Raw genomic sequence first — 106612 nt, forward strand, 5'->3', positions numbered from 1 at the left:
CTTGGCCAGGAAAAATGAATTTCTGCACACACTTGATACTCTGTTTGACATTTTGACCTGCAAGTGCTCCATACAATTATGTTCTGAATCCAACTGTTCTCACTCAGGTAAGAGAGAAAATAATTCCCACATTGATTGTGGTTGTCCTCGTGAAAAGAAGATCCCTGTTTTAGAGCTTGAATTTATAAAGGCACAGAGGACAAAGGCAGAAGGCCAAGGAAGTATGCAAATGGGTTCAATAGATTATTCAGAAACAAAGAAGCAGATTGCTAATGCCAAGAAGAGAGAACAAATCCGAGAGAGGGAACAAAAGAAGAAAATGAAGAGTGAAGAAGCCATCCAAAGAGAGGAAGAGCTGTGTCAAGATGTTTATCACTTCTTTGATAGTTCTTCTGATGAACAGGAAGCAACATCAGATGATAGTTCCAAAGAGCCATCTGAACCTTTACCAAAGAAAATGAAATACAACACAAGAAATATTTCAAACATTGCTTTAGCTAGTATTCGCCACCATGCTGGACTTCGTGAGGCTGCAGAAATTGCAACTGCCGCTTGGATAGATGCAGGCCTCATCAGCCGAGAGGATGTATCTTTGGTGATAGATCATAATAAAATTAGAAGAGCACAAGAAAAAATAATGAAGGAAATATCTGATCAGCATGAAAAAGATTTAAGCGAGGGAGGGCTCTCCTGTCTTTTGTTTGATGGAAGAATAGATGACACAAAAGTTTTGCTAGAAGTAGAGGGAGTGAACAGAAAGTTTCCAGGTCTCATCAAAGAAGAACACTACTCTGTCTGTTCTGAGCCTGGTGGTCGGTTTTTGTTTCACTTTGCTCCCGAAACTGAAGTAGAAGGGAAGAAACATGCAGAGGTCATTGCTGATCATATTTTATGTTGGGTTCAGGAGAGAGGACTTGGCAGTTCACTGCAGGCTGTTGGTGGAGATTCAACTGCAGTGAACACCGGATGGCAGGGGGGTGTAATGACGCATTTAGAGAAAAAACTAGGAAGAAGACTTGTTTGGATTGTATGTGATTTACATACAGGCGAGCTACCTCTTCGTCATCTCATCCAGGAACTTGATGGTCCTACAAAGAGCAACAACAAGTGGTCAGGTCCCCTTGGCATCATGCTGGATGAAGCAACACAACTAGAAATAAATACAACCTTTCCAAAGGTCGAAGTTGGCCCTCCCCTTCCGGCGTTGTCTGAAGGAGTCATCAAAGATCTCAGCACAGATCAATCCTATGCTTATCGTATTGCCCAAGCAATAAGATCAGGAGAAGTGCCTCAGTCATTGGCTCTCTTGGAGATTGGACCTGTCAGTCACAGCCGTTGGTTAACTACAGCTCTTCGTTTCTGCAGGATTTGGATTTCCAAACACGAATTGAAGGGCAAAGTGCTGAAGAATTTGAGGTTAATTGTTGAATTTATTATTGGAGTTTATCTTCCCCAGTGGTTTAGTGTGAAACTTAATCCTATGTGGGTGGATGGGCCCAATCACCTTTTGTTTCAATTGCAGCTAGTAAGAACACAGAGGAAGGTAGTGAGGGACATCGTGTTACCTGTGGCAAGAAGGTCCGCTTGGTATGCTCGATCAGAAGCAGTTTTGCAAGCAATGCTTTGCAGTCAATGTACCAATCTCCGAACCGAGGCTGTAGAAGTCATTCTAAAGATTAGAGGAACGCTAATAGATGACGACCAGTTGGGAGACTGTTCGTTTCATTCAAGAAAAGTTCCCCCAATAAACGTCAATGCCACCAAATTGTCAGAATTGGTTGACTTGAGTTTGGAAGTCTTAGAGCCACCATTGACAACAAGTCTAACTAGCCAAGAATTGAGAAACCTTAAAGAGACTCCAATGCAGGTGCCGAAGTGGCCTTCCCACACTCAAAGTGTGGAGAGATGTGTGAAAATGGTCACAGAAGCAGCGGGCCATGTTTACAGCCACGAGAGGCGAGAAGGTTACATCAAAGCACAAATAGCAAGCAGACTACTGATGACAAGAAACCAAAGCAAAGAGAGTATGAAGGCATTGGTTACTTTCAAATAGACTACGGATAATAAAATATAATAATTTGAAACTTGAAACAGTAACATGTGTGCAAACGCTGGTTATGTTATAAATTCACAAATATGTACATTTAAAAATCCATTTGATGTAGGTAGGACTTATTATAAAAAAAAATTTATGCCAGAATATTGTTTTGCATGCTTAAAGACTACAATAAATTGCTACCAAATTACTCGATTTTCAATTTAGCCAGTTCACCCCCTAAATTGACACACCTACCCTATAGGCTTGCATCTTGGATTTTTGTCCAAGGGGATGAGGTGACTGGCCGTTAGAGCCTGTAGGTGGTTACAGCAATGTACTATCATAATAGCACATGTTAATTATCTTTAGATAAGACGAATCATATTACGCCCAGTAGCCCATAAAACATGTATGAATCGTTTCCTGAGTCACCGACTGAAATGTACGCTTTCCCTCGTATATCCTAAGATACCCATTTTCTCTAGAAATATAATGCTAATTACGATTGAACGTATATGTTAGCTGAAACATTCAAGATCCGTTGAGTGTTATTTTAAAAGACATATTTCCCCGTCTAATTTGTTTCCTTACCGCTATCGTGAAAAAAATAATCCTTTTTTATAACTGATATGTAGCAATATGCACCGTGCTTGTTTGGGTCAGTGCACATCAGTCTTGTGTTGACGTTAGTGAGGTTTCAAGAGCAATTTTCCTAACAGTGTCACGTGTAGCAGGAAGTGGGAGAGCTGACTATATATGAGGACAACCTGTGTATGGTGTAGAAAGCGACCATTTTTTGGTGCACTTTTCTGGTTTCACTTGAAGATTTGACACTCCAAATTATTTCACCTGATGATTAAACACCCTAACCTAACCTAACCTAACCTAACCTAACCTAACCTAACCTAACCTAACCCCCAGGTAGTGTTTGGGTGTTTAATTATGAGGTAAAATAAGTTGGGGACCTAATCTTCAGTTGATCTCTTTGCAGGAACATTTTGTTTCTGAGTATCTGGTCTAAATAACCCTTTATGATAAACCCTAGCCGAGAGAGAGAAAGAGAGAGAGAGAGAGAGAGTGAGTAGGTGTGTGGTGAGGGTGTAAAAGGAGGCGGGTGTGGTGGTGAGGGTGTAAGAGGAGACGGGTGAGGGTGTAAGATGAGGCGGGTGTGTGGTGAGGGTGTATGAGGTGGGTATGTGGTGAGGGTGTATGAGGTGAGTGTGTGGTGAGGGTGTAAGAGGAGGCGGGTGTGTGGTGAGGGTGTAAGAGCAGTAGGCTGGTGTGTGGTGAGGGAGTAAGATGAGGCGGGTGTATGAGGGGGTGGTGAAGGTGTATGGTGGGTGTGTGGTGAGGGTGTAAGAGCAGTAGGCAGGTGTGTGGTGAGGGAGTAAGAGGAGGCGGGTGTGTGGTGAGGGTGTAAGAAGAGGTGGGTGTGTGGTGAGGGTGTAAGAGGAGGTGGGTGTGTGGTGAAGGTGTAAGAAGAGGTGGGTGTGTGGTGAGGGTGTAAGAGGAGGTGGGTGTGTGGTGAGGGTGTAAGAGGAGGTGGGTGTGTGGTGAAGGTGGTGAGGAGTGTGATCACATTACCTTGGTTGTGTGGCTTCTGAGCGACAGTCCAAGTTCCTGCTACCTCCCTCCCCTGCCCTCTCCTAGACCACCTGTACAAAGTTGAGACACAACAGCGCTTCCTGCCACCCTGGCGGACAGTTCCCTTCGATATCACAATACCGACGTATCCGCCTAAAAAAATAATTATACAAAGCATTTATCTCCAACACACTGCCAAATTGAGAGCTCTTGAACACATACACACTCTACAGACTGATGATAATATCACACAGACCATCTACACTGATGGATCTCTAAACACCGCCTGTGGGAGGGCTGGAAGTGCTATTGTTGTGACTCAACCTGACGGTAATATAATTGAGAAAGGAGTTAGAATTAACAACTGGGCATCCACTCTACAAACTGAATTAGTTGCCATACTCACAGCCATTAAATTCATTGAAACCACTGTTACTGACAGTCTCATCATCACTGACTCTCTATCCTCACTACTTGCCCTTGGTACCCTCGACTCAGGTTGTCACGCTCTTGTCTCTGAAGCCAGACACAAATATGCGTGCCTTGTTGACCGGGGTGTCAGGGTCAAACTGTTGTGGATCCCCTCTCACATAGGCCTCATAAAACATGACAGAGTTGATGCCCTCGCCAAACTCGCGTCTAACAAAGACACCGTTGAATACAATTTGGGTCTGTCAAAAAGAACCCTTAAAACTGTAATTAGGAAAGAACTTATTGATGAGTTTGACGCAAGTAGACAAGTGCAAACAGGCACTAGTCGATCCATAGGTTACCATGATGAGATGTATCAAGTGAAACATGTATATGGAGCAAGTAACAAGATCACTAGATTACAAGATGTTGTAACCGCTAGATTAAGGTTAGGATATAAGTACCTTTGGCAGTATGTTCCTCAAGCAGATGTAAACAAAACTAAATGTAAAGTGTGTGGCCATACATATGGCCACACACTTGAACACTACGTCCTCGACTGTGTGAAGATAGAACCTTTTAGGGACAGGTCCAAGCACACTGTGTGTGAAATGGCACAACACTTCATCTCTAATGGCAAGATAGCCGACATATTAAGATTGTATCCACTTTTTTGCACTTAGTAACTATATCAGTTCTCATGTACAGAACCAAATACGCCATGTGCTTGAATACCTCCCACGTAAATGTGAATAACAAAGTGTGAGGCCAGACATACTGCCTCACACGCCTGTACTCACGCATTTGTGAATAAGTTACCCTTTATGTATAGAACTAAACAAATAATATAAATGAAATACTGTGTAACATTCAGTGCCATAATATCCTGACAACGGGGGTTAATTATTATGACCCGTTGTAAACCCTACTCTGTAATCCTTTTGCGCTACCGCTCACAGGATGAGTGTGGGGTGCACAATAAAGGAGCCGCTGTAAGCGGCAAAATCAAAATCAATTCTCCCCTGCCCTAACCTGCCCTGCCCTCCCATGCTGTGTTATGGTGAATTGAATTGAAATGAAACAGTTTATTTAGCCAGAAGAACACAGATACAGAGTGGATAGTAATAACAATATTAACATGGCTGAGCCAGTTGAGAACCTGAGCTCTCCTGTAGGCACCTGATATATACTATACATTAATCTTAAGGAAATATTATGTTACATGTAGTAACATCTGGAATAGTACAATAGCATGGTGGTAATAAGAACATCTCATAATGTTACCACGGTTATCACTTCATTATTTATTAATTTTATTTATTTATTATTTTTAGTTTATTTTTTTAATTATATTATAAGTATATACATAAATTACAGTGGAATTAAAACAAAAAACATAAGTATAATGGGGGAGCAGTACAACCTGGGTTGTACAGTAATAAGGTTGAACAAGAGGACAGAGCTGTCAGGATTATGTCTAGTTGGCAATTATATTTATTGCAATGGTAATTACTTATCTATTTACATGATAATTTCCGATAAAACGGTTTTGTTGGTCCATTAAAACAGGTACTGTAAATATAGTAGGTATTGCAAGAAATATTAATACTTAGACAATAGATATTTTTTAAGAGATGATTTAAAGGAAGGGAGCGCAGTCTTTGCTCAGATGGGTGGGGGTAAGTTGTTCCACACCTTCACACCGTGATATTTTATGGAGGTCTGGGACTGAGAGGAGCGCATGGGGGGTGGTCTTAGTAGCTCTGGGTGCCTTAAGTTGTATCTATGATTATTCCGGAACTGGAAATAATTATTGTCAAGCAAGTGATTGATAGATTTGTAAACAAAGAGGGCACAGCAGTAGGTGTTAATATCTTCGAATTTTAAAATTTTCAATTTAGCAAATTTTTCGTTTGTGTGATCTGTTTTTTTCAAGTTGGTCATTGTCCGTACAACTCTCTTTTGTGCAGTAACTAGCGATTGTGTTTTTGAAGAGCCAGAGGTCTCCATAGTGTGTGACAGTGTATCAGGTGTTGGTAAACACGATCATGATAGATTTCTTTCATTGCTGTGAGAGTGAGTGACTGCCAAGTGTGATACATGATACCACACTGTTTATCGTCTTTACTGTGAATGGCTTGTATGTGGTTTCTCCAGTTAAGTTTCTCATCAACAATAACTCCGAGGAATTTAGTATTTTGAAGTTAGTATGAGCTCATTAATTTGTGACTGCATTACTTAAACCGTGTTGTTATTTTCGTGAAGTTTCCAAAAATGATAATTCGAAAACAGGTTATAATTTACAGTTATCATTTATATATAAAGTATGAAGTAAATTACTGTAGTCTATAATTTGTTACTTAACCAAAGTTAGTTATATACACTGAATTATACCAGGGCAATTATATACACTAGCTTAGATGATCATAATTCTCTCGTAATCTGTTTTAAATGTTTGTGGATACGTTTAATCTGTTTTATAGATTATTGTATATAGAAGGAATCATGACATTTCTATCGATGATTTTATTACATATGTTTTAATATATGCCTGTAGAATTATACATGTATACTTAAGAAAATACATTTTGTCTGTACTTTATATGGATTATATTTCCATCTTCCACTGTGAACTTAACGAAGGCTGCGGTTGTGCTGGAGAGCGTGAAGTAAGTGTTGATGGTAGTGGGAGGGTGAGTGGTCACCACTTATAACTGACGGTGTTTATACGCCTGAGTCACACCGGCTCAAACTGGCTATGGCTCACTGTCTCGGTTTTGAACTGTCCTGGTTGTGAACATGGTGTTGAAACGAGGTAATGTGTGTATGTGTATGTTTGTGCTTATTTTCTGGTGACGTGACAATATTGGAGTCAATATCCTCTCAGATAATACTGTACAGGAGGGCCCGCGCCAGCTGGTGGACCCCACACAGCTCTTCCTATAACATTGTTTACCGTCCCGTCCTACACCTGTACTTTTTTTTTGCGGGATAAGTATAAGTGTGTCTACTGCAGGAGGGTCCGTGAGTAGCAGTGAGTAGTGGGAGAGAGGAGAGGAGTTTTATACGTGTCCATCTGATTCCATCGTCGTCATCACCCAACATCCGTACTGACAGTTAACACAACTCGTCTGGCCCAGTGTACAAAAATACATTCAGGAGTCCTGTAAACAGTTTATGCCAGATAAATGTGCTTTGATTAGACATTTATAGAGATGATCGAACTGCATTAGGTGCGTAAAGATGTCTCGAGCAAACATTTGTCTATTCTGAACTCAAAGGTTTCGTGTGGGAGAGTTACTACCAGGGAACTGTACTACTACGTGTGTCTTTACCTGTTATACTCAGGCTGGTCAAGAGGAGAGGTATTTATGGCGTGAGATAACGTGATGGTGTCTTTATCCTGACCACGGTGAAGGTGCCAACCTCTCGTCCTGTCAATATTCATCTCTATTTTCAACGTCGTTAAACAAACACACACACACACACACGCACGCACGCATGCACGCTCGCTCACTCACACTCTCACTCATTCTGTATGTATGTATGTGTGTATATACAAATTACTGAGTAAGAAGAGGAAGTCACAAACATTCACTCTTTAATCACCCTGTCCTCACTCTTGTATAGGACAAGATCATTTGCGGTGGCGACCTGTTGTACAGTATATCTGACCATGATGGGTAACAGCGGGTACAGTAGCCCTTAGAGCACCACATGATAATGATGTACCTGGGAGTATTGACTGTGAGGGTAACAATAGTATAAGGCAAGGGAGGAAACTATTAGATGGACGAGAAGTTAAGAGGCAGGACTAGGGTTAACGCTTCTACTCTGTTTGGGGTCAAATATGAACCCGAAACATTTTATTTTAATCAAGTGATGGCGTAATGCAGGGCAGAAACTTGTTATTTTATGACCAATGCTAATATCTTTAAGAATATTTTATGACACAAATCTGACCCGTATACATTTTATAGCTGCTCTATGCCTGCTTGCGGTGTAATTATGCCTGAATGACTATTTCTACTTTTGTCTCCACTCAGGGTATACTGCGAGGACATACTGTAGACCCTGAATATACAGAGGGAGCATAATAGTTCATTTGTATGGCTTAACACAGTCAGCAAGTTTGGATCAGAACTGACACGAACAGACTGCATAGTTGTATATTTTAAATGACAACATGGGTTATTACTGCTTACCATTGTTCGTGTACCTGCCATGTCGAAGTACCGTATATTATATATTTGCATATCTGCACTATCTATGCATAGTGTATACCTACATACTAAACTTTACACTTGCATTGTATATATACATACTAAATCAATGCAAACTTCTATGACGATTTTACTGAATATTTATTTATCAATGTGTCGTGAGGAAGGAGGTGACCGAGGGAGGAGTGAGGTGGTGGTTGTTGTTGTTGTTGTATAGATTGTCGGACCGTAGTCCGACACGGGCCTTTGCCTATAGGCGGCCCGTTTGGTGGTTCCGGCTGGAGCTCCAGGAGCAGCCAGACCGGATTGGGATTGGAGGTGGTCCCACCTGCAGATTGGAGGGATACTGCAGGTTGCAAGTGTGAGCGGACCCCCGATCAGTGGACGCTTACCACCGGCCCCCACTCTTGGACGTGGTCAGCCTCGGAGTGGCGCGCCCCCCGAACTGGGGTCCGCACTTGCTGGGAGAGGATGCTTTCTAAGCTATCTGGGTGGTGGGTATCGTGTGATGACCCGGAGTAGGTGGTGAATGTGGTCTGTGTGGGCCTTTCGGGTTAGAGTGGCCGCTGGTGTTGTGTGTGTTTCTTGGGAGATTTGAGTTCTGTTTCGGAGGCTTTGTGTGACCTCGCAATCGAGGAGATAGTGTTCAAGTGGGTTGGCTGCTGGCTCCTGACAGTAGGTGCATTCCATGACGTCATTTCCGATCATCTGCCAGGAGCACTTGTACCCTAGTCGTAGTCGGTGAAGGCTGACTTGGGTTTGTCTTGGAGTTTTCTTGTCTGCGAAAGGTGGTTCCCCTTTTGTGGCCGCCAGGTACCATTTGGCTGATTGGGAACCAGCGTTGAGTGCATGAAGGAAGCTCTTTTTGATGTGGAGCTTGGTAGTCTTTCTGAGGTGATTCTTGATCTGTTGCACACTTGCTGGAACTTGGATGTGTACGCTACTAGAACGTGTAGCTGCCTTGGCTGCTTCGTCTGCCACGTCGTTTCCTCCGATCCCTACATGACTGGGAATCCAGTGTAAGACGACTGGTCGGTTTTGGCTTTGGAATTCCTGTAGCTGTGCGAGGATCGAGGTGATGATGTGGACGTTGTCTCTTGGTTGACTGTGTTGCAGCGCCTGCATGGCCGATTTCGAGTCCGTGTGAATTATGACGGACTTGTTGTGTTGTGTTGCAGCGTGTTGTAGGGCCTTTGAGATTGCTACCAGTTCTGTTTGTAGGGTGGAGCAGTCGTTGGAAAGTCTCCATTTGAGGGTCTGACCTTGGGTGTAGAAGGCCGCTCCGGATCTATGATGTTTTGGGTCCACCGAGCCGTCTGTGAAGTATGATGCTGCATCAGCCGGTGTCTCGGTGGCTATGGCTTGGAGAGATATTTTTTGGAGGTCCTCCTTCTGGAGGTTGGCTTTACTATCGCCGAGGTCGGTGAATTTGAGTGTGGCTGGTGGAGGGCTCCATGGTGGGGAACAGCGTAACCATTGTCTCGTGTGTCTTGGTTGTCTTGACGAGTGTTTCTGCTTGCAGGTGTCGGATGACCTCGCTTGCCTCGTGCGACCAGGTGGCCCCTCGCACTCTGTGGTCGAGGTGGAGGGAGGCGCTGATTCGAATCTTGGCAACTGTGGGCTTGTCTGCTCTACAGATTTTGGCGAGGAGACCGGCTGTCACCTGCTTGACTCGTACTGCCAGGGGTGGTAGTTCGGTTTCCATTTGCAGATTGCAGATTCTGGTCCACATGGGTGCTCCGAGCATGGTCCTGAGAGCATTGTTTTGAATGACTTCTAGCTTAGCTATTTGGTCTTCTCTCAGTCCAATGAGTGCTGGAGCACTGTAATCTACCAGCGATCTGATGGCGGCTGTGTAGTAGGCTTTGAGCACATGAAGGTTTGCTCCTGCGGATTTGCTGGTGAGCGACCTCATTATATTGTGTCTGCTCTTCGTCCTGTGCCTGAGATACTCGAGTTGCGGCTTGAAGGTGAGTTTCTGGTCAAACCAGATTCCAAGACACTGGTGGGCGTTGGTCCAGACTACCGGCGTGTTTTGTATGGAGAGCATCTTGTCTGGTGTGTCTGTGCAGATGGCCATCGCTTTCGACTTGGCTGGATTTATCTTGAGTCCAAGTCTGTTGCACTCCTCTTCTATAAGTTGGAGTGCGTGTTGCGTGTTGGCTAGTCTGTTCGATCCTCTTACTATAAGCTGTAAGTCGTCTGCATAGCATAGGAGCTTGGCTGTTTGTCTGAAGGGAAGTTTGACTAGATTTTCCATCAGGACATTGAACAGCATTGGACTGAGGATGCCTCCTTGTGGGGTTCCGTTTTCGTGGACCCTGTAGCTTGAGGTTGCTCCCTGAAAGCGTACTCGTGCTTCTCTCTGTGTGAGGTAGTTCTGGATCCACCCCAGCAACCTTCCTTTGACGCCTTTTTTAGCGAGCGTAGTTGTAATGGCCAAAGGATTTGCTAGTTCGAAGGCTTTCTCCAGGTCGAGGAAGACCACCAGAGCTGGTTTGTTGTCCACTGTGCTGAGTATCTCGGCGATGTTGTTGCCTGTGCCGGTGTTCTCGGTGTAAGCAAAGATGTGAGGGTGTGGGCTGCCTACTTTCCACTTGAGTCGGTTGAGAGCCATTCTTTCTCCGGTCTTCGCTATGCAGCTGAGAAGGGAGATGGGCCTCGGTTTGTCTGGTTCTCTGGGCTTTGGAATGGGCTGTATATCTGCCTTCTTCCATTCCGGTGGGAGTCTTTGTGCTGTCCACGAAGCATTGATGGCTTGCAGCAGAGCCTCGTGTCCGGCTGTACCGGCATGAGAAAGCATGGAGTAGGTTATCCTGTCGGCCCCTGGAGCTGTATCCTTGCTTCGTTTTAGCGACTTCTGGAGTTCTTGCTGGTTGAATGGTCTGTCAGTGTCATCTTCACTGTTGCAGGCCTCTTCGATCATCTGGAGTCTGACCTGTCGCAGACGCCGTTGTGTCTCCTCCGCCTGTCTCGGGAGGTTCTTCGTTGCTGCTCGGTCAGAGAACAGTTTTGCAAGTCTCTCGGCTTCCTCTTCTGGGTTGGGATGAGTTGGTGGTGGTGGTGTTGCCTTCCCAGATGCCCTTCGGATCTGGGCCCACATCTTGCCAAGGGAGGTGTGCTCGTTCAGTTCGGAGCACCACTTGAGCCAGCTTACGTTTTTAATTTCTTCCTTCTCTTCCCTGGTATCCTTAACTATGACTTGCAGGAGATGTCTGTTTGTTGCCGTGGGATGTCTCCTGTAGTTTCTTCGGGCCATGTTCACTCTGTGGTTGAGTTCTTTCACCCTGGGACAGTAGTACCAGTAATCATTGTACTGTCTTGATGTGGGTTTTGTTTTTGGGATAGCCTCTTCTGCCGCTAGGTGAAACGCCTCGACCAATTGGTGGTGGAGGGTTGTCTCATCCGCGGGTGCTGCGCCGGCCGGCTGTGATTTTTCGCGCCACTTAGCCAGGTGTTTCTTGAAGAGTCCCCAGTCTGCCTTTTGAGTGTTGTATCTCCATCTCGGGGGGGTGGAGTGGGGAGTTTGTTCACCTTCAGCGTTGTTAGGGTGGCGAAGTGGTCACTGGTCAGCGTGGGGTGTATCTGCCAGGAGGCCGAAGGCTGTAGTGCACTGGAGACGAAGGTTAGATCTAGCCTTCCTCCCCTAGTGTGGGTGGGCTCTCCGGTGTTCAGGAGGCAGATCTCGGGTGTATCTTGAAAGGTGGTGTATAGGTGTAGGCCGTCTTCATTTGTGGGGCTTGCCGAGCTTAGGAAGGGATGATGTGCGTTGAAATCCCCTCCTATGAGTGTGGCGTGGTCAGCGGCCGAAGCAAATAATTGAGTAACCTCCAGTGAGCCCCTTGGGTTCTTGTAGATGTTGTGAACAGTTAATTCCCGTTCTTGGAGGGTTACTTTGACGGCCTGTGTCTCGATGTTTTCCCCACATGGAAATTGCTGCGTGACATCGGCGGAGGGTATGCTTGACTTGACCAAGATCATACATCCTCTTGTTGACGCCTGCGTGAAATGCCTCCTGTATGTCTTGTAACCGCTGAATTTGAAACAGTGGTGTTCTTGTAGAAGTGTTTCTTGTAGGAGTATGATGTCAAGCTTGTCCTTGGCTGCTGCTTCTTGTAGGAGGTGTTTCTTGTTTTTGATGCCCTGAGCATTCCATGTAAGGATGTTCAGGGTGCTGACGTTTTCCACCACTGTTTCATCGGGGACTTCTGGTGGTTCTCGATGGAGATGTCCAAGCTCGATTCCAACTGGATCAGGTCCATGTCTTCGTGTTCTGTGGTTTTTGCCTTCTGGGCCGTGGTTCGGTTCAGGGGAGTTGAAACGTCCAGTTTCTTTCTGGGAGCTGTCGGTATCTTGGGAGCTGTTGGTATCTTGGGTTCTCTGGTGGCCTTCTTCGGTGTAGAGTGTACCTCGGCTGTTACTCGTGTGCGGACCGGCGTGGCTTCCTCCACTGAGGTGGCTGGAGCTGTGGCGACTTGCCCGAGGACGCTCCCCATGAGTATTTGGAGCTGTGTGGGTTGGATCTTGTGGCCCAGTAGTCCGGCTAGGCCCTCCGCGAAGGTTGTCAGTACCTTGGCTAGGTCTGATAAGTGTATCATTCCTTCTGGTGCCTTGGTGTGTGCTTCTTTTGTCTTGCTCGTGGTTGTCGTTGTCTGCTGCTTGGGTGGCTGAGGTGTGGCTGTAGTGAGGCCAGGAAACTGGGCTGCACTTTGGGTGTTGACTGGCTGAGGAGGTTGTCTCTGTTGTTTGGGCCTTTGGGTTCCCCACACGAAGGTACTTGGTGGGGCTGGTGTGTAGGCGGTGGGGGCCGGTCTTGCTGCTGGTCGGTTTGCCTGGACCCTCTTTGTTCTCTCGGAGCATCCAGGATTCCAGGCGTGGTGTTTGCCCCCGCAGTTGGCACACTTGGGGGCAATTTTTTCCCCATTTTTCAGCTTGGTGAGGCAGGAGTGTGTGGCGTGCTTCTGTGCGCAGACTGCGCAGATTTCCTTGTACGTGCACCTTGTCTGATGGTGCCCGTATTTCTGGCATCTGAAGCACCGCAGGGGCTCTGGGACGAAGGGCCTCACTTCGTAGATCCCCCAGGTTTTGAGGTCTATGGTGCTGGGGGGTGAGCCGTAGTGCGTTATGAGCACTTGTTTCGTGGTGGCCGTCTTGTCGGACAGGGGAGAGCATCTCTCGGCTTTTAGGATCTTCGGGTGGTTCTCCAGGGGTTCGAGAGGTAGCTCCTTTGGGTACCGGAGGACTACCGACTTCATCAGTTTCTGGGCGGGGTCTAGCTTGGTTGAAGTAATGGTGGTGGTGCTTTGTAGGTAAGTGTCGAGGGTGGTGGCGGAGTTCTTGTCTTTGGGGTGAACGATCATCTCCCCCTTTAGGTTGGGCCGCACTGAGAACTTGGCCAGAGGATTTAGCTTTTCCATCTCTGTGACGGCGGCATATGTTGTTTTTGCGTCCGTTTTCGTGATCCGGAATTTTGGCAGTGTCGTTGGAGGTGAGCTGGTGGTGGTGATGGGTGCCTTTGGGGCTGCTTGACGGCATTCGTTTCCCGAAAAAGCACGTCGGCGTTTCTTGTTTTCTACCTTCGTCCAGTTGTCCTCAGTAGCGGTAGCAGTGGTGGTGGTGGTGGAGGTGGTGGTGGTGGTGGAGTTGTTGGAGGTGGTGGCAGTGTTCCTAGTTTTCAGGGCTTCATTGAAGGCGCGTAACTGGTCTGCTTTCTCTGTGCGAAGCCTGTCGTGGTTCGGGTCGTCAGGTTGGCGGTTCAGGCGGGGATCGCGGTTAGGAGGGCGTACGCGCTCCATAACCGGGTTTATTTATTTTTTTTTTTTTTAGATCCTACCTATTCCGGTTGAGTAAATAGCAGAGGAATTACAGCACTCCCCACTAGCTGGTGGTCGTAGAGTGGTTCCTGAGCTTCTCTCCCGGAGCCCCGATTGGGGAAGCCTACTTCCTAGTGTATGTGACTGCTCACTTATAGACGTGAGCTAAGTGTGCCTATTTGGGAAGGATAAGGATTGCTACCCTCTTTCCAGGTGGACCCGCACGATCACGGTTTTCCTGGAAAGACTCGGCTGGGGAGGGTTTTGCTCCGACCCCCTTTCGTGTTCACAATCTCCTGGGAGGGAGGTGAACAGTTACAGGGGGGACCGCAGGACGAATACACTTTTGAGGGTGCAGGTCCCTAGGCCAGAGCGAAAAAGGAAAAATAGTAGTAGAAGGAAAAGGGCTCAAACCACGCCGGGAATATCGCGCTATAACTGCTCTCCAGCTGGAGTGTGGGTCACTCACACCACCAGTGGGGAGGGCAAGCTAATGCTCGATAAACCAAGAACGCTCGTGAGTTGTTGTGGGCGATGACAGTCGTGGGTGGTCCGGTCCGGGAAGATGGCCAACAATGGCACAAGGGAGAGGGCGGTCTTCAAAGTTCCGGGTCCAGCAGGAGGTCTTGTTGAGAGGTCTTCTTGGTTCAGGAGCGATGTGATAAGTGGAGGTGGTGGTCATTACTGGTGAAACTTATAACTCTTCAACGAGAACTGTAACCGCCAATCAGACGGTTAGAGGGTTTAGTGAAACTTGTGACATTGGACTCAAACATTATAATTTGGTCAAACCTGTTGGATACAATTCCTTTTAGTATTTCACATAAATCATACATAGGCAATTACATAAATGTCTAATCCAATATATATATTTACATAACAATCATAGCTATGTAATCAGTCTAATATTAACACTTATAATGGGTACTTTAGTTTCCATATTTTTATGTCGTCACAATGATAAACGAAGCAATGGACCCAGTCTACCTGTGTACACAATAAAGACAAGTTAAACTTACGTGTTGAAAGTCTTCAGGAGAAACAGGTTAGGTGTTGGTGGTGTGATGGGGATAGCTAAAGTGAGGCTGGCGGTGCCCGGCTGGGCACCATATGATCAAGTTGGCCACTTCAAACTCGCTGTGTCAGGCGTATTATACGCAAACAAGCTCACCTCACACCACCCAACACCTCAACCTACTCTTGGTCTCTCATCTGCCTCCATCTCAACACTATATACTGTATACGGGCAGGCACGTCCAATAAACATAACATTTGTTTATATGTCATCATAATTATGTACCGCTTGCGGTAACAAGAACATTATAGAGATTTACAAGTTATACTGCCAACTGGTTGATACTTAACTGTTTTTAGTTAAATTAGGTGATATCTCTCTCTCTCTCTCTCTCTCTCTCAGAAGATATATCAGCAGTGTATTATAATTCGCCCACTGATTGTCATCCTCCACCACTTGTTTGCACAATCATCTGTCATGAGTCCGTCCTATCAAACTTCAAGGTTTTAGCCCTGAAGTACCGTCAAAACTGTCATCATGTGAAGCATCATTTAAGAACTGAGTCTCCTTGTCCCAGAGTCAAGTTAGCCATTAGGGAGCCGGTAGTATCAAAAGGCATAGGGTGAACCTCTGTCTAGCCTCACAGGGAGATAGGGAGAAGGGAAGCGGGAGGGGGGGGTGAGAGGATGTGAAAGGGGGAGGAGGAGATAAGAGGGCAGGGGGAATGCCTAATCTTTAGGTGATCTGTTAACCATATAAATCACACAAATAAAGTTATATACACACACACAAACACGAATGCCACATATTCTTCAGCGTGTTTGGTCCGGGTGTCAGGTCGGCGTGAATCCTCTCCATCAACGGTCATATTTAACCTCAATCCTCCTGTAAGTGTTTATGACTGAACCAAACTCACGGGAGACTCCACGTACACACGAGCCTCGGGAGACTTTAATATACTACACATGACTTGTTTTGTACACAGCTGGGTCCTTGGTTGTATCGTGACCCACTTGTGTTGTTACCTGTGTTCTGGTTGAGTGTCAGGGAAATGTGTTGGGTTGTAATGTGAACTGAATTCTATCCAGTCCTCAGGTCCTCAAAAATAATTTGTTATTTTCGGATTACTCTTGAAGATTTGCCCTCCCGATAGTTTATTTCACCTGATGATTAAACACCCTAACGTTACCTGGAAGGGGTTAGGTTAGGTTAGGTTGGGTTAGGTTAGGTTAGGTTGGGTTAGGTTAGGTTAGAAATCATTAAGAAGCGTAGTTCAGACAAAGGCGGATAGACAGAAAGGTAATGCTGATAAGTCCTTGTTTGCGATAGTTTATGCCCATTTATTATTACACACACACACACACACACGCACACATATTCTCTCTCTCTCTCTCTCTCTCTCTCTCTCTCTCTCTCTGCTGGTCACACTCAGACAGAAAGACAGGACCTTCACCGAGCTACCGACACCTCTTACCCTATTCTGTCGTGAGTCAACAGTATAGAGGTGCTGACTACTCGGTGGTGACGTCATGCTTACGTCACAGCAACGTCATCGTCCGTCTGCGTGTGGAAGGAATATGACCATAGTCTTGCTAGCTGCTACAGTGGGTAGGGAAACGTAGAACGAGACAGGAGGAGGAAGGGGGCAGGGGGGAGTTAGGGGGATGCAGGGGGAGATAGTGTGACAGGGAAGATACAGAGGCGGTAGGGGGAGGCATGTGGAGGCAGGGAGAAGCAGGGGAGGCAGTATATGAACGTTTAATCACTAGTTGGCTGTGGCTTCCCAGCACCTGCTCTCACCTACACATCTATATATAAAACAAACACTGGTGTGAGTGTATGCCCGCGGGCAGGTGTGGGCTCCTCTAGGGGCTCTACACCTGAATCTCACGTGTAGACTGCTCAACCGAGGGCCCCATACCTGAGACTTACGAGTAATCTCCTACTGGGGCTCCACACCTGAGTGTCGCATGTCGGCTGCTCCCAGGGACTCCCACACCTGAACCTATATCTGAGCTTGGCTGCCACTTCCGTACACACCTGTCCCCACTACTCACTAGAGCCAAGATTCTAAATAAAAAAAAAAAAAATCCGATGTTAATTGTCTTTTCCTCAACTAGAATTGCTAGAACACACCTGACTGACTCATTTAAACCACCACCACACAAAGTTGGTTTCTCACAAGTTCATTAAGGGTTGGAATTTCATCTTAGTAAGAGTTTCAAGAAAGGTGTCTGACTGGCTTTCTAATGATACTGTCTAAAGAGATGACAGTCAAACTTCTCGGTGAAATATCCCTGAGACTCAACTAGGAGTACTGTATATACGTTTCCTCATCTTTATTTTGAGGGAAAACTACAGACGTCTGGGGGAAAGTTTCAATAGCCACACTAATGCTGTTTGTTTACATTCTGTCTATGGTCGAGGCTGCTTACTTAATCTCATGTTGTCACCCTGTCGATATACCACTGTGAGGTTGACTGAGTGTAGGACTAAAGCCTCCTAGGAAAAAAAGTTCCTTAGGATAAAAGCCCAAGCGGACAAAAGCCCCCTAGGACAAAAGCTCCTTTGGACAAAAGCCCCCCGGACAAAGCCCCCTAGGACAAAAGCCCCCAAGGACAAAAGCCTCCTAGGACAGATAGTAATTTTTTTTAAAGCATTATTTTTATTCTTTATTATTTATGATTTATGAACACTTCTCTGACACGTAAAATATTAGATTTATTAGATCATAAGAAGTCAAAACCTAATCTAACCTAACCTAACCTATTTTGTACTTTAACTGAAGAACTTTGATCCAAATTTACACTTTAACACTTTAACTCTGTCTCTTTGTCTGTGTGTACCTGAAAGATTTAATTTTCTATCAAGTGTGGCAGTGTATTAAGGGCAAGTTCTTGGTAGGGTTAACTGGGTGTGTGGCTGTGTGAGTGTCATGGTCATTATTGGTTTAAGGGAAAGGATGGTTTTATTACAGCGGTTCTCTAATGAGTTCGTTTGTGTGATAGATTGATCTTATTCTCCCCCCCCCCTTCCTCCTTTCATTTCCCTTGAAACCGTTCCCTTCCCTTCTCGCACTGTTCCTCACCTTCCGGAATTCAGACCAGAGTCATCTTAACCATCCTCTTCTTCCTTTCCTCCACTTATCCCTCCCTCCTTCCTTCCCTCCTTTCCTTCCTCTCATTCTCTGTTCATTCGCACGGTTTTTCATTTTTTTTTATTATTATTTCAGGACTACTCGAATGCACTTAACTTAAACGAGTTAAATATATGAATCTATCGCCAGCTATCATAAAAAAAAACCCTCGGTATCCCAATCTTTATCATCAATATTTTCAGCCCATTAGGGAAGGTAGTCGTCAAAATTAAAAGCAGCGGGACACTGTTTAGTTAAGACATCAGCTGGCGCGCGTTTATTTCCTCATCAATGGTTCAGTTTTTTATTGTCACACTAAGCCTTCTTTAACGCTGAAGATGAGAAATTTATTGTCATTGTTGTATATTCCTTCTAATTCTTACGTTAAGGTTGAATGACTGAAATATACGAAGCTAGAAGGTAAATGTGAAAATGGCGAATCGTAAACTCGGGATGCGCACGGTAGTAACGTCACTGCTGAGGACTCGGCTTAACAAACAGCAACCACAATGGGCACGTGCGTCAGAGATACGTCAAAGGAACGTCATAGGAACGTCACAGGTACGTCACAGGAGGCTCGGCTTATGAGAGGGTCGTGATCTTACCTGTGTTACGTGACGTGTTTGAAGGTATAAAATGGCGTTCAAAGTATCGGCACGACTCAGTGATAGTTGATCGGATATTGTGAAGCTCTCCCCAGTATACGTAACACGCCGTGGCAGTCCATTAGGCGCCGTAACTCTTAACACACACACACACACACACCGCCCTAGTTGTCTCGTTCACTAACCTACTTAATTAAACAAAAAATACAAAGATAATATAATTCATTAACTTTTATTTGTTTACACATACTGTTGAAACACGGAGGAGCAGTGGCCAGGGTTTCCTATCACGTGAGTTCTTGAATATGAGACTCAAAGACACGCTGAAGTTGTGTGTTGGTTACGAGGGTAAGTTATTTTACGGCACAAGATGACCTTAAGCAATACTTCATCCACCATGATCTTATTAAATAACAGACTGAAAATAACCTAACCTAACCTGACATAACCTAACCTGACCTGACCTGACCTAACCTAAGCTAACCTAACCTAACCTAACCAAAGTTGACCTATTCCTAACGAAACCTAACAAAATCCTAACCAAAGTTGACCTTTCAAAACAAACTTAACCTATTCCTAACCAAACCTAACTAAATCCTAACCTAAGTTCACCTATTCCTAACCAAACCTAACCTAAACCTAACCAAATTGTGACCAAACTTAACCTATTCCTCACCAAATTTAAATAAATCCTAACCAAACTAAACCTAATCTTAATCGAACTTGGCCAAATCCTAACCAAACTAAACCAGCTAACACATTATCTAGCAGCTAACAATTATCTCACAGCTAACACTTTATCTCACAGCTAACACATTACCTCACAGCTAACACATTACCTCACAGCTAACACATTATTTCACAGCTAACACATTACCTCACAGCTAACACATTATCTCACAGCTAACACATTACCTCACAGCTAACACATTACCTCACAGCTAACACATTATCTCACAGCTAACACATTACCTCACAGCTAACACATTACCTCACAGCTAACACATTACCTCACAGCTAACACATTACCTCACAGCTAACACATACCTCACAGCTAACACATTATTCACAGCTAACATTAACACACCCTCACAGCTAACACATTATCTCACAGCTAACACACCATCTCACAGCTAACACATCATCTCACAGATAACACACCATCTCACAGCTAACACATTATCTCACAGCTAACACATCATCTCACAGCTAACACACCATCTCACAGCAAACACATTACCTCACAGCTAACACATTACCTCACAGCTAACACATTACCTCACAGCTAACACACTATCTCACAGCTAACACATCATCTCACAGCTAACAAATCATCTCACAGCTAACACACTACCTCACAGCTAACACACCACCTCACAGCTAAGAGACAGTTAACCCCCCCCCCCACATACCTTCCTCCTCCTCCATTACATCATGACCACATATTTTTTTCAGTCAAATAACATGAGGTACTTACTGTCAGGCGGATTAATGATTGACCTATATTGTGACCTTAATCTGGCCTTGATGGTATTTAATGTCAGAGATGGATATATTTGATGTCAATTAGATGGATCCCTTCCATCACACTATAGCTCCACCCCTTCCACCACACCATACCACCATCCCCTTCACTACCACACCACAACACCACCCTGTCCACCACACCATAACACTACTCCTCCACCACCACACCCTATCATCATCCCCATTACCACTAGTACCACCACTACTATTAACACAACTTTTACCAGGCCACCTTCTGACCCAGCGCGTGGGTGGGTGGGCGGATAAGAGAGTTGGTGGGTGGGAGGGGGCGGTGACCGACAGTATAAATAAGGGTGGTGAGTGGCGGGAGCAACTCAGTGATCGACGAGAGTTTGCGCTGTCGTGAGCGTGTTAGTTCCATCATCCGTGTTGCATGTAGTACCCTGCCTACCTGCTGATCCCTTGATGACCTCTATTGTGCGTCCCGTAACTCGAATTAACAGACTCGTGACGCTCTGTGGTAATCGGTGTGTTGTGTAAAGCTGCGCCCTGCCAGCACCAACACACGTATCAACAGAAAGGAAGGAATTGTGAGAGGCAGGTGGAGGTGAGAGAGCAGCCAGGGAGTGGGAGGTGATCACAGCTGCCCAACACTACACGTGTTCCTCTCTGTCTTGGGGGGAAAGTAGTGAACCCAAAATAGATTTAGATTCGCTGTTGCGTCAGAGTTTAAGCAACACAGTCTAAACACACTCGCACACACACTTCTCTTTCTTGGAAAATCACCAAAGCGACAACAGAAAACGGTTATTAGATAAAAATAGTAACGAATGTTCATTGAATTTTACGTAACAAGAGCTTTAACATTTTCAAGAGCAACCCAGTTCTTTTCCAGTTGTAAAGATTAAGCAGATTATAACTGTGTTTACCGGAGATGCTCTTGAGTGTTACATAAACCTTTATTTACAGTGGTAATCATCCGTTCTGGGAAGACAAGAAAATATACGCCAAGAAATAAAGTGATGCGAGTACAAACAACTTGGTATTAGTGTGTCAGAACTATTATTTACACCAGCGCAAGTATCGCCATATCAGTCACCATGCCTGGGCCCATATGTAAGCCCTCCAGCCCCTCAGACAACACATCTTGCGACCTCTCGGTGTTTGAGTCATGTGAGGATATGCCACAGGGTTGGGAAGGACTCAACGGCAACCTGTCCAACGAGAGCATCTATCACGACTGTGACAAACACTATCAGAATGATTATCACAAGAAATATGTGAACGGAAGCGAGTTGGAATATTCCGAAATTTACCGAACAATGTCGACCACAGAAATCATTAAAACAGAGGCAGCCTCATCAGAGTATGATGATATGGACAGTGAGTTAGAGGGGCAGGATAAAGAGAAGGGTTTATCGAGCGTGAAGGAATGTTCTGAAGATATGGAGGTGGAGGATGAGGAGTCGGAGGAGGCTGTCGAAACCATCAACGTGCCGGTCGTGGAGGCATGTCTTAGTGTGGACATCAGCACCTCCCTCACTAGGCAGAAGATAGCCTCCGTGCAGAGAGGTCGCACGTTGTCGTATGCCGATAAAGATGATGCCGAAGAATCGCCCACGCGACGGACTCGAGCACTAGCGTACGCCAATGAAAGCATAGATAGGGGAATGCCTCTTCACCACCGCCCCTCTGTTCAAAATGAAGGTCGTGAGAACCACAAGTTGACTCCCAGCACCTCTCGTTCTAATCGTGTGTCCCGTAATCCATCCTACCAGCTCGCCGTAAGGGATGCAACTGCCCTATCCCCAAAACGTGTTAATAAGCCCGAGAAATTAGATAAAGACTGTAGCAGTGCTGAAGAAAACACGACTAGCGACAAAAATTCTGTTGAAAATACCACAAAAGATAAAAAGGGAACGGAATACAACAAACGGCATTTATCAGCTGGGGACGAGATTACCATGCCCCTGGCAGCCAACATGCCCCGTAGCGTCTCTTTCAGTGGGCCAGAAAAGGTGTCCCCGTCTCTGCCTGCCAGCGGCAGTCTCTCAGAAGGCAACAGCCGAAGCGGCAGTGTGTCGCAGCTGTCAGCTCTAACATCCAAGCGTTCCTCGCCTCTCTCGCCTGAAAAAGCGTCACCAACAATTGTCCGAGGCTCCGCCATCACCCGCAGCTTCCGTCGATTGTTCAGTACACCGGCTCGCACTATTCCTACCAGTCCACCTGAGGAGTTTTGGCCAGACGTACCTGACGTACAGGGTTCTTCTACTTCAGAACCAAGAACACCTTCGCGCCTTCGCAAGCTCAGTAGTTCACTTTCCCGGCGGCTGTCCACCCGCTCTAAGATGAGCGATAAAAGCAACTCCCCGGGCACTAACGGCCACCAGCTGTTGACTCTGAACGGTACAGCCGTGTTCGAGGACTCAGATAACTTGGTGGAGTACGAGGACCTCCTGAAACTGTTCTGCTGCTCGGGCTGCCAGGAATTCATGGCCCCACCCCTACACCAGTGCAGGAAGGGGCACCTCGTGTGTGGTTCCTGCCGTTTCTCCCTCAAGCAGGTGTGCCCTGTATGTAAACAACGCTTCGCCGATAACACCAACCAGATGATGGAACAGGTGAGTTGTTTTGTTGTTGTTCTTAGATTCTTCCACCATTATGTCAATATCTGGAGCCTCGTGTTCTGTGCCTACATCGTGTGATCAGGTAAAGGTAAAAGATACTAGTCCCTCAGTTTTGTGACTGCTTCATAAAGTTAGGATCAGCTTATTCTTATCACCTTGTCATCGTCATTAACGAACCATTAGTTGTAGTAGATGATAAAGGACACATGACGTAATTTCCTGTCTTTTGTCTCATACTTTTCTTTAGTATTGACCTTAGGCAACATTTGTACAACACAGATATGAATTTGTGATTCCATTAGTCGGTTGTTCATGGCACCCTGTCCAGACACACGTATCTGTATTAACTCTGGTGACAGTGTTACTCAATCCTCACCTTACACTTGTCACTCAGTCTTGCCCACCACATATCAAAGTATTGTAATTTTCTCTGTCATTTATTAGAGTGACATTGAGCCGTCACACTAACATAATAAAAGGCGTGATAAATATGTTGCTTGTCTGTGTCTCTCTGATGGCGGCAACATAGTACCACTATTTGACAAACGCTATTGTGTACGCAGATGACATCCTCATGCCGTTGGCTTATTGCGTCGTAAGAATATTTGACCCACCTGTATACTACCGCTTAACATTACACCTTCGTCACATGCCAACTATCATGCTGGTAGCCAAGACCTGGATGCTCATAGAATCATACTTTAGGGATGTTGGGCAGCACCTGCCTGGCGTGCTATAAACGGAAGGTGAAATGTTGTGGAAGTAGCATTGAGACTATACCGTAACCAGAAGTAAAAAAAAAATGCATCGGCGAAAGGCTATGGTAAACTTCCCATAGAATAAAACCCAGGAAGTAAAAGATATACCAGAGAGGAACATTTGTGTCTCAACTCACGTGGTCTCCGGTCTTGCTTTTAGATTTTCCTAATCCACTAGTCACTAGTGTGATGAGGTGATGCGCCTGGTTAGCTACTGCGCACTCTGGTGACCGCTTCTTTGTCTGCGCCTGATTCACAGATGATCTGTAAACTATAACCTAACTCTTAAAATATTTTTTACACTTAACTAATGACCAGCCTTGATTTAAATTCAAATTCAGTACTTAACCTAAACTCAACCTATCTAATTCCATCCAAACTAATCGTAATCTAATGGAGGGACAGATGTCTTACACTTTCGTAGGCAACAACAGGTAAGTGCATACCTAAACCGAGTATGCGTGGGTTTTGCCTCTTAAGTGCCCTGGTCCAGTGTTGACTACCGCAAGCAGTGTGTTTACAAACTTCCCACCTTGTTTACTGTACGAGACTCGTGCGGGTCACTGAAGAGGGGTGCGTGAGGGTTGCAAGTTTGACCCCAAACCTTACCACCGAGTGATCACTTATGCCTTGTTTTTTTAACTAAGGAATCAATTCCTTCTAAAGAGACGTAGAAGTTTGGATTCTAACCACAACCAGCGATGATTAGTAAAGGTTTGGCCTCTAAGCATCGGTAACATTTAACGTCATAGGTCTTGTCAGTAAATATACAGTAGTCAAATAAAGTCATTGTTCTCATCTGTAGACTTGACCAACACTACGTCGTTTATGTGTAGTGCAGTTACAGCAGCGCCTTCTGTGTTCCTCACTGTCCCCTGTCATAAGTGAGACGCACAACAAATACCGATACACCAGATTTTGTATCGCTGCACTGTTCTTTTTATTGGTTCATGACCCATTAAAATGTTCGCAATTTTCATACAGGTCTTTTATATAATGAAATAAACTATAATGAAGTTTATGATATATTTTTTTAAATATATAAAATGACTGGGAGACAATTTATAGCTCATTTGACAAGGTAACACAATTTTGTCCATTACCGGAACTGTACCTAGCTGTAACTAAACCTATATCTGTAAAATATTCCTAAGTCACACACACACACGTCACGGCGGGCCCTAGTAAACTACACAAGACAGGAGTGTACTGTATTGTGTGCCGCCGCAAGTAGCCACAACATCGCCCTCATTCACACCACATGAACACTTGTTTACGTTGCTGTGGGGAGCTAAATTCCCACCTCCTCCTCTTCCTTAATATAATTAGCTATATAAAAAAAAGAAAGTCTCTCTATATATATGATATCTAGTTGGCACTGTGTCATCTACCACGAAGAAGTGCCAGTCCAGGAATAATTTTGGTCGACCTTAGTAAATAGCCAAACTAGAGAAACTTTGCTTATCATTATCATAATAATAATAATAATAATAATAATAATAATAATAATAATAATAATAATTAACGGTTTATTGAAAGAGCATAGCAGCCAGAAGGATGAAAATATACAGTTACATATTTGGGGAATGGGTTTCGATTTACAAATAATATACAAGTAACATCAGTGATACAAATAAGATGTGTTATTACGAGATGCGGAAAAGCTCAAACTACAGTGCATTTCAACATAGTGACAGTGCAAGAAGTAGGATTTATTGGGAGTGAATACACTGGTTTATAATAAGTTATTGATAATTTTTACAATGGTTGGGACTGGGCTGTTCTTATAGCGATCAGTTCGTGCACGTATGGGCTGGATGCGGTTGTGATGTCGAACAACAATTCTCGGGCTAGGGATCTCAGGTGGTAGTAGGAGCCGGTGTCGAGGGTGGTGCAGAAGCTTCTTAACAAACTTGCAGATGAGGTCGTGGTGATGGTCAGTGAGAGTCGAAAGGGTCAGTGTGTTGAGCGCTTCTTGATATGTGGAGTAGGAAGGGGAGAGAATAATCTTGCATGCCCTCTTTTGCACGTTTTCTAGGTGTTTACGTTGTGTGGCATTTAGGGAGGAAGACCAGGTGGGGGAGGCATAGGTGAGCTTGGGAAGTATGAATGTTGAGTAAACACTGATGAGCTAGGGTGCAGGAACTCAGAGGGACTTGAGTCGGCGGAGGAGGTGGAGACGGAAACTGGAGGATTTGAGAACTTCACTGACGTGTGGTTTCCAATTTAGTTTGTTGTCTGTGGTGACGCCAAGGAGCTTAGTGGAATCTACAACCTGGAGTGTGTTGAGACCTAAAGTGATGGAAGGGGGTGGGACAATGTCGGAGGAGAGGTTGATGTGCATAACCATGGTCTTGGTATGGTTGATGGTGACGTGGTTGTTGGTGGAGAGTGGAGAGTGACGGAAGTGGTGCTGTACATAGAGAGGTTTATAAGTATACTTTTACGTGTAAAATACTGATTTACAGTACAGTAATTATCATATGGTGGCACTGTAGTAATGGTGGTGTGTTAATGGTGGCACAGTAGTAATGGTGGTGTATTAATGGTGGCACTGTAGTAATGGTGGTGTGTTAATGGTGGCACAGTAGTAATGGTGGTGTATTAATGGTGGCACAGTAGTAATGGTGGTGTATTAATGGTGGCACTGTAGTAATGGTGGTGTATTAATGGTGGCACTGTAGTAATGGTGTGTGGTGGCACTGCACTGTAATGGTGGCAATGAATTGTATTAATGGTGGCACTGTAGTAATGGTGATGTATTAATGGTGGCACTGTAGTAATGGTGGCACTGTAGTAATGGTGCCGCATTAATAGTGGCACTGTGTAATGTGGTGTTTTAATGTCGGCACTGTAGTAATGGTGATGTATTAATGGTGGCACTGTAGTAATGGTGAGGTATTAATGGTGGCACTGTAGTAATGGTAGTGTATTAATGGTGGCACTGTAGTAATGGTGCCGCATTAATAGTGGCACTGTAGTAATGATGGTGTTTTAATGTTGGCACTGTAGTAATGGTGATGTATTAATGGTGGCACTGTAGTAATGGTGAGGTATTAATGGTGGCACTGTAGTAATGGTAGTGTATTAATGGTGGCACTGTAGTAATGGTGAGGTATTAATGGTGGCACTGGAGTAATGGTGAGGTATTAATGGTGGCACTGTAGTAATGGTAGTGTATTAATGGTGGCACTGTAGTAATGGTGGTGTATTAATGGTGGCACTGTAGTAATGGTGGTTTTAATGGTGGCACTGTAGTAATGGTGGTGTATTAATGGTGCTACTGAAATGTAATGTTGGCACTGTAGTAATGGTGATGTATTAATGGTGGCACTGTAGTAATGGTGAGGTATTAATGGTGGCACTGTAGTAATGGTAGTGTATTAATGGTGGCACTGTAGTAATGGTGAGGTATTAATGGTGGCACTGGAGTAATGGTGAGGTATTAATGGTGGCACTGTAGTAATGGTAGTGTATTAATGGTGGCACTGTAGTAATGGTGGTGTATTAATGGTGGCACTGTAGTAATGGTGGTGTATTAATGGTGCTACTGAAGTAATGGTGGTGTCTTAAAGGTGACACTGTAGTAATGGTGGTTTTAATGGTGGCACTGTAGTAATGGTGGTGTGTTAATGGTGGCACTGTATTAATGGTGGTGCCTTAATGGTGCCACTGTATTAATGATGATTTTATGATACAGGGTGTGCCTCGGTGGTGCCACAATCATACAGGTGGTGCCATAACTTAGATATGTTTAGAAACGTGCCTAAAATACTGTAAGAGTTAAGAGAGTAGTGCCAAGTCCTGTCTGATTTCTCAACATGTCATGGCATAGGGATATAATCTTAGTGACACTTCTTGTAGATTGGCAACAATATCTCGTGTCAGAGCTGGTGGAAGGAATGATAGGTGTCAAAGCTATGAAGAAATGATTCAATGGCGTCAGAAATGGTGATGGTGAAAGAATGATTAAATGGTGTCAGAAATGGTGATGGTGAAGGAATGATTAAATAGTGTTAGAAATGGTGATGGTGAAGGAATGATTAAATAGTGTCAGAAATGGTGATACTGAAGGAATGAATGACTGATTTTAGAGGGTGTCATCAATCGGTGTGAAAGAGAGTGAAATCAAGATGTCAGTGTCAATGGAGGTATCAGTGACCCATATCGAGTGCTCGGTGTACTCACGTCCCGATTATGGTCAGGTAATGGGAACCGTCACTCCATAGCTGCTGTCTGGACGTTCTTCCCCTTTGATTAGCACACACACACACACACATACACACACACTTTCCTTCTGTCTGTGATAAGGACGTTTGGCCACCCCGACTAACGCCCAGGACTGACACGTAGATGTATCAGGTCAGAATATTTGATGGACCGATTTAATGCCCCGAGACGCTTTAGTTCGTGCTATAAAAGTTAAATTCGAATAGGAGATGTAAGTTAAGGGGACGGTGGGTTGAAGGGGGGAGGGAGGGAGGGATACGGAGGAGGGTAGGCTAGTGAAGGTGGGTTGAGGAGGGAGAGTGGGTTGGGAAAGTGAAGATGGGTTGAGGAGGGAGGGTGTGCTAGGGAGAAGGGTGTGTTAGGAAGGGGGGGTGGGGGATGATTTGGTTTAGAATTTAGGTGCTGGGAGGGCAGGTGAGTTTAAGGTTGTTATTATGGTACTAAGGTCTGAGGTCGATGGTTTAATCCCTTAGAGATTGAAGGCTGCAATTCACCTGAAGTCGGTTGTTTAACCCTTTTAGTAAGATGGTTTTCCTGGTTTACTTCCTTTTAGAACGATGATTCAACCCCCAATCCCTTGATAACGATAACCTAACCTAACGAAACCTAACCTAACCCTTTGATGACGATGATTCAACCCTTTGAGGTCGCTGGCTTAACTCTCTTCTCCTCAAAGGTTTAACTTGAAAATATAAAGTTCAAAAGAGTGAAGCCTAATAAATAAAAGATGACTCGACCTATACACAAGGAACTGATCCATGAATTGCTTTGAAGTAACTGCTGGTTGTGAAAGTTTCTAATAATAATAATAATAATAATAATAATAATAATAATAATAATAATAATAATAATAATAATAATAAAAACTGTAGTTCCTTAGCCAAATACAAACCAAAACACATCAGCAGTTAAAGGAGAGATGATGATTGCTGACAAACTTAGAGAATTAAAAAGATGAAGGTGCCAGTTAGAAGACCCGCCAAGTACTTAAACTAAAAGTCAAATGTTTGATAAAACCGAAACGTAACAAGACCAGATAACACAATGATCTTGGGAATGGTGTTTTCTTGGCTATTATTGACCAAACCTAACCTAACCTAATGACTTAACCTTGAGAGTGATGAAGGTGGAGGGGTGAGGTTAGGGGTGAGTGACGAACAAGATCTGGCGTAGCTTCCATAAATGTTTGTTTGGTGTAGCTTCCATAAACGTTTGTCTGGCGTAGCTTCCATAAACGTTTGTCTGGCGTAGCTTCCATAAACGTGTGTTTGGTGTAGCTTCCATAAACGTTTGTCTGACGTAGCTTCCATAAACGTGTGTTTGGTGTAGCTTCCTTAAACGTTTGTCTGACGTAGCTTCCATAATCGTTTGTTTGGTGTAGCTTCCATAAACGATTGTTTTGTGGAGCTCCCATAAACGTGTGTTTGGTGTAGCTTCCATAAACGTTTGTCTGACGTAGCTTCCATAAACGTTTGTTTGGTGTAGCTTCCATAAACGTTTGTTTGGCGTAGCTTCCATAAATGTTTGTTTGGCGTAGCTTCCACAAACGTTACAGTTAATAGAGATAATTGGCGATTAGCGATAACTTTTATGTATTTCTTATTTCTGGAAATTCCTTAATAATATCTCTCCGGTATATTAGTCGCCACGGAAAATCTTTACCACATATTGTAGATGAACAGTTGAACGACGAGAAAAAGAAATGTGTGTTTGAGTTATATATTTATATTTACAATGTATATAAGTTGTTTATTTTCCTCTAAGTCTAAACAGTTCATATGTGTTGTGCAGTACTCTGGTGTGCATGAATCACCTGTATTTCATCCTGTATGCCCTAACCTCTACTGGTGTGTGTGTGTGTGTGTGTGTGTGTGTGTGTGTGTGTGTGTGTGTGTGTGTGTGTGTGTGTGTGTGTGTGTGTGTGTGTGTGTGTGTGTGAGGGCCAGGTTAGTGAGTTATAGATGTGTAAGAAGAAAGAGCTCCCTCTGGCTTGGCCCTGACACATGTGTTACGTGGTACTGTTGGCCCATGCCAAGGTGATGCTGGGAGGGAGGTGATGTAGCAATGATAGATTACGACACACACCACACACACACAACAAAAGGGCCATGAGACATTTCCACGAACACTGTTTATCTCGGAAAAATCTTTCTTTGTGTTGACTCGACGTAAACCGTGTGTGTATTTGTGGATCTCCATTCTTGAGACTTGTGGGTGTATTAGCATATATGTGTGTGTGTGTGTGTGTGTGTGGGCTGCTTGGACGTGGATGTAAGCGGTGGGGCTTACGGTGAGCGAGGGGGGAGAAAGGAGAGGTGAGGGAGAAGGGAAAGGTGAGGGGAAGGTAGGGGAGCTGAGGAGAAGGGAGGGGTGGTGAGGGGAAGAAAGGGAAGTGTGTGGTAGTAAGATGAGGGTAAAGGGAGGGAAGGTGAGGGTGACGGGAGGGGAGGTGAGGGTGAAGGGAGGGGAGGTGGGGGGGGGGGGGAGGGAGAGGGGGGGGCTATCTTCCTTGATGGGTGCTGCCATCTCCTCTCCTCCCTCCTCTCCCTCCCCTTCTCTCACTCTCTCCCTCCCACTCCCTCTTCCCCCCCCCCTCTCTGCTCTCTCTACCTCCCCTTAACTCCCTCCCCACTTCTTCCCGCTGCTGCGATATTTATTAATCCCCATCTTAGATACCTTACTGTGGGGGAGGTGGTGGGAGGTGAGGTGGTGGGGAGGTGGATGGTGGGGAGGTGAGGTGGAGGAGGATGAGGTGAGGTGGTGGGGGTGGGAGGTGAGGTGGTGGGGAGGAGGTGGTGGGGGTGGTGGTGGGAGGTAAGGTGGTGGTGAGGTGGAGGAGGGTGGTGGTGGGGAGGGGTGAGGTGGTGGGAGGTGGGGAGGGTGGGGTGGTGGGGAGGGTGGTGGTGGGGGGGGTGAGAGGGGTGGTGGGGAGGTGAGGAGAGTGGGAGGTGGGGTGGTGGGGAGGTGAGGTGGTGGGGAGGTGGGGAAGGTGAGGTGGGTGGGGAGGTGGGGTGTGAGGGGTGGGAGGTGGGGGGGAAGGAGGGAGGTGGTGGGAGAGGGAGGTGGGAGGTGAGGTGGTGGGAGGTGAGGTGTTGAGGGAGGTGGTGGGAGGTGAGGTGAGGAGGTGGTGGGGAGGTGAGGTGGAGGGGAGGTGAGGTTTTGAAGAGGTTAGGTGGTGATGACAGACAGACAGACAGACAGACAGACAGGTAGAGTATTCTGACACGCTGTCCTTGTTGTAAACAGTGTGTGCCCCGCCCCTCACACAGTATCCTTGTAGCTTCAAGATGAGATAATATCACTCATAATAATTGATACTGGAGGAGGTGGAGGTAAGGATTGTAGTGAACACTTGTTAGCACGAGCGTGGAAGTGTAATGAGGAAGGAGGGGACGGGAGCGGGAGAAAAGAGGGGGCTGGTGGGGGAGGATGGGGGGCTGGAGGAAGGAGGAGGATCGGGAGGGGGAGCGGGAGGAGGGGTGAGGCCCATGTAGACGTCAGAGAATAAGTGTGGAACAACTATACAGGTCGTGGTGTCAGTTATCAAGAGGCTGATCCTGGGGTGTGATGAGCTACATACTAACAGTTGGATGACAAAATGTTTTTTTTTTATCTGATCCACTCAGTAAGGGGCGAGTGTATGTATGTTTGTATGTCCTCAGCATCACTCCTCGCCATTCAAGTCTCTCTGTATAGAATTTGGCACAGAGACTGGACGTGACTGCCAAACGAAGCATTATAATTCTGCCTGGAACATTATGACCTGTATCCGGCTTATAAGTAGGGAAGCTAAATTAGGTTCGTTATAGTTTTCAAGCGTTTTCAACCATATTGAAAAAAAAATAGAAAATAAACATTAAATTAGACAATTGTGAATGAATGACTTTAAATTTGTGATCACTTTCGAAATATTGTATTGTATTATTATTATTTGATTACTTGGATCATCTGAAGATCAAACATTCCCAGCTTATTCCACCTGAAGGTTAACCACCCTAACGCTAACATAACCTAATTTAACCTAACGCTAACTTAACTTAATCTAACACTCCTGGTTAGGGTGATTAATCTTCGGGTAAATTAAGCTGGGTAGCCTAATCTTCAGGTGATAGGATTACTCTTATCAAAGCAACGCGGTGGTGTGTGCGTGTGATGTGACCAGCAGAGTTAAGCACCTTAGTTTGGCTCCTACCTGATTCATTAGTGGCTCTTCCTGTCCCGAGGAAACCTTGTCAGGTGATATCAGGTCACAGTGAGGGAGGTCACGTACAGTGAGAGAGGACACGTACAGTGAGAGAGGTCACGTACAGTGAGGGAGGTCACGTATAGTAAGAGAGGACACGTACAGTGAGAGAGAGGACACGTACAGTGAGGGAGGTCACGTACAGTGAGGGAGGTCACGTACATTGAGGGAGGCACACAGTGAGAGAGGACACGTACAGTGAGGGAGGCACGTACATGAGGGAGGACACGTACAGGAGGGAGGACACGTACAGTGAGGAAGGACAAGTACAGGGAGAGACACGTACAGTGAGAGGACACGTACAGGAGGGGAGGACACGTACAGTGAGGGATGACACGTACAGTGAGGGAGGACACGTACAGTGAGAGGACAGTGAGGGGAGGACACGTACAGTGAGGGATGACAAGTACAGTGAGGGAGGACACGCATAGTGAGGGAGAGCAGAGGAGGACACGTAGTGAGGAGGACACGTACAGTGAGGGGAGGACACGTACAGGGGAGGGGAGGACAAGTACAGGGAGGGAGGACAAGTACAGAGGGGAGGACAAGTACAGTGAGGGAGGACAGTGAGGGAGGACACGTACAGGAGGGAGGACACGTACAGTGAGGGAGGACACGTACAGTGAGGAAGGACATGACAGTGGAGGAGGACACGTACAGTGAGGGAGGACACGTACAGTGAGGAGGACACGTACAGTGAGGGAGACACGTGAGGGAGGACACGTACAGTGTGAGGGAGGACACGTACAGTGAGGGAGGACACACAGTGAGGGAGGACACGTACAGTGAGGGAGTACAGTGAGGGAGGTGAGGGACACGTACAGTGAGGGAGGACACACAGTGAGGGAGGACACGTGTAGTGAGGGAGGACACGTACAGGAGGAGGACACGTACAGTGAGGGAGGTGACAGTGAGGGAGGACACGTACAGGAGGGAGGACACGTACAGTGAGGGAGGACGTACAGTGAGGAAGGACATGTACAGTGAGGGAGGACATGTACAGTGAGGGAGGACATGTACAGTGAGGGAGGACAAGTACAGTGAGGGAGGACAAGTACAGTGAGGGAGGACAAGTACAGTGAGGGAGGACACGTACAGTGAGGGAGGACACGTACAGTGAGGGAGGACACGTATTATATTTAAAAAAAATTCATTACACCCAAAAGCATGGCCAAATTATGTCATATTTCTTATTCTATAAATGTTTGCTATGTCTTCTGGTTGTTGGTCTGTTATAAACGTCTCCAGTTGATTTTCTATTGACGTACAGTATTATTATATCAAGTATTCTCCTCGGCCTCTTTCTGGTGTCTACTGAGTGTCCACCTTCTGACCCACACAGCAGTACTGTTCATGCAGCTTTACTGTCCATACAACGTTACTGCCCATGCAACAGTACTGACCATACAACAGTACTAACCATACAACATTACTGTCCATACAACGTTACTGCCCATACAACAGTACTGACCATACAGCAGTACTAACCATACAGCAGTACTGACCATACAACATAACTGGTCATACAACAGTACTGACTAAACGGCGCATTTCAGCAGCCTTTTACATCTAAAAAAAAAACACTGTTACTTCTCAATTACACAATTTTTCCACCTGAGTTCTTCATTTGGAAACAATCATTATTTCCGTCTTTACAGTATTAAAACTATGCTCATCTTCTCTGTCTTTACCCACTAATCTGTTGACCAGTTTTTATATTGAGAGGATAAACGGAGGAACTAATTAGCGCGATGTAAGGCGGTGTGTGTGAGTGTGAGGGCGGGCACTGAGGGAGACGTGTAAGTCCTATTAACTTGTGAAGATGAATCGATATTAACCGTTGTAATAAGTTAAGGATTTACATAGTCCTTCAAATTAACAGCTGCTGAGGATATGGTTGAGAATTCCTTAGGTATCAATGATAAGGATTATGATAAATTATAAATACATCTCGGAGAATATTTGCATCACCTGAAGAATAACACTCCAGCTTATTTCACCTGAAGCTTAACTAACCACTTTAACGCTGCCTGGAGGGGTTAGAGTTTAGGTTACTCAGAGGAAATAAGCTGGGGTGCCTAATCTTCAGGTGATCCATTGTATCCTGGAGTGTCAATCAAAATAAAGGTTTTTATAAACGTAAAATTTAAACTAAGGTAAAAGAAAATTTATCTCAAGTGAGTTGATTTCCATAGTGTGAGATGATCTATCAAAACAAACTAAACTTAATCTAATCCACCTAAACAAACATAACTTAGTCTAATTTACCTCTTCTAAGATAACCTGACTACATTACTTCAACAAAACAATCGTAACCTAAACAAGTAATTGCAACCAAACGTACCCAACCTGACCTAAACAATCCCATCACCACACCTTCCCATCTAACGTGAATCAAAATATGCTTAATATTCTACATTTCACGACACAACACAGCACAATCACACCTAACCCCACCGTACATGTATATTTGGTCACCCCGACACCCCAACAGACCTCGGAACTCTATATAAATAAACGCTAGAGGTTTTAAAATAGAACTCAATACCTGGGCTGAGGGGAGTGGTGTTTAAGGCGTTTTACCCACACGAAGTTTAGAAGTTTAGTGATGTAGAGTTTAGTTTGCGTGACGGTTTGTTTCTCTCAGCTGCCAGATACTAATGGCCACACTACGAATGCGAGGATGAGTAACCTGTTTTGGTTTTAGATGGAAGATAATGATAAGAACAATAACGTGTTTATATTGGAGTATCAGCGAGATTGACTTAGGTCCACTAATTAGTATCAGAGCTACACGAATTTGCTAGTGATGTCTATTTTCATGGGTAGTTACGTATTTTTTCAAGGCTAGTTATGACTTTTTCATGGCTAGTTAGACCTGCTTTATTGCCTAGTTATCCTTGTATTTAATCCAGCTTTACTATTTACCCAGAATCAGCGTCTCCTAAATTAAAAAAAAGAACGCATCAAAGTCTAGATTAACAGAGGTTTCGTATGTTAATTGTATATGTTCGATTACAAAAAGAGTTAGTTTTTTATATCAGTTTTGTGGAAGCCGATCAAGTTTGTGCAGTTGCAACGTAGTTTTGATGCCATGTTGCATGTTAGTTTTATGTTTCAACTTCAAGGCGTTCTTGTGTTAAAGATAGAAGAAATTTTTGAAATAAGAACACTTGTGACTCCTGAATGTCCTGATGCAGGTCATTGTGTGCGAGTAATGGTTATAATTATATGCTGTAAATATTCAGGTTCTCGCCAGGGGGGAGAATTCTTTAGTAGCAGCTGGCGACTGATGACCACGAACTGGGCCCACAGCAGACATTTAATTAGGCGCCAGTGGTCGACCCACTCTCTGAATTCAGTCCAAACATAAATAAATAATTATATATATATATATATATATATATATATATATATATATATATATATATATATATATATTTATATATACTGATTTATTTATTCCCAGGTGCTTCACCAACCTTTGTGAGACGTTTAACTGTAAATCTTTATTTCTTTTGGTGTTGTCAATTAGCAGCTGATATATGTGCTGTCCTTGACTTACATCATGTAGTGGTAAGGGCAATATGCCGTTGGCAGGTGTGGTTAACAGGTGCAAGCATTAGATGTAACCAACAGGCGTTACTGTGACAATGCAGAGTGCCTAACAGGTGTAACTAACAGAAGTAGCAAACAGATATGTTTACAACAAATTTAACTAACGAATATGTATTACCAACAGGTGTGTCAGCTGGTGAAGTTCCCGTGCAGGTGGGCAAATCAGGGGTGCCCGGAGTACCACCGGCCCAGGGCCAAGCTGGACCACGAACACTTCTGTGTGTACCGTCCCGTCCACTGCCACCACGGGCCTAAGGGCTGCCCCAAGGTCCTTATCCTTCGCGACATGTCCCAACATCTCAACCAATGCGACTTTAAGGACAAGTGATCGCCGTGGCTGTGGTCATTCCTTGTCGTCGTTGTGTCTAGGTGTTTAAGGTTGTATATCGTCATCGCCTGTAGCTGATAATGTTGTGGCCACTTCACAGTACTGTACTCTAGTGTTACCACGCCATACTCGGTTTCATTTCATCTCGTTGTAAATTCGATATTCATTTTTTTTCAGTTTTTAAAAAATGTTTTCTGATAGTTTGTATGAGTTTTATTTACCCCCTCTAATACAACAACAATCACCCCCTTACGCACATAATTAATTCGGTGGGGTTAGAGTTTTAATGTTAGTTATTTATTTTGTCATTTCATTAATCAAGTTTGAGTTGAATAGCTCTAGTCATTGGGCGATTCCCTCCTCCCTCCACCACTTACCTTGACTGCTGAGACAAGGTCCACCTTGTGGGAGTACCACTCAGGTACACGCCGGGTGGATGATGTGGGTGGGATGGCCGCACCTAGCGGACTCTGCGTGGGGGTTGGCACTTGTAGTGGCACCCGGCCAGGGCACCTCATTGGGAGCTGGCCCCCGAGGTTAACAAGATATTTTGGAATCCAGTTTTTGTACATTAATCCATGACCCACTTGAGAGGTCATGACTCAGGCAACGACCTGCTGGTTACTTGTTGTTGTTGGTAGGACACGACGGCTCAGCCCTCGGCTCTGCCATCCTGGTGTCACCTTTTGTCTAGCACTAAGTCTTCATCAAATTGTTATTAATTATAAGAAATTTTGGTGGTTATATATATATATATATATATATATATATATATATATATATATATATATATATATATATATATATATATATATATATATATATATATATATATATATATATATATATATATATATATATAATTGTAGAGCATTAAATAGGTTATTATATTTATAAGTTATATTTGGTAAAATGGAAAAATAATGGAGGCAGGCCAGGATAAACTGCCAGTGGCGCCATGTACCTGTACAAGACGTCATGACTCAAAAGCCAATGCTGTTGGAGATGACTTATCATACTGTCATATTTTTGGAGGTTGACAGTCATCATCATATGGTTTGTCACGAGCATGACACCATTCAGTAGACTGTCTTCCTGAAACAACGGCCCACGGCGGTGAGGGGCTGTCCTACACGCCAAGCGCTCGCCGTCATGTCCTTCAAATTTGTAAATCCCTTCATATAAATTCCCAGTACCACAAGAGTGGACGGTGTTTAGTGAAGATTAATAAAGCGATTCTAATGTCAGTTTTGGTAGAATAAGCGATCAGTAGGTGTAAACTTACCTAGTCAGTCAAAAGACGAGTGTGTGGTTAATGGGTGTGTGTACCTTGTTACTCTTATGTACTGTACTGTACACCAGGAAGGCGATGAAAACAACTGTTGGTTCCTTACGATGATTTCATCTTTACCAGTATTATAGTTTTATTGATTTTGGTCTTCGCTGGAGGACTAAGAAAGAGGTATAAGGCACTATTTGATAAACCAAACACAACAGAGAAAACTGATGATGGCCGGAGTTGTGTTTTTTATTTTTCTCTTATGTATGTAAACATTTGAAATCCTGTGACACTCTGACGAATGTTTATTTATTGTTGTGATTCAATAAACAAAATAAAAACAAATTATATCATACGTTGAACCGACCAATGTTTACGTCGCTTTAGCATCGGTTAAGTTTGTTTCAGATAAACATACTACTCATGTATTTACAAACCTGTGACACCATTTTTAAATATTTCACCTGTAAAAAAAAGTAATATTAGTCTTGAATTCTACTTTAACCTAAAATAAAGCAGATAAGACAGAAATATTATCCGACAGTTATGCGAAGAAAAACAAAAGAAGCGCGCTCCTCTTTACCAGTGTGTATATGCAAAGTCCTCGAAAAAAAATGCCCAATTTTTAAAGGATTATATATTAAAATCTGGGTATTGTTTTTTGGTGACCCTGTATATTTATATTCCATATCAGGATTAAGGAACAAGTGACCATAATGGATTAATCTGGATATCGTTCCTTTGTTCTGTCTTTTATTATGAATCAAGACAATGGTATATGGTTCTTGTCATACCTGTATATGTAATGTTTTATTTTTTATTTCTCGCTTGTTTTTCCTCTTCTCTTTCTCTTATCTGTTGCTCGATTTTTCTTTCTCTTTCAGGGTCTCTCTCTCTCTCTCTCTCCTTCCTTCCTTCCTTCCTTCCTTCCTTGACGATGGTCCAGAGTGATAATTTATCTGTATAACAATTCAGAAAGCATCAATACTCTATGTTAACTCCCTTTTATTAACTCCCAATATAGTGAGACTTGCCATAGAGGTGTTGGCAAGCCTATCAGTACATTGTGTTAATATGCCTGTTTATTTCTAAGTTATCTTCAAGGTGGAAGAATGAGGAAATATTACAGAAAGAACACTCACTAAATGCTTCTTAACTTGTTAAAAGTTTTTGAATTTTAATGTAGAGGTTCTTAATTTGATTGGACAAATTCTGAAATTAAAAGATTCTTAATTTATATGTCAACTTCCTAAATATAAATCAAAAGTTTCGGAATTTGGATAAAAAGTCTTGGAATTTAAGGCTGGTTTATTAAGAGTTGTTTGGTCTGAACAAAATTAGATTCTCAAGGGTTCTCGCGATAATTTTTTTTCCCATTCCCATTAAGTAAGATCTGAAGATCGCATCTAACTTAAGACAGATTCACGGATCTACCTACCATCTTTATAGCTGATATGGGCCAATCAGGGGACGTTGTCTCATCCTTAATTACCCAATCAGAAAGGGGAGAATAACATCGCACATACCTTTGAGAATCTTACTTTGAGGACGACAGTGATGGCGAGGGTTGGTTGTTGTGGAGCTCCTACAATTATGACTTATATATCGTACAATGTTAAGCATATAATCATCTGTATATAAACATATATGTATATATAAATTGACACTTGCAGACACTTACATGTACAGCTGATGTTTATAAGTGTGTGTGTGGTGTGTGTGTGTGTGTGTGTGTGTGTGTGTGTGTGTGTGTCTGTGTGCGCGTGCGTGGGTACGTGCGTTTGGCCTGTGTGGTTGTGTATAATCGTACATGCATAAAAAACATACACATCATAAAATAATACCTATACACATATACCTTACAGTGTGTCCGTAATACAGATACAGCTTCATGTATTGGTCCTTGCAGAATGTATAGGTATACTTATGTATACTTGGAGATGTACTGTATATGTTGTCTTCGATATAATGAAGTTTACTGCTAAATCTGTAAATATCATGATAAATATGTTTACTGCGAGAAGTATATCTACACTACTACCAATATACATAAAGCGTATATTTCCAAGTATATATACAGTATATATAAATGTGTATACCTAAATATGTTTAAGTATACTCACAAGATATTTCTTCTGTCAAAATCTTCCTCGTGATGTATATAGCTGGCATATATACTCCTTCAACATTTTCTTAGTGTATATACAAATCCATAATACGGTTTATTACGTTAGAGATTGACTATATAGGAATGCTAGGCCCTATACCTCATTATGCATAAAACTCCGAGAAGTAGCCAGTGTCAAAGGTTCGAGTTTATGTTATTTTTGTAGAAATAAAACATTTTTCCCCAGTACCATTTAGTCTAATTGAATCCCTATGAACTAGTCCATCCTGCAATATGTATTTTGGATTTCTCTAAAGTTACATACTGCTTCATTCACTTGCTCCAGTCAAAACATACTCGGTGTTTTTGATGGGTCATTATTCTCCATGAAGTATGTCACATATCTACAAATATATGCAAACAAAAAGAGTATCCACATTCCACATTGTTATACGTATGAGCACAGGCCCTTCTGGGAGCGGCGACCGAGCGGCTATACTGTAGTGTGAGCCACCTGTCCTCCACATTGTTATACGTTCGATCAGCTGTGTATCTAAGCGGCGACCGAGCGGCTATACTGTAGTGTGAGCCACCTGTCCTAAGGAAAGCTGGTTCGATCAGCTGTCAATAAGTATCTAATTTTACAGTTGGGGAAGTGAAGACAGTCCATTGCAGTACTGGTCCTTCTGCCATTGAAAACCACTTTTTAATTTTCTTCATAAAGTGTATCCTAGATTTCAGCCAAAAACTATTCCTAGTGTGTGTGTGTGTCAGTAAATACTGGAAGATAGCTGCCAGCACTATCCTGCATTACAAGTTGAAAGTCTCTTGTCTACAACATGCACAAGCGTGTACAAAACATGAAGGAAGTCCACTAACTAGGTGTCAGAAGGTGTCACACGCCCCTAGTGGCTAGCTGACTCACTAATTAGGTGTCAGTAGGTGCCACACACCACTAGCGGTAGCTAACACACTAACTAGGTCATAAAATGTCCCCAAGCATCCCAGTGTGTCACTCCTCAGTTTATAGGTTCATCCACTTGTCAACAAGAGCGACAGGTGCACGTGATAGAGGGGCGGGGAGCACTGCGCGAGGAGACTCGACCTGAGTGTGGGCTGCGGTATAAAAGTGTATGTGATTCTTAGATCAAAGGAACACCAATCAATCAATCAATCAAAGGCGCCATCCTTTGTCTGAGGGTTGGTGACTGCGGCCCTACACTCCAAGTACATCAGAGTGTATATATATTTATCTCTCCTAGTCAGGTTTCTTCTGCCATGTCCTCTGCATACATTCAGATGCACATTTTGTATTCAAGGTTCTCAAAAATTTAGTGAAATAAACCTCTCTTCTAAACACCACACGACTCTGAGAAAGTCTTCACTGTTACTATAATCATGAATAACAGTTATGTTTGGTATTTAACTTCAGAATAATTGTTGATACTTGAATCTCTGTGAGAGAGATAAAAGTATCTTTGACGAGACGTATAACAGAGACGTCTGAGTCCGCTTGCATATTTTATTATACATATTACCTCGCCTCACTTGGCTCACAGTCTTCCCCCTCGAGGGATGAAGCCAAGGAGGTGTTAGTCCGACATAACGCTCTTATTACTTACGTAGTCTTACCGAATTCAATAACTTGCGGGTGAGCCGAGGCCAGGCACGACAACACACGTGGTGGTCACTGTACCACCACGAGCACACAGGCGATGAACTTAGCCAACTCCCTTAGTAGCCTTGCTGGTGCCTGGGTGCTGCAACTCACAGATGCCATGCTAAGAGACACTGTGCTATCAAGAAGTTCTGATCAATGCATAGTCTTAGGATGACTATTTAAACCCAAGCTTAACCAGGAAATTAATATATGAATTTGTGTTCTCGAAAGGTCTCTAGCAAAAATCCGAGACAAAGTGTGTCCATGACCGAGACCGACACTTAACCTCTCGAGACCAAGACCTGGAAAAAAGGTCTGGAAACTTACATCACTGGAACTAGTGAAAACTTGTCGACATAACTATTTTGAAAGTTGGTTTTTCTTTTATCCAGAAAGAAATAGCTTTGTGGGATTTTGTGAGGGCAAACAAGTCAGCAGCTTTAGGCAGCCCTCCTGGTGACACCAGAAGAGCGTGATCAAGGAGCCCGTGTATGAAGCCCTAAAGTAGAACACAACGTGGCTGCGGGATGTTTTCCTGAAGCCATGTCGACTCATCTTACATGCCCTTTGTATTTTCTGTGCGTGTCTTTATATATATATATATATATATATATATATATATATATATATATATATATATATATATATATATATATATATATATATATATATATATATATATATATATATATATATATATATATATATCCTTTTTTGTATGAGTGAATATATATCTTCTTGTGCAGCGCTGTAAAGACTTACGGTGAATTTTACCGGCGTGAAGCAAGTCTTGTGGTACAACGCCTGTGCTGTTGTATGTATTGTATTGAGTTCTCGTTTCTGTGTTCTGTCATCCAGCGGGAACTTTTCTGTTTTTCAAAATAATGTAGGCCGTGAAGGGTGATAGGCCTACTTGTGTAACATAAAGGAGGGAGGCTATGTCATGAAAAAAATGTAAACAACATAATATTTGAGACGTAACGCATCATTGTCCTCTACAAGAGAAAAATAAACGTGAAACTTAACACATGCTTCTAGAAATGTAGAAGGCTCTGATGGTTATAATGTTATTACTGTGTTCCAACAACTAAGTTCTTTGAACACGTAATAAGGTTAGCAATTAGTTTATAAAAATAATAGTATAAGAGATGTAACGTTCTGATTTTAGATGTCAATTGACGGCATTTAAGTCTCCCCAAAAAAATATGAGAGTCAATTTCAGAAAAAAATATAAATATATCAATCCGTCCCTCCAAAAACAAAAGCTTCTAAGATAAACAACAAGGTAACAAAATCATCCCTTCTCCATCAGTCACCATTCTCTTCGGGTATTCTGCCGTGTTGACAGTGCAATTTGTTTAACAACTTGGCAAATGAGCGAACACTTAGCGTAAACAAACAACTTGGCACTGTCACCTCCATACACAATGTTACAATGACCCAGGACGAAAAAGGGGAGAAAATAAATTTAAATGACAAAGTTTAATGACAAAGTTTAGAAGATGTTTATATCCCAGAGAGAGAGAGAGAGAGAGAGAGAGAGAGAGAGAGAGAGAGAGAGAGAGTTTATGGGTAGATTGTGGAGTTTCAGAGGCGTGTTGACTGTGTTCGTGGCGTCCATTGACTTGTCCGTCTTATGTACTGTAAGTGTTGACTCATGAAGGGCTGGACGCGGTTTCTTGAGATTTGGGGAGGGACGCCTGGGATAAGTAGTTTCATAATAGGCAGTGGGATGGTCGACCTTATAAGTGAGATGGTCGTCTTTTGGTCGCCCACATAAGTAGAATGGTCGATCTATCAGTGGGTTGGTCGACCTTGTAAGTAAGATGGTTGACTCTATAAGTGAGATGGTCAACCATATAAGTGGTATGGGAGGTATCCGTCCCACTACATAATCCTATTAGACGTGACATACGCTGCTCGCTGACACACTACCCAGGCTTCCTCCCGCACCAGCCTGGCTTCCTACACCTTACTGTTCTCCATTAACCCATTATAATAGACGCACTGCCATCCCTATTTCCATTAGAAAAACACTTCCCGTCCATTAGGTACCCATTATAAAAAAAAGCCCACTGTCCGTCCAACAGGCAACTATTAAAAATCACTGCCATGCATTTACACATCATTAGGAAAAGAAAAAAGTCATCTCGAGAAATTACGCTCCCCTTAAGACTGAAACTAACGATGCCATGTAAGTTTAAACATTACTTAAGCGTACAACATTTCACATCGGTAAGATACACTATAGTACTGATCATCTTATCTCCGATTGAAGTGAATTTTTAGTTTCTGATGTAAGTCTCTTCGTCAGTAGTAAGCGCCATGTTTGTTTACACAAGTGTCGTGGCAGGCGGAGCTATATACCCTTACCTTCTGGGGATCCGTCAGTTGGTCTATAACAAGCGACTTTGCGGTTTATTTAGGGTTTCTGTCAACTGTTAAAATCAAGCAAGTTAAAGCGCCACATAGCAACACCAGTTTGACCTATTAAATGTGACCCAGAGCTTATGGATTCCGGTGTTGACCAGAATGTTTGAGCACACACACACACTGGCGGGAAGGTTATTATTGCTTATTTTCTGGGTCACCCTCTACAAGTATCTAGAGATATTGCCTTAGAAATACAATCTTTACAATTTGTTACATGAGTCTTAAGTGTCAGTAGAACCTAAAACAATTGATACCGCTATAAAATAATGTCTCTGAGGAATAAATATACTGCAGTTACATAACCTAAACATCATCTCAAGGTTGTGGTTAAATCTTCCGTGATGTGGATGTGACACTAATACCTACAATAAATCAATATAGAAGTATATGTAATGAATGATTAATATTATCAGACCATAGCTTACAGCCCAGAGAATTACATCACATACAGTAACTGTACATGCGTGGTACCCTACATACCAGGTAGGCACACCTTGGGTCTGGACCCAAGGGACCTGACCTCGTCTGCTAATTACTTGAATTAGCAGGGGACTTGACCTACACCCACACCTCCAAGACACACCTGGGCATGCCCACGGGGCATTCGTCATTGTTATTCGGATGATTGTCATTCTCTCACTCTGGTCATTCTGATTCTCCCGTCCGGGTCGTCATTCTGTTCACTCGCAGAGTCACGCTCGTCCCCTCCCCAGGTCGGGAGGGAGACCCCGGCGTCACCAGCTAAGCAGAGTCTGCCATAGGAGGCAGCCCAGCCAGCACCCACTGGGCCTCCGTCAGGTCAAATGTGAGTCTTGTCAGAACTATCCCTAGGGTGAGTTACCTACTGTGGGAAGTGTATTCCTTTCATGTTTGTGTCCGAGTCAGTGTCGAGTAATGTAAAACATAATGTGTTAGTACCCCGATATAATAATGATATTAATGTGTCCATGTCATTGAGTGAATCAATAAATAGTTGTATCGAAGTGGTGTTTAACAAGTTGTTCCTTAAGAACGTACTACGTGATACGTAATATATGTGTATTGACATATGAGATAAGATAAGTGTATTGACACAGTGTAAATATCGAACCGGCCACGCTACCAAACTTTCCTCTCTTTACATCCTCCTACTGTAAATATTCTACCTATATATGTAATATCCTCCTCTGGTGAGTTTTGTCTTACTATATATACATGTATATATGAGGGCATGTGTATGTGTTTTTAATGACACATACACACATATATATTTATATACACATCCAGAGCGAGTACACAGTCAGGTATATGTATACACGACCAAACATCAAAGTGGAACAACAACAAAAAATTGCCCATCATCCGTGTTTTTCTCAAGAGTAGCGAGAGTTGGTGCCAAAAGATGACTCCTCTCTCTCTCTCTGTCACGAGTCTTAGCCTTCCTTTTCTTCTTCACGGTTTTTATTCTCCTTCTCCTACAATGGTTATACTCTCTCTGAGCCTCTCCCATAGTAACCTCTCACATTCTCTCCCATGGTAGTCAATCTTCTTCCTTCTTTCCCATGGTAGGTTAATCTTTCTTCCCAATATAGTATTAACTCTTTTTCCCCCTTCTTACTCCCTTTTATACCTACTCTCCTTTCTCTCAGTCCGTCTCCCATGGTACTTTCACTCAGTGCCTCTCCCACAGTACAGTACTTCCTCTTAGTCCCTCTCCCATAGTACTTCCTCTCAGTCCCTCCCCCACAGTACTTCCTCTCAGTCCCTCCCCCACAGTACTTCCTCTCAGTCCTTCTCCCATAGTACTTCTTCTCAGTCCCTCCCCACAGTGTCTTCCCATCTTCCCTCAGTCCTTGTCCCATAGTACTTCCTCTCAGTCCCTCTCCCCACAGTACTTCCTCTCAGTCCCTCTCCCCATAGTACTTCCTCTCAGTCCCTCCAGAACAGTACTTCCTTTCAGTCCCTCTCCCAGTACTTCCTTTCAGTCCCTCCCCACAGTACTTCCTCTCAGTCCCTCTCCACAGTGCTTCCTCTCAGCTCTTCTCCCATAGTACTTCCTTTCAGTCCCTCTCCCATAGTACTTCCTCTCAGTCCCTCCCCCACAGTACTTCCTCTCAGTCCCTCCCCGAACAGCTTCCTCTCAGTCCCTCCCCCAGAGTACTTCCTCTCAGTCCCTTTCCCCCACTCTCTCAGTCCTCCCCATATTACTTCCTCTCAGTCCCTCTCCCATAGTACTTCCTCTCAGTCTCTCCCCCACAGTACTTCCTCTCAGTCTCTCCCCCACAGTACTTCCTCTCAGTCCCTCCCCCACAGTACTTCCTTTCAGTCCCTCTCCCATGGTAGTTCCTCTGTCTCACCCTCTCCCATGCTACCTGGGAGGTCAGCAAATGCTCCCCAGGCTGTTCCCACAGTTTAGACTACCCGAGAGAGTCTGCATCAATATTATCGGCCATAGTTGTAAACATCTGCCTGAGCTCTGCTGGGGGTCAGGGGTGCCCTTACAAGATGGTGTGGGGGGGGGGGTTTATTTGCTTTTTTGAGTGAGTGTGTGGATTTAAAAGAATATGTATGTATGTATGTATGTATGTATGTATGTATGTATGTATGTATGATAAGAGAAGGAAAGTGAGGACAAAGAGTAGGACGAAGACAAGGAAGAGGAACAGGGAGGGGGATGAAGAAGAGGAAAAAGGAGGGGGATAAGGAAGAGGAAAGGAGAGGAGGAAAAGAAGTAAAGAGAGTTGGGGGCAACACTACACAACTTTCTGTACCACTGACACTCATACTGACGCTCACACTGCGGCTCACACTCACACTGAGGTTCACACTGACGCTCACACTGCGGCTCACACTGACGCTCACACTCACACTGAGGTTCACACTGACGCTCACACTCACACTGAGGTTCACACTGACGCTCACACTCACACTGAGGTTCACACTGACGCTCACACTCACACTGAGGTTCACACTGACGCACACTGACGCTCACACTCACACTGAGGTTCACACTCACACTGAGGTTCACACTGACGCTCACATCTGGTTGTACTGCTACTACTACTACTAATAGTAATAATAATAATAACCTAACTTAAACTTATATAACCTAACCTAACCGAACTTAACCTAACCGAACTTAACCTAACCTAACCTAACCGAACTTAACCTAACCTAATCAAGTCTAATCTAAATTAACTTAAGCTAAGGTAACATACATACCCTTAAGCTTAGCCTAGCCTAGTTTAACCTAAAGTAACCTAACGACCTAATCTCCTGGATAAGTAAAACAGGAATTATCATACATCTGGATATTCTGGATACCCGGTACGAATAATTAGTTAAATGAAAAATAGCGATGCACTCTATCCATAGACTTGGATAACATAAAACATGGTATTTTGTTGTATCTTGATAACTTAATAACGTGTTATATTGCACCTGGATAATCTACAGTAGACATATGTTATCCTGCACCTGGATAACTTAATCACGTGTTATATTGCACCTGGATAATCTACAGTAGACATATGTTATCCTGCACCTGGATAACTTAATCACGTGTTATATTGCACCTGGACAATTTACAGTAGACACATGTTATCCTGCACCTGGATAACTTAATCACGTGTTATATTGCACCTGGACAATTTACAGTAGACACATGTTATCCTGCACCTGGATAACCCAATCACGTGTTATATTGCACCTGGACAATTTACAGTAGACATATGTTATCCTACAACCTGGATAACTTAATCACATGTTATATTGCACCTGGACAATTTACAGTAGACATATGTTATCCTGCACCTGGATAACTTAATCACATGTTATACTGCACCTGGATAATCTACACACAACACCCCAACAGACGCGATACGCGCGGCTGGGACAATTAACTCTTTTTAGCAAGTTTTACCTAAGATTCATAACATTTATTCTGTGTTTTGTTGATAAAAGTAAGAAGATTGTTAGCGTCTACTGGTGGCACACATCCACACATTGTCTTAATATATAACATTCCTTCCATACTGAGTGTTATGTAATAAATGAAGAGTGTGTTTCATAAAGTTTTGATCAGGTGACCGTCAGTACCTAGCGGTGGACCCTAGCACTTCAACATCACGCTTTTCTTACTTAATAATGTCTCCAACATTTTTCTTAATATCTGTATTACCAGTGTGTGTGTGTGTGTGTGTGTGTGTGCGCGCGTGTGTGTGTGTGTGTCAAGGGAAATAGGAATATCCGCGAAATATTGATAATTATAATATATCTTTCTGTTTTCGAGAATGTAAACTGTTCTATCTAATCTAGGATAATCATGCAGATAATAGTAATAATATAAACAAATGAATTGGTATCATAACTCAACTAACCTAACCTGTGTATAGTTTGATTAGGTTAGGGTAATAAACGATGCCTTAAATGATCGAAAAAAATTACCATACATGAATAAATCTGGAGGAAGTTCCATCAATAAAAACAAAATATAAATGATCTGTTTGGTAAATATGTCAGTTGCGCTTCAAGGCTTAATTGGGTGATTATACCTATTTACCATGACCCATATGTGTGTAAGTAATCATTATATATAAACACACACACACACGCACACACACACACCTGAGTGACATTGTTTTGACAGGTAGGAAGCAAGAGTATCCCAGATCAGAGGGAGACACCACAAGAATCAAGCCATCCAAACACACCTTCACCAGTCACAACACACATCTTGATAAATCCCTCCCTTTCTCCCTCCCTCCCTCTTTTCTTCCTTCGTCTCTCCCTCCTCATTTTTATTCATTTGCAAACACCCTCCTTTCCACTCTTTCTCCTCCGATAAACACCTATACTCCCTTCCATTCTCCCTCTCTCTCTCTTCCTCCTCCCTTTTGATCACTTCTCAGGCACATTCCAAAAAAACTTATCATGACGGCTCACCACAGCCCAGGGAGCACACCTTTAATATGTCCCATATACACAGTATTTAAAAATTCATAAGTGACATTGACCTAAATACTTCTCTTAATATAACGTGATGTGGCTGCCTGCTTGAAAATGTGGATATATTAGTATTATTTCAATCAGTTGCTGTATAGTGTATAATGTATGGATTGGTGTATGTCCAGGTATGTCCAGGTACAGTCAGGGTCAAAAGTTTACGTGAAATAGCCTCCCGCCACTCAGTGTTTTTGAAGAGTTTGTTTACACTCGAGGCTAGACTAAGGTAAACAGAGTGCCGTATTGTTGCAAATTAACCTTCAAAGCATGTTTTTTTTTTTACTCTCGGTGGTACTATCGGGTCATCTGTTTTACCTCCTTACTGTGGCGAAAACTATCACTATTGCCTATTGGTAGAAGGATGGTAGATGGGAGGTACTGGTTTGTGTGATAAAGATGGTAGTGATGGACCTGATGGAAATGAATGAAGAAATGAATGAATGAATGACAGTCAATGAATGAATATCTATGTAGTTCTTCAAGTAAAATTTATTGAGAAGTTTACTTTTTGGGTCATCTGATTGGTTGAGAGGATTATCTTTGCCACCTGATTGGTTGAGAGGATTATCTTTGCCACCTGATTGGTTGAGAGGATTATCTTTGGCATCTGATTGGTTGAGAGGATTATCTTTGTCATCTGATTGGTTGAGTGTTTACTTTGTTTTGCTTCATTTTCTTCTCTCAGCTCATCATATTTTCCTTCATCATCATCATCATCATCATCACTGAACCATAAATCAACAATTTTCTACTGGAGACTATAACCTCCCCTCCTTCCTTCCTCTCTTTCCCCTCCATCTTCTCATCCCCTTCTTTGCCCCCATACACCACCGTCTCCCCTCTCCCTCCTCTGCTTGGTGCCAGGGAGAGGATATCACAGCCCTCACTCTCCTTACTCTTTCACTCTCCCCTCATTCACTCCTTCACTCTCCATCCCTTACTCTTCCACTCCTTCACTCTCCCTTCATTCACTCCTTCACTCTCCCTCCCTCACTCTTTCATTCCTCCTCCTCACGATCCTTCACTCACTCCTTCATTCTCTGTCTTTTCATTCTCAATCTCTCCCCACTTCTCCACAGTCTTCCTCCCTCTACTCCCTCAGTCTTCCTCACTCCTACACGATACTCCTCCTCATTGGTCTCGCTTTCTTTCACCGTTATCTCTCTCACTCATAAATATTAATGACCCATCAGAGGCTTCTTAATTGATTCTCTCTCTTGCTCACTTTTGCTTTCGCTATCTCTCTCCCCCTCTCCTTCATCTCTTTTCTCATTACATCCTCTTCCACTTGCTCTTCCCATCCATTTCATCGTAATCTTTCTCTCCCTCATTGACACTCCTTTCTTTCCCTTACTCTCTCTCATCTTCACCTCCTTTCTCTCTCCCTCGCCTGCTTTCTCCTTCACTCTTTCCCACACCCCTCTCACTCCCTCACCCTCACCCCCTCTCACTCCCTTACCCTTCTTCTAAATCATTCTCTCCCTCACCCCCCTCTCACTCCCTTACCCTTCTTCTAAATCATTCTCTCCCTCACCTTCTATCTCTCCTGTGCCATCTCTCACTCCCTCACCCTCAGACTCTCTCCCTCACCCTCACTCTCACCTCTCTCCCTCTGGCGTGATGGGGGTGACAGTTGGTCGGGCGCCAGAAGTTCATCATGGTCATAGGGACTATCTTTACTATGTACAGTAGGATACCTTGGGTGGGGCGACCGAGTCCATCCTCCTTGTGAGTGTGAACTGCGTATGACACTAGGGAGAGAGAGAGAGAGAGAGAGAGTGCGTGTGTGTGTGGTACAGGTAATGTTAGGGTAAGGTACGTTAGGCTAGATTAGGTTAGGTTAAGGTAGGTTAGGTTAGGTCAGGAGGTTGACACTGGCGAGAGGTATGGAGGCTGGCGAATCAGATTTCAGATTTGGCCCCGTGCAGTGCGAGGGCTAGTTTATTGAACACCCCTTTACAATGTGTGCAATGTTTCGCCTTCTGAATGACATCAATGTTGACCTTTGACCTAGGGGGGGGGGGTGATAGGAGGTTTAGTACTTTAGATGGTCCGAATGTTGCTTTGTCTTAGTGTTAGGGGTGTCTTTAATTTTCTTTAACTGTTATATCTGTATTTTTTTTGGCTTCTCTTTATTTGTATTTATTCCTTCTCTTTGGTTTTGCTTATCTTCCCTTTTATCCTCTTTCTGATCTTTCTCTTCCTCTGTCACATTATAACCTTCATCAGTTCCATGTCTTCTCCCTGCCCTTCTCTCTCGTTCTTTGTTTTATTAATTTGTCTCTCACAACATCTCTGTCTCTCTCTTCCCCCTTTTCTCTCAATACTTTTATCTTTTCTCTCCTCACTTACTTATAAGGTATCATAAACTAGTTGATCTGACACCATATAATCTTAACTTGTTCCGGTCCCTCGCGTACGTCAGGAATAGGTTTCAACTCGTGACGTCAATGCACCTTAAGGTTTACAGGTGAACCATTTATATTATAAGGATCACCATACGAAGCACCGTTTAAAGCGCTTTTATTGTTCAACGAGGTACATTTATATCATCTTTGTAACTTTTTTTTTCAAGATAAATTTATTTGTTGATAATTTGTTGGGTATATTAGAAAAAAATAATGTACTCGAAGTCCCAGTCGCTGTCAAAGGCTTAGACAACGTATAGACTCCAAAAGTTCCGTCCACTAATCCTTTTTATAAGTTTGTTTACATCGCGCTAGGGAACAAAAGACGATCGCCTAGGTCCGCCTTGTAGGATCAACACCGCTTTATCTCAGCACCAAGAAGCAACAGGTCGTCTCTATTTTTAACCCGTGTTACTTTTTTCCCACTCCCTTTGTTTACGTCCTAAAGTATTCTCGTCGAAATGGTAAAAGAAAGTGAAATACGAGGGCGTATTAAAAAGGTTTGTGTTATTAACGTGAAATAAGTTGAGGATCACCTGAAGATTAGCCCCTCAGCTTATTTCATCTTAAAATTAACCACATTAATACTAATCTAACCTAACCCTCAGAAAGTATTAGGGTAAGTTAATCATCAGGTGAAATAAGCATGGGGGTTCATTTCACGCCTGTCTGTACAAGTTACCAACAAGATATGTAATTTTTATCTACTTAACGCTACTCTCACTTGTTAAGAGCGTTGTTTATTACCTTGTTATCAATTGTGATGAGGAGGTTGTTTGGTTCTGAACTCCAACACTGACCTCGATAATGACGCTGACATCGCTACTGACAATGATTTTACTATAGATACTGACTTCACTAGCAATGCTGACTTCTCTACCAACACTGACTTCACTATCAACTCTGATGTCACTACCAACACTGACTTCACTACCAACACTGATGTCACTACCAACACTGACTTCTCTATACCCAACACTGTACTCCTCAAATAACCGAGCTATATTTAGGGTGAGACAGCGACTGGGCGAAACTGGAACTACGCCCGAAGCCGGAGACTATGTTCATGACCCTCTGGCGTGTCCCTGACCTCTGCCCTCTGTGACCTCAATCATGAACCTCTTGTGACCTCAACCTTGAACCTCCTGTGACCTCAACCTTAAACTTTTTTGTGACCTCATACTTGGTTCTCTGTGACTTCAACCTTAGCCCTCTTTGACCTCAACCATGAACCTCTTGTGACTTCAACCTTGAACCTCCCGTGACCTCAACCTTAAACCTTTTGTGACCTCATACTTGGCCCTCTGTGACCTCAACCTTAAACCTCCCGTAACCTCAACCAAGGGCAAAATGTCGTCAAACATTATTATCATTTCGTTCCAGACGGTAACCCGACGAGTGTGCCAAGTTTTACGGAGATCAATTCATTATCTATGGAGGCGTTATGGTAGAAAATATACATACATAGAGACCCACCCGATATGTTTGTGATCTCTCTCTCTCTCTCTCTCTCTCTCTCTCTCCTGGAGGTGTGAGAGCGCATCTGACTGGTTCACCTAATCTGCAACACAAAGATGGAGGCTAAATAACGCCAAGACTCTACCCTAGAAGTATCGACTCTCTTCCTGAGATAAGAGGAAAAAAAATGATCACGGGAATCCCACTCCAATTCCTCTCTACTCTAGTTGTCTTTCCCTCTCATCTCTCTCATGTCTTTCCTCCCCTGTCTCCCTCTTCATCATTTCCCCACTATACCACATTATCTTTCCCTCACACTTCCTTATCTCCCATCCATCCTCTCTCTCCTTCACCTCCCTTCCTTCATTGTCTCTCACACCTCCCCCCACTAATCTCTCTTACCCCTCACTCCCTCTCACCTTGCTCCCTCTATCTCCCATCCCCCCTCTCTCCTACCTACTCACCTCCACTCCCTCTCCTCCGTTTTCATCTCACTCCCTGCGTCATCACATACTTCATAGCGATACAACAAGCATTTCAACTTAGGTAGGGAGAGAGAGTGAGTGAGAGAGAGAGAGAGACCTTGAGGTGATACGTGACTCCTGGGCCTGTCTAGAGTCCACCTCTCCATCACCACCCTGAGTCATCATCATCATAGTTTATATTGGTGACTTGACTTGGTGATTCGTATTGAACTTGGCAGTATTTTGATTCGGTTGTGTCTTGGTGATTCGGTCTGTCTAAGTGAGTGTGTATACTAATACTCCCTTGTCTTGGTGACTACTCTGGTGACTCCACTGTGTCCTGGTGACCTTCATACACCTCGTGACAGTGCCTTCATCTCTTTTTCTTTCTTTTTTTTGTATTTTATTTTATTTTTTGCCGGTAGAATGAGTACCCCTTTAAGTGTGTGTGTGTGTGGTAATCTAAATTAAGCTGGTGGGGGGATTTATCTACACGTGATCCAATAATTGTTGAAAGTTGCGGGTTTTTGCCTGTCACTCCCTCATTCTTGACCTATTCGTCCATGAACCTGTGAAAATATTCTATTTCACAAACCCTCTAAACAAAGTGAAGCAAAAGGATTAACAATTATTGGGTGTCGGTGTCTGATTTCTTTCTTTTTTGTCTTTGATTTTTTCTGCTTCTTGTATCTCTCTGTCTCGTTTCTCCAATTTATTTCACAAAAGGTGTAACAAAGCCTGTTTTTCTGGCCGCCTGTCGCTTGGCTGAGTCTTCAAAGGGCGAACAAAAACTTAAGCGAGGCGTCGGTGGTAAAAACTGCCGCTCGTCTGTTATGTGATGCGAACCTGACGCAGAGCTGACACGAACCTGTTGTCTTGTGAGTTAGACATCATCACCGCAGTACAGTAGTGGGGCGAGCGTGTCGGTCAGCCACAACTCAGCAGTCAAGTGAGGGTCCGACACCACTACCCTCACGACAACAGTTAAGCATTGAGAGAAGTGTTGAGGTAAACATATGGAGGACAGGTGTCAGGGGGGAGCAGGTGGGGAGGTTCTCAGCCACCCACTGTTGTGAGAGCGCAGGCTCGTAAACACAAGTTCTCTTACAGCTAAGCTAGGCTCTGATTCGCAAGGATTCGTAATTTTTTTTTCCTTTACGTGAATTGATGTAGGTTATAACCCATTAATCGTAGAGTCTCCGTGAAACTTCAAAGTCACTGAAATTATTATTATTATTATTATTATTTAAATTCAAATCTTTGTTTAATATACATCCATTGTGGGTTCCTAGGGCTAGAGGGTTGTCGGGTGTGTGGGGAAGTTTTTACTGGGAGTGTGACATCAGTAGTCCTTTATATTTAAGATATTAGACAAGGGAACGTGTTTCAACGAGTGACACAATCTTATCTATGTTGCCTGGGGTGACACGAGGTACAGGCAACAGCCAGGGAACTGACAACTGACACATTCACTCCTAAGAAACTTGATGACCAAGACAGGTGGAGAAACAGTAAAGAGTAGAGGAAAAAGAAGTACTAAATCCTGTGTTTTTTGTAAGGTGTCTGGGTGTTGTAAGCTGCTGTAAGTTAGAGTAATGTGGACAGCCGCTTACCTAATGAGAGGAGGGGAGGTAGAGTGAATATAGATGATTCCGGGCCATAGTTAGTGGTAAGTCATTGTTCTAGGAAAGTCTTTCTGTCATCGTCTAAAACCACTCTGCCTCACACACACTTCAGAGTAACCATCATTAGACACTATACTAACAAGAGCCATTTCAATGACTTGTGCACTAGTGGGCGTCACGTAGTAAGCTTCGTTCAAGACAAAATCGACAAACTTACGTATTACTGTACTGTATATAGAGAACATTACAGAAATGCAACACAGAAAAAAACCCACTTTTTATACGGGCACCAGAAACAACAAGTATCGAATCAAGTTCAATCTAGAGCAAAAATATTGTAACCAAAATAATTTAAATCTCTGATTATAATGTTTTAATGGTCAGTAATTTACAACATTTACAGAGTAGGTGTGCGTGTGTGTGTGTAATAATAATAATAATAATAATAAACGGTTTATTTATAGAGTTGCAGCCGGTGGCTGAAAATATATATATATATATATATATGTGTGTGTGTGTGTGTGTGTGTGTGTGTGTGTGTGTAGCGTTACCTCCTTCCTCTCTATAATCTCCTCGACTCTGAAAGTGTGAGGGTCTTGCTCTTTCACCTTTTCAATTGTTTACACGATCTAGTTCTCCATCATCACAGTACGTAAAGCACCACTCATCCCTCTCCTTCCTTCTATTCCTCTATCCCTCTTACTGTCCTCTCTAACCCGCTTCTCTACCCCTCTCACCATCATCCTCACTCCCTCCTCTACCCATCTCATCCCCACCCCCTTCTTACCACTCCTACCCTCCCAACCTATCATCCAGCTTTCTCTCCTCTCTTCCCTCTCGTTACCTTCCCCACCCCGTACTCCCCTTCCCATTTCCTCCATCCCCCGCCCCTCTCCCTCCCTGATGCTGCTGCCCCATCACCTGTCGTGCCATGATAAGGCTTTAAGACCTGTCTCCATTCCTATTGAGAAAACCAAGAGAAAAAAATGACATAAAAACACTTGATTAAAGAACAGAGATACAGTCAGACAGAGAGAGACATGGGAGAGAGAAAGAGAAGTGAAGGTTAAACTACAAAAAAAGACATAATGAAAAGTAAAGTTATATACAGTATGATACCAAATAAGAAGCACAGGAGAGTAGTAAGAGAAACACCATTTTGCCCCCAAATAATACGTACGATGTCTTTTACTAGTATTAATTAAATCTGCTCTGACAATGTTACAATGTTACTTCCTCCTCTACTAGGTAAGAGGTTCCATTAGTCTAGTGGTTCTGAATCTTTTGTGGTCTGTGTACCCCTTAGTCTAAGTGTGTGATAAGTATTCCCCTTATCAATGGTGTCTCAGTCACTATGTTTATCATGAGACATAATACATATGGCCTATTCTTTATACACGAAATATTCCTTTGACTCCACTAAATATATCTCACGTCTCCCTGATGAGGTTCCATTTACCCCCTGGTCTAGAACCCCTGCATTAATCTAAAGGGGTTTCATAAGTTTTGAGGGTTTCATTAGTTTCAAGGGTTCCATTAATTAAGAGGTTTCATTTGATCTCAGGGTTTCACTACAATGTTTAAGGTGGGTTCCATTAGTTTAAGGGGTTCCATTAGTTCAGGAAGTTCTCATTTGTTTAAGGGGGTTCCATTAGTTTAAGAGGTTCCATTAGTGAGAGGAGAGCATCAGTGAAGTCTCACGCTGAGTGCCGCCTCAAGATTAAGGGGAGGAGGAAGAAAGGGAGATAGAGGGAAAGGAAAAAGTAAGATGGAGAGGGTAGGGAGGAAGGAGGACGAGGAGGAAGGGAGATGGAGGAGGAAGGAAGAAGGAAGGGAGGTGGAGGGGGAAGGAAGAAGGAAGACAGAAGAGAAAGAAAGATGCAAGGGAAAGGATGAAGGAAAATGGAGGAGGAGGAAGGATGAAGGAAGGGAGGGGGGAAGGGAGATGAAAGAAAAAGCATGAAGGAAAATGGAGGAGGAGGAAGGATGAAGGAAAGTGAAGGAAGGAGGAGGAGGAAGGATGGAAAAAAGGAGGAAGGTAGAAGAGGGGAGAGAGGAAGGTATATTTACGGTGTTCTGAAAATGACTATGACTTGTAGAAAGTTCATGGAAATAGATGAAGTACGGGGAATGGAGGTGAATAAGAGAGAGAGAGAGAGAGAGAGAGAGAGAGAGAGAGAGAGAGAGAGAGAGGAAAATCTGATAATGTGGACAAAGGGCGTAAAATAATTCCTCATTTGTGTCTTGTCCTTGTCTTCCTCACCTGTATTTTGTCTTTCTCACCTTTGTCTTTTTGTCTTTACGTCTGTGTGTTTTTGTCTTCCTCATCTGTGGTCAGTTTCCCATCCCCAATTGTGGCACAGAATCCCTTCACAAAAAACACATCTATTTTTTTCTATTTCTTTGTTATGCACGGCCACGGTTTTTAAGATAGAGAACTGAAATAGGTTTTCTTGTGTAAATAGCCTTGGGAATTGTCGCGAACATAATATAGGAGGAACTAATAGCAAAAACTCGTGTTATTTTTAACATTGGGCTTAGCAGACGACAGTAAAACCCAAACACGCGATAACACAAGACACGTGATTTTATTAGGAAGATCGTATTGAAATGAATATATGTGAAAATTATTTATAAACTAAAACAAAACAAAACAATGAATAATGATAATTAGTTCTGAAAAAATAAATAAAAAACTGACATTAAAACAGTTACGTATATAAGAGTTAAACTGTTGTGTTACTTGATAATCAATATCAATAGCGCGGGTCACGGGTGCAAGAAATCGAGCGAGACGACCGCCTTAGGGCACAGCGCAGGGGCAGGGATTTGATGGTATGGATCGTATTGCGTGTTTCTTCAAATAAATACACTGCAATTCTTTTGAAACACACTTCCACAAATTTTAGCATAGGGAACTGTAATTATTATATATTTTTTGGCATGTGCACTTTATTTTGGCCAAGGACGGTCAGAGGCAATGAGCTGTCACACATTCTTCTATAGTGTGTTTGTGCATGTGTGTATCTCGTGTTTATTTGGCCTCGTCCCTTTCTAACATAAAGAGCTGAAATTTGGTACGTTACATTAACTTTACTTCGTCAGAAACAAACCCGAGCAACACGGGGCACCCCAGCTAGTGACTAATAGTAATAAGTGTATGACGGTCTCAGGGGTGGTAAGCTAGGATGAAAGGTAGGCCGCGATAAGGTGGATTAAATCAGTACTTGAGGTGTTAGTTCTAAGAGTCTGTCAGAGGGGTGTGTCAAGGTACTAAAGGGGAGTCAAAATGTGTGTCGGTGTGTCAAAGGGGTGTTAGAGGAACGTGTAAGAGGTGTGACGGGGTTGTGTCAGGATATGTCAGAATGGTGTTTTAAAATGTGTTTGAGGATATGTCAAAGTGAGTCAGAGGGTGTGTACCCGGGTGTGAGAGAGAGGACACACAGTGAAGAAGATTCATCCCTACCTGACACTTACCGTTAATTAACTAAGGAATCATTCACAATTTAACCTAACTTAACCCAACTAAACCTCAACCCCCAGGTAAAGTTAGCGAGGTAAACCTTCAGGTGAAATAAACTATAGAGTCCACTGTTCAGGTGATCCACGGTATGTATCATTAATTACGTAAATAACACAGACACGGGCGAGATACAACTGAAGACTCGGAGGCAACGACGAGGCATCCATATTGCCTATCTGAAGACCCTATTGGTTACTGCTGGACCAGGGCCAAGCTGTCACGGCCATAGAGTGATCCTCAGGGTCACCCACCAAGTATGCGTGTTGTTATGTTGGCAGAGTGATCCTCAGGGCCACTCACTAAGCATGCGTGTTGTTATGTTGGCAGAGTGATCCTCAGGGTCACCCACCAAGCATGCGTGTTGTCATGGTGACAGAGTGATCCTCAGGGTCACCCACCAAGCATGCGTGTTGTTATGGTGACAGTGGTCGCCAGCAGCCTAATCATGTGCGAAACGTGCGATCACACACACAGCCAGCACGCTTAGGGGCCAGCAAAATTTTTAAGCAAAAAAAAAAAGCGCCCGTATATAATTACATGTGATATTTTGTTAGTTTGAAAGCGTAAAACACAAATTTATGAATATTCTCTGTGATTTCTGGGATTCTACTTTAGCATTTCATGGGCTGGATATTGCCAAAGAACAAAAAACTTGCTAAATTTTGCAAAATGTTGGTATGCTCAGACATACTAGACCAGATCATAGCATTTCCTGCGCCCAGGCCCCGGCCTGGCTTACGTCCTGCCCAGTGTCGGATTTAGACCTGTGGAGGCCCATGGACAGCCTCTTTGTGGAGGACCCCCTCATTATAACTACCCAAGAGGGTGGGGTGGCGAGTGAAGCGAGCCTAAACATCTGGGAGTTCCTGGGGGCGCTGTAAGCCCCCCGGGAAAATTTTGAAATTTGAACACTTCTTCGGATAATTTTGAAGCCATGATGGAATAGATAGACATGAATTTTAAAGAATGAAAATAAAAATAATCCAAATGAATAAACAAATAAATAAAATATTGTAATATGTGGAGGCCCCCAGATTGTGGAGGCCCCTGGGCAGCTGCCCACTTTGCCCACTCCTGAATCCGGCCCTGGTCTTGCTCGGTCCGTTGGCAGGCCGGGTCCGGGCCGGGGCCGGACCTCTTGGGGCTCACCTTGTGGTAGTGGTAGTAAAGGTTAAGCTTACTACACCTTGAATTATTGTTACTGTATTGTACAGTACACGACTTGAGGTAGTTTTCATAATTTCCGAGTGACCTTTTTGTTTGTTTTTATGTTAGTCCCGAGTCAACCAGAAATGACTTGCCTTTTAAAGGTATTTAATACAACAATTTCTCTTTTATATATGTAAGTTAGCGGTACAATTATTTGATAACAGCGTCACTGGTAGTGGTGGCGTGGCTTACACAACGTGGGGCATAGCTGCCATGTATCGCCATATTATTGAACCTAGTTTCTTGTCTGGTACTTTGTTTATGTATTATTTTACGTGTTGTGAGTCTTGCCACTGGCCTCTCAGGACTGCACTCATTCAATGCTGGAGGAATTATTTATCGCGAGAATGTTATTACTCTTTTGTGCTTGATGGACGGCGGGCTGTTGGTTCTGCATCGCCAGACACTTTCTGCGGCTTTATAATCTGGGTAAGTTTTCTCTTCATTTTTTTTTATTGGGCACTCTCCTACATCCTTGTGTAAGGTGAAGCGCAGAAGCGTTTACAGTGCCCAACAGGGAAGCATGCTAAGTTCATGCTTGCCTTTATGTCTCATTTTAGTGTCATTTGATCACTTTTCACGGTGTTTTATCCCGCAGTCTCCCTCATCTTTCATGCCCTGCCCACTATAGGTCATTTATGATCTTAGATAAAAACTAATAAAAAGCCACGTGTATTAAAATAATTATAAGAACATCTGTGGAAAAAGTGAACGAAATAGAACAACTCCTTCTGGTGTTAATCAGGAGTGCAGTTTATTTAAAGCAGATTATAATACAAATTCTGGTTCATGCTTGCTTGCACGTTTGAAATTGAATTCTAAGATAGTAGTTTGTAAGAGTGATACTGTTAAATACCCAGTTCACGTTTTGTATTTCATGATAAAATGAATGTTCACCATTCAGCTGAAGTTTTGAATTATTTGTTGAGGCAAATGCATTGACTTACAGTTCTTCAGAGAGGATATATATTATACTGTTGTGTAATGGTCAGCAAGCTCGCCTCGCAAGCTAGCGGACCGGGGTTCGATCCCCGGGCAGGGTGAAACTATGGGCAAATTTCTCTACGCCGTTTGCCTCTGTCCGCCCAGCAGTAATTGGTAACCTGGATGTTAATCGTTTTGCGGGTCGTATTCCGTGGTAAGGCCGGGCATCCATTTGTCCGTGATCCGTGGTTCGTGTCCGCGTCCGCATCCGTATCAGTATATCCGTGAGGTAAACACCCATATATCCTTGAAAACTACGCATCTGTGGTGTGCTTTTTTCCCAGAAAGTCACAGTAAGACAATATGTCCCGACGTCTGCGTCAAGAACTAGAAGAGTATGGCCACTTCCTTCTGATGGCCGGTATTATCCTTCACAGAGGCCATCACAATGCTAAAAAAAGAAAACATAGGTGGTGGGTCCATCAAAAGCGTAGTGAGCATGGTTCATACTACCACTTAGTGGAGGAATTGGAACTGGATGAGGAACAGTTTCAACATTACTTCAGACTGACAAGAGAGCAGTTTAAGCAAGTACTCTACCTTGTGGAAGAATTAGTGGTGAAAGTTTGCAAGACAAGGGAGGCAATATGCCCGAGGCAACAGCTAGCCATATGCCTGAGGCATGTATGCACACACTGACTGTTACAAATATAAGAAAACAACGATATCAAATAATCTTTATTGACCTAAAGAAAATGTTTCTTGAGTACCTTATATGGGTGCAGGCAATAGAAGATAAACTGCCCGGGTTTTGTCTGACCAGTTCTACCAAGGCCTCACTAACTTCTTGGTTGGTCAGTCTACTGGAGTCCTTGCGTTTGGGCATGGTGGATGCTGTGGAAAACTAATTATAAAATAGGTCTCGTGAGTTTACGTAGGTCACGTAGCCCCCACAACAGCTTCCGTGTTCCAGAGTTCCATACGTGTCCGTGAAAAGTCGCTCACTGCGCTATTCCTCGCGGACGCGGACACGGACACGGAACTGATCAATGGATGCTTCTCAACCTTTTCTCATATACTCGATTTTTCACTGACACGGATGCGTATGGGGACACGGACCACGGACAGACGGATGCCCGGCCTAATGGTTAACCACTGCAGTTGGAGAGTTGTCCGGTCTTCTTGGACTATTCCTTGAAACTGGGTCATGCAGCTCGTTAACTCAGGGTGTGGTTGATGTGTTGGCAACAGCCTCTACACCCTAAACAAATTCACGCCTTGGGCCGGCCATCCTCGTTACACGAGGGACAACCATTATGATTATTGTTACCGCAAGCGGTACTGAATATGAAGACACAAACAAACATTACGTTAGGTTGTAAGTCATGTCATGTATATTGGGTGTGCCTGCCCGTATACAGTATATATATAGTGTTGAGATGGAGCTAGATGAGAGACCCAGAGTAGGTTGAGGTGTTGGGTGGTGTAGAGGGATCTTGCTTGCGTATAATAAACCTGACGCAGCAAGTTTGAATAGCTGGCCTGGACATGTGAGTGCCCGGCAGGGCACTGCTTCCTCGCTGTAGCTATCCCCATCACACCACCAACACCTAACCTGTTTCTCCTGAAGTCTTTCAACACGTAAGTTTAACTTGTACTTATTGTGTACACAGGTAGACTGTGTCCATTGCATCGTTTATCATTGTGACGACATAAAAATATGACAAATTAAGTGCTCATTGTAAGTGTTAAGATTAGACTAATTACATAGCTATGATTGTTATGTGAATATATATTGGATTAAACATTTATGTATGATTGCCTATGTATGATGTATTTGAAATACTAAAATGAATTGTATTCAACAGGTTTGACCGAATTATAACGTTCGAGTTTGACATGACGAGTCTGAATATATATTCCTTTAACCGTCCTGATTGGTGGTTACAATTATTATTATACTGTATTATACTGTGCAATACTAAGTTTGCAAAATTGTATTATTGAGTCTTGTCTGTTAAGTGCTTACCACTTCCAGGAGGACACATTCACATGTTACTTTTCAACAATAAATTTGCTTCATTGAAACTTGTTAAATGTTATTAGGCACTTAATACTATTTAAAAAAAATTATGTTTTGAAAAACCTCTGTATTTTTCTAAAAAAATACACAGATTTTCTTCAGTGTTGCAGAAACAGTAATTTTACGTAAAAATAGATTTGAGGGGCCCGATGTCCTCATTTTTCAAAGGGTCCGGTCAGCCCTAAAGCCGCCGCTGCCAGGGCCACTCACCAAGCATGTATATTATGTTTACTGAGTGGTCGCCAGGGCCACTTACCGAGTATCATGCATGTTATGTTTACTGCGTAGTCGCCAGGGCCACTTACCGAGCATACGTGTTGTTATGCTCACTGAAAGGTTTCATATGTCACTCATGGCGGATATATTTTTAGGCCCAGTGAGTAGCAGCATTAGTCACCGAGTGGTTTACTGGGGCTCCTCATCAACATAATCTGTAATGTAATACCGACTAAGAGTTCTCTTGGGTCACTCACTTCTCATATAAGTTGTTACGTTATTTTAGTGGTCACTGAGTGTCATAAAGAAGAGTAATATGGTAGGGAGAGTTAGTGTGTAAATTAAAAGTGACAGGAGGACTTAATAAACAAGTAGGACTATCTACACTTATCTGTTTATATTGTAGCCGTTCTTGCAAGTAATTACACTCACTGAGCGGTCATGTAAGGTCACTCACTGCGCATGATTGTTGGTATTGTATGCTCACTGAGTGGCCACAGACTCACTGGGACTCCGGACACTAGTGGAGGTGTTTACTGTTTACACTTTACTTACAATTTAATCCACCACAGGAGTAGAGTTGTGCCACAAATGACGATGTGGCTTACAGGAGCAAACACATCCATCCTCTGAACGAGTTAAGCCTTTCCATTTATACACAGAGTAAATAAATAAATAAATAAATGTTATCACCACCGAGTCTACATATATAACCTGTTAATGTCCTGGGAAAAAAAATACACCACGAAGGTAATAGGACCTTATGAGAGACGTGTACAGTGAGTTAACTTACCTTTGTTTACCTGTTTGTAGTTACGATTGTCTCGTCCTTAACCCAAGAGGAGGAAGTTGTTCATTCACTTCTCTTCTCCAGTACGAGTATTTGGAGGCATAAATTAGCAGTCTTCCTTTCCCCTTTGAGAGATATATTGAGGACAAATTTAACAATAACTTGATATGAGTTTTTATCTTGAGTCAGCAGTACTGTTATTATTTTACCCTAGATTCGATTTCTACCTCGAAACATGAATTAAATGTTTATTAATTTATCTCAACAAATGCACGCCATCTTCTTTATTTCATAACTTAGCTGATTTTATCTCTTAATTTAGCTCAACAGAAGTAATATATCACCTCTACCTCTTAATTTAGCTGTGGGTTAGTTCCGTCGCCATAATTCAGACCGTCATCTAGTCAGACACCCGCCAGGTAGTGTGTGGGCTATAATTACCCCCTACCACACCTGGACCCCCCCCTTACCTTCCACCATACACCTGGAGTACCCCTCAACCTCCTACCACACCTGAAATACCCCCTAACGTCCTACCACACTTGAAGTACCCAGTGGGCCACAAGAGTGACCCTCCATCATCTCAGTGGGCCACATGGGTTCTAGATCAACGAATCAGATATTTGGTAAATTCAAAGAGAGAGATACAATCGACGTCTTCTCACAGTAATGAGACAGGTTCATTTAGTCCCACGAAGCTCCGACACCTACTTCCAGATGTTTTATGAATCAGTGTCATGAACGGCGACGGTCAGTATCGTTGCCGCTGTTGTCGTGTAAACAAGTGTATAAAGTGTCATCGTTGGTGAGGGAGTAGAAACTCAAGAGGTAAGTGGTGGTCAACACGGGTTGTATTTGTTGAATGTTAGTTGGTTCAATATGAGGACGTACTGTTGTGGGCCGCAGCTTACTCAACTGCTCTATAACATTACTGTACCTTATTCCCCTTCACTAAAATCTCTTACCAATCACTCAACGGAAAAACACAAATAATATTTCGCCAGGCCTTACTTGGCCGAATATATAGACATATTGTTATAGGTAAATGGGAAATAAACATATATGCTGACAGTGTGTTTACAATATGGCGTCTTGGCTTATGACAGTTTTTGTAGAAGTAAAGCGGGATGGAAGGTTAATCTGACTTTTTTTCCAGGAAGATGAAAGTTAACAGCTTCACGAGGGACCGTAACACACCACAACACATCACACTTCAGGTATGTCCAAGACAGTTTTATATACGAGTATCAGATATCGTTGTTTCATTTTGCTCGGGAGTCTTACGTCTCCACTAACTAAGTCGCCGTTATCTCCCGTGTAGAAGATCGGGATCACGTTTACTGTATAAAGTCACTCGGGAAGTTTTCCTGATCAGTGATGATTTAGATAGTGAATTCTGTAAATTATTAACTTTGAATTCCTTTACGCCATTATTACAAGATATTTGAAGTCATTCACCATCCCAGCGTCATGCATCCTGTTAGAACTGACATGTTGTCCAGTGTGTCTTATGATTACCGAAGATCAGGTCCAGAGTGTATCATAATGTACACAAGTTATTTTTCATTGTACTTTTCGCAATATGAGACTGAATCTGGTTTCGGTCAGATCTTGGTGATCCTTTACGGAACGAGGAGGGAGGAGAGGGGAGGTAATGAGGAGGGAGGGGAGGGAGAGGTAGAAACTGGCACCGTAAATCATAAGTGATGCCTTACCTGGTGTGCCCTGCAGAGTGCCAGCCGCAGGTGGTGACCGGGCAGGCAGTGCCTCTGTGGTGCCGGGGGAGGGGAGGTGAAGGTGTACCGGAGGGGGTGAAGGGTACCTGGGGAGAGAGGAGAAAAAGGGGTTGAAATGATACCCGGGGAGGAGCCAAGGGGAGGAGAATGGGGAGTAAGATATACATGAGGAAGTAAAAAGGTGCTGGGGTGGGGAGGGGTACTGAGAGGAGGTAGAGGGGAGGGGTGTTAGGGGCACTAATGGGGAGGGGAGGAACGAGTGAGATACAGCTGAGATAAGTTATGGATGAAGGGAGGGAGGGATGAAGGGAGGGTGGGAGGGAGGGAAGGAGGGAGAGAGATGTCGGAAGGAGGGGCACCAGAAGCCTTTGGAGGAGGTGGCGGTGGCTCTAATAAGGTGTAAGGTGAGAGTTGTTTGAGACAGCTGATGTTCTTCGTCGCTGAGAGAGAGAGAGAGAGAGAGAGAGAGAGAGAGAGAGAGAGAGAGAGACCTGAGGTAATGAACTAGGAAGAGGAACACATATTTAGTTACTGTAAAGTCTCAGAACAATTTCGACACTAAGTTGTTTTATAGTTTAGGGTCGGGTGTGATAGGAGGTCTAGCTGAGCCGAGTGCAGCTTTAGATCGTTTTCTGTGTTCTTCATTAATTTTAATTAATATAAGGAGGAAAACATTAAGTGATTAGAGGTAGTGGTGGCTAGTGGTGGTGGTAGGGAAGGGTAGTGGTGGTAGTGATTCGTCAGTGGTAGAGGGTAGTAGGGATGGTGGTGTAGAGAAAATTATCGCTAGTGGTGGAAATAACTTATAGAATCGTGGTGATGCTCTGGTAGTGAGATGGTTAGCGGTGCCAGTACGTACCCGCGGCAGCAACAGGAGCATTAGTTGCAACACTTCCTAGCGATATTCGTGGCTGGTGTGTCAGAGGGCGAGACGACAGGTGAAGCAGCAGAAGGTGTCGTCAACCAGCCAGCCGGCACCACTACCTCCCCCTAGGAGTTAAGCTCTGTGGGTCACGCTGAATACCCCACACACCATAAGAACATTAAAACATAAGAATAGTGGAAACTGCAGCGGACCTATTGGCACATACTGGGCAGTCCCGTTTGCACCCAACCCCTATAGCTCATATATCCATCCAACCTATGTCTGAAGCTATCCAGCGTATTCGGGTTAATGATGATGTTTGGTAACTTGTCCCATTTATCCACTACTCTTATTTCCAAACCAATGTTTACCTATCTTGCGCCTAAATCTAAATTTTTCTAATTTAAAACCATTGTTACGGGTTCGCTCATGTTTGGATAGTTTGAGTACCTTTGTTTTATCACCTTTGTTTAGCCCTGACTTCTAGATCATATCGCCCCTCACCCTACTTTAGTTCTTGGGCCAAATCCATATTATGGCTAATTCGCATCATCTCTGGGGACATAGGAAGATCTCTTTTATCTGAAGGTCCTCTGCTCATGGTTCACAAAAATGATGGAGGTCCACCTGGGAAATCCATCTTCATGCTATAGTGATGAAAGGCAAACTCGAAGAAAATAGATAAATTAACATAATTCAGTGACCAGAGAGGCTGTCAACGTGATTTCTTTTAATGTAAACCCATAGATTTGATGATGACCTTTATGGTGGGATACTTTTCGTGATCCTTAGAGGTCGAGGTCAAGCCTAAAAACTGGCAATTTGGGGGAGATTTCGATGGAATTATGTCTTCTAATTAACACAATTTCCTAGGTACACTCGACCTAAATGCATGTAAATAATGACTGAGTCTCTACCTAACTTAGGAATGTCTCAGTGTTATAACAACGTTGCTATATTAACAAATAAACTGGCACATGGTGAATAATACGTCAATACATAAAACACCACAACTCAGCAACAACAGACTGTGAACATAAGTGAACCCATATTTTTGAGGATGACTTTTCAAATATAATAACAAAAAATACACATTAACAATTGTTTTGACGATAACTCTTCATCAGTGTCATCATTATCAGGAACATCAAAAACATGTAAGTTGGTATAGTCTCGCAGTTGCCGGCATCAATTCAAGCTATGCCTTCAGTGGCACAGGCAAAGGAGGGTTTCGTACATTCTTTTTTTACAGTCTCTCACAATTATTTTCAATATATCTGCAGGGGCAGACATTATTTACATGCATTCAAGTCTAGTGTAGATATAAAATTGTGTTAATTAGAAGACATAATTACATCGAAATCTCCCCCAAATTGCCAGTTTTTAGGCTTGACCTCGACCTCTAAGGGTCACGAAAAGTATCCCACCATAAAGGTCATCATCAAATCTATGGGTTTACATTAAAAGAAATCACGTTGACAGCCTCTCTGGTCACTGAATTATGTTAATTTGTCTATTTTCTTCGAGTTTGCCTTTCATCACTATAGCATGAAGATGGATTTCCCAGGTGGACCTCCATAATTTTTTGTGAACCATGGGCAGAGGACCTTCAGATAAAAGAGATCTTCCTATGTCCCCAGAGATGATGCGAATTTCCACCCTGGCCTAGGGGCTATTTCGTTAGGTGGTGTCTGAGTGACGCCGAAACTCACCCATGAAGTCCAGCTGTACGACCAGCTGCAGAGGAGGCAGGTAACGATACCCTCAACCTCAGCTCCGCCACCACCTTCGTCAAGAGCTGAGACTTTTGGATTGTCCCGAGACCCAGACGTGCACTCATTATGAGGGCCAGAAAATCCAGACAACAGGTGAATTGGCAGCAGGTGTTAACGCTCGCGTTGCCCCCCTCCCCCCCACCTGCCAGGATTTAACTGTCTGGGTCATGCTGAGACGGCACCTTACAGAGGCCAGGTCATGCCGGGGTATATCAGTGTCTTCATCAACAACGCCACCTGTCACCTCACAATAACTGGTGATCTAATAATAACTCAAGTTCAAAGTGAGGTAACTAATGCCAGGTCTTCCCTGATAGAAAAGTTCATCAAAGCTTCCGGCTTAAATCACGTTTCGAACCAGATCAAGAATCGTAAATTAGGTCAAAGGTCATAAATGATTGGTCTTGGCGTCTTTTACTCCTAACTGAGATTTCTTTCCTTTATACACTATTGTAATTACTAACCTTATTACGCCCTTAAAGACCTTAGTTGTTGGTATGTAGTAATAACATCGTACCGTCAACTTTAACTTGGGGAATTAATAAACAAAATAAGGTATGGTAGAGTCTCAATCCAAGTTTGACGCCATTTTAACCATTATCTTTGTGCTGCAGCTCCAGTTCTCTCTTCACACATCTCCAGACTGAAGGAAAAATGATCACACAAACCTTTGACAATACAACTATGTGTGTCAGTTTAAGTGTGACAGATGAGTTCTCACACCTCTAGATAGAGAACGATCCTTCATCGATTTTCCTGAAGATTAGACACCCTAGCGTATTTCACGCGTTAATCAAACACCCTAACACTACCTAGAGGGTTAGGTTAGCATTTGTGGGTGTTTAATCAGCAGGTGAAATTATCTAGGCTGTTTAATCTTTAGGTGATCAGATTTATTGTATGAACCACTGAGAATCCAAGCCCTGAAGCAGGTCGTGGTTATTAAACAGGACAGTAGATTTTGCATATGGAGAAGGTGAGGGTTATGAAGCAAGCCGTGGGTCATGAAGCAAGCCGTGGGTCATGAAGCAAGCCGTGGGTCATGAAGCAAGCCGTGGGTCATAGGTTATGATGAAAATTAGGTTCATGGAGCACTCGACGTACTCATGAAACACTTTAAGGACTCATGACACACTTGAAGTGATCATGACACACTTGAAGTAGTCATGAAACACTCGAAGGTCTCATGAAATACTCGAAGGGCTCATGGCACACTTGAAGCAGTCATGAAACGCTCAAAGGACTCATGAAACACAATAAAATAAGTGAATTCTTAGCCTCAAAGAATAAAAAAGGATGAGACTTTACCTCAAAAACATACATTCATGTAACACAAGGGAGCAAAAGGTCACATTTCATCGCTATACAACCACTTGTTATAATTTTTTATTTTTTATTTATTGGACACCCCCCTACATCCTTGTGTAAGGTGAAGTGTAGATGCGTTGGCAGCGCCCAACAGGGAAGCATGCTAAGGTCATGCCTTGTGTCTCATGAGTTAAGGGCGCAGAAGCCTGAAGAGTCGAGGGCGTAGAAGCCTGAAGAGTCAAAGATTTATGTCTAAGCAAGTTATTGGAAGTTCCAACAACTTGTCCCTGAATACGAATTCTCAACTTTCGACTTACAGCAGGTACCTAATTTGCTGCTAGGTGAACAGAGACGAAGGGGACTAGGAAGAGTGTCCAAACAACTTCCGCCGGCCCGGGAATCGAACCCGTGACATCTTGCTTGCGAGGCAAGAACGGTAACCGCCCTACCACCAACTCCCCCACTTGTTATAATGTTGTTGGAAAGTCGCATCACCCAGATATTAGGCGCCACAGTTTATTTCGTCTTAAGATTAACCACCGTGACACTAACTGTACCTAACCTAACCAAATCCTCCCCCAGATACTGTACCATAATATAAACGCGAAAATCAGGAAAGATGCTGCAGCTACATCCCTTAAGAATGGTGCTAGTTAGTCTTAGCAAATATATATGGCACACTTGCTACGATTATATGTAAACTATGAGAGAAACTGTGAAGGTGGGACAGTTTCATACTTCGACTCAGCGCTCACCACAACATAACAATAATAATCGTTGGTTATAAACAAGAGCGTCATGAGGAACATAAACACGAGAATGTTTGAACTTAATAGGCGAACACTAGACCAACGACGACACTAACGCTGGTTGGTGACAATAACTCTTCTTTGTGTTCGAAAACAGACGAGAATAAACATATTTAATTATTATTTATTCATATGCCCAAAAAGTGTCCAAAACGAATTAGATATTAGCTAAATCGCAGCTGCTAGACCAACATTCCCCATGTTTACGTCCACAAAACAAGTTGGCATCATCGAGACTCCTGTACGTACCTTGAAAATTAGATGAATACTCCTGATCTAAAATGGGGTGCGGCGGCTGAGTGGATATATCGCTAGCTTACTATCCTTGGGGTCGCTGGTTCGTGACAGGAATCTCTCAGTACACCCAACTGTGAATGACTATCTGACTTTACGGCCCAGAAGGTGAAGGTAGTAAACGTACAGTACTGCCGGCCACACTGGATACCATTTGTACCGGAGGATCATTAAACAGTAGACTGTATCCGCACTGCCCTTAAATGGTGATAGTACTCTCGCTTACGTGGGCTCATGGTGATTTTTTTTGTTACCTCTATCTTTACATTATCTGTCAGTCTACCAAACAAAATACATTTATTTCTCTACCTCACGTTTAGGAAGAATATGAGAGTTAATATAAGGCGATATCTTACCAGGCACGGTGTGTAGGCACGTATTTAATAATTATATAACCATGGATAAAATTATATTCCCTTTAAACTGTCATTTATCAGTCTGTACTGTCAAGCAAGATCTTACTGTCACAAGGGTGCAGGTTTAAATTCTTCAGAGCGTTGTGTGCAGAGCCAGTAGTGTGTGTCTGCTTTGGCGTGCTAGACACAGTGTGTGTCTGCCATGACGAGCTGCTGTAACGTGTGTCTGCCGTGACGTGATGGTACAGTTTATATCTGCAATGTGGTAGGAGTATCCTTGTCATGAGGCAGCGCAGCAGCATGACACTATCAGGTGACATATTTGACACTGGACCACCACCACCACTGGATACCACCACCACACTGGACCACCACCACCACACTGGACCTACCACCACCACCACCACACTGGACCACCTACCACCACTACCACCACCACCACCGTGTCCTGCACCACCACCACCACCACACTAACACACCAGTCCTGCACCACCACCACACTACCCTTCACACTCCACCACCACCACCACACTACCACCCACCACACACTACCACCACCAGACCACACTTCACCTACCACCACCACACTAACCACACTACCACCACCAGCTCACACATGCACCACCACCACCACCACCACACACCCACCACCGCACACCACCACACACCACACCTTCACCTCACATCCCACCACCACACACCACCCACCACCACTACCACCACCACCACCACCACACACTAACCTCCACCACCACCACACCATCACCTAACCACCACCACCACCACACTACCTTCACCTACCACCACCACCACCACACTAACCTTCACCTACCGTCCTGCACCACCACACTACCACCGTCACCCACCACCACCACACCACCCACACTGGACCACCACCACCACTTGGACCACCACCACCACCACCACACTAACCCCACCTACCGCCACCACCACCACCACCACCACCACCACCACACTGACCACCACCACTGGACCACCACCACCACACTGGACCACCACCACCACCACACCTAACCACCACCGCCACCACCCACCACCACCACCACCACCACCAACACTCACCTACCACCACCACCACCACACACTTCACCTACCACCACCACCACCACCACACTAACATTCTCACCTACCACCACCACCACCACACTAACCTTCACCACCATCACCACCATCACCACCACACTAACCTTCACCACCACCACCACCACCCACCACCACTAACCTTTCACCACCACCTACCACCACCCACCACCACCCACCACCACCACCACTGTCACCACCACCACCATCACCACACAACTACCACCACCACCACCACACGCTTCTCCCCTACCGCCACCACCACCACACTAACCTTCATCCTACCACCACCACACACCTACCACCACCATACCTCCCTACCCACCTTCACCTACCCATCACCACCACCCACCACACCCCACCCACCTACCACCACCACCCCACCACACTCCCTTCACCTACCACCACCTCCACCACACACTAACCTTCACCTTCCACCATCACCACCACCACACATCACCTCCTACCACCACCCATCCCACCTCCTACACCACCATCACCTCCTTTCTATTCCACCACCACCACCCACCTACACCACCACACCTACCACCACCATCTCCCACCACCATCCTCCTACCTACATCACCTCCCTACCACCATCACCTCCCTACCACCACCACCCACCACCACCATCACCTCCCTACCACCATCACCTCCTACCTACCACTCCTCCTACCACCACCACTTACCACCACCATCACCTCCCCTACACCATCACCTCCTAACCTTCACCTCCCTACCACCACATCCTCCTACCACCATCCCACTGTCACCACCACACTAACCTTCACCTACCACCACCACCACACTAACCTTCACCTACCACCACCACCACCACCACCACACTAACAACACACCTACCACCACCACCACCCACCACACTAAACTTATTACCTACCACCACCACCACAGTAACCTTCATTATCCTACCGTCTCTTCTTCCTCCTCCTCCTCCTCCCCTCCTCCTCTTCTTCCTCCTCCTCCTCCTCCTCTTCTACCTTTTCCTTTACTTTATCTGCTTTTCTCTTTCCTCTCCACCCCTCTAATCCCTCTCTCTTATCTAGTCCTTGCCCTTTACCTCTCCGTTCTTTCTCTTTTTCTCTCCTCTTCTTTGTCCTTTTATCTTCTCTTCCTGCCAGATTTATTCCTCTCTTCCATTTCTCTCTTCATCCTTCTTTCATTTTCATATTGTATATCTTTTATTTTCCTTTCTCTCTTCTATTCTATCCTCCCTGCCCCTGCCTTTCCCTTTACCTTTCCTGTCTACTCTTCCTCCTCTCCCCCTCCCTAAATTTCTTTCTCCCCGTTTTCCCTCTATTTTTCCCTCTCCCTCTTTATTTTAGTCTGTCCTCCCCTCCCCCGTGTCTCTTCTTTCCTCTCCTCCCCTCTTTATGTTCTTCCATTCCCTCCCCTCCCCCTATTTCTCTTCTTCTTCCTTCCACTCTCCCTCCTCTTCCCTTCTTCTTATCTCTCTATCTCTCTTTTGCTTATATTATGACCAAGGTAATCGAAGCGTAAACTTGCAATAACAATTTATCATACACGGGAGATTGGGAGATGAGGGAGAGGTGGGGAGAGGTGGGGAGATGAGGGGGAGGTGGGGAGATGAGGGAGAGGTGGGGAGAGTGAGGATGAGGGAGATGAGGAGGTGGGAGATGAGGAGAGGTGAGGGGGAGATGAGGATGAGGGATGAGGAGAGGTGGGGAGATGAGGGGGAGGTGGGGAGATGTGAGAGGTGGGGAGATGAGGAGAGGTGGGGAGATGAGGAGTGGGGAGATGGGGTGAGGATATGAGAGATGTGCTCAACGCGGAGAGAGAGAGAGAGAGAGAGAGAGAGAGAGAGAGAGAGAGAGAGAGGTCCTGTATTTTTTTCACTCCTCCGCTTCCCCTCAACACCACCACAACATACCAATGGTTTATTCAATAATATCTTACCTAACCCTCACTCTACCTGTACTGTCAACCTAACTTTGTATTGTTACCGGTAAGTTCTTCATTAAAACTCTTAAGTTATTGAAGATACCACTTTTTTGAAGCTGTCAACACGAGGAAACAATGTACCTGTAATTCATATCCAAAGGTCTACCTGTATATTATAATACCTGCGTCATTACTTGTACCTATCCATACAATAATAAACGGGTTAACCAATAAATTTCCACCTTTAATCAACAATAAACATGATTCTGATACTGTATTAATAATTTGTATAAGGAAATCCCACCCGCCCCTACAGAAGTTTAAGATAACATATCTACTAATGGCAGAGTCTGAAAACGCAATTCCGGCGCCTATAAATCCTGCAATATTTATGTTGTATCTTAAGTCAGCCATTTGTTATCTGCTCTTAAATCACCAGTCACTAGAAGGGAAACACGTACGACCCCTTGAACATCCGGGTCCTGTTTCGTCATAAGACCATCTGCAGCCACGTGTTCCTTGTTTGTGTAGAGGGAAGGGAAGGGGGTTGTTTGTGTGGTTTGCTTCCCCCTTTGTTTACTATGGGTGTTGTTAACGCGTGATATTGTTTATATCCGGGGAGAGCAGGTGAGGGTTGTGCGGCGAGGGGGGAGAGGTTACGTGGGGAACCATGGAGAGAGAGAGAGAGAGAGAGTCACCACCACCACCACCTATAAACACATGAAGTTACCTTGGTAAGTGAGGTCAGTGATATCTTCTGATTTCCTACCAACTAGCAACTACCCATCTTTCCACCCCATCTACACCCTCTTATACCAATCACTCCACTTCACCTACACCCTCTTATACCAATCTCCCCACCTCATACACGCCCAGCCACACCCTCTTGTCTTGTAACAGCTAATCCCCCCATTCCCACCCACCCATTCCCACCCACTTTCACCTACACTCACCATCACATGAATGATCCTGGTCTTTTTACATAATGACTGTCGCCTCTGCCTTACGTCAACACCCATCTCTGTCAGCTGATCACACCCTCATTAACTGATCACACCATCATAAGCTAATCACATCCTCATTAACTGATCACACCCTCATTAACTGAGCACACCCTCATAAGCTAATCACATCTTCATGAACTGATCACATCCTTATTAACTGATCACACCCTCATTAACTGATCACACCCTCATTAACTGATCACACCCTCATTAACTGATCACACCCTCATTAACTGATCACACCCTCATTAACTGATCACACCCTCATTAACTGATCACACCCTCATTAACTGATCACACCCTCATTAACTGATCTGTATTTACGTCTACATGTAGATACCTATAAAAGAAAGGCTCATATACCAAATGATGCACCAATCCTGTTTTTATGCCACGAAATTCACATCAGTTTCATCAGCAAGGCGACAACAGTCGGTAAACTCAAGTTATACAAAAATACACATGTGGAGTCCAAAATATATGCAGTACTTCAAGGCGACACAAACACACAAAGAACAATGATGCAATTTATTACGCCCTCTGTTGCCGACGCTAACACAACACTCACTGACATTATCTGAATTAATCCGAAGTCACTAACACACTGTAAAACTTTTCACAAGAGATGCGCATTTGGTCTACGTCTCGTCTTGACACTCGTTAGTTGCCTCTATCAACGCTGGCTGTTTGTAAACAATGTCTGGCGTGGTGATTTTTTTTAACTATATTTATTATTTAGTTTATTTCAGTAGGATCTGGAACACAGGTGAATGTAAATCACAATATCGTTTTTTGTAGTTATTTTGACCTTTTGAGTGTACTGTATTATCATAGTCCACTGAATTGTCTCTTCCATAAACCCAGAGAATTGTTTTATAATTTTATGTGGTAAATGGAATAGTGTAATTGCTGACCTAGTTACACGCTTAAAGATCTTAGTTGTTAAAGCACAGATAACATTATATCAACAACCGTCTGGTGCTGCCAAATAAAATATTAAAAGTGGCGTCCCCATAGTGAAGAGGTTATATTAAAGACTTACAGTATAATTGATGTTGAAGTGCAGTAATAACATTATAACATCAACATCATTGTACTCAAGGTGTCATGGGTTGCCTTTGGCTTACCCACGCAACCAACTCTAAAATTTGTTTTACTAGAGATAAAACACCCGGCGAGGCATAACTGGGACATGTATTTTCCATTAGTGTATGTTAGCCAGCCTTTGGGGGGCTGGGCAGTGAAAGTGTTGTACTGTTCATCGCTTCACACCCAAAAACCTCATTTTAAGTAGTATCCCGACGACCATGGCTTAGTTAAGAAGTCGTCTTGACTCTCTCCCTCCTGAAAGGGAGCGGGACACCACACCACCGCCACTCCGTCCTGTGGACCGTCGTCGACACGAGACTAAGCGTGTTAACCCAGGTTGTTATCCCCGTGGAAATATCACGTGTGGATGCCTGGTTGCAACAAGAGCAACCCAGGCTGGCCTATCAAACCTACAGTAAATGGTTAATCAATTCACGCTTAGAGTTCTCCTGCACGACACCCGTCTACAGTGACCGTGATCGACACGAGACTAAGCGTGTTAACCTAGGTTTGTTATCCCCGTGGAAATATCACGTGTGGAAGCCTGGTTGCGACAAAAGCAATCCAGGCTGGTCTATTGCACCCAAAAGGTTAATTCAAGTCACGCTTACTAGTTCTCCTTGCCGCGACAACCGTTTACAGTGACTGTCAGTGACGCGAGACTATGTGTGGTAACCCAAGAGTACTTTTGTTGTTATGGCCCGTGGAAAGAAGTTCTTGTGCGGAAGCCTGGTTGCAACAAAAGCAATCCAGGCTGACAACAAATGTATCACTTGAAGAATTAAGGCTCTGTGAAGTCATACCCATAGTAGAGTAATCACATGTGTCCCCAAGTTGAAAATTCTCTTTTAGAAGATTAATTTTATTACAGCGTGAACGTGAGTGATTCATATATCCATGCAAATTGTAAATCATTGTATGGAAGCTTGACAAATAAATGTAAGTGCAATTATCTGCCCGTATCTGTGATCCCATCTTATTATTACTAAAGGTAATGACTGATTGGTTATGACAAAGTATAACCAATAACTTAGATGGATGTTGGAAATTAATGGAATTCATTAAATCATCATTTATCAAGTATAAATCATGGAATGTCGAGTGGTGGAGTGAACTTCTACGTAGATACACCATAATCTCCTGTAAGTAATCAATGTGAAGGTATCGAACTCTACGGTAAAAAATAAGAATACGACATATTATAATCTTTATATAATATAATCCACTCATACTACCAACGATATACCAAAAACCATGACACAAGGAAACTGGTCATCGTAAGTAATCAGAAAGTTAACGTATCATACACAGGAGGTTAAAACTTTGTAAAGCACTCAAGACTTTAAAACATCGTACTCAAGATGCTAACGAATTTTAAATAGCTAATCCATTATACCCAGGAAGATTAGTATCGTATTCATGGATTTAAAATAGATAGATTAAATAGGAAGTGACCCCAGGAAACAGCATAATGAAGGGGTCACTGAAATAATTTAGGCTAATCGTACACCAGAGACCTCACTGTGCTCTTTCCTTCAACTCCATATCTCAATAGCATCAAAAACACATAGATATACGAGCTGTAACATCGATGGATTTGTTTACACTTTGAATGAAAACAAAAAAATCGCCCCAAGTGAGGGATTAGAGAGGGTAAAGAGAGGGATTAGCGGATTAAGAACTAAGTGGGGAAACACAACTCAAAATACAGGACTCCACTCCCCGCCGTGACGTCACCACTTCTCAGAATCAAATATGCTGTCATCGTCTGGTAGGGAGCAAGGAAGTGGGAAAGGTGGAAGAAGGGAGAGGGCTAAGGAGGCGAGGAAAGAGAGGGCGACTAGGTAGGTGAAAGGGGAGAGAGAAAGGAGGGGGAATGGGAAAGGCAAGAGGGAGAAGAAGGGGAAGGGGATGGGAAAGGTAAAAATAAGAAGAAGGCATGTGGTGGAAAAGGGACAGAGAGGAGAAGAGGTCATAGGGTAGGGAAGAGGAAAGGGGAGGAGCAGAGGGCATGGGGATTTGCCTGGTAAACCACATGCGTCATTAAAGCATGAAGGTGTGTGTGTGTGTGTGTGTGTGTGTGTGTGTGTGTGTGTGTGTGTGTGTGTGTGTGTAATTCTAAGAGCGTTTATTTGTGTCGGACAAAGTTATGAGTATGGAGGTGGTGGTGTGTCAAGTGGGGAGAGAAAGAAAAGAACGGAGGGTAGAGAAGGAGAGGAGGGGAGAGGAGAAGAGAGGAGTGAAATGAAGGAAAGAAAGAGATGGAGATGAAAAAGGGGGGAGAGGGGGGAGATTACCCCATGCTCAGGTGGCGTGGTAGGTTGCCAACTCTTGGTGCCAACCAGTGGCACTACGTGGAGGGAGACGGAGGTTGGTAAGAAGCTGTCAGGGGGAGGGGGGTATGGGCGATAGGAGACAGGGCATGACGTGAGAGAGAGAGAGATACTCATTCTTTTTCACGTAATATTTTTCTGTTTGCAGTGTATGTCATTTAAAAGCCACACTCACCTCTTGTGACGTCAGAGAGGGTTCCCTTCTTCCCGGCCCCAGAAAGTTGCCTAAAAAATCTCGAGTTATTTTTCTTTGCATCTCTCTGCACTTTCATATACGACATAACACACTAAGCTAAACGACCTCATCGCATCTGTACGTCAAATCATAAGTCAAATAAAGAAGACGCGAGCATCTCCATATGGAATACTTTAGTAAACAAAAACACAGAGCTTAAGTGTCGTGTCAGATTTAACTGAAGTTCAATTTTTCATCGTGGTTTATCATCATTTAATCACACTCCGTGGTATATCAACCTTGAATGCAGAATTTCGTACTGTATTTGATTTCAGTCAATTTCGCTTTACAGTCACGACAGTACAGCTACTACATACATATATTTGCAGGGAGAGCTCTTGTTGGTGTCAGTACATACGGGGAGTTGCGTCACGTCATCTTGAACGTCAAAATAATTAGAGGTAAATATCCAGATTCCAGTCCTAATCATTTTCTACCTATTACCATAACTTTTCTTCATTTTTGCATGGAGTGGATCAAGGGGTAATAAATACATCAAGAGAAGGAAAGGGGGATAAAATGAAGACTGTCACAAGATAAAACTGGAAAGTGACAGGAACGTGTTAAAACAAATAGAAATTTTCACACATAATTATTCTGATCCCGAAATATAAACAAAGTTAATCTTCGTAGCCACATTGACTCACAAAACTTCACTTTAGAATAACACGTTGACTGGACATCACTTAATATGTAACAATTCTGATGACAACAAACGCTAAAAAAACAAAAAACAAGAAATTAACAGCGGTCTCATGACAGGAATCCAGCGCATTATTGAAAGAAATAAAGTTTCAACGATATCTTAGGTATTGATTTTAACTTATACACAGCAAACTATTTTAGGGCTTAATTTTTCAAGATTGTGTCCGATTATTTTTATGTTTATTACAGTAACTGGGGATGACACACTACAGTCAGTACAGGTAGAGTTTCTGTGTACCGTGGAGGTGTTGTAGGTACGTCCAGACGAGAGGAAACAATATTGACGAACGAATATCAGAGAATCAAAGCCTTGGTTATGAGAAATGCATTTAGTAGCTGCTGTTGTTACCATTATATAGGTATATGTCTGTCACCATGTCTTGCTTCTTGTGTTTACGCCCGAAATCCAGGTATATTAATTGTCTTTCCTCCATATCTACAATTCTCAGAAGAACGAGTGAAAAAAAAAGAAACTTGACGACTCACTTTGGCACGTGTATCCTGGGTGAGAGCCAGCTGGTTACTGTAAACAAAACGTGTTGTGATTGAAACGCTGAATTATTCATGTTACCCAGAGTCTCGTCTTTTATACTGAATAGACGTTAATGTCTCGGCGAGTTCCTGCACTGCCTGAGGGACTCCGAGATACCCGGTCATTTACGCCAACTGCACCTCCTGGAACGATATATATATATATATATATATATATATATATATATATATATATATATATATATATATATATATATATATATATATATATATATATATATATATATTCTTACTGTTATGGTTCATAAGGAAAAGCAGCTACGAACCCGTCACATACTGTACATGACCTACAAGTAGGTGCAAGGTGTTGGTAACTGTCCAAGGATTTATTTTTTTCTGTAACTATTCCTATTTAGGCTTTCTCTCTCTGATGTGCGTCGTGGATTAACAGCAGGGGAGTGTCAGCAATGCCACCAATAGTGCTGCTATCAGTGCCACCAGTAATGCTGCTATCAGTGCCACCAGTCGTGCTGCTATCAGTGCCACCAGTAGTGCTGCTATCAGTGCCACCAGTCGTGCTGCTATCAGTGCCACCAGTCGTGCTGCTATCAGTGCCACCAGTAGTGTTGCTATCAGTGCCACCAGTAGTGCTGCTATCAGTGTCACCAGTAATGTTGCTATCAGTGCCACCAGTTTTGCTGCTATCAGTGCCACCAGCTATCAGTGCCGTGCGTCTATCAGTGCCACCAGCAGTGCTGCTATCAGTGCCACCAGTAGTGCTGCTCACAGTGCCACCAGTCGTGCTGCTATCAGTGCCACCAGTAGCCACCAGTAGTGCTGCTATCAGTGCCGCCAGTGGTGCTGCTCACGTGCCACCAGTCGTGCTGCTATCAGTGCCACCAGTAGTGTTACTATCAGTGCCACCAGTAGTGATGCTCACAGAGCCACCAGTCGTGCTGCTATCAGTGCCACCAGTAATGCTGCTATCAGTGCCACCAGTAGTTACCCACCAGTCGTGCTGCTATCAGTGCCACCAGTCGTGCTGCTATCCAATTGCCACCAGTAGTGTTGCTATCAGTGCCACCAGTAGTGCGTCTATCAGTGCCACCAGTAGTGCGCTATCAGTGCCACCAGTAGCGTCTATCAGTGCCACCAGCAGTGCTGCTATCAGTGCCACCAGTAGTGCTGCTCACAGTGCCACCAGTCGTGCTGCTATCAGTGCCACCAGTGCTATCACCAGTAGTGCTGCTATCAGTGCCACCAGTAGTGATGCTGCCATCAGTGTCACCAGTATAATGTTGCTATCAGTGCCACCAGTAGTGATGCTCACAGTGCCACCAGTCGTGCTGCTATCGGTGCCACCAGTAGTGTTGCTATCAGTGCCACCAGTTTTGCCATATCAGTGCCACCAGTAGTGCTGCTATCAGTACACCAGTAGTGTTGCATCAGTGCCACCAGTAGTGATGCTCACAGTGCCACCAGTCGCTGCTATCAGTGCCACCAGTAGTGCTGCTATCAGCGCCACCAGTAGTGCTGCTATCACCAGTAACCAGTCTAGCTGCAGTGCCAGTTTTTGCTAGCTGCCACCAGTGCCCAGTGCCACCAGTTTTGCTGCTATCAGTACTGCTGCTATCAGTGCCACCAGTAGTTGCTATCAGTGCCACCAGTCGTGCTGCTATCAGTGCCACCAGTAGTGTTGCTATCAGTGCCACCAGTAGTGCTGCTATCAGTGTCACCAGTAATGTTGCTATCAGTGCCACCAGTTTTGCTGCTATCAGTGCCACCAGTAGTGCTGCTATCAGTGCCACCAGTTTTGCTGCTATCAGTGCCACCATTAGTGCTGCTATGAGTGCCACCATTAGTGCTATCGTACCACCATTGTAGCTGCTATCAGTGCCACCATTAGTGCTGCTATCAGTGCCACCAGTAGTGCTGGTGCTGCTATCAGTGCCACCAGTAGTGCTGCTATGAGTGCCACCAGTAGTGCTGCTATCAGTGCCACCAGTAGTGCTGCTATGAGTGCCACCAGTAGTGTTGCTATCAGTGCCACCATAAGTGCTGCTATCAGTGCCACCAGTATTTCAAACAGTACTACCAGCAGTGCCACTATCACGAGTGTTGTCACTGTGACCACCAGTGTCATGAACTATCACCAACAGTGCCACTATCACCAGCGACCAGCAATGCCACTAACTATTACCAGCAGTGCCACTAATTATCACCTGTGATACCACTGATTATGAGCATCGCTGGTGATAGTACTACTGTTGCTGATTGCTGGTGATAGTTACTGACACTGCTTGTAGTGCAGCTGGTGCTTCTGGTGGTGATAGTTAATAGCACTGCTGGTAATTGTTACCAACGGTGCCCTTAACTATCATAAACAGTCTCACTAACTATCATCGACAGTGCCACTATCATCAGCAGTGCCACCATCTTCAACAGTGCCTCTAACTATCATCAACAGTGCCACCATCTTCAACAGTGCCTCTATCAACAGTGCCACTATCATCAACAGTGCCATTATCATCAACAGTACCACTTTAATCATCAGTGCCACTATCATTAACAGTGCCATTAACTATCATCAACAGTGCCAGTATCATCAACGGTATCACCTTCTACTGTCTTTAACGACACTATCAGCCTGGGGCCCCCACCGCCTACCCACCACTCCCCTCACCTTCTCCTGTCACATGTGTGTGTGTGTGTGTGTGTCACTCAAATATCAGTACAAATTCCACCGTCTTCTAAAAAAAAAATTACACATCATTACACATTAATAACCCGCACCAAAAACTACGCCTGAAAACAAATAAACAAACTGATTTACCAGCAACTAACAAATCTTGCCGTAAAAGATGCCTTCAAGAGTCAACATTCCAGCAGCTTTACAATACCACACGTCCCACCCGTCCCCTTACGGCTCACTGATGACGACATTCCTGAGTATCCCATCATCTCCGAGCAGGTCGTGGGTGGTGTGCCGGGTCGTGGTATTGTCTCATCTCGGAGCAGGTTAAAGCGTGAACAATATGATCTTTTATTGTGCGCGATGGCCATGAATAAAGCCATTTCTTACGCCCACTCTTGTTATATTTGTCGTTAAGATGCTGATAAAAAAATAAAATAAAAATAAAAACAAAAAAATAAATAAATAAATAAATAAATAAATAAATAAATAAATAAATAAATATATATATATATATATATATATATATATATATATATATATATATATATATATATATATATATATATATATATATATATATATATATATATATATAGGTCCTTCTTGGTATTGGTATTCCTCAACTCTCTCTCTCTCTCTCCCCTAAGCACAGGATGATCAGCATCTCCCTCTCCCCCACTACACAATTATTGCCACCCTCTACTCTTGTGGGGCTTCTCGCTCTCAAAAAGGGAATGCTGTATTGAGGGTTTCGTCGTGAGCTTCATTAACGATTGACGTCATTAAAATATGAGGCTTCTTTTTTAAAAGAATTGTGAGGTGTGGGAGAGACACACACACTACACACATACACCGTAATAGCATGTCGACCACTCTTGCCTCTACACCCCTGGTAGCTCAGAGTTCCATGAGCGTTCCTGATCCTGTGTACGTAGATGACCTAAGCTAACCTAACCATTAACGTGGGATGAGGCCGTGCAAATTGCAATGTGACCCCCACCTCAGTATAAAGTGTTACTCATAAGGAGGAAACATGCTGTAACAAACATGCCTCACGCTTGACTCCCTCTCAGTCCCGTGTGACAAACTGCTGACAATGAAGATTTAAACGATACGCTTGGAGAACAATATCTTTGGTGTTCATCTGGGTATCGAGTTATTTTTGACTTGTGTTTTCTTATGATAGCACCTCCGCCATTAACATCTATTTTATCCTGCACGTAACAAAAATACATTGGTGATATTGACGGTACTTCACCTCACATGATGTACGTGTTGTGGTCTCGATGGTGGATATATTTAGCTGTTGTCAGGATCATTTGTGGGGGGACAAACTGCCAACACATCTACTTTTCTATTTAGTTCTCCTTATGTGATGATAATGATACTACTACTACTACTTTTTTTTTTAATAGGCCTCCATTCTCCCCTAATAGCCATACCTTCGCCACCATTTTATTACCTTAGAATTAAATATCCTAATACATAAGTAGCTATCCTAGCTTTGAGGAGTTAGTTGAGCCGCAGATCTGTGCAGCATTCAGTGACTGTAGCCTCATAGTCAATATCTGCAACTGTTGTCGGCTTTGGGGCCGATGCTCTCGTTCCCCTGAGGCAGAGCAAAGCCGACCTAAGGAGAGAGAAGGAAAGTCGACATCTCATCAAGGCTGTAACATAACTTCTGGGCTGCTGCTTCTGTTCGGATAGCACCTCCGCGAGTCTGGCGTAGAAGCATCTTGCACTTGGTCCCATCCCACCAGAGGTTGTAAACACTGGAGGAGTGAAGCTGCCTTGATCAACGTTCTGAATTCTCTCCCCGTATTCCCTTATCTTGTCGTTCTCGTTCCTCCTGTGTGCAGCATCGAGAGCTAAGTTACGGTGATGATGATAATACTGGCTCATTTTCATTTTTGTCACACTGCATCACCTTGCCACGCCTTTCCTCACTTGGTTTACTTGACATAAGAGAGCGCAGCGTGACAACTCAAGTGGTCCTTAAGGAACGAGTAATCACTGACCACTTAAGATACGTGTAATTTCTCTAATTAACCTGGAGGTCCCGTGGATATCTTAACGTCTAATGGGTGAAATTATTAAGGATTTCCATCATTTCACTAAAAGTTCATCAGTTGACGAATAATATTACATCCAGATTATTATCAAAGATTCTCACGTTCACTTTTGTCTCAACTATTGGCAGAAGAGAAATTTACTTGTTGTAAGTATAGTCTCAGTACAATATTGGCGCCATTTACACCATGTCTTAATGCTACTACCTACTGCCAGCTTATATCTCTCGATCGTGGAAAAAAAAAATGTGATGTTCTTCTTCTGTAAGCTCGACTGCCAGGTGCAAATCAGCTGTGCTCGTGATGGAGACGCATACAGGAGAGGAAAAAATGAAGTGTGTGTAAGCGTCCGTGCTGAACAAATGTAAACAGAGAGAAGAAATGCCTGCTTGATGGCCAGCTGTTTATAGGAAGCCAGAGTAAATATTGACTGTGTTTGTGCCTATATTATTCAGGCCTCATAAATGCATTTATTGTATGATTATTGGCTTCCTTGGTCCAGATTTTGATGTGTGTGTGTGTGTGTGTGTGTGTGTGTGTGTGTGTGTGTGTGTGTGTGTGTGTGTGTGTGTGTGTGTGTGTGTGTGTGTGTGTGTGTGTGTGTGTGTGTGTGTGTGTGTGTGTTACCTCTTTAAATTTATAATTGTTTAATTACTACTATCATAGGGACCCAGGGTATATATGGACATTGAACAATAGACATCTAATGACGTTACTTAGGCTTTCACCAAGTTGATCAATATTTATCAGTATAAAATTGGACGGGTTTGGTGACGTCAGTGCATTTACTTGTAAACCACATCCCAGTCTGCCTTAGCTTCTCCGCACGTCCGTGTCTTAAACAGCATAAGTCTGTGGCTTCTGTGGCACAAGTCTTCAAGATATATTACTGGAATCTTCTTGAACGTCCCCCCCCCTTTTTTTTTCTTTTTAGGTTAAGGTGGGGAAAGGATGGAAGGCATACTGAGGCTCAAGGCACAGCCAGACATGGAGGATAGAGAAGTCACGACATATAGTCGTGGGGGGAAAGGCTGGAAAAGAAGTTTAATGAGTTAAACAGAGGGGGACGACACCCCTTGTTTTACATATTACAGAGTTTGTTGACTAACTAAGCTAAACTAGGATTTAGGATGAGGCTGTACAATGTTTACTTTGGTAAACAATGACTAGTTTGATTTTACAATTACATGTTTATTAAAATCTTATTACTGTATTATGTTATGGACTCACTAGATTGTGACTTGTTAAAAGTGATTTTATATCAACTAAGTTTTAATCTAAGGTGACTCGTTGATGTCTTCCTGCGTAGGTGGTCTGGGCTGTGAGGGTCGTCCAGGAGCTTGTCCCAAACCTTCTTCCCTAGGCGATGGAACCTGACGTTGAGGGCCTCTGTTTTATTTTTCAGGTGGATTGTTTCCACTGTCTCCTGGTAGGGTGGCGCTTGACCACTGGCTGACCTCAAACACTTGTTTTGGAAGCTCTGTAGTTGTTGTAGTCTAGTCTTCCCGAGTGTGACGAGTGGTATATGTGGGTACTCCAACTCAGGCATCTTCTCAGGCATCAGCTTAAAACGTTTTAATTTGGCGGCGGCGACTTTGGCTTTCTTTAGTCTGTCCTTCACATGGGAAATGATGCCTGTCCTAGAGATGATGAGGCCGAGCAGCCTGCCTTGTTTAGTGTACTCAATCTCTTCGTCGTCGATCATCAGTGGCGCCGGCTTGAATTTGGCTATGGGTATGACCTCGAATTTCGCTTTGTTTGCCGACGATGTAACACAGATTGTTACCTGCCCAGGAAGGTCCACTGCAAGGTTGGCGCGACTCACCGCTCGGGCAATAGAGGATATCTCGGAGTATGAAAATAAATGGAAAATAAAAGCAACGTCTCCCCTGTATCCCCTCCATGTGCTGTGAGCTAAATTGTTGACGAATTCTTGAGCTTTTTCAGGCGGTCTTCACAGTTCAAGTTTCTCTCGCCGAGTACTACCAGTTTTGAGCGTTTGGGATTCTTGCATCTTACCTAACTTAATCTACTTTACCTAATCATGTCAATCTTATCTAACCAAACAATACCTAATCTAGCGCTACCTAACCTAACTTTACATTACTTAACTTAACAATGCCTAACCTAACCCATCACTTTTTAACCTAACTATCTAACCAGACAGGAAATTTAAGATACTGAGTTGGCGTAATTTCGTTCACTTGATAATTATAGGAGCGAGATCATGGCCACTGACGAATGTTGTCTGAACACCTGGTTATTGTCTCTCACCTGTGGTGGGCTGTGCTTCAATCACTAACGTGTGCCTGGCACTCTGGCACGCTGACACTCTGCAGGTATTCCTGATCTGGGTTTAGTGTGTCTGAGCTCAGTTATATCGTTGTGCTGGAGCCATTATGAGTTCGTTTGGGGACTGAAAGCTATATATTGTTGTTTGTACAAAATTTTTGAATGATGTCTTACACACGCACTCCGCCACGACGACGATGACGACGTATCCTTCACTAGACAAAGGCCTTTTCTATATGTTTCCACACCATACTCCCTTGAGTCACCTTGGCCATTAAATACCTCCAGTTATCCTGTTTTCATTCATTCATCTGGTAATGACTTTTCTATGAGTCTTTTCCCATCTCTTGGCATCCAATAGGGTTATCCTCTCCTGTTGCTCTAGTTCCTTACATCCCACACTGATATTTCATCATTTTAAAACCACATACATTTGTATCTTCACGTTCCTAAAATTTTATCCTTTCGTTAACTGTTTTTTTTTTAGCTTTGTATATAACACCAATGTATTATGTGGTTAAATTCGTAGATGTTGTTCTTAAATGTAATGATTTATCTCATCTGTAGAAGACTCTCAGTGTCGTGTGTGTGTGGTGGACGGGGGGGGGGGCGGTTATACACTTTGCAACTTGAGTATGTTTGATGTCGTGACGAAGTAGATGGAGGGGTTAGAGAAGCCTAATAGAGAGATGGATGCCAAGTTGATAGATGGATGAGAACTGGAGAAACGTAAGAATGACAAAGAGGACACAAGCTCTACGATATAAGAAACAAAGAAAGAGAATAAAATAGATAGACAGAAACTTAAGAATGTGAAGAATGACACATGTCTGGGGGGGGGGGGTCGAGAGAGGCCACCAAATTAGTCACACTACTGCCAGGTGAGACTCTACAACATGTACTGTCTTATACCTCCATGAATCACCCTTCTCCACCTTACCCCTCACACGCCATTATAGTTTTCCTGGCCCAACACCACAAGGTTTAGTTTAACTCTGACCGATCCAGGGCAGAGGGAACTTTATCTAAATTCTACTTACCTTCACGTATAATTAAATGTGTGGTAGATGAGGGGCCAGAATGGTGGTGAATGTTTTATGGGTGTGTAGGGGCGTGGGGGTTTGTGGTGTTTGTCGGGGAGAGAAGGGAGATTGTTGTGTGTGTGTGTGTGTGTGTTGGGAGGGATTATTTTGTTTGTTGGAGGATGGGGGATTTATTTTGTGTGTTTGGGGAAGGAGGGAGGGAGGAAGGAAGATGTCTCATCGGGGGAGGTTTAATGAGTGTTTATGTGAGAGAAAGTGGTGGAGGAAAGAGTATAAGTCATCTTTATTTACAGAAAGAGAGAGAGAGAGAGAGAGAGAGAGAGAGCATGTGAGTAGTTTGTTCGGTAAGTTAGGTAGTTTTACCACCCGAAGGCTCCATACGTGGCTTCACTCCGCCCAGAGAACCATCACCACCTCCTCCTCCTCACACTGTTTGTTTACCCAAAGCCGCCAGATATATTTTCCTCACTGCACCATCGTACACTCACACTAAGACGCGTTTGATGACTATTTCTGACTGTTTTTATTAAAGGTGAAAATTGTCCTGAATAAGCTATCAAGCACTTTGATCGACGTAATGAGCTAGTCCAAGTGTTTGACAGCAGTGTAAGGCATAGTTGTCTTAACAAGTAAACAACAGGTAGCTCATAGGTTGACAACAGGCAAATAAAAGGGTAATTCACACGTCGACAGCAGTTAATTAAATCACACAATGAAGAATTTCTAATAAAAAAATAATTATATTTTTTCTTCGAATGTTGGTTCGTCATAAACTCATCTCTACTTCCCTGTTTCAGTGTCAATGACGAAACTGAGAGGAGTGAATGAAAGATAACACTAGAATTGTTCAAGAAAGATTCATGGCTACAGGACTCTTATCATGTGCAGTATCTAGAGTCTCCTGGAGGATGGGAACTACTGAAGGTGCGTCGGGAGAGGCGGTGCTTATGTGTGAGGGTAGACTAGTGACGGGTGGCAATGGTGGTGGTGCTGTTGTTAGGTGATGGGGGTTCCGTTGTTAGTGGTGCTCGATGGTAGTGGTGTTGGATGACGCTGATGTAGGATTGAAGTGGTGTTGGATGATGGTGGTGCCGGGCTGTAGTGGTGCTGATGGTGGGTGTTGTGGTTAAAGTGGTGAGGTGGCCAGATTTGTTGACATAGTTAAAAACCTCCACCCTGGCGCCACCTAATTCTCAGAACCACCTTCAGCCGGACCTGGCAGTACCTCCCTTCCTGGCGGTGCAGGATATCCGGTTCTGAGAAGTTCGTACGTTAATAAAATACGATGAGAGAAATGTATCTCCTTAAGGCAGGGTCTTGGTGAAATTTAGACGTGAAACTGGCTGGCAACTCAGTAACTTAAATGAGCCAATCAGATATTTCTCAAATATCTAGCTCTGGGAAAAATTAGCGACGGAATGTTTAGACTTTAGAGATTCTGAGACCAGTTCTTGCTTTGGGTGAATTTGCTTTGTTTACAGAAAGTTATTTATGCCAAAGGAAGTGTTTAGGTGAGAGGAGGACCTCATAAGTCATTATTCCTCATCACTGTTTAAATGTTTTCTCTCTTTTGGTTTTTTTTTTTGAAGATAATTTCTGTACAAGACAACTCTTTCCTTTCGGTGAAATTCTGACGCAGGTGTTCACACTTCCTCACTCTCTGTGCAGTGCTTCGCTGAAAGGGAATAAGGACGCATGTTGCTGTATTTGGCAGAACAAAGAGCTCCACATAACCGTAACATATTATGATTTGGTTAGTAATTAAAAAATTAGACCGTGTTGGCCAGCCACCATTAGCTGAACCAGAATGATACTTATTGGTACATGATAACAACCTTGTGTGTGTGTGTGTGTGTGTGTGTGTGTGTGTGTGATGAGGCTCAAAGTAGTAGCTGTGTATATGCCAGTCTCTCTCTCTCTCTCTCTCTCTCTCTCTCTCTCTCTCTTATCCTGAAAATAGAAAACAGTTCATTACCAGGAAGCAAATTCTTGTACCTGATTATACTCCATAAATGAAACCTTTTCTGAAATTTAGCTCCAAATAATTGATGACTGAGCGAATGAGCTATGGGAGGAAGCATAGGAAGGGAGAGGAGGGCAGGGCAGGGCAGGGCAGGGCAGGGCAGGGCAGGGCAGGGCAGGAGGTAGACGTCCCCTAGTGCTTGATCCGGTTTACGAGGGGACCACCTGCCTACTAGTGCCCCCACCTGGCTGGCGAAGGTAAACACCACCTGAACCTTTGTGTGGGTGATAAACTGTATGTACACACACACACACACACACACACACACACACTGTCCTTAGCCTCACCTGTCCAAATAGCACCTCCAAACATCCTGACCTCACCTGTCCATCAATTAGCTGATCTTGATATGGGTTTTGTCTTGTAATATCCAATAGAAGATTATCAAGTTCATTGCTGGTTAGGTTAGGTTTGGTGTGTGCTTGCGTGAGAGAGAGAGAGAGAGAGAGAGAGAGAGAGAGAGAGAGAGAGAGAGAGAGAGAGAGATCATTAATAGTAAGAAAGCTCTGATAAAAAAAATAAGCTGAAGCAATGGTAACAGCAAAATGACGAATACGATGAGTAAGAAAGAATCCAAAAATATCTTCAACACAGGAAGCAAGAGAAAGGAGAAAACGTGTGATAAACAAGGGGAGCAGGAAAACCTCGATAACTAAAGCATGACAGCTGAGAAACATGATGAAATAGTATGTACCAAGAAGGGAGGGAATAGAAGGGAAGGGATAGGAGAGGTGGAGGGAGGGAAAATAGGGTTAAGGGAGGGAAGAGATAAAGGGAAGGAAGGGAGTGGTGGAGTTACAAATGAAATCAAGGTAAATTATTCTTGTGTGTGTGTGTGGGGGGTGGGGGTGGGGGGGGGGTGTCACCGTCCACTAAACACCCAGCATAAAGTGCCTAGTGCCTCATTACATTAATTTTTGACACTTCTACTGGCACGCTCGATCTCTGTAAGCCCAAAAGATTCTCTCAACAAGACTTCTCCCATTTATTTATTTACTTATTTATTTGTATTTAAAAGTGTTCAGGTATTAATACAGTACAGTGAAGTACTTTGTGTCTAGCCAAGGAGTGGAGGCGGTGTGAGGCCTTAGTAGTGAAGATGTGTTTGTGTCATGGTGGTAGGTGATGGTGTGGATGGTGGTAGGTGATGGTGTGGATGGTGGTAGGTGATGGTGTAGATGGTGGTAGGTGATGGTGTAGATGGTGGTAGGTGATGGTGTGGATGGTGGTGAGTGATGGTAAGTATGTAATGGTGTGGTAGGTAGTGGTAAGTAGGTGGCAGTAGTAGTAGGTGGTGGTAAGTAACTGACAGAGTTGTAAATGTTGGTAAGTTGGTGACAGTAGTAGTAAGTGATGGTAAGTAGGTGATACTTACCATCACTTACTACTACTACTGTCTCACCAACCTACCCACCACCTACTACTGCCACCTACTTACCACCACCTACTACTCTGTCACTTACCACCACCTAGTACTCTGTCACTCTACTTGCCACCACTTACCACTGTCTCACTTACTTACCACCACCTACCACACCATTACCTACTTACCATCACTCACCACCATCCACCACCATCACCTACCACCATCCACCACCATCACCTACCACCATCCACCACCATCACCTACCACCATCCACCACCATCACTTACCACCCACCACCACCAGCAGTAGTCCCTAACACCACCTACTCCCTCCCACGTCAGTACAATACCATCATTATGAGGTGAGTACTGAAGCCCTATTGTTTATTAGACTCTTCTCTGCGTCATAAAGCTGTACACATGTTATGCTTCTTATCTATAAATACAGGTATGGTTATGTTCTTTTGAATCGTGTGTGTGTGTACTTAATATTGGAAGAACAAATACTGATAATGTATACAGCCTTAACAACATCAACCTAGAGAAGTCGACTTGTGAAAGAGACCTAGGGGTACTTGTAAGCCCGGACCTACGGCCTGGAAAACAGTGCGTTAATGTTCGAAATAAGGCAAACAGAGTATTGGGTTTTATATCTAGAAGTGTAAGTAACAAGAGTGCAGAGGTCTTATTGCAACTATATCTTGCGCTAGTCAGGCCGCACCTCGATTATGCGGTTCAGTTCTGGTGCCCCTATTATAGGGATATAAATTCACTAGAGTCGGTGCAGCGGAGAATGACAAAAATGATTCCGGGACTTAGAAACCTTCCATATCAGGATAGGTTAAAGAAACATACTTGCATTCCCTAGAGAGACGAAGAGTGCGGGGAGATATGATAGAAGTATTTAAGTGGGTGAAGGGAATCAATAAAGGGGATATAGATAAAGTTCTTATAATATCCGAGCAGGATAGGACTCGGAGCAAAGGATTCAAGTTGGATAAGTTTAGGAGGGAGATAGGAAGAAATTGGTTCACAAATAGGGTGGTGGACGAGTGGAACAAGCTTAGCAACTTTGTAGTAAGTGCGGGAACTCTGGAAAGTTTCAAAAGGAGGCTAGATAGATTCATGGATGATAGAGAGTGGTAGTAACTCTCGACAGGAGCTGCCATGCACAGGCCAACCGGCCTATTGCAGATTCCTTATTTTCTTATGTTCTTATGTTCTTATGTTATGTTATGTTATGTTATGTTGTGTGTGTGTGTGTGTGTGTGTGTGTGTGTGCCATTTAAATTCTTTTCTTTTGTACTGTCCTGGTCAACACAAACCTTTTGTAGACAGAATCAGCTCCTTCATTTCTGTTTCGTCTCCTCCCGACACATTGCTGCACTCTATTTCTCCATACTTCCCTCTACCAATGTCGTCATTGAAAAACTTTGCTTGGGCTGTTTTCTCACCATTGTTTTTCTTTTGTAATGCTTTTTTTTTTTTACTTTATGCCCACCACATGCACTAGTGGCTTATTGTTTTTATTTGTTATTTTACCATTTATCAGTTTACTTGCAGTTCGGGCGGTTGGTGTATCCAGAGTTAGTACAGGAGAGAACCGGTGTGCGGAAAACCTGTGATGTTTGGGAGTGAGGGTCACACTGATAAGCCCCTTCTCACGCGTGCTGGGTCAAGTAGTGAAGCAGGATTCGAACCATTGAGATATTGGTGAGAGATACGTGTGTTACCGCTATACCACAAACTAAACACCCCTTGTTTTCACTGCTTCTCTGTTTGACGATATGGTCAGCTTGAATGACGGATAAAATTATGATGAGCAAAACGTGCTCCTTGTTCACTTTTTGTGGACAATCAATAATTTAGACAATTCTAAGACCCTTTACTTTTATGACATTTCCCTCGCAAACGACTTATATAATAGAGAAAGAAGCTGTGACTGCTTATGGCACTGGAAAAGTTTAACATATATCTTGGCAACACCTACCAGAGAATTGTATTTTACAGTGACCATAATTTATTACAGTTCAGAAGTCGAATGAAAAACAAGAATCAGAGACTTAATAGATGGTGATTAACTCTGCAGGGAAGGACTTGGTATGTTGTGTAGGAGTGAGGGAAGGACTTGGTATGTTGTGTAGGAGTGAGGGAGGGACTCGGTATGTTGGGTAAGAGAGAGGGAAGGACTTGGTATGTTGTGTAGGAGTGAGGGAAGGACTTGGTATGTTGTGCAAGAGTGAGGGATGGACTTGTAGTATTGTGTAGGAGTTAAGGAAGGACTTGGTATGTTGTGTAGGAGTGAGGGATGGACTTGTAGTATTGTGTAGGAGTTAAGGAAGGACTTGGTATGTTGTGTAAGAGTGAGGGAAGGACTTGGTTTGTTGTTTAAGAGTGAGGGATGGACTAGGTATGTTGTGTAGGAGTGAGGGATGGCCTTGCAGTATTGTGTAGGAGTAAGGGAAGGACTTGATGTGTTGTGCAGGAGTGAGGGAAGGACTTGGTATGTTGTGTAGGAGTAAGGGAAGGACTTGGTATGTTGTGTAGGAGTGAGGGATGGACTTGGTATGTTGTGTAGGAGTGAGGGAAGGACTTGGTATGTTGTGTAGGAGTGAGGGAAGGACTTGGTATGTTGTGTAGGAGTGAGGGAAGGACATGTTGTGTGTAAGAGTGTAGAGGGAAGGACTTGGTATGTTGTGTAGGAGTGAGGGAAGGACTTGGTATGCTGTGTAGGAGAGAGGGAAGGACTTGGTATGTTGTGTAAGAGTGAGGGATGGACATGGCATCTTTTGTAGGAGTGAGGGATAGACTTGTAGTATTGTGTAGGAGTGAGGGAAGGACTTGTAGTATTGTGTAGGAGTGAGGGATGGACTTCGTATGTTTTGTAGGAGTGAGGGATGGACTTGTAGTATCGCATAGGAATGAGGGAAGGACTTGTAGTATTGCATAGGAATGAAGGAAGGACTTGTAGTATTGTGTAGGAGTGACGGATGGACTTCGTATGTTTTGTAGGAGTGAGGGATGGACTTGGTATGTTGTGTAAGAGTGAGGGATGGACTTGGCATCTTTTGTAGGAGTGAGGGATGGACTTGTAGTATTGCATAGGAATGAGGGAAGGACTTGTAGTATTGCATAGGAATGAAGGAAGGACTTGTAGTATTGTGTAGGAATGAGGGATGGACTTGGTTTGTTGTGTAGGAGTAAGGCATGGACTTGGTATGTTGTGTAGGAGTGAGGGATGGACTTGGTATGTTGTGTAGGAGTGAGGGAAGGACTTGGTATGTTGTGTAGGAGTGAGGGAAGGACTTGGTATGCTGTGTAGGAGAGAGGGAAGGACTTGGTATGTTGTGTAAGAGTGAGGGATGGACTTGGCATCTTTTGTAGGAGTGAGGGATGGACTTGTAGTATTGTGTAGGAGTGAGGGAAGGACTTGTAGTATTGTGTAGGAGTGAGGGATGGACTTCGTATGTTTTGTAGGAGTGAGGGATGGACTTGTAGTATCGCATAGGAATGAGGGAAGGACTTGTAGTATTGCATAGGAATGAAGGAAGGACTTGTAGGATTGTGTAGGAGTGACGGATGGACTTCGTATGTTTTGTAGGAGTGAGGGATGGACTTGGTATGTTGTGTAGAAGTGAGGGATGGACTTGATATGTTGTGTAGGAGTAAGGAATGGACTTGGTATGTTGTGTAGGAGTGAGGGAAGGACTTGGTATGTTGTGTGAGAGTGAGGGATGGACTTAGTATGTTGTGTAGGAGTTATGGATGGTCTTGAAGTTTTGTGTAGGAGTGAGGAAAGGACTTGTAGTTATGTGTAGGAGTGAGGGATGGACTTGTAGTATTGTGTAGGAGTGAGGGATGGTCTTGAAGTTTTGTGTAGGAGTGAGGAAAGGACTTGAAGTTTTGTGTAGGAATGAGGGAAGGACTTGTAGTTATGTGTAGGAGTGAGGGAAGGACTTGTAGTTTTGTGTAGGAGTGAGGGCAGGACTTGTAGTATTGTTTAGGAGTGAGGGAAGGACTTGGAGTATTGTGTAGGAGTGAGGGATGGACTTGGCATGTTGTGTGCGAGAGAGGGATGGACTATGAATGTTGTGTAGGAGTTAGGGATGGTCTTGAATTTTTGTGTAGGAGTGAGGAAAGGACTTGAAGTTTTGTGTAGGAATGAGGGAAGGACTTGGTATGCTAGAGAGAGGAATTGGTAAGTGTTGTAAGAGTGAGGATGGACTGGCATCTTTTGTAGGAGTGAGGATAGACTTGTAGTATTGTGTAGAGGAGGGGGACTTGTAGTATTGTGTAGGAGTGAGGGATGGACTCTGGTATGTTTTGTAGGAGTGAGATGGACTTGTAGTATCGCATAGGAATGAGGGAAGGACTTGTAGTAGACAGGGAAGGACTGTAGGATTGGGGAGTGACGGATGGACTTGTATGTTTTGTAGAGTAGGATGGACTTGGTATGTTGTGTAGAAGTGAGGGATGGACTTGATATGTTGTGTAGAGTAAGGAATGGACTTGGTATGTTGTGTAGAGTGAGGGAAGGACTTGGTATGTTGTGTGAGAGTGAGGGATGGACTTAGTATGTTGTGTAGGAGTAGATGGTCTTGAAGTTTTGTGTAGGGAGGAGAAAGGACTTGTAGTTATGTAGGAGAGGAGTGACTTTGTAGTATTGTGTAGGAGAGGGATGGTCTTGAAGTTGTGTAGGAGTGGGGAAAGGACTTGAAGTTTTGTAGGAATGAGGGAAGGACTTGTAGTTATGTGTAGGAGTGAGGGAAGGACTTGTAGTTTTGTGTAGGAGTGAGGGCAGGACTTGTAGTATTGTGTAGGAGTGAGGGAAGGACTTGGAGTATTGTGTAGGAGTGAGGGATGGACTTGGCATGTTGTATGGGAGAGGATGGACTATGAATGTTGTGAGAGTTAGGGATGGTCTTGAATTTTGTGTAGGAGTGAGGAAAGGACTTGAAGTTTTGTGTAGGAATGAGGGAAGGACTTGTAGTAATGTGGGAGGAGGGAAGGACTTGTGTTTCGTAGATTGAGGGAAGGACTTGTAGTTTTGTGTTGGAGTGAGGAAAGGACTTGTAGTATTGTGTAGGAGTGAGGAAGACTTGTAGTATTGTAGGAGTGAGGGAAGGACTTGAAGTTTGTGTAGGCGTGAGGAAGAAACATATACTTTTGTGTAGGAGTGAGGGAAGGACTTGCAGTGTTGTGTAGGAGCAAGGGAAGGACTTGTAGTATTGTGTAGGAGTGAGGGAAGGACTTGTAGTATAGTATAGAGGTGGAAGGACTTGTAGTTTTGTAGGAGGAGGGAACTTGCAGTGTCGTGTAGGAGCAAGGGATGGACTGTAGTATTGTGTAGGAGTGAGGGGATGTACTTGTAGTATTGTGTTGGAGTTAGGGAAGGACTTGGTATGTTGTGTAGGAGTGAGGGAAGAACTTGGTATGTTGTGTAGGAGTGAGGGAAGGACTTAGTATGTTGTGTAGGAGTGAGGGAAGGACTTGGTATGTTGTGTAGGAGTGAGGGAAGGACTTGGTATATTGTTTACGAGTGAGGGAAGGACCTGTAGTATTGCGTAGGAGTGAGGGATGGACTTGGTATGTTGTGTAGGAGTGAGAGAATTTCGTAGCAAATGCTCTATCTCATTCACCAGACTGAAAATAAAACACAAGTGTTTTATCTTTGGGGAGGGAGTTTTATAAGGCACTGAATATATTTGATTGAGAGGTAATTACACTGCTTCTTCAGTTGGTAGGACTATATTTTATATATGTTCCTGTATGTAAACATTGTCTAGTATGTTATATATATTAATTTATAGTAAGTATGTAATAAGTAAATCAGCTTAACGTTGTGCATTTGTTAGGTAAAATAGTATGGTAATTGGCGGCATGGTATCCACATTGTGTGGGTCACGGCAAGTGCAGGGAGGTAGACGAGCCTGGCTGGTGATAGTGTGTGGTGCAAGTGTGGTACAATTGGTCTGGACTCAGGATATATTTATATGGAGATAAGTGGTGTATACTTTTGTACTTTTCTAGTGTATGGTGAGGCTGAGGTTCGGGTTTGGGTTAATTTAGGCTGTGGTCATCTGTACTGTACTTAAATTGTTCCTTTACTTGACCTTTGTTTGTGGTCTCTTAACTTTATAATGCTAAGTTATGCATTTCATGATTCATCTTCAACATGATACCTATATTTTGAGTTAATCTGAGGGTTATTATTGAGAATCTGGTGGAGATAATATAAGAGTCATTATAGTGTTTACCCTGCTTGTTGTTGTGACCACTCGTGTGACTTGACTAGTGGTAAATTCTTGATAAAGAGGAGTGCTGGCATAACAGTATGAAGAAAGAGTGATTTTAATTCTTGTCGCCCTGCAATATATACAAAAAAAAACTATTTTTGGTTAATAAAATTTTAATTTCACAGGTATTAACAGAAAATACTACTCCAGGGAGGATGAGGACCATAACTTGGTGTACAGATGACGAGGCAACATCAAGATGGACAAGAGAAACGATCAAGAGTACAGTAAAGGATGAACATTCTCTAAATAACTCAGTCTACCACACATGACAGGAAGTTGTATTGTATATATGTAAGTGTTGGTTAAATACGTCCACATAAATACTACAACAGATTATATCAGTGTGTTGAAATCTTATCTACTGACTACTGTAGAGATACTGTAGCACTGTAGGAGTGAGGAAAGAACAAGCAATATTATGTAAGTGAGGGAAGGACTTGTAGTGTGGTGCAGGAGTGAGGGAAGGACTTGTAGTGTGGTGCAGGAGTGAGGGAAGGACTTGTAGTGTGGTGTAGGAGTGATTGAAGGACTTGTAGTGTGGTGCAGGAGTGAGGGAAGGACTTGTAGTGTGGTGTAGGAGTGAGGGAAGGACTTGTGGTGTTGTGTAGGAGTGAGAGAAGGACTTGCAGTGTTGTGCAAGAGTGTGGAAAGGACTCACTGTGATGTGTAGGAGTGAAGGAAGGACTCCCTGAGGTGTAGGGGTGAGAAAAGGACTCACTGTGATGTGTAGGAGTGAGGGAAGGACTCGCTGTGATGTGTAGGAGTGAGGGAAGGACTTGCAGGGTTGTGTAGAAATGAGGGAAGGACTTCTAGTATTGTGTAGGAGTAAGGGAAGGACTTGCAGTGTTGTGTAGAAATGAGGGAAGGACTTCTAGTATTGTGTAGGAGTGAGGGAAGGACTTGCAGGGTGGTGTAGGAGTGAGGGAAGGACTTGTATTAATGTGTAGGACTGAGGGAAGGACTTGCAGGGTTGTGTAGGAGTGAAGGAAGGACTTGCAGGGTTGTGTAGGAGTTAAGGAAAGACATGGAGGGTTGTGTAGGAGTTAAGGAAGGACTTGCAGGGTTGTGTAGGAGTGAGGGAAGGACTTGTGTGTAGGAGTGGAAGGAAGGACTAGCAGGTTTGTGTAGGAGTGAGGGAAGGACTTGCAATTTTGTGTAGAAGTGAGGGTAGGACTTGCACTGTTGTGTAGGAGTGAGGGAAGGACTTGCAGGGTTGTCTAGGAGTTAAAGAAGGACATGCAGGGTTGTGTAGGAGTGAGGGAAGGACTTGCAGGGTTGTGTAGGAGTTAAGGAAAGGCATGCAGGGTTGTATAGGAGTCTGGGAAGGACTTGCAGGGTTGTGTAGGAGTGAGGGAAGGTCTTGTAGTGTGGTGTAGGAGTGAGGGAAGGACTTATAGTGCATTGTATGAGTGAGGGAAGGACTTGTAAATGTGATGTAGGAGTGAGAGAAGGACTTGTAGTGTGGTGTATGTGGGGAGAAGGACTTGTAGTGTGGGTGTAGGAGTGAGGGAAGGACTTGTAGTGTATTGGTAGGGTGAGGGAAGGACTTGTAGTGTGGTGTAGGTTTGAGGGAAGGACTTGTAGTATTGTGTAGGAGTGAGGGAAGGACTTGTAGTGTGGTGTAGGAGTGAGTAAAGGACTTGTGTGGGCTAGGAGTGAGGGAAGGACTTGTAGTGTGGTGTAGGAGTGAGTAAAGGACTTGTAGTGCGGTGTAGGAGTGAGGGAAGGACTTGTAGTGTGGTGTAGGGGTGAGGGAAGAACTTGTAGTGTTGTGTATGAGTGAGGGAAGGACTTGTATAGGAGTGACCATATAGACTTGTGGCGTTGCGAAGCCTATAACCTCTAATACACTGTTGTAATCTTTTATGTGGATTTGTAACTAGACAGTCAGGAAGTATTTTGTTCAACTTAATTATTTTGGACTTTAGTTTCATCTTCATTTGGAAAACAAAATATTTAATCTTCCTGGCAGTGAAATACAAGATGTTAGTTTAAGATTTTACTGTAAAATTAAATAATTATTACAGCTTTACAACTTACTTGTAACCAATGAGCATTTCCTGTGGGCAAACTTTTGAAATTGTAAAAAAAAAAAAAAAGATTGTATTTGTTGCAAATGTTCTGAGGAAGTTTGTATTTCCTAGGGGTCTATGTGAGGCCCCCAGGGCTTATTTGCCGCCGCCACGGACTGTTTGGCTAATTAGGGCTGTGTGATGATCATAGGTGGTTGTATAATGGATTTAAGGACTATGTAAGGTTGTCAGGGTTAGTCTGATCCAACCAGCGGCTGCTTGTGGCTATATTGTGAATATCAACTTGGAGATGTGTGAGGCTCTTAGAGAGCTACTGTACTTGTGACTGAGGGGGTTAATTGATGCTCCTAATGTCTGTGTACAGAAAAAGATGAATATATCCTAAATAAGTCAGTCTACCCGACATGACAGGAAATTGTATTGTGTATAATATTTACTGTTGGTTCACAAGTCTTTATAAATGCTAAAATAGATTATAACGCTGTATTGAAAGTGTACGTGTTCTGGGTATCAAGTTCTATCTACAGGAGCGAACACAAACACCTGTGGAGTTTTCGTAGGTTCTATTTACTGGATAAACAGATATGTACACAAGGGAGGTGGCGCTCCTTACTCTGTCTGGGGGGTCAACTAGCCTCGAGGCGACATGTGGTAAGTGATACATTAGCAGCTCCCATATGTCGCCAGCCACATTAATTAAGCGTGTGGGACATGGTAAATACATTGCCACACGCTGCTAGCTAGGCTGAATAAATAGTGTATATAAATGGAGCACATACATAATATACATACATAATATACATACAGCATACATAATATACATACAGAAAGTTTATCTACTGATTACTGTAGGACTGAGGGAACGACATGTAGTATTGAGGGAAGGACTTGCTGACCTAATGAATGAGAGGAGGACTTACAGACCTGCTAATTAGTGAGAGGAGGATTTACTGACGGACTAAGGAGTGAGAGGAGGACTTACTGACCTAAGGAGTGAGAGAAGGATTTGCAGTATTTTATAGGAGTGAGGGAAGGACATGCAATGTTGTGTAGTATGAGGGAAGGACTCATTGTGTTGTATTGGAGTGAGGGAAGGACTCACTGTGATGTGTAGGAGTGTGGGAAGGACTCACTGTGATGTGTAGGAGTGTGGGAAGGTCTCGCTGTGATGTGTGGGAAGGACTCACTGCGATGTGTATTATTAAGGGAAGGACTTCAGTATTGTGTAGGAATGAGGGAAGGACTTGTATTGTTGTATAGGAACTAGGGAAGGACATGTAGTGATGTTCGTAAATGAGGGAAGGACTTGCTGACCTCCTGATGAATGAGAGGAGGACTTACTGACCTGCTAATTAGTGAGAGGAGGACTTACTGACCTACTAAGGAGTGAGAGGAGGATTTGCAGTGTTTTATAGGAGTGAGGGAAGGACATGCAATGTTGTATAGGATAAGGGAAGGACTTGCGGTGTATGGGAGTGAGGGTAGGGTGCAATGTGTTGTGTAGGATTGAGGGAATGACTTACTGTGTTTTGTAGGAGTGAAGGAAAGACAGGCAGCGTTGTTTAGTATGATGGAAGGACTCACTGTGATGTGTAGGAGTGTGGGAAGGACTCACTGTGATGTGCAGGAGTGAGGGAAGGACTCACGGTGATGTGTAGGAGTGTGGGAAGGACTCACGGTGATGTGTAGGAGTGTGGGAAGGAGTCACGTTGATGCTTAGGAGTAAGGGAAGGACTCAATGAGGTGTAGGAGTGAGGGAAGGTCTCCCTCTGAGGTGTAAGGGTGAGGGAAGGACTGATTGTGAGGTGTAAAGTGAAGGGCTTCTGTCTCACCGATGAGGCAGACTACTGGTGATGACGTCATTGCTCTTGTGGTCTGTTCTACCTTTGACGTAGACTACTAGTGGTGACGTCACAGCTGTGGTCCACCAATGGAATGCCTAAAGTGACTTCAGCTCACTTAAAAACTTAAAATGCAGAGAAATATCCACTACCTCCTAAGATGTCTCCACACACAACGCTTTCATGACGCCTGCTGGACCACCACTCCACGACCCCCTGACGGAGACACGATGATCCTCCCCATACTGGCCAGATATTATGTAAATAACATTGATTATGTGTTAAAGGAATATCCTTCCTTCCTTAAGCTTTCGTAAGCCCCTTTGTAATATTTATACTGTATATACTTGTCACACTTGCCAGATGCTTCTGGTGTTATTGTACAGGGTACCTAGTGACAGCACTAGGATCCCGCTTCCTCTATCAAGGAATAAACAATTGAAATTGAAAATTGAAATGCAGAGAACTTGTGACATAATGTTACAAGCAAGTTGTAATGATTTAATAAGAACTGAAAATTACAGTAAATTCTTAAACTAGCATCTTTTAATCCAGTGCCAGCAAGAGTGAAATAGATAGTTATACAAGTGGAAATAAAACTGAAGTACAAAATAAGTCAACAATGTCATAACATTGTTAAAGTTACGATATTTTGTACAGTATTTTCATCTTCATTTGTATAACACAATGTTTTACTCTAGCTGGCACAGCACTGAAATAAAAGATGACAGTTTAAGAGTTTACCTTAATTATCAGTTAGTTATTTATTACGTGTTCACAACTTACTTTGTAACCAATGAATTTTTCTTCTGGACAAACTTTTGTAATTGTATTTTGTTTTTGTTTTTCAAATGTTATACATATTAAAAATTAATTACAAGGCAGTGTGTCTTCAAGGGGATATGTGATGTTTGTGGCAACTTGGGGATGTGTGAGGCTCTTAAGAGCTCTCTGTGTGTGTGGGGAGGCTGATTGATTCTCCCCTAAGATCTACATGATGCTTCTAAGGGGCTTATAAGTAGCTAGATGTGTACAGCTAGTAAGGGCTATGTGATGACACTAAAGGCTGTCTGTCACTGCTAGAGACTGATGCTGGCAAGGGCTGGGTGCCGAGGCTTGTCTGAGCCCCCTACCATAGACATAGGCGAGACCAAGGTAAATATCTACCCAACTTGGGCGAGACACGTCGACCAAGGAACACTGGTAGCCTTGCATGATCCAGGTTGGGTCGCCTTTATGGGACCCTGTGTACACAGGTTGTCGTAGCATAAGGGCAACCTAACCTAGCAGTAACCTGGTGTCAATCATTACAATAAATATTTGTATAGTAACAATGTGTCGTATAAATAAAAAAAAATACTTTTTTCTTTGCTTATAATAATCCTAATAAAAAAATTGAAAACAAAAGGGGTTCCAAAGGCAAAAATGATGAGCAAAGTTTTTTCTTTCCCGAAAACTAGAAAATCTACGTCACCGAAAAGTAGATACTATCTTTTGAGAATTAGAAAAATCCTAAGTTATTTTTTCTCTTAAGTTCGAACTTACGACAATTAAAAAGATCGTAGATAATCTACTTTTCGGGAAAGTAGATTATCGACTTGTTGGTAAAATATTACCTTCTTTTAAGAAGTAGATTATCATAGAAAACGGGAAATTTGTATCACAGAAAATGGGAAAAATCTACTTTCTGGGAAAGTTGGTTATCTACTTTCCCGAAAAGTAGATAGATTTTCTACTTTTCGGGAAAGTAGATTATCGACTTTTCGGGGAAGTAGATTTTCGAATTTTGGGAGAAATATTACCTAATTTTGCGAAGTAGATTATCATAGAAAACGGGAAATTTGTATCACAAAAAATGGGAAATATCTACTTTCCGGGAAAGTTGGTTATCTACTTTCCCGAAAAGTAGATAGATTTTCTACTTTTCGTGGAAGTAGATTATCGACTTTTCGGGGAAGTAGATTTTCGAATTTTGGGAGAAATATTACCTAATTTTGCGAAGTAGATTATCATAGAAAACGGGAAATTTGTATCATAAAAAATGGGAAATATCTACTTTCCGGGAAAGTTGGTTATCTACTTTCCCGAAAAGTAGATAGATTTTCTACTTTCGGGAAAGTAGATTATCGACTTTTCGGGGAAGTAGATTTTCGAATTTTGGGGGAAATATTACCTAATTTTGCGAAGTAGATTATCATAGAAAACCAACTTTTCCCGGAAAGTAGATATTTCCATTTTTATGATACAAATTTCCGTTTTCTATGATAATCTACTTTCAAAATTAGGTAATATTTCCAAAATTGGAAAATATCTACTTTCCCGAAAAGTCGATAATCTACTTTCCTAAAGTAGAAAATTATCTACTTTTCGAAAGAGATAACCAACTTTCCGGAAAGTAGATATTTCATTTTTATGATACAAATTTCCCGTTTTCTAAGATAATCTACTGCAAAATTAGGTAATATTTCCAAAATTGAAAATCTATTTCCCGAAAAGTCGATAATCTACTTTCCCGAAAAAAGTAGAAAATCTATTCACTTTTCGAAAGTAGATAATCAACTTTCCCGGAAAGTAGATATTTCCATTTTTTGGATACAAATTTCCCGTTTTCTATGATAATCTACTTCGCAAAATTAGGTAATATTTCTCAAAAACGAAAATTCTCCTTTAAAGTCGATATTCACTTTCCCGAAAAGTAGAAAATCTATCTACTTTTCGGAAAGTAGATAACCAACTTTCCCGGAAAGTAGATATTTCATTTTTATGATATAAATTTCGTTTTCTATGATAAATTCACTTCGGAAAAATTAGGTAATATTTCCCCAAAATTCGGAAAATCTACTTCCCGAAAAGTCGATAATCTACTTTCCCGAAAGTAGAAATTCATCTACTTTTCGGGAAAGTAGATAACCAACTTTCCCGGAAAGTAGATATTTCCCATTTTTTATGATACAAATTTCCGTTTTCTATGATAATCTACTTCAAAATTAGGTAATATTTCATTCTAAAATCTACTTCTCGAAAAGTCGATAATCTACTTTCCCGAAAAGTAGAAAAAATTACCATTTTTCGGGAAAGTAGATAACCAACTTTCCCGGAAAGTAGATATTTCCCATTTTTATGATACAAATTTCCTGTTTATGATAATCTACTTCGCAAATTAGGTAATATTTCCCAAAATTCGAAAATCATTCCCGAAGAGTTGATAATCTACTTTCCTGAAAAGTAGAAAATTCATCTACTTTCGGGAAAGTAGATAACCAACTTCCCGGAAAGTAGATATTTCCCATTTTTATGATACAAATTTCAGTTTTCTATGATAATCTACTAAAATTAGGTAATATTTCCAAAATTCGAAAATCAACTTCCCCGAAAAGTCGATAATCTACTTTCCCGAAAAGTAGAAAATCATCTACTTTTCGAAAGTAGATAACCAACTTTCCCGGAAAGTAGATATTTCCCATTTTTATGATACAAATTTCCGTTTTCTATGATAATCTACTCGCAATTAGGTAATATTTCTCTCGAAAATCTAATTCTCGAAAAGTCGATAATCTACTTCCACGAAAAGTAGAATCTATTCACTTTCGGAAAGTAGATAACCAACTTCCGGAAAGTAGATATTTCCATTTTTGTGATCCAATCCGTTTTCATGACTACTTCAAAAATTAGGTAATATTTTCCCAATTCGAAAATCTACTTCCCTGAAAGTCGATAATCTACTTTCCGAAAGTAGAAAATCTATCTACTTTTCGGGAATATAACCAACTTTCCCAGAAAGTAGATTTTCCCATTTTCATACAAATTTCCCGTTTTCATGATAATCTACCTTAAAAGAAGGTAATATTTTACCAACAAGTCGATAATCTATTTGAAAAGTAGATTATCTACGATCTTTTAATTGTCGTAAGTTCGAACTTAGAGAAAAAATAACTTAGGATTTTTCAATTCTCAAAAGATAGTATCTACTTTTCGGTGACGTAGATTTTCTAGTCGGAAAGAAAAAAATTGGCTCATCATTTTGCCTTTGTAAAACCCCTTTTGTTTTCAATTTTTATTAGGATTATTATAAGCAAAGAAAAAATATATACGACAACATTGTTACTATACAAAAATTTATTGTAATTGATTACAACTTAGGTTAGTTGCCCTTATTGACTACAACCTGTGTACACAGGGTCTCCATAAAGCGCCCCAACCTGGATCATGCAAGGCTACCAGTGTACCTGGTCGACGTGTCTTCGCCAAGTTGGGTAGATATTTACCTTGGTCTCGCCTATCTCTATGCAGACAAGCCTCGGCACCCAGCCCTGGCAGCATCACTGTCCCTACAGACAGCCTGTAGGCATCAGCCTCACTAGCTGTAGACAACTAGCTACTTATAAGCCCTTAGAAGCATCATGTAGATCTTAGGGAGAATCAATCATCCCCAACACACAGAGAGCTCTTAAGAGCCTCACACATCCCCAAGTTGTGCCAAAACATCACATATCCCTTGAAGACACACTGCCTTGTAATTAATTTTAATATGTATAACATTTGAAAACAAAAACAAAATAAAATTACAAAAGTTTGTCCAGAGGAAAATTCATTGTTATAAAGTAAGTTGTGAACACGTCGTAATCTAACTAACTGATAATTATAGAATTTTAAATCATCTTTTAATTAGTCTGTGCCAGCTAGAGAAAACATTGTGTTATACAAATGAAGATGAAAATACTGTACAAAATATCGTAACTTTAATAAAAGTTAGAGACATTGTTGACTTATTTTGTACTAGTTTCATTTCCACTTGTATAACTATCTATTTCACTCTTTGCTGGCACTGGATTAAAAGATGCTAGTTTAAGAATTTACTGTAATTTCAGTTCTTATTAAATCATTACAACTTGCTTGTAACATTATGTCACAAGTTCTCTGCATTTCAATTTTCAATTTCAATTGTTTATTCCTTGATAGAGGAAGGGATCCTAGTGCTGTCACTAGGTAACCCTGTACAACAACACCAGAAGCATCTGGCAAGTGTGACAAGTATATACAGTATAAATATTACAAAGGGGCTTACGAAAGCTATTGAAGGAAGGATATTCTTAACACATAATCAATGTTATTTACATAATATCTGGCCAGTATGGGAGGATCATCGTGTTTCCGTCAGGGGTCGTGGAGGGTGGTCCAGCAGGCGTCACGAAGCGTTGTGTGTGGGGACATCTTAGAGGTAGTGGATATTTCTCGCATTTTAAGTTTTTAAGTGAGCTGAAGTCACTTTAGGCATTCCATTGGTGGACTACAGCAGTGACGTCACCACTAGTAGTCTACGTCAATGGTGGAACAGACCACAAGAGCAATGACGTCATCACCAGTAGTCTGCCCTCATCGAGACAGAAGCCCTTCACTTTACACCTCACAATCAGTCCTTCTCCACTCCTACACCTCACAGTGAGTCCTTCCTCTCACTCCTACACCCAACTGTGAGTCCTTCCTCACCCCCCTACACCTCATAGTGAGTCCTTCCCTCACCCTGTACACCCTCACAGTGAGTCCTTCCCCACCCTTCACACATCACAGCGAGTCCTTCCCTCACCCTACACATCAGTAAGTCCTTCCTTCACTCCTACACATCACAGTGAGTCCTTTCCACACCCTGCACA

At 43.2% G+C, this 106612-nt stretch overlaps 2 protein-coding genes and 1 long non-coding RNA gene across 3 annotated transcripts; 2 read left to right on the top strand and 1 right to left on the bottom strand.

The window, feature by feature from the left end:
- The first annotated feature begins 20700 nt into the window (after positions 1 to 20700).
- LOC121867163 lies at positions 20701 to 39752 on the top strand. The gene is made up of 2 exons (XM_042366928.1): positions 20701 to 22934; positions 35914 to 39752. Exons 1-2 carry the CDS (start codon positions 21414 to 21416, stop codon positions 36115 to 36117), a joined length of 1725 nt encoding a protein of 574 aa, XP_042222862.1. The 5' UTR covers positions 20701 to 21413; the 3' UTR covers positions 36118 to 39752.
- Positions 39753 to 39849: 97 nt separating this feature from the next.
- Positions 39850 to 52360, bottom strand: LOC121867244 (keratin-associated protein 16-1-like). Its single transcript, XM_042367095.1, has 4 exons — positions 52284 to 52360; positions 51735 to 51965; positions 46362 to 46574; positions 39850 to 39907 (listed from the first exon to the last, which is right to left on the bottom strand). Exons 1-4 carry the CDS (start codon positions 52358 to 52360, stop codon positions 39850 to 39852), a joined length of 579 nt encoding a protein of 192 aa, XP_042223029.1.
- Positions 52361 to 59562: 7202 nt separating this feature from the next.
- Positions 59563 to 97267, top strand: LOC121867131. Its single transcript, XR_006089087.1, has 4 exons — positions 59563 to 59695; positions 64436 to 64496; positions 92341 to 92501; positions 97210 to 97267. It is a non-coding gene; the product is annotated as an uncharacterized LOC121867131 (long non-coding RNA).
- The last annotated feature ends 9345 nt before the right edge of the window (positions 97268 to 106612 follow it).

The sequence above is a fragment of the Homarus americanus genome, unplaced genomic scaffold, assembly GCF_018991925.1.
Source record: "Homarus americanus isolate GMGI-L3 unplaced genomic scaffold, GMGI_Hamer_2.0 scaffold6317, whole genome shotgun sequence".
Lineage (NCBI taxonomy): Eukaryota > Metazoa > Arthropoda > Malacostraca > Decapoda > Nephropidae > Homarus > Homarus americanus.

What these genes read in the sequence shown, in the direction of transcription:
- LOC121867163 (XM_042366928.1), top strand. Translation starts at nt 21,414, where the DNA reads ATGCCTGGGCCCATATGTAAGCCCTCCAGCCCCTCAGACAACACATCT. An exon ending in CCAACCAGATGATGGAACAG is followed by an intron (nt 22,935 to 35,913) that starts GTGAGTTGTTTT and finishes TATTACCAACAG; the next exon opens with GTGTGTCAGCTGGTGAAGTT.
- LOC121867244 (XM_042367095.1), bottom strand. Translation starts at nt 52,360, where the DNA reads ATGATAATAATGTTTGACGACATTTTGCCCTTGGTTGAGGTTACGGGA. An exon ending in TTGAGGTCACAGAGGGCCAA is followed by an intron (nt 51,966 to 52,283) that starts GTATGAGGTCAC and finishes TGAGGAGTACAG; the next exon opens with TGTTGGGTATAGAGAAGTCA. An exon ending in TCATCACAATTGATAACAAG is followed by an intron (nt 46,575 to 51,734) that starts GTAATAAACAAC and finishes TGTGAACCTCAG; the next exon opens with TGTGAGTGTGAGCGTCAGTG.